Source organism: Tauraco erythrolophus, chromosome 28 (assembly GCF_009769465.1).
Source record: "Tauraco erythrolophus isolate bTauEry1 chromosome 28, bTauEry1.pri, whole genome shotgun sequence".
Classification (NCBI taxonomy): Eukaryota; Metazoa; Chordata; class Aves; order Musophagiformes; family Musophagidae; genus Tauraco; species Tauraco erythrolophus.
This window is the reverse complement of record NC_141492.1, coordinates 5,255,660-5,386,671: the sequence shown is the minus strand read 5'-3', so window position 1 is coordinate 5,386,671 and position 131,012 is coordinate 5,255,660. Positions and strand designations below refer to the sequence as shown.

General features: G+C 57.7%; 8 protein-coding genes across 11 annotated transcripts; 5 read left to right on the top strand and 3 right to left on the bottom strand.

Annotated features, from left to right (window-relative positions):
• Positions 1-682: 682 nt before the first annotated feature.
• Positions 683-5,495, bottom strand: ADAMTSL5 (ADAMTS like 5). The gene is made up of 12 exons (XM_086627857.1): positions 5,437-5,495; positions 4,534-4,603; positions 4,291-4,451; positions 3,823-3,883; positions 3,615-3,723; positions 3,392-3,519; positions 3,188-3,311; positions 2,460-2,543; positions 1,737-1,900; positions 1,410-1,653; positions 1,078-1,149; positions 683-996 (listed from the first exon to the last, which is right to left on the bottom strand). Exons 1-12 carry the CDS (start codon positions 5,493-5,495, stop codon positions 683-685), a joined length of 1,590 nt encoding a protein of 529 aa, XP_086483983.1.
• Positions 5,496-6,115: 620 nt separating this feature from the next.
• LOC147526779 (inactive serine/threonine-protein kinase PLK5-like) lies at positions 6,116-8,467 on the top strand. The gene is given in 9 exon segments (XM_086627536.1): positions 6,116-6,211; positions 6,522-6,944; positions 7,030-7,159; positions 7,234-7,321; positions 7,389-7,484; positions 7,560-7,758; positions 7,839-7,884; positions 7,887-7,942; positions 8,417-8,467. Coding segments are annotated over 9 exon segments (1,185 nt in total).
• Positions 8,468-9,786: 1,319 nt separating this feature from the next.
• THOP1 (thimet oligopeptidase 1) lies at positions 9,787-17,040 on the bottom strand. Its single transcript, XM_086627600.1, has 13 exons — positions 17,025-17,040; positions 16,455-16,658; positions 14,677-14,825; positions 14,088-14,195; positions 13,264-13,366; positions 12,947-13,107; positions 12,669-12,804; positions 12,200-12,566; positions 11,746-11,947; positions 11,453-11,639; positions 10,977-11,105; positions 10,543-10,679; positions 9,787-10,401 (listed from the first exon to the last, which is right to left on the bottom strand). The coding sequence occupies exons 1-13, from the start codon at positions 17,038-17,040 to the stop codon at positions 10,243-10,245; spliced, it is 2,058 nt and encodes a 685-aa protein (XP_086483726.1). The 3' UTR covers positions 9,787-10,242.
• A 532-nt stretch (positions 17,041-17,572) lies between these two features.
• On the top strand, positions 17,573-28,371 carry SGTA (small glutamine rich tetratricopeptide repeat co-chaperone alpha). 4 transcript variants are annotated; one of them, XM_086627587.1, is made up of 11 exons: positions 17,573-17,605; positions 18,826-18,972; positions 20,117-20,220; positions 20,438-20,522; positions 21,155-21,254; positions 22,363-22,467; positions 22,656-22,794; positions 24,617-24,679; positions 25,106-25,143; positions 26,145-26,234; positions 26,482-28,371. In XM_086627587.1, exons 2-11 carry the CDS (start codon positions 18,873-18,875, stop codon positions 26,594-26,596), a joined length of 939 nt encoding a protein of 312 aa, XP_086483713.1. In that variant the 5' UTR covers positions 17,573-17,605; positions 18,826-18,872; the 3' UTR covers positions 26,597-28,371. The 4 variants fall into 4 exon arrangements, with proteins under 4 accessions (XP_086483713.1, XP_086483712.1, XP_086483711.1 ...); XM_086627586.1 differs by lacking the exon at positions 17,573-17,605 and adding an exon at positions 18,082-18,164; XM_086627585.1 differs by lacking the exon at positions 17,573-17,605 and adding an exon at positions 18,192-18,317.
• Positions 28,372-29,581: 1,210 nt separating this feature from the next.
• Positions 29,582-34,107, top strand: SLC39A3 (solute carrier family 39 member 3). Its single transcript, XM_086627756.1, has 4 exons — positions 29,582-29,617; positions 29,984-30,163; positions 32,108-32,447; positions 33,006-34,107. Exons 3-4 carry the CDS (start codon positions 32,241-32,243, stop codon positions 33,744-33,746), a joined length of 948 nt encoding a protein of 315 aa, XP_086483882.1. The 5' UTR covers positions 29,582-29,617; positions 29,984-30,163; positions 32,108-32,240; the 3' UTR covers positions 33,747-34,107.
• Positions 34,108-40,773: 6,666 nt separating this feature from the next.
• On the top strand, positions 40,774-41,370 carry DIRAS1 (DIRAS family GTPase 1). Its single transcript, XM_086627705.1, has one exon. It carries the CDS (start codon positions 40,774-40,776, stop codon positions 41,368-41,370), a length of 597 nt encoding a protein of 198 aa, XP_086483831.1.
• A 19,613-nt stretch (positions 41,371-60,983) lies between these two features.
• Positions 60,984-118,237, top strand: GNG7 (G protein subunit gamma 7). Its single transcript, XM_086627920.1, is given in 5 exon segments — positions 60,984-61,033; positions 69,435-69,513; positions 113,711-113,764; positions 113,766-113,826; positions 117,512-118,237. Coding segments are annotated over 3 exon segments (204 nt in total). The 5' UTR covers positions 60,984-61,033; positions 69,435-69,513; positions 113,711-113,747; the 3' UTR covers positions 117,638-118,237.
• Positions 118,238-128,008: 9,771 nt separating this feature from the next.
• On the bottom strand, positions 128,009-129,378 carry GADD45B (growth arrest and DNA damage inducible beta). The gene is given in 6 exon segments (XM_086627811.1): positions 128,009-128,345; positions 128,513-128,575; positions 128,578-128,646; positions 128,649-128,728; positions 129,015-129,116; positions 129,218-129,378. Coding segments are annotated over 6 exon segments (465 nt in total). The 5' UTR covers positions 129,256-129,378; the 3' UTR covers positions 128,009-128,232.
• Between the last annotated feature and the right edge of the window lie 1,634 nt (positions 129,379-131,012).

The following is a 131,012-nucleotide window of genomic DNA, read 5'->3' as shown; positions in this document are numbered from 1 at the left end:
GACATGAGCTGGCAGAGCTCAGCCTTTCCCTGGCACCGGCCCCAAACCCACCCCTAGATGGGTGCGAGACCACCCAGGAGCCCCGAGCGGGCGATGCGCCCCAGGGTGTCCGTCCCTGTAGCACCCCCGGGCATGCCTCATCCCCGCGTGGGCCCCGCGGCTGCACCCGCCGGCCCGCGGGTTGGGTTACGGGCGAGGGGGGCTCCGGCGCAGGGAGGGACCCGCTCGCCTCCGCCGGAAAAGAGATAAGCGGCGGGTCCCCGACCTCGGAAGGCAGCGCCTGGCGGGTGTCCATCCCGGGGACAGGGACACGCTGCTGGGCGGGGGCTCGGCATGGGGCCGTGGGAGGGGACCCCCGCACCCGGGCACCCCTGGGTGGGCAGAGCAGGGGACACCCTGGGCCGGTTCCAGCCAGGAAGGCGCATGCGGCAGGCGAGGTGATATACGGGTTTATTTACTGCAAAAAAATAAATTACCACCCTCCTCCACCCCCCACCCCGCAGCCAAGTCAACCCCAAGGATGGCGAGATGCCCGGCACGGGGTGGGGGGCAGGACGGGGGTCCCTGGGGGCTCCGGCCCCTCCACGGCCATGGGAAGGGCTGGGTGCACAGCAGCGGTGTTTCCAGCCCTTCAGGGTCCCGCCGGCCACCCCCTCCCCTGGCACTGGAGCCAGTGGGGGGCTCAGGGTGGCCAGGGCTGGGGGCAGTGCCGGGCTGCCCCCCGCACCAGCCGCTCCTCGCGGGGCGTCCACGGCCGCGCGTAGCCGTCGTCCTGCAGCAGGATGCGGTTGAGCGTGTGCTCGTAGTTGACGTGGCGCCGCGCCATGAGCAGGTACTCGCCGCCCGCCCGCAGCGGGGGGCAGTCGCAGGTGTTGGGCACCCACACGTATTCCCGGGGCACCAGCGGGAAGCGGTGCCGATACGGCGTTTTCACCTCCACCTCGTAGCGCGTCTCCTTCCCCACCAAGTGCCGCGTCAGGATCCGGCCGTGGAAGACTGTGGGGCGAATGTGGGGCACCCTGAGGTGGGCACGTCCCCTGGCATCACCCCGAGCCCCTTCCAGTCCCCAGCGCTCACCGAAGTCGCTCTGGCAGAAGTGCCGGATGCGCTGGGAGCGCCCCTTGGCCGGGCGGCACCGCCCGCATCGCCCTGCGGGGACAAAGCCGCAGCAGTTCAGGGGGGAGAGGGGACATGGCACCCCGAACCCCCTCCTGCAGCGGTGGGGGGGGCATTGGGGGTCTGTACCCCATAAGGAGAGAGGGTCCTGAAGGTCCCAGGGAGGGTTAAGTCGGGCCCTTTTTCAGGGTCCCCGTCTCATGGAGAACCCCTGGGAATCTCCAGGACCCTCCCCATAGCAGAGAGCCCAGGGGTGCGGGGGCCTGTGGGGACCCCCATGGGGGAGCGGGCACCTGCGGCAGTCCCGGCCCAGCTCCGGCCAGGGGGGAGTCTCCATGGCGTCTCTGTGGCAGAGCCCCCACGCTGGGGCGGTGGCACGGGGACCGGGGTGACCGGGAGCTCCTGGGGCGGGGGGTTACCGGCCCCCCGGGGCTGGGGCTGCCGCAGGGGGCTGGCATCACCGCGGCCGGGCTGGGGGTGCCCACGGGGCAGCCAGAACTCGTACTCGATGCCAGGGTTGGGCTCCTGCAGCAGGACCTGCGCGGGCAGGGGCAGAGCTAAGGGGAGTGATGGGCGCAGGGGGCCGGCTGCCCCCATCCCCGCGCTGCCCCCACCCTCACCATCACATGCAGATCCTCATCGGTGGGTCCGGGCGCTTCCAGGCTCTCAGTGCCGTCGGGGGCCCGGGCATAGTGCAGCCGAGTGCCCGCGGCCTCGTACGGCCCCGGCCAGGCGATGGACCAGTCCCCGTTGAGCACGTAGCGCCCATCACTCGTCATCAGGGCTGCGGGATGGAGCGTGTCCGGGGGCCTGGCACCGCACCGTCCCCAGGACCCGCGCACAGGGCTGGGCTGGGGGTGGGGGGCAGCCCGGATGCCTGGGTCCCCCCCACCGGAGGCCTCTCCCGGAGCGGGGAGGGCAGCGTGGGCTGGGAGAGCTGCCGGGGGGGCTCGGGAGAATCTGCTCTCTTGTAAGAACTTGGCGTCGGTCCCGAGCCGGAGCCAAACCCTGGTGCGCAACCCCCCCGCCCCACCGCGAGCCCCCAGGCCCTGGTCCCGGTGGGGGACGGGGCCCTGACTGCATCAGGAGAGGGACTGGGGGGCTCTGGGGAGGAGGGTCCCAGCCTGGCCCCCCTCCAGCTCAGCTGTTCGTGAAACCCACGGCCGCGGCCTCCGGAAAAGCGTCCGGGGCGCCAGCGAGTTCACTGAACCCGCGATGCTCAAACCAGTGTCTGAGCGGGGGAACCGGCACGGCATGGCACGGCACGGCCACCCCCTGCCCTGCCTGCACCCATGGGTGGCACCAACCAGAACCCACTGGGACGGAGACAGGACACGTCCTACCGAGGTAGTTGCGGCTCTTGTCCGTCACCTTGATGTGGGTGGCCCCAGCCGGGATCTTGGTCACGTTCACGTACCCGAAATAGCCTGGCAGGGGGGACAGAGTCAGGGCACAGCCCGAGGGGACAGCCTGGGCACTGGGGGGGACGACGGGGCTGGGGCAGGACAGGACCGGGCACAGAGAAGCTGTGGGCCTGGGGCAGCCCCAGCCCCGTCCCAGGCACTGGTGGCATTAACCCAGCCGGGACCCACGTGCTGGGACACCCAAGGCACCCTGTGACGGCCCTGGGGGGCCCTGGGGTGCCATCAGGGCTGTCTGCCCTCATGGGCATCACCATCCCGCAGCCTGGCCAGGCACCCCATGGACACTGGATATGGACCACATGGACACTGGGTGCTCCCAGGGACCCCTGAACTCCCTTGGGGACCTCATGGACCACGGGGGTGCCCCAGAGATCCCCCACCCAGCTCCTGGAGGGGAAATACCCTCTACAATGAGGCAAAATCACCCCAGTGAGGGGCTCCTCTGAGCCCACTGTCCCTGTCCCCGGTGTTGGGGACAGGAAGGGATGAGGGACAATGCCCCAGTGGCAATGGGGCAGATGGGGACGGGTCAGGGGTCCGGGGCACCCAGGCCATGCCCTGGGGACACAGATGGGGGACAGGAGGAGAGGGGAGCCAAGAGCCAAAGCATTCACCCATGGAGGGGGCCGGGGCAATGGTTCAATCACCGGAGGAGGGGTCCGCGCCCTGGAAGAGCCGGTGCACGAAGAGACACGTGTCGTGGCCACCGCCGCACTGGCCGCAGGCGTTGGGCCGCGCGCCCGAGCCCAGGATCCCGTCGCAGCCCACGCTCTGCGGGGAGCCGAGACGTGGCCTCAGGGTGGGGGCTTGGAGCTGGGGGTCCCGGGTGTCCCGGCTCCACGCGCACCCACCAGGCAGCGCCCGCCGACGCAGAGGTCTGGGGAGCCGGGGCCGCAGCGGGTGCCATCCAACACCCGGCCAAAGGTGTAGTAGAAGTTGTGCCCCACGGCCAGGCAGTTGAGGTCACAGACGTTGGGGGCTGCCGGAGCCAGGCAGGAAGGGAAGGGGGTGATGCCGGTGGCAGCCGTGGTCACCGGTCAGCCCGGTGATGCCGCCTGCCACCCCAGGACTCACCTCCATGGAAGGGCACCCAGCGGTACCGGGCCGGTGTGCCCAGGACGGGCTTGTTGTCATAGAGGGAGCACTGCATGGCACGGAAGGGCACCGAGTCGCTGGGGCAGCCCTGTGGGAGCAGCATGATGGAGCCCCATGGGACGGGGGAGATGGAACCCTGCTGGATGGGGACTGGGATCGGCTGTGCCGTGGCCCTCGCAACGCTCACCTGGAGCTGGCAGAGCCGGTACTGCCGCGGGTCGCCCGGGCACGGCTCCTCCTCAGTGGACCTACGGCCACAGCGTCAGCGCGGCGCGGCCGGGACACGGCCTGCACCCTGTGTCCCCCGTGGGAATGTCCCCATCCTCGGGGCCGGGACGCTGAGCCACTGCCATGATGAACCCCCACAGGGGAGCAGGAGCGGGGACCGTGATGTCCCGCACGGGGCCGCATCCTGCTGGAGCTGCACCCCAGGATGGAGGCGGCAGTGTCTGGCTCCCCCCATCCTCCCAATCCCTTCTCCTCCAAAATCTGGCTAGAATTTGGCCCGGTGCCAAGGGCTGCAGGGACACGTGTCGGGGCGGTGGCAGAGCCGTGCTGTGGGATTTGGGTGTCAGGTGGGGTTTGGGTGCTGCGAGGGGTATGGGGGAGTGGGGACGCCCCAGGGACACCCCATGCTGCCCCGTCTCCCACTCACCGCAGGCACCTGCGGGTGCGGAGGCCGACGCCATCGCCGCAGGAGCTGGAGCAGGAGCTCCAGGGTCCCCAGGGCCCCCAGGCACCCCGGGCCGGCTGCCAGCGGGGCCAAGCAGGGTCTGGGGGCTCCTGGACCCACACTGGTGTCCCCAGGGTTGGACCCTGCGTGGAGGAAGGTGACGGTCAGTGCTGGGGCCGAGCTGGAGCAGCCCGGGGGTGCCGCCGCGCACCCCGAACCCCTCACCTGCGCCGTGCCGACGCCGCAGCACAGGCTGAGCCAGGCCAGGAGCAGCAGCCGCCACGGTGGCCGGTGCCTGCGGGACCAGAGCCCTGAGCCCCACCGACCCCAGGGACCGGGGTGCCGGCAGCGGGGTGTCCCACGTCGCGGCATCGGGGACCCCAGCGAGGGGCAAGGAGGGGAGACGGAGACACGACGAGACACGGCGGGAGGGTCCCCCCCGCCAACGGCACCAGCCGGGGACGTGGGGTCCGACCCCGAGTGGGACCAGGCGGGTGGGCGCAGTCGAGCGGGCGACGCCGTGTCCCGCACATGTGCCCACGCGGCTCCGGGCACGGGAGGCGGCCCCGCCGCACCCACGGCCCCGCGGCGGGGAGCCGGGCCGGGCTCGCTGCCTGCCGGGGCAGGACCAGACCTGCGCGGTGGGGCCGGCGCTCCGTGTCGCTCCCCGATCCGGATCCGGCCCCGCCACGGGGCGAGCAGGATGAGGGAGCAGCGGAGGGCCCCGCGGATCTCAAAGCGCTTGACCTTGGAGCACCCCGACCCCCTCAGCCCGGGGGAGCAGAGGGGCGCAGAGGGGCGCGGGGGGTGCCGGGGTCCCAGCCCCGCGTCGGGGAATCCCCCGGTCGAGCCGGTTTCCCCCCGCCGCGCGGCTCCCACGGGGAGCGGGGGTGGCGAGTGGCCGCCCGCAGCCCCGGACGGTCCTGGCAAGGAGCGGGGGGGGTGGTGGGGGTCGGGGGTCGCGATGTCGCCGCTCCGGGGGCACGGGGAGAAATCCGGAACCCGGCGAGGGTCGGGTGATGCCCGTGCGGGGGGCTCGGCGTGCCTCAGTTTCCCCGCAGGAGCGGAGCTGACCCCAAGCGGGGCGTGGGGGGTGCCTCGGGAGTTAAATAAAAATCGGGACCTTACCCGGCACCGTGAGGTCCATCGCGGGGGACTGGACCGCCCCGACACCCCCACTCGACCATGCCGCCCTTCTTCCGGGGCGTCCCGGCGACTCAGTCCCGGCCCCGCGTCCCGGGAGCAGCGGCGACCCGGGACGATCGGGCATCGCCTGCGCAGCGCCGGGGGGGCCGGGCGAGGCTTCCCCCCCCGCTCCGGCTCGCCTCCCGTCCCTCCCCGCCGCGTTATTAATATCCAGCCCCAAAGGTGCGCCCAGCCCTCCCCGGCCGCCCGTTAACCCTTCGGGGTCCGGAGCTCCGACGACCGAGGGGGCTGCTGAGGTCCCGGGCGGGGCGCAGATGCGGAGCAGCATCTACGTGTCCCCCCCCCTCGGAGGCCCCACCAGCCCCAGAGGGGAAGGGGCAGATGGGACCTTCCCACCCGGTCTCATCCTGATCTGGGACCCCCCCGGTACCCCCCGATGCTGGGTACCCCGAGTCGGGGGGGGGGGTCCCCACTCAGAGATGCAGCAGGATGTGCTGGGAGCGGGGCTTGGGGTGTCGTGAGCTGGCAGAGCCCAGGGTGCTGGGTGTCCCCCGCCTTGGCACCACAGAGCAGCCCCAGCGCGGAGCCGAAGGGGTTACGGTGCCGGGGTGCGGGTGTCCTTCGGGGTGTCCCCGCCGCAGGGCACAGCAGAGAGGGCAGGATGGCCCAGGGGTGCGGAGGGGATGAGCTCCCCGGCTGGTACGTGGAGGACGCGGGCAGCGGGATGCTCTACAAGCGGGGACGGCTCCTGGGACAGGTAAATCCCCCGTCAGCCCCATCCCTGCAACCCCAAACAGCCCCTCACCCCGGCCAGCATCCTCTCCCCGCTGGGCATCCTGGCAGTGCCACACACCCGCATGCCACGGGGCTGCAGGGGGTCCCTGAGGTGTCCTCTGCGGACACCTGCCACGTCTCCTCTGGGGAAGGGGAAACTGAGGCAGCCGGGAGATGCTGGGACCGAGCAGGTGCCTGGGGCCAGCACCAGCCGGGTCCCTCGGGCTCCTTGGCCCCAGGGAAGAGCACCCCAACACCCCGGGGTGCTCATTCCTGTGGGACCGTCCTCGCAGGGGGCCTTTGGGCGCTGCTACCAGCTGACGGAGGTGGCCAGCGGCACGGTCTACGCAGCGAAGGTCATCCCGCGAGCCCGGCTTGCCGCAGTGGGTGTCAGGGAGAGGGTGAGTCTGGGGGACCCACAGAAAGTCCCCAGGGATGGGGGGTGATGCCCACAGGGACCCCACAGCCCTGCCCATACCCCCTCTCCCTCCTTCCCGGGTCACTGGGTGGGTTCCCATGCCCAGCTCCCCGAGGGTGCGTGCTGGGGGTCTCCGGATCCAGAGGGCTCCTGGGGGGCTGCCGGGCTCGTGCTGCTGCAGGTGGAGCGGGAGCGGGAGCTGCACGGCCGCCTGCACCACCGGCACATCGTCCGCCTCCACGGGCACTTCGCCGACCGCAGCCACGTCTACCTGCTGCTGGAGTTCTGCAGTCGGAGGGTGAGCGAGCGCCAGCACCCCAAAACGGAGCATCCCCATGCCGGGGGGTGCCAGGCCCCGAGCTGGCACCTCGCTCCGTCCCCAGTCCCTCGCCGACATCCTGCGGGCCCGGGGCAGGCTGACGGAGCCGGAGGTGCGGTACTACCTGCGGCAGATCATCTCGGGGCTGCGCCACCTCCACGGACATGGCATCGTCCACCGGGACCTCAAGCTGAGTGCGTGGGGCAGCGCGGGGGCGGCTGGGGGGCTGAGCCACGCTGGCCCCACTCGGCCTCATTTCCCTCCGCAGGCAACTTTTTGGTGACAGAGAAGATGCAGGTGAAGATCGGGGACCTGGGGCTGGCACGGTGGGAGGCACCAGCTGGCCGGCGCTGGGGGTGAGTGGGGTCACGGTGGTGCCAGGGGGTGCTGCCAGGGTGGGGACCAACCTGCCCGTCTCCCCAGGGCACTCTGCGGGACACCCGGCCACCTGGCCCCAGAGGTGCTGGACCGCAAGGGGCACGGGGTGCCCGCGGATGTCTGGGCCCTGGGCTGTGCCATGTAAGTGGGGACCTGGAGGGAGGGACGGAGGGCTGGGGGTGCTCCCAGCCCCGCTGAGCAGTGGGTCCCCCTCAGGTACACGGCGCTGACGGGCAGCCCCCCATTCGAGGCGGCTCAGCGGCAGGAGCTGTACCGGCGCATCCGGGCAGCGCAGTACCCGCTGCCCCTCCACCTCTCGCCCCATGCCCGGGCTCTCATCGCCCGCCTGCTGGCCCCAGAGCCTGCGGCGCGACCCAGCCTGCACGACGTGCTGGACCACAGCTTCTTCACCCAGGTTTGGGGTCGGAGGGGGGCACGCAGCCTGCACGGACACGGGGAGGGGGGACAAGGGGGTCACCACCTCTCGCACCCCAGGGCTTCACGCCGGACAGGCTGCCGCCCCGCGCCTGCCACTCGGTGCCATTTTCATGGGACAGGACCCACTGTGCAGACTGGTGTGGAGGGGTGCTGTGGCACTGGTGAGGGGGTGGCCGTGCCGAGAGCGCCGGGACTCACCCCGCTGCCAGGCTGGGGGGCAGCCATCCCTCCCCGGAGAAGGAGCAGCTTCCTCGGCAGGACCTGAGCCACGCAAACATCCGCTTCGGAAAACTTTTATTAGTGCGAGGAACCGTCTAAAATCCAGTTATTGAAACAAGCAGGGGGCGACGTGACCATTACGAACGGCACACACACACACTGGTTTGCCCTTAGGAACGGGAAAAAAACAAAACCAAACCCAAAAGGGACCTCTCCTCCCCACCAGCCTGGGGCAGGATGGGGACGAGGTGCTGGGGGGGAGAGACGGTGCAGCTCCGAGGAGCCCGGGGCCCAACTGAGCCGTGGCCTGGGAAGGAGGGAGGAAAGTGCGCGGTTTCCCTGTTCTCTCCCTCGAGAGAAGAGGTCTGGAAGAAAACCCTGAAAGCTCAGTAAAACATGACACTTAAAACACCCAGAGCATCAGCCCGGCGCAGCGGGCAGACGGGCAGACGCTCGCCTACGCCTAAAAACAGAGTGGGGGGACAAAGACAAGATGCTCCGTGTGGCCCCAAAGTGCCACAGAGACACTTTGCTGCTTACGGACCCGTCCACATGCCAGCGCGAGAGGGGACCGGCGAGGGAGGGTGGCACCGGCCTTTCCGTGTCACCAGGGGGTCTGGGGGAGGGAGGTGACAGCAGCAACTTTGCACTGGGGACGAGCTGTCTCCCAACGCTCTCCCATCCGCGGCGGGGAAGGACGCCGGAGCTGCTCCGGTGATGCAGCCCAGGCGAGAGGAGAAGCCAAAGGAACAGCCCAGGTGGGAGGGAGCCGCGGGGCAAGACCCCGGGGAGGGATGGCAGCTCCGACACGCGGCCCTGGCCGGGGCCGGGACCGTGGGTGCGGGCACTCGGCCTCTTGCCGGGGACCCTCCATGTGCCCAAACCGCAGGGGAAGAGCTGCAGGGACTGATCCCCCAAACGGTGACCCAAGGCTGGAGGCGGCACACCAGGAAACAGGATCTGCCCCCAGTACCCAGTCTGGAAATCCCTCACACCACCCACAGCTCCCCTAATGCCTTCGGCTCCCCTCCGCTACCAACACTCACTCCAAAAAGCCTTTCCCAGCCTTTCCCAGCCCGTGCGCTACTCCTACACGAGCAAAACCAGAAATCGACCTCTGCCCTGGGGGTCAGCACTCCCCCCAGCAGCTCTGACCCACAGCCCTGCACATGTTGGCAGAGCTGCCCTCCCACCTCGGGCACGGCAACACCGGGAGGAACGGCACCGCGGAGGTGAGCAGAGAGCAGAGGGAAGTATGCCGTGCCATGCCACACCAGTGCAGGTTTGAGGATTTCTGGAGGACAGGGCAACAGCTGGGGGGGCAGGTGGCACAGCCTGGGCAAAGGGCTGGCTGCCAGGCCCCGGCTCGGCGCCGCACCCAGAGCCCGGTCGCTCGGGGCCTGGCACAAAGCCCACTTGGTATTTTTATCCCTGGCATCCGTGTTGTTTGAAGCTGTCCACTTTGGTTTTTTTTCCCCCCCTCCAGCCCTCCCCTGTCCCACCCTGGCTTGGAGATGGCAGCGATAGCGCTGCTGCTGCGACCGGAGCCCCGAGGGCACCAGCTGCCCTAACACGGGCCCCGGGGTGGGGTTCCAGCAGCTCGGGTGCAGCCCGGGGGAAGGTACCACCTCCCCCTGTTCTGGGAATCGCTGTACCGGTCACGTCTGCCCCCTCCCAGGGCTGCTGCCCTGGCAGGAACGCCTGCGGAGCTCAGGGCACGGCGTTCCAGTAAACTCGATCGATTTTAAGCTCTGGGATCTCCCCGTCTTTATTCCACAGCCACCAGCTGCCCAAAGACAGGGAGAGTGGCACCTCGGGCCGCTGGTTTCGTGCTCTGAACAGCACAGAACAAGCCGGGCCCGGTGGGAAGCCTCGTTTTCTTAAAAAGAAGGGATTTTAAAACAGTGGTTCGAGTTTGCCAGCTCCGCTCGCTCTCCTCCCCAGCCCGAAACTCACCCTGGTGCAGAAACCGGGATCAAAGCTCAGCCAATTTGTGCGGGCTCGGGGCGCCCCACCGCCCTCGGAGGGGTGACAAAGGCCATCGACTCCCTTCGCAGAGCTGTCACCGCAGGGCCCTGGGCTCCTGCAGCCCAGGGTGAGCTCGGAGCAGGATCCTGGAGGAACAGCTCCAGGCGGGGGCTGGCCCAGGACGCGTTCGGTGACAGAAGTACTGGGATTGCTCGGCCTGGGACTGGTGCGTAGACACGGGACTGGCTCGACTCCGAGGGGCGGGAGCAGTTTCTCAGCAGGCCGAAGGCAGCGAGTTGCTCTCCACCTTCAGTCCTTTGCTGGCCAGGAAGGCATCCTGCTTGGGCTCGCGGCCCAGGAACTTCCTCAGCATGTCAGAAGCGTCCAGGGAACCGCCAGGATGCAGGATGCAATTCCTGTAATCCATGCCCACCTGCAAGGAGAGAGACGGGGGTACGCGTAGGACGCCCGCTCTCCCACCGATGCCGTTTGTTCCCCTGCCACCTCTGGGAGGTGGCACCTCCTACCTCCCACCACACGCCGAGAGCTCAGCCGTGCACGACGTCCTCCCTACCTTACAGTTCATGATCCCCTCCTGCTTGAAGCGCGTGTGGAACATATCCATGGAGTACACTTCGCTCCAGAGGTAGCCGTAGTACTGGGCGTCGTAGCCTCCGGCCAAGTGGCCAAACGTAGCGGGCATGTTGGTACCTTTGCGGCAGAGGAAGGGACGGGGCGTTAATGGGAAAGGCTGCTGGAACCGCTCACCGCACAGAAAAACCCCTCCGTGCTGTAAACGTGTCGGAGCAGGCACTGGGTCAGCTTGTTCGCAATCCCAGAACAAACAGGGAAGAACTTTCCAGTTACTTTTGTGTGGCGTCAGCCCCGCTTTTCCTGGAGCCAGCAGAATCTGCCCCCATTGAGCCAGCCTGAAGCCCCAGCCCTGAGAAGAACCTGCTGAGCCAAGCTGCCAGGCCAGCGAGAGCAGCCCCCCGTGCCCCTGGGTACCTGGGGTGGCAGGGACGCCCAGCACCTCTTCGCACAGCCGGGCAAACACCTCCACGGGGTCGGCCTTCGTCTGGGTGTGCAGCGCCTGGTCCACCTTGGCCAGGACGATCTGACGCAAGTTGAAGAGCCCTGTTCTCAAAAAGAGGAGGCAAACTGAGCGCTCTGAATTTCTGACCCGCTGCCCCAGCCCAGCAGCACCCACTCAGGCCCGAGCCACATCCCCTGTGCACATAACCCCTGCCTTCCCTGGCACCTCCTCTCACTGTGCCACCACCCAGCCCGCTGCACCTCCTGCCACACCACCCTCACTCTTCCCAGATTAACAGCAGCAGGTGTGGCTCCTTCCCCCCAGTCCCCTCGGTCCCCACAGCACCACGGGGAGCAAGGCAAAGCCTTTCCCCTTCCCAGCCAGGTCACCAAGGGTCCCCGTCCCCTCTCCACACACGGGGGACACCATTCCCTCTGCAGTGACCCACCTGTGTTTGCCTGCCGGGATTTAATGAGCTTCTCCAGCAGTTCATCAGGGATGGGGCTTCCAGTTTTGTAGTGCCTGGACATGCGCAGCAACGGCTCCTTCTCCCACACCCAGTTCTCCAGCATCTGCGACGGTGCCTCAACGAAGTCCCGCTCCACGTGCGTCCCACTGAACATGGCAAACTCCGCCTAGGAGACACGGCAAGCCCAGAGCAGGGCGTCATTGAACCCCTCAGGGGAGCACGACAGAGGAAAGGTAACAAAGCAACCCTCTGCCAGCCCAGCCGGGCCTCACCTGAGAGCACAGCTGGTGCATGACATGCCCAAACTCATGGAAGTAGGTCTCCACTTCATCGTGCTGCAGCAGGGAAGGTGCGTCCGGCGTGGGCTTGGTGAAGTTGGCCACCATGGCAGCCACCGAGATCTGCCGGCTGGAGTCCGGCAAGAGGCAGCCCGGCTGCAGGCCGAAGCAGGCTGCGTGCCCGTACTTCCCTTCCCTGGGCCAGAAAGAGGACACTGTCACACAGATCCTCCCCCATGGCCACTGCGCAGGGCAGAAGCTCCTGGTGACCCCACGGTTCACACCAACCCCGCGCTCCCGGGACAGCCCTGCCCAAGTGCCCGTCGCTCCCTCCACAGGGCCACGAGCCTGGCAGCAGGACGGTCTCTCCTCTTCCCCAGGCGCAGAGCGGGCTCTGCCCCTGCTGCCCCAGCCCTCCTCCCTCGCTTCGCCATGCCCAAGGCCTCACCGTGGGTACAGGTCCAGGTAGAATTTGCCGATGGTCTCCCCGGAGGAGGAGTCCTTCACCGTGTAGAGCTGGACGTCCTCGTGCCAGACCTGAGCCTTCTCTTCCAGATGGAAGGTGAGCCCCAGCAGCTCCTGGTAAATGGCCAGCAGGCCTGTGGTGACCACCTGCATGGGGAAGTACTCCTTCAGCAGATTCTGGTCCACGCTGTACTTGGTCTCCTCCACCTGGTTCATGTAATAGCGCATGTCCCAGGCGTTGATGCGGTTATCAAACTCCAGGCCACGCTTCTCGCACTCTTTCTTCTTCAGGTCCAGGATCACAGCCCGTTCCTTCTCCCCAAGGGGTTTCAGCTTCAGGGCCAGCTCATCTAGGAGAACCCAGGCAGGTAGGGTGAGTGCCTGGGGCTGAGAGCAGCACACCCAGCCCAGCGCATGTCCCTGCCCTTCCCCTCCCCAGCCCAGCGCCGTACCCAGGAACGTGGCCACCGTCGTGCTGCTTTTGGCCATGTTCATCTCCAGCACGAAGTCTGCGTGCGTGCTGAAGCCCAGGAGACTGGCTTTCTGGGCACGCAAGTCCACCAGCTCCTTGAGGATCAAACAGTTCTCCTGCGAGGTAGAGTCAGACAAAGAGTGAAGTGGGGTACGCAGGCAAGGAAGGAAGCAGGAGCCTCAGTGCGGAAAGAAGCACAAATCTCACACGAGATCCTCTCGGTGTCTGGCCCTGTTGACAAGCTGCAGGCCCACCTACCTCTTTGCACCTGGAGTTGAACATTTCCTCCACCTTCCTCCTCGTCTCGGGCACGTAGCACTTCTTCAAGAGAGGGAAATAGTGCGGGTATTTCAAGGTGACTTTCAGCTTGCCATCCTCTGTCTTCTCCAGGGAGTTCAGGAAGTCCTCAGGGAGCCCCCCTGGGAAAAGAGCAGACAGGACTGATGGAGATCCCAGGCCTCTCCAGAAACACCAGCTCTGGGACCGAGCGCAGGAACAGGCTCTTGCTCCTTGGCCAGGGGAATCCAGGCACTCAGGGCCACACCGGCAGAGAAACAAATGGCCCATTTCCATACCTAGTTCCTCCTTCGAGAAGGGCAAGTAGGTGGTGTCCTCGTTGAGGTTCTTGTTGAAGTCTATGCAAAGGACGCTCAGCTTTTTCTTAATAGCTTTGATTTTCTTCAAAACATAGACAAAGAGAGAAAAGCCAGTCAAGGGAGGAAGTCGAACAGCACCGTTCACTGTCCCCAGCCAGCAGCGTGCCCGCCGAGCTGCCCGGCGCTCTGCACTTGGCTTTTACCCAAACGCCACGCTGCAGAATTAACCGCGTGCAGGCGCTGAGCGCTCAGCCTCCAGCAAGCTCCCTTTGATCACACCTGGTGGGAAGCAGCCACCTCAGCAAGGTCCCAGCAGTCTCCTGCCAGCTTGGCAGCTGCAGGTGTTGAAGCGACAACCTCATCTGCCCTGATTTCATTTCACCTTCTCTTCTGTTTTTCAACCCAGCTTTGAGCTCCGTGCATTGGCACAAAATCAGAACGGGAGACGCCGAGCAGCTCAGCCCCCCGCAGCCCGCTCGCCCCGACCCCAGCCCCAGCGGAGCACCCTCCCTGACTGTCCCTCTGCACGTGGGGACCGGGTGCTATTTCCACTCCTGACCTGCACAGCACCATCTGCAATCTCAGCTTCGTGGGAGCCCCCTGACTCCCAGCATCAACCCCACTCTGTAAAGGTCATCCCCATCCAACAGAAAAGAAAAAGAGGGCACGGAGACATCACCCAGTGTGCCCAAAGTCACAGGAATTGGGCAAAATTCAAGAGCCTGAGCCTCAGACCTCTGCTCTAACGCTACGCTGTCCCGTTAGCCCTCTGTGTGTGCTTACTGTAGGCCCTGTGATCTCACCTCCTGCGTTTCCTCAGGGAGATGGAGACCGTTTCTTTTTCCCAGTTTGATCAGCCTCTCCAGATATCTCTTTGCTTCAGGCTTCAGCAAAGCGCTCTCTGCTTTCTCCTGTAAGACAAAACCCGTGAGCACAGAGAGCTGCAGGATCGGATGTTGCAGAAGCTTGGTTCCCAGTGGGAGCTGTGGGTTACTGTGACACCAGTGACCCAGAAGCAGATGGAAACACCCCACGAGAAGGCTTTGGTTTGGTGCAGGAGTCCCTGTCGGATTCCAGCTCACCTTTGTGCCACGTTACAGCACTGGTCAGGGCACCACCCAGCCCCTGCCCGGGTGAGGCAGGCTGGGTTTACCAAAGCCGTTTTACCAAAGGGGCAATCGAGGCCCTGAGTGGGGGGAGAGCCCTCAAACCCCAGCTCCCCAGTTCCCACTAACAGCTGGACCATTCTGCCATCATCACACAGCAACTCAGTTCCAGACCTGACTCAGTGTCAGCAAGTTCTGCTACAAGGGAAAAGTTTGTTGTGATTCCAGGAGGTTTCAGTGCCCTGCTCAGGTGCATCCCTGACAGAGCACCCTCCCCAGCACGCACCTGGAGCCAGACAATCCTCTGGTACACGTCCTGCCTCATGCTCATCTCCACATCAAACTCCGAGAGCTTCTTGTCGGCCTCGGTACTCGCCGCACGGATGTCTTTGCACGGAGAGACGTGCTGGGGGAAGTCCAGCATGTTCCGACGGACTGCAAAAACAGAAAAGGGATTACGGTGAAGGCGACGGTTTCGTGTCCCAGAACTGCTCGTGAGTGGGAGTGTGCACAGAGAGTCTGTGTTAACTGGGAGCCAGTTTGACGGTGCCGGAGCCTGACCTGCCCGCCCACACAAAGGAAGAGCGCGGCAAGCTACCGCCGTCAGCCAAACCCAGAGCTGTCCTCCCGCAGCACCGGGCACCCCTGCCTTGCTGCCGAGCGCATCCCTCTGCTGATTTCCCATGACAATACATCCTTCTCACTAAACTCACAGGAATTTGGCTTTAAACTGAAAGAGGGCAGATTTAGATTGGATCTAAGGAAGAAATTTTTCACTCTGAGGGTGGTGAGGCCCTGGCACAGGTTGCCCAGAGAAGCTGTGGCTGTCCCATCCCTGGAAGTGTTCAAGGCCAGGTTGGATGAGGCTTTGGGCAACCTGGTGTAGTGGAGGGTGTCCCTGCCCATGGCAGGGGGGTTGGAACTGGGTGATCTTTGAGGTCCCTTCCAACCCAAACCGTTCTGTGATTCTATGAATTTCACCCCTGTGAGATCCCAACGCCTTTGTCCCAGCTACAGCTGACACCAACAGTTTCAAGAACCAGAGGGCTTCTGCGCTGGCAGACACACGTGCAGCACGGTTGTGTGACTCCTTTCCTTAAAGGACCAGGCTGAAAGCGACACATCTTTACTGCAGACGCTCCTCAAAAGCCACCAGGTTCCACGTGTGCTCTCTCCTGACACATTTCCATTTTAGAAGTGAAAACAGGGAGAACATTCCCTACCACCACCTCTGCAAAACCTCAAATAGTACAACTCCAGCGGGATGGCGCTGCCCTCCAGGCAGGGGAACTCTCCACCCAGCAGAAGGTGAGCGGGCAGCTACTCTCTGTAGTAGGAAAAGTGCTGACAGTTCTGCTGAAGTTAACATTACCCCTGCTTAGTAAGGGCTTCTCCTCTTATTTTAGGAAAAAGAAACCAGACAGACAGAAGAGGCTTGCAGGCTGGCTTCTGCTCCACACGGACACGCCGCCGTGCCACAGGGGCGGCCAGGACAGCCAACAGACGCTGTGAGGCAGGAGCAGGACTTTGGCACTCATTGCAGCAAATAATTAGCCCGAGATACACTGAGGCCCCTGTCGTTTGCCAGCACGATGCCATCGTGTCGTGTTACCTCACACATAACCCCTAAACCGACGGCAGCGCTTAAACAAGGCACACGGAGAGACATTTATCCCCCTGCCCTGGGGAGAGGTCAGAAAAGAGCTGGAGGTTTCTTAGATCATCCGAACCATTTCTGCCAGGGCATTCGTGGGAATGAACTGCGCCCCTCGACGCAGAAAAGCAGGAGACAACCTTGAAAACCTGGCTGCTCCTCCCGCAGACTGTCCTGCTGCCTAAGCACCGTCTTCGTTTTAGACTGGTCTTCCGTTCCACGCCTGCCCTACTCTTTGTACTTCCACCTAGCTGTGTAAACACTAACTGGGAAAAAAAACCCACCATACTGGTGAGGGAGCCAAAGGACAAAAAACAGGAGATGACAGTTCACAGCAAAAACCCACCAACGAAACCTGACCGCCACCACCTCGACCTGCAGAACGCCGTACTCCCTGCCGCCGTACGTACCAGTATATTCCACTTCCACATCCGCCAGTGCCTTGAGCGTGTTTTCGTAGGACACCTCGCCCTGCTCCTGGGAGCCCACGCGGTCGTACACGAGCTTGGTCCTCTCGGCCAGCTCCGCGGCCATGCTCTCGATCTGCTCGGCCGTCAGGTCCCAGCGCAGCTGGTTCGCCAGCAGCCGCGGGGACCGGCTGTCCACGACGTTACCTGCGGGTGCGGCGAGGAAACCACCGGTGAGACTCGGCCTTACCGGAGCGGCAGAGAAAAATCCAGCTTAACGAGAGCGCGCACACCGACAGCGTTGGCGGCGATCGGGCCGAGTCATGTTCACCCCCTCCGCCATGACGAGCCGAAACCCGACGCCGTCCCCGCCGTGCCTCTGCCCGCGGGGGGCGGGGGTGGCCGTGGCGGCCCGGAACGCGGTGTTCCCGGGGCGGGGGGGGTCAGAGGAACCCACGGTGTCCCCGCGCAGTCCCCGGGGGGCCGCCCCCGGCTCCCCTCTCCCTCCTCCGCCCCTCTCCCCGCTCCCCCTGCCCCAGCCCCCATCCCGGAGCCGCCGCCGCCGCCCGGTACCCGTGGGGGGGGCCATGCCGGGGGCGCCGGGGGTGCGGGGAGGCCCCGCGCTGCTGACGAGGCCACGAGCGAACCGCGCCGGCCCCGCGCACGGAGCATGTGCCCCCGCCGTGGGGGCGGGCAGAGAGAGCGGCCGCGCCGAGGCATTGTGGGAGCGTGGAGGACCGGGCCGCTCTCCCCTTCCCTTCACCCGGGTCGGGCCGGGGGAACCGGCCCCTCCGCCCCCGCACGGACAGCCCCATCCGGGTCCTCAGCCCCGGCGGCTGCGCGGCGGCACGGCGGGCCCGGGAGCGGAGCCCCGCCGGGCGCGGCCCGAGGCGCCCCCTCCCTCCTGTTCCCATGGCAACGCTGCCTCTCTATGGTAACAATCGGGGCGGGGCCGCAGCCGCGCCTCCCGCCGCTGGCCCCGCCCCGGCGGCGCGCGCATTGCGGGCCCCGCGCATGCGTCGCGAGCGTGTACCGGGGCGGGGCCGCGGCGCAGGCGCAGCCGGAGCGGGCGCAGTGCGCAGGCGCGGCGGGCGGGGCGCGGCGCATGCGCAGAGCTGAGCCCGCCCCGGCGGAGGCGAGCGGCGGGGCGCTCGGTGAGCGGGGCCGTGGCGGGGCCGGGCCGGGCCGGGCCGGGCTCCCCGCCCGGAGCGGCCGCCCCTGGGCCTGGAGGGGGCGGCGGCAGCGAGGGCTGGTGCCTCCCTGGCCCGCGGTCCGGTGCGGGCAGGGCGCGGGGCTGCGGCGGGTGTTCCCCCGCGCAGGGCCCGGGCTGCGGGAGAGGGAGAGCCCGGTCGGTGCTGCCGTCTCGTCACGGAGCGTGGGCGGGTGGGCGGGCTTGCCCTGCCGGGAGCCGGGCAGCGGCCCCAACCGGGGCCCGCCGCGCTCCTCGGGCCTGCCCAGGGGCACCGGCGGCGGCTGCGGGGGAGAACGGGCGCCTCTCGCTGCCCCGCCCGCCCCCGGGGGCCCGAGGGGTCCGCGGGCTCTGGGGCCGGGAGCCTGGTACCGGCTCTCAGTCGCGACACGCCGCCATTCGTGTCCGGGGCCGGCGGTACCTCCGGTGCCGTTGGGCGGGTCGCAGCCAGCTGAGCTCTGCCCGGCTCTTTGACAGAGTTTGCGTTGAAACAGCTGAATTTCTCTGTCGAACGGCCCTAAATGGTGATTTTTCTGTACTGCGAGCTCAGTTAAGCGTCCTGCAGAGACACTGCCGCGCGAGCGGCTGCATCCGTGGTGCTACAGGACCCGCTGGGGGGTGCCTGTGGGGTCGGTTTGCTTTGGGTCCTCGCCCCGTCACCATCTGCACCCTCGCAGGTGGGTGAGGGGGGCTGGCAAGCAGCGCAGAGGGCTGGCAAGCAGGTGAGGGGGGCTGGCAAGCAGCGCAGAGGGCTGGCAGCCCCGGCCCTCAGCTCTGCTAACAGTAGCAGATCGCTTCAGCCCTTGTTTCTGTTTCAGAATCAGATTATGCTCTGACAGCAGAAGCCTGTGGGGTTTTGGTGAGCTCCTCAGTGCTTAGTTGGGCTAGTCCTGGTCATTCAGAGGCATTTTGGTAGCCCAAGTGCCTGCAACACCTTCGGTGTGTTTCTCTTGGCAGAAGCCTTGTGGGGCAGGACTGTGCTGTGCTGCTCACGCCCAGGAGGGTGAACTGAGGCCTGGAGGGTTCATGTAAAAGGGGTCTTGATCAGCACAGAGAGTTTAATGAAGTTCTGGAGGCCTTGGCTGGTCCTGAACAATTCCCTTATCCTCCACATTCCTGCTAGGGGAGAGCAGCAGCAAAGCTCTTGGATTTCTTGTTCAAGTCATATAACTTCTCTCTCTACAGATTTGTTTAAAGTTACCAGAAGTCAAAACTGCTCACAGCTTCCCAGAATGGCAGACCAGAAGCGCCTTGCCTACTCCATCATCCAGTTTCTGCATGACCAGCTCCAGAATGGGGGTCTGTCTCCAGATGCTCAGGAGAGCTTGGAAGGTAGGTGGTTGTATGTGGGTCCTTGTTGACGTGCCTAGGTCAGTCAGCCCATCACTTGGGAAAATCTGAACGCTTCTCTGCCTCTTACTTGGCTGGACTGTTCTTAACGTCAAACCTTGCTCAAGATTTGAGATGTTTGTCATCTTGGGGAGGTATCCAGGGCGGTAGGGATGCTGATTTCTTGTTATCTCTTTCAAAAGCAGATTAGCTTGAGGAAGGGATATACCTGGGATCAAAAGCCTCCCTGACGCTGGTTTTGGGACTTAAAAGTTTTATCTGAAATGAAGTGGAGTCAGGAAGCTCCTAGAGTAGTGTAAAACGAGAACTTTGTCGTTGTAGGGAAGTGTTTCATACTTGCAGTGTGCTTTTCCCGTTTTAGTATCAAAATGTTCTGACCCAGCACACCCTGGAGTATTTATACAGGTTTTTTCAGAGGGCTTCACTGGTAACGAGAGCATGCTGATCCACTTAAGGAGCTTATGCTTTAGTCTTTGGCCTGTGTGTTTGTCCCACTGAAAGAGAGCACGGGTACGTCTGCAGAGTGGGGGGTACGTTCCTGGGTGAGGCAGGAACAAGAGAGAGCAGGAGGAGGGTGTTGGCTGGAAGGAGAGGTTTATTCCTGGTGCTTTTGGTCTGCAAAACATGGTTTGAGAGCTCTGTTGGGTCACTGGGTTCCCCTCTGTGCTGGGAGCAGCTTCTTGATGAGGTGCCTGATGAGGGAGGAGGTGGTGGTTTGGTGTCTGTGCACCTCTGCGTGGCCACAGTGCTTCAGAGCAGCTGCCCTCTGGCAAGTGAAACATGCAGATCTCTCCTTGCTCTTTGCCACCCGCAGCTGTGGGAATGCTGGTAAAGCCCCAGTTTGGTGAACTTCTACCCCTAGCACCTGCTCTGGGGTCACCTGAGGTGAGGGGTGTTGTGACCGTCTCAATCTGGGAGCTTGATCTCCAGAGCTGAGGTTTGCCCAGCTCTGAGGTTTCAGTGAAATTTGAGGATATGGTCCAAATAGCAAGTCTCGTGTGTGGAAATGTGTGATTTGGGGATTTTTTCCTGCTATGTTCAACAGTAAGAAATTCAGCTGCTGTGGGAGAGGGCTGAGTATTGAGACAGAGCAGGGGAAGGTAATTACCTGACTCTTCTTGCCCAGTGGCCATCCAGTGCCTGGAGACAGCGTTTGGGGTCTCCATGGAAGACCAAGGCCTCGCTGTGTCCCAGACTCTTCCTGAAATATTTGAAGCTGCTGCAGGAAAGGTGAGCGAGTTCCCTAAACCATGTGCTGAGCTTCCGTTTATGCAGCCAAACCGATGAGCTCTTGGTTTCCGCGGCGTTGCTGCCCTCTCGGCGGCGTGTGGGAGGGAAATGTTTTAGGCTTGATGAGCTCGAGCTTGGGAAGGGGGAGGTGCAGCACATCTCAGTGGGAGTCCTTATCACAGCTTCTCCTTATCCCCATCCTCCCTTTCCTTCTAAGGAGCCTGAGCACATTGGAACAAACTCAGAGCCCGTCACCCCCTCTGAAGATGACATAGCTGAAGCTGAACGACTCAAGACTGAAGGTAACCTCCTGGGGAGCTGGTGTGTAATGAGGTCTAGATGATAACGAGGAGGGAGGCTTAATTCACTCAGCACCTGGGGAATGCTTGGGAATGGGGGGAGGAGGCAAATAGGTTCACCCCTTCCATTTCTGCTTGGTTCTCTGCTTGTGCTCCAGGAGTGTGTGTGGGTTGGCATAATTTAGCTGCCATGGAGCCTGGAAAGACAGCTGGGTCAGCGTTTTCTCTTGCATCCTGAGAAGCCCGTGCTGGGTGGAGCAGGGCATCTTTCCTGTCGAGCTCTCCCCTGTGTGCTGCCTTTTCTCTGCCAGTGCACGACGGAGACGTTTCTGTGAGCCAGCACACTGCGGTGCTTTTCAGGGTGCTTTGGGGAGGCCTCAGGCGTGCCCGAGGTGGGAGGACAGCTGAGGGTGCTAAGGGGGCTTGCAGGGTCTGGCCACTGGGATTTCCAAGATGCCAGTCTCCTGCCTCGCTGCTGAACGTGCCTCACACTTGCAACCAGTGTGATTGACCAGCAAAAGTTGCAAGTGGTTGGTTTGTCTCTTGTTCTGTTAAGTAGAACGTAGATCCAGGCCTGCTGCTTTAGTTCGTTCCCATTTTTCAATTGTTAACGAGCCTCTCCGCCCTCTCCTTAGGAAATGAACAAATGAAGGCAGAAAACTTTGAAGCTGCTGTGTCTTTCTATGGGAAAGCAATTGAATTAAATCCATCCAACGCTGTGTATTTTTGCAACAGGTACTGGTTATCTCCTTCTGCCCCCTCATACACCTGTGGCTTTGTTCTTGCTCATTAAAGACTCTCAAATGGTCAAAACCCCTTTTTTACAGTTCTGCAGACTGCTCGTTCTGTTTGTGGCGTTTTTCTAAGCTCGTAGTGACACACTTTCCTGTGCCTCCTGCCAGCTCTGTGCCCTGGCATCTCTAGATAGGATGTGGGTGTGGAAACAAACTCTCTTAGGCATTGGAGAAGATAGAAGGATGCCAAGAAATGCTGTCTGCTTTCATGCAGTTAGCTCTGAGTGGGATACAGAGCCCAGGCTGGGGGGGCTGTGTTGGTAAGAAAAACAAAGGAGTGAAACGAGACAGGTGGAAGGCTTGTTGAAAATTATATAAGCTGGTATGTGCAAAATGGGTATGCAAGTGAATTTCCTATTTTTCAGTTCTAAGCAAAAGAGTTTGCAAGTTGGTGGGAAGGCAATTGTTGAATAAACCAGACTTTTGAATGAGGATTTTGCTTTAGTTCGGGGTTTAGCGTGAGCACACACGTACGGCCGGCCACAGAAACGTGGCTGCACGCGTGCGAGCGACGTGGCGAGGGATTTCCTGAGGTGAGGGACTCCAGTGGGAGCTTTTAGCTGAGTTTTGCTTCAGCTGCGTGAGGGTCAGTGCCATGAGGTTTTGGGCAGGTGGTCTGATGTCAGTAAGAGTTGAGTTTGAGGCTTGAATGAGCACGTTGTGGCTTCAAAAATGTGTTTCCCTCTTACGTGGAGCGTGTGGGGAAAGGGATGAAACGGTGGTTGTGACTAACAAATCGAGGCATAAGGGAAGCAGAGAGAGGCTGAGCTGGCAGGTGTGATGCTCACGTGCCTCCCTGGAGCCCAGGCTCCTCGTGGGAAGCCTGTAAGCAGCAGTAAGAGCCTGGGTTTCTTTGCAGTCGGAGCGGAACGTGGAGCTGGGTGTTGGGATAGCAGCCTGCCCACCTAGACACGGTCTGGGTTTGTGTCAGCTTCACACTTGGCCTTGCCTTGTGCAGCAGGAGACTGCGGAGAGGGAACAGGGCTGACCTTGATTAGTGTCTTCAAGCTGATAAGGGTTTTCTGCATGTCTGTCTTGATTCCCCCCAGAGCTGCTGCGTACAGTAAACTGGGGAATTATGCCGGAGCGGTGAGAGACTGTGAAAGAGCGATAGGCATTGACCCGAACTACAGCAAGGCTTACGGCAGGATGGGGTAAGTGAGAGCAGGTTTTTTGTCCTGAAATTTTAATCCCAAAACGCCTAGTGGCAGTGATACCATCAGTGGTGGTGTGCCCTGGAATGCCATGCAAAAATACCTGCTGCTTCACCCCTGCTGGGGGTGGAGGAAGACTGGGAGTGCTTGTGTAACTCTGACTTTTTATTTTATTTCTGTTCTAACAGCTTGGCCCTCTCCAGTTTAAATAAACACACAGAAGCTGTCGTGTACTACAAAAAAGCCCTGGAGCTGGATCCAGACAATGACACGTACAAATCAAACCTTAAAATAGCGGAACAGAAAATGAAGGAGACTCCTAGTCCAGTGAGTGCTGAACCTGGGGCTTGTTGTACGTGGGTAAGGTTAGACAGAGGCTGCTTGGCTGGAAGTGCCAACTGGTGCTGTCTGCAGAGCCTTGATGGCCTGAGCTGCGTTCAGAATACAAACCTTGGATGCAGACAAGAGGGGAGGTGGTTACTGAGTCCTGCTGTGAACATTTCCACTGAAATCCAGGGAAGGCAACTTCTCTTCCCTGCTTGAGCACAGTCACCTTGGGCTTACTTGAAAGAGCTGGAAAACAGGCTGAGGAGGAAGTGTTTTGAAAACAGCAATTTTGCCTTAAGCACCTTTTCTTAATTAAAGTCACTACTCCTAAAATCCAGCCTTTTTTTTTTCTAGTAGCCTGTTAGCAAGACCAAAAGGGCATTTTAGGTGGCTTTTTTTTTCCACAAAGATTATTTTTTTCCCTTAAGAAACCTGGAGGTTTTCTAGCTGGAAAGCTGGTGACTGCACTGCTAACATGCTCCATGCAGGAACATGTTAGTTTATCATTTCGAAGGGGATTTAATTTTCTAAAGACTTCTCTGGTGCAAAGGTGACCAAGTGGCTGTGTTTAACTCGGCAGTTGCAATGGGTTACAGCTGGATGTCACTGGTGTGGCTCAGCTGGGGAGAGGGGAGATCAGCAAGTCCTGTAATGCAGACGTTGCCCTTTGACTCCCTTGGTGAGCCTCATCCCTCTGGCTGGCTGTGACTCCGGCTTTACAGAACGGATGTGGACAGAGCCCCTTCCCTTTGTCGTGGTTTAAGGGTGTTGTGGTTAGCCTGGCCAGCACTAGATGCCACCCCCACCCTTGGGGAAGGGGGAAGAAAGGGGAGAAGGGAAGGAGGCTTGTGGGTTGAGATCAGAACAATGTAAAAATAATACAGAATTAAAACAGTGATAAAATAATATACATTCATATAATAAACAAGTGATGCACGGTGTAATTGCTCACCACCCAGTGACCAATGCCTGTCCTGTCCTGACAAGCGATCCCAAAATGGATAAGTCCCAACACTGCAATCCCAGATGAGAGGCCTGAAAAAAGAGCAGGAAAGAGAGAACTTGGAAAGCCTGAGAGAGTTCCCAGAAGAGAGAGATCCCAACTTCCCAGTTGACCCTTGTCCATACCCTGCACATGGTGTTGCACGATACGGAATATTCCGTGGGCAGTTTGTCCTTCAATTCTGAGTCTACGTTCAGATCACAAGGGGAGTTGTGAGCCCTTTGTCCCTGCTGTGCTCCCTGCCCCACCTGCCCACTGGCAAAAACACGGGAAGCTGGGAAGTCCTCGGTGTCTCGGCACTGACTGTAGACACGAGTGTGGTCCCAACATTTTTCTCAACAAATCATAGAATCACAGAACGGTTTGGGTTGGAAGGGACCTGCGAGACCATCCAGTTCCAACCCCCCTGCCATGGGCAGGGACACCCTCCCCTACACCAGGTTGCCCAAAGCCTCATCCAACCTGGCCTTGAACACTTCCAGGGATGGGGCAGCCACAGCTTCTCTGGGCAACCTGTGCCAGGGCCTCACCACCCTCAGAGTGAAAAATTTCTTCCTTAGATCCAATCTAAGTCTCCCCTCTTTCAGTTTAAAGCCATTGCCCTTTGTCCTGTCACTACATGTCCTTGGAAAAAGTCCGTCCCCCGTACTAAATCCAAACCACGAGCTACTAGAAAGAGCAACTCTGCCCCAGCTGAAACCAGGGCAAAGGGCCAGATTCTGGTAACACGGGGAGTAAAGTATTAGAGGAATGTTCATTGTAGTGTGCCTGGGGAAGTGAGGGTGTCATCACCTGCGTGTGCTTTCTGTGCTCTTGCAGACCGGCGGCCCGGGAGGATTCGATTTAGCTGGCTTGCTGAACAACCCTGGCTTCATGAGCATGGTAAATTTAGACACGGCTGGCACCGGGTGTCTGCTCTGGGTGCTGCTCTGTGCAGGATGGAACGTGTCGGTACAGGGCCGCGCAGCTCCGGCGTCTCTCCAGCAGATTTATTTTTGTTTGGTTTCTTGGCTTCAGCGTTTCTGTGAGGAACCTGTTCTTGTGTTTCATTCAGGTCAAACAAGAAGCCAGTGACTTACTCACAGGTTTCTGGTGGTGTGCTGGGAGTGGGAAGGGTGCCTGTTGTGCATCACCAGCTTTGTCTTGTGTGCTGCACTGTGCTTCCCTTGGCTATTTCTGTCCTGTTGATCCCTTTCCAAGTATTTCTGCCTTCACTTTCTTTGTAGCTGAATGGCACAACATCTGCATATCTACCCAGTCATTTCTGACTAAATAGGCTGTCTTTTTTTTCCTCCCCTCTTTAAATAGGCATCTAACCTCATGAACAATCCACAAGTACAACAGCTGTAAGTCTGATCCCGTCTTGTATTTCCTCTTTGAATTGCTCATTTGAGGCTCTCTGTGTGTGTTTGGCATTTGCAGCAAGTCTGAACTGGTGGGAAGTGGAGGGTGCTTGGGCCAGAACCATGGAGGGCAGCCTTTAAACCAGTCCAGTTGCCTGAGCTAGTGTGTATTTTGGGTACTCTGGACTGTACTGAGGAGGGATCTTAGTATAAATGTTTGCAGAAGCGGGAGGCGGGATGGGTTGTGGCGCTAGAGTTGGGTTTGGGAAGCTTGGGCTCAGTTTGGTTCTGCTGCACGGTGTGTTTATGTGATGTGGAGTCAGGATTTCACGTCTTGGTCAGAATAAGAATATTGCCATTTTTTTGTGCTACAGGCTCATGAGGGTCAACCACGATGTTTGTGAGATGCTTAGATAATAATAGTCATAAAATTAATAAGGCGTGTGTCTCCTGACCGTCCTTCAGAGCACGGGTAGGCGGGGAGGTAGAAACCTTCTGCATCCCGTGGTTGCCATGTGAGATAATTTGGCTAATGGGCTGAAGTCAGCCACTGTTTTCACTTGCTTCTGCTGTTGCCAGCGGAGGTTCTGCACCAGATGCAGCCTGAGGACTTCCAGAGGAAGGGTCTGTGTGTCCTCTGGGCTGTTCACCACGAGGGAATCAGTGTTCAGGCTGTCCTGTCGGTGGATCTCTCTTGATGCAGAGCAGCAAATAGCTTGTGTGAGGAATGGCAGTGTTTTAATTAAATAAATGCATCACAGGGCTTGCACAGAGAAGGTGGATCTCTGGGAATGCTTGAACTGACACTACTTATTGTGCAGTTTAGTGTTACAGTTACTCCTCTGCAGTTAATGACAAAAAAGTTGTTGCAAAAGATTCTCTTGCAGATAATTCATAATCTGTGCGGGAAGGTGCTCCCATGATGCTGACAGTTCCCTTGCTAGTGTAAGCCAAACAATTTCTGTGGGTTTTTTCCTGCTCTGAGCAATGACTTGTTTCCACAGCATGTCTGGGATGATTTCTGGTGGCCACAACCCCATGGGAGCAGCAGGCACCAGCCCCTCCACGAACGATCTCGCCAGCCTCATACAAGCGTGAGTAGGGAGCCGGGTCTCTCCCATTGCCTTGGTCAATAAGTGGGTTTTGTGGTTTGTTTTTTTTTTTTTTCTGACCAGAAGTGGAACCTTAATTTAACAGTTAAGGAAGGCTTAAATGTTGGGTGAAGTACTGCCTCTTTTGGTGATGTGAACTACTTGTTAGAGCAGAGTTTTGACAATCAGCTGTAAAGAATTTCCTGGCACCATGGCTGGCACCGACAGGGCTGTGCTTGTTCTCCTGCAGGGGCCAGCAGTTCGCTCAGCAGATGCAGCAGCAGAACCCTGAACTAATAGAGCAGCTACGAAGCCAGATTAGGAGTCGAACTCCGAGTGCCAGTAATGAAGACCAGCAGGAATGAGCACTCCAGGTGAGGCTGTAGCTGGGGGTGCTGCTCTCCTGTGGCCAGCTGAGTGGGAATTTGTGTATTTGGTGGCAAATATCTGCCTCGTGCCTCAATTCAGCGACTCGGTGTGTCCCCTCTGTGCAGACTGGGTTCTGAGCAGTGGTATTGTGCCTCAGACGCAAGGCTCAGCCTGAGGAGTGGTGAATCAGAACTTCCCTCAAGTATTGTGTGGCTGACAGATGAGTTCCTTTATCGAGTGTTCACGGTGGTTAAAGGGACGCTTTGTTTTCATAAAGATTGAATTTGCCAATGTCTTGTCTTCCTGTCTCTGCAGCGCAGTCCGTGGGATCTATATTCTTTGCTTTAAAAACTGGAAGCCATGTGCGTGTTGCCATTTCTTGAGTTGGAAGTGTCCAAGAGGGGGAAAAAATAAAGGAAAACCAAAATACTTTGTATGACCTGCATGTTAAAGACAGATTCACGCTTTCTTTCCCTAGTCTTCATCCCTGCTCCTCCCCCTCAGCCTTTCCATTAGTCTTTTTTTTTTTTTCTTCTGGAAGATCCAGCAAGCTGAACACAAACCAGCACCAACAGTCTTTCTAAAGAAACTCAGAAAACTAACTGCACTGTTACATTTCTATGTTATTTGCTACATGGGAATTTTTTAAACCCGTTTTTGAAGAACGATGCACTCTTCACTACAGGACGTCTTCACTTTCCTGCCCACGTGCCACTTCGAAGAAGTGTTCAAGTCCTACCTGCCCCCTGTCCTGCCCCGTTTAATCTTCCTGCCAGTTACGAGACGGTGGTGTTTGAACACTCTGGAGATCACGGGATCTTTTTGCCTCCAGCACCAGGGTTTCTGTTGATTAGATTCACTGTGTTTCTCGTTCAGGTCTGTAGCAACGTTGCCAGCGTTGTTAATACACGGGCGTTCGGTGGTCGCCTCTCCAAGGTCAGTGTAAATGTGTCGGGGGTCTGGGACTGGCCGGGCAGAAGGTGCCCGTGTGTGACTACTCCTTTAGTGAGTGTTTCCAGGTACACTTCTTGGGGTTCTTTCCCAGTCCTGACAAATTTGTCTAGTGTTTAGTAATTATGGCTATGTTGTTGGAATGATCCAATCTGTGAACTAGTCAGGTGGACAGTAAGAAAGATAATGATGTTTTTGGTGTTTAAAAGGTGGGGTTTTTTTTTTTTTCTTCTTTTTTTAATCTGTCTTTATGCATGTAAGTAATCAACCTGGTTGACTGTGCTAATGGTAGGGATAGAAGGGTGCCTGAGTAGAGAGCAGAAGGAATAAAAATGCTGCTTGGATAGTCAGAAATCAGGTGGCCTCTGGTTCAAGGTGGGGGATTGGTGAGGAGCAGCGATACCTCAGCATCTAGTGTGTGGGATGGGTTGGGGAAAGCTGCTGTAGCCAACTCGAGTGACCCTCAGCTTTGCGCCCCTCCGGAGTTACCCGTGTCCTTCCTCGGGCCATCGCAAAGCTCCGGCAAGTTCCCCTAGAAGTCCCTAGTTGAGGTCCGAGACGTTTATAGCGACCTCGGAGTCGTTTTGAACGTAGTTACTGGGTTGTGGTGGGGAAAGCGTCTTCTCGGCCTGCCTGCTGGGCAGAAAGCGTCGGGTCTGAAGGTGGGTAGGGAGGAGAAGATGGAAAACGCCTTTTCAGGAGACCTGTTGGTGTGAGTGAGCAGGTGTATCTGAAGATCGATATCAAGGAAAAAAAATGATTTGTAAATGCTCCATGAAGTACTATGTGGTTAATGTAACTTGTGAAGAATAAAATATTTGGACACTTTCTTTGTTATCCCTCTTGCCCTGCTGACTGAAGCAAGACCCGTGTGCGCGTTGGACTGCGTGGTGCCCGTTTCCAGCACTGGTGCCCGTTTCCAGCGCTGCTGACTGCAGATGTGGTGTGAGATCGGGGCTGTCACCATGCCAGGTGCAACCTACAGATGGGTTTTATCCACCTCTTCCAGTGTTTTTGTTCTTTCCTACTGAAATGCTCTGGCTGTGTGTTTCTGCAGCGGAGAACTGCAGAACTCTTTTCTTTCCTGGCTGCCTCCGCTGCTTCCTTTTAAGTTCTCTCCAGCTGTTTTCTGTGACATAGCAAAAGGGGATATTTTGGGACTGTAGGACAGTGGAAAGAAGCTTAAGAATTATTGAAAAGGAAACTTGCAAGGATTTTTTCCCTCCTTTTTCACATCACTCCAGGGCTGTTCCCCTCTCCTTACCCCGCTGGAGCTGCGGCTCCATTTCCTACTGTCTCCTGGTGGTTTCCTTACACCGCCCAGTTCAGTGCAGCTCTCCAGGGGTGGGCAGTGCTCCTGCCCTCGCCCAGCTGTGGCCGCTCCTCGACGGAGGAGGACGGATCGGGCGGGTTTTGGTGGCTGTGGCTCTGGCACCTGCCCTGCTGGGGCCGATCTCAAAGCGGAGAGCTGGCAGCCTGCGGCAGAGCGGCTTTCCTTCCAGACTCCTGGCTTTGCCAACAGGAAAAAAAAAAAAAAAAAAAACAAAAAAACCAAACCAAACCTGATTTGTTAGGTTCACTTCTGCTCTGCGGCTGGCAGTTGGTGCTATTTTAACTCAATTTACCTGTTTCTTTAGCCGAAAGCAGCCAAAAACCTGGGGGAAACAGGCATGGCGGAGGATGCTCCTTCTCGGCTGCGGGTCTCCTCCCAGGGCTTGCTCAGCTCCACGCCGACCCCGCAGCTTTCCCCGGGCGGCTCCGGCCCGGCCCGCACGGCTCTGCGGGGCCGCCGGTGCCCCGGAACCCGCCGGTGCCCCGGAACCCGCCGCCGCCGTCCACCGTTCCGCCGGGCGCCATTCGGCGCCGTCCCCGCAGGGCGCGGGCGGGCTGACGGGCGGCCCTTTTGGCCAATGGGCAGCCGAGCTTCCCTCCCGCGGCCAATGGGAGGGCGTCGTGGGCGGGCGCCGTTGCGGGGGCTGCCTGGACGGGACGCGAGCGGGAGCCGGCGCGGGAGCCGGCCCGAGGGGAGGGCGCCGTTGCCGGGGCAACCGGCGGTGGCTGTCGAGGTGAGGGAGGGGCGGGAGCCGGTTCGTGTGGCGATGGAAGCGCTGGGGGGGGGGGACGGGAGGCGTCGCGGGGGGTCGCAGCGGGGCCGGGGGGGCTGCGAGGGGCGGAGAGTGACAGCGCCCGCGGCGGAGCGGGGCTCCGGCCGACCCCGCACCCCCGATCCGGGGCGATCCCGGCGATTTCCAGCGGCGGGAGGTGCCGGGGCGGCCGCGGCTCCGGGGAACCCACCCCGCTTCCAGCGTCGCGCTGTGCGGGAGCGTTGCGGGTGTCACGAGTGTGTGTTTTCAACAGAAAAAACTGGGATTTAAAGGCTCGCGCCTAAGGAAACCCCCCCCTTTTTAATTTTTCTTTCTCCTTCCACGCAGGGCAGTCTGATTATCTGATATTTATCATTTCTCGAACGTTTCGTCGTGGGCCACTAAGCCGAGCAGCGCCTGGCCCGGGTTAATTCTGGATTCCAGCCGTTTCCAGGCTGCCGAAGCGGTCCAGACGCCGGCGGTGCTGGTTCCTGAACGCCGGGCTGTCGGAGAGAGCCGAAACACCAGGTATTTCTTGGATTTTCCGCTGCCTTTTGCACTAAGCTGCTCTCCGCCCCGGCTGTGCCACCCGCTGTCGGGAGCTTGAGGCGTTGTGCTTCGCTGGGGGCTGTGGCTGGATTAGAAAAATAAGAAAGAAAGGGAAAAAAAAACATCAGGGGGTTTCTGAATTTCTGAGTGGAAGCTGGGTGTGTTCCGGAGGAGGTGTGAATTCTGGAAAAAGAAGGTTTTTCTTTCTCCCCTCTGGCCCGGGAGCTGTCTGGCTGCCGTCGCACCCAGCAGGCGCCGGCGCAAACTCTCGTGATCCGTGTCGCCCCGAGGAGTCGTTGCTGACGTCGTTTTCTGAGAGAATTCATTCGGAAAGCTTGGCGTCACGGCGCGCTGTCGAAACCCGTGTCCTTCTGTCGACGCTGGAACGCAGCACGTGCTTTCCCAAGGCAGGGCGGCTCGGTGGCGGTGCCAGCGCAGCGCTGGCAGTCCTGGAGTCGGTGTCTCCGGAGAGGGAGGCTGCCCGGCAGCTGCCGAAGCCGTGTCAGCCTGCACCGAGATTTCAGGCTCTGGACTTGTTCAGACCTGGCTGGGCGGCGGCGTTCGCCACGGAGCGAGTCAATCCGTGTTGTCTGAGCAGGGTTTTCTCCTGCTGAACATCGCTTCCCACGGGTGCCCGGCGGAGAGCCAGACCTGCCGCAGACGGCCTGGCTGCCGTGACCTGTCTCTGCTCGCTCCTGCTTCAACTGCAGACTTGGAAAAAGGCTCCAAGCTCCCGTACCAAGCACGGAGGCGTTGAGTCTCCCGCTTCCCTTTTCATAAAAGCCCCGTTTGCGCAGCCCGCTGCGCGGAAGCGGTGATAGTGATTAATGCTGTCAGCCCTCAAGGGAGGCTTCAGCCTCAGGAATCTTTGGTATTAAAATTAATTTGCCGCTCCAACAAGCAGGTACCCAATTATTTACCTTGTCCATCACGGGGGCGGGCGTCAGCGTGGCTGGAAGCGTGCTGCGCCAGTTCGTTACCCCGACGCGTGCTGCAGTGTCTGCTCAGTGCTGGGGGCCACCTGGCAGCCCTTCTCTGGGTGACCTGCAGGAGAACCTTCTGGAGGTGCCGTTTGTTTGACTTCGCAGGTCGATTCGGTGCAAGTGGTAAGGGAAACCCTCCGAGGTGCTGGCTGTGCTGCCGCAAGAACGAGCAGCAGTAGAGGGACCTCATGGGGTTTATGTGTTTTTATAAATAGATTTAACATTGTTATTTTGTGAAGTGATTTTAGGAAAACAAGTTTCACTGCCCCTGCATGTAACCTGGAGGGAATCATAGAATGGTTTGGGTTGGAAGGGACCTCAAAGATCATCTAGTTCCAACCCCCCCTGCCATGGGCAGGGACACCCTCCACTACACCAGGTTGCCCAAAGCCTCATCCAGCCTGGCCTTGAACACTGCCAGGGATGGGGCAGCCACAGCTTCTCTGGGCAACCTGTGCCAGTGCCTCACCACCCTCTGAGTGAAAAATGAAGTTTGAATGTTGAAGGGAGATCTTTAAGTTCGTTTCTGGGTGGCAAATACCAGCAGCTCGAGTCCATGTTCTTTTCTCATGGTTAAAAACTCACGACTTGATGCTTTGGTTGGACTCAGGTGGATCTTACTGCAGGATCAAGTGTTTCGTGTCTGTCACTGTGTAGATGTCTCACATGGAACCTCTACAAACTGAGACTGTGACAGTTCAGTGTGACCAGTGCGATTCTCACCAGGCTTTTACGTTACTCTTTGCTGCATTTTTCTCCTCTCTGCTGTTTCTCTGCCCGTGGTGTGCAAGATGCTGCCTTGGTGGGTTCTACCTGTTGCCTCTGGGGAGTTCAGGTGGTTGCTCTGCAGCAGATGGCGCGTGCTTTGGGATGCAAGGTGCTGTTCTACACAGTACATGCTTGTATAGAAAAACCTTTCTTGTTTTTCTCCTGTCCACAGGTACTGAGCCCAGGAGCACATTTCCCTTGGGATCTATCCGTGCCATCACCTGCTGCTGTGCCTGCTCTAACAGCATCCGGAGGGACCCCCACCAGCTGCTGTCCTTGGCAGGGAGCGTTCACCGGGCAGGACGATGAAGATCGTGGTCACCAAAGTGCTGTGTCTGCTGGGCATCTGTGTCCTCATGCTGGCTGGGTCCCTCCTCCCCGTCAAGATAATTGAGGCTGATTATGAGAAAGCTCATCGCTCCAAGAAGGTTCTTGCCCTCTGCAATTCTTTTGGAGGAGGGGTCTTCCTGGCCACCTGCTTCAACACCTTGCTGCCTGCCGTGAGAGAAAAGGTAACTGCTCAGGAGAGTCTCAGGCAACGTTAACGAACCTGTGCCATGGGGAGGAGCCACCCTCCCCTCTCCTGCCCTGCAGGAGCCCAGGCTACCAGACCTCTGCCCCTGTGGAAATGTGGGTGGAGGGTCCACGCCGTGCCAGAGCAGCCCACAAAGCCTCCTCAGCCATGGCTGCGCTGTGCCTGGTGTTTCAGATCAGGAGGGCGAGCTGCACCCACCTCCCCTTCAGCTGCCAGTTACTGTCTGCGTGGAGTAGCTGGAGACTTTTTTGGATGCAGAAGGAGGCTGAGCGTCGCCTGGGGCGTGAGGCTCCAACTCCTGCCATCGACCCTGTGTTCAAAACGCTTCCAGGCGGCCGTGGACCTTCCACTGGAAGGCAAATAGGTTCCTTGTCTCTTACACTGAGGCCTGCCTTACACTCTACCCTGTAGAAGGGTAGTAAAGCGATGTGGGTCGATGTAGTATCCATTTAGAGTTGTATGAACACAGCAGGAATGTTTCCCTTTGGAGGGACCAAGGTGATTGATTCACTGTGGATTGTTTGCTTCGTTGCAGCTCGATGAAGTTCTCAGGCAGGGGAACGTGACCACGGACTACCCAGTGGCCGAGACCATCATGATGGTTGGCTTCTTCGTGACGGTCTTTGTGGAGCAGCTCGTCTTGACCTTCCAGAAGGAAAAGCCCTCCTTCATTGACTTGAAGACCTTCAATGCCGGCTCGGATGCTGGAAGCGACTCTGAATATGAGAGTCCCTTCATCGCATCTTCCCGAGGCCGCACGTTCTACAGTGAACACGGTCACCACTCCCACACCCACGGCCTGAACGTCCAGGAGCTCTCCCGCTCCGGCCCCTTACGGCTCATCGGGCTGGTGTTTGCTTTGTGTGCACACTCCATCTTCGAGGGACTGGCCCTGGGCTTGCAGGAGGAGAGCAGTAAAGTCATGAGCTTGTTCCTCGGAGTTGCTGTTCACGAGACACTGGTCGCGGTGGCCTTGGGCGTCAGCATGGCCAAGACCTCGTTGCCGCTGAAGGATGCCGTGAAGATGGCTGTGACGGTGAGCCTGATGATTCCTCTGGGCATTTGCATTGGGATGGGGATTGAGAGCACCCAAAACGCAGCCAGCAACATCACTTCTCTGCTCCTGCAAGGCGTCGCAGGGGGCACTTTCTTGTTCATCACCTTCTTTGAGATCCTTGCGAAGGAGTTGGAAGACAAGAACGACCGTCTCTTGAAGGTTCTCTTCCTGGTGCTGGGCTACACGGCTCTGGCTGGACTGGTCTTCTTCAAGTGGTGAGCGTGGGAGCGATGGGAAGTGAACCTCACCTCCTTCCCTGACAAGCGGCGCTGGAGATGAGCTCCCCTTCAGCCAAGGGGGACACTGAAGCTCCACGGCCAAGTGAGGAAACATCACGGTCCAGGTGGTATTTCCCTATTGACCCCAAGAAGGAGAATTTCTTCCTGTGTGCTCAGAGGGAGATAAAAAGGAGTGTCCCAGTGTAGGTGTCACAAGGTGTTGTCCCTGCGGTTGGATCTGTGGGTGCAGCAGCTTGTGCAGAGATCAGTCGACGCAAACATTGAGAATCTGGTCCAAAGGCTGCCTGCGGGGAGCTCCTCAAGCATGTGGTTTCCTGTAAATCTGCGTGGGCAGCCCCCTCCCTCCTTCCCCCCGCACCCGGCGCGGGCTCCGCGGCTGAGGGTCTGCTTCCTGCGCGCCCGGGCTCGGAGGTGAGGAACAGGAACAGGCGTAAAGTCCGGAGCAGGTGGGATGGCGGATGGCACGGCTGCGCTAAGCTGCTTGGCTGGCTTAGTTTTGAGCAAAACCTGGCTGTAATAGCTTCCGAAAATAGCATCCCTTCTGGGGCGGCTCCGTGTGCCTGGTGCCACAGCTGCGCCCGAGCGGAGCGTCCCAGTTAACCCACACGTGGCTCTGGGAGCTTTTCCTCAGGGTGATGAACAGAAGAAACGAGGCTCGGCCGGGCCCCTGTCCCGTGCTTTGTTCTCCGCAGCTCATCCATACGTTGAGCATTCCGTACCGAAAACCTCCAGCGTTTTCAAAATCCTCACGTCCCTGCCCGAAGGCCGTTCCGCAGCACTCGCGGGGCGCAGGATCTGTCCGTTTTTTTCGGACCGGGCACCGGCAGATTCCAGCATTTGTATTTTTGGGACAAGTGATTGTGTTTTGAGTGGTCAGCGGTGGAAGGGGAGCTGCAGCCGCCACCAGCCGCATCATCGGGGCCGCTCCCGGGGCTCTGCTCTCGCCGGCAGCGGCCTCCCGCGGCCCTGAGCCTTCCGGAGGCTCCGCAGGGCGTTTCCTCGGTGTTCCCAAAGCAGAGAAATCCCTTCCCCGCGGGTTTGTGGAAGGGCTGATGAGAGGCACTTGCCATCCGACTGCGCGCGAGCAGATCCCTCTGTGCCTCCGCAGCGCGGTCCCCGGGGAAGCTCAGCGCGCTGCGCGTCCCGTCGCGATCCTTCGCGCTGCGCGTCCCGTCGCGATCCTTCGCGTCTGCCCGCCGAGGCGAGGAGCTGGGATCAGAGGCTGGAGCCGGGACCTGCCCTCGCTGCTCCGGTGCCGTGGCACCGCAGCCGCGCTCCTCGCCGGCCCCTCGCCGAGGACACGGTTTAATTAACCGTCAGCCTTCGCTTCTGCAGCAGCTTCTGCAGGCAGAGCCGAGCCTCTGGAAGCGCTGATGGAATTCTAACGATGCAGAAGCGGGCTCGGCCCTGGCGCAGTCCCGGTTATCGGGATCCAAGGGGGAAGAAGGACGGGTGAGGCTGTGAGGCAGCATCTTGGAGCCAGCGGTTGGCGCAGCTGCAGCATATGGAGGCTGATGAGGATCATCTGACAGTTTCTGGTGCTCCCTATTTTAATTGCTGCAACCTACCAAAGTCAATTAATCTTGCTTTGGGAAACCTGGAGTGGGAAGGGGGGAGGGAGGGTTATTTCAGGCCTTGGATGACACAAATTAGCGGGGCCTGATGAGAACGTAATTCGCCGCGGCGTGGGGAGCCTCTGTGTGTTGTTTCACTCCTCGCAGGCAGCTCGCACAGGGCAGCGTCGCTCCTGTCGGGTGTTTTCTCCGCACTGGTGGGTGTCCTGGGCAGGTGGGATATGGTGGGGGGGGGGCACAGCACCCAGTGTCCCTTCTCGGGTGCCCCTGGTGGGTTCTCACCTCCGCCTCTTCATTTCTGCAGCTAACATCTTTCTTGTAGTTTTTTTTTTCCCTGTATCCGGGCAAACGTGAGCATCTCCCGGAGTGTTGGGGAGGGCAGCACCCCGAGGCCGTGGGGTGTCCTGGCACCCCCTTTCCCCCATCTCATCTTCCTCATCCTTCCTCCTGCCAGGCCCCGTCTGGGCATGACATGCTAAAGCCAAGAGAAGCTGTTGATGAGGGGAGGTTTCTTAACCAGCACCCAGAAGATCCATGGGGATCTGCTGATGTGAGCCGGGATTGGGGATCCCCCCCCCACGGTCCCTGGGCCTGTGACAGCGGGGAGGGAACGGGCAGCACGCTCCATCTTACACCCTTTCTTCTTCTGATGGAGTTTGGGATCAGCACTGTGAGCTGCCGACCTGTCACCCTTCTTCCTGCCACCCTGGGGGTGCTCCCCCATGCCCGGGGGGGTTTGTTCACCGGTGGGCGGTGGTGTCCGGCGCTCCTGGGTTGGTGTAGGGGTGGAGAAGGATGAGCCCCATCTGCTGCTCCCAATAAAGGCTCTGGCCTTCTCCCCTTTGTGTCACTTGTTTATTTGAAATCCCCTGTCGCTCCGCTGGCTGCTCAGTGCCCGGATCACGCGGCAGCTGCACGTGCACGTCCCCGAGGTGGGCCGAGCCCCCCGGCAGGCAAATCCCATGGGGGGCACTGGATGGGCAGCAGCGCGGAGCTGCCAGCCGCACCCCCACAGAGCTGTGCCGAGCTTGGAGGGGGAGCGTGGGGACAAGACCCTCCAGTCCCCCCTTCTCCCACCCTGCAGCCCGCTCGGCAGCGGCGTGATTCAGCCCTGCGCGTGCAGCCGGCAGCCTCCCCGTTGCGTAAGGCTTGGCAGGGAGCTGGGGACTGAATGAAATGGAGGAGGAGCCGCAGCTAAAATGATCAAGGAAACTCATTCATTTCCTCTAACGAGTAGTATCCATCCAGCTAATAACACTGCGGGGGACTGCAGGGATGGGGGGGCACCCGGCCGGGTGGCTTTTCATCAAGAGGGGGCCGTGGCCACCCGCAGCTGCGGGCCCGGGCCCCGTTCCCGAGGCGGGAGGCCGGTGTCCCCCGCGGGGTCTCGGGGGAGAGGTGACCGTGGTGCCCCCCGGGCCTGGCAGCGCTTCTCAATGGGATGCGTGTTGACAGCCGCGTGGGTGCTGCCATGGCCCCGCTCCTCTGCCGGCAGCTATTAATAGCAGCTGCGGATTTTAATTGCTGCCACTCAGGAGCGAGCGTGAGTCACGCAGCCGGGCCTGGCGGCCCCCAGCTTGGCAGACCCCAACCCTGGCAGGGACCTTCGGACTCTCGGGGCCCACGGTCGCCTCAAGCTCTGGCCCCGCTGTCCCCCGTGCCGGCGCTGGGGCAGAGATGCCCTTCCTCTGGCGGCGGAGCCCCGTGGCTCTCTGGGGGCTGCGGCTCAGCTGCAGGACCCTCAGAGCAGGAGCCGGCCCCTCACCGGGGTGGTCAGTCAGCCCTTGAGCCTGTACCGCTGAGCTGCTCAAGCCCCAGTCCTGCTGGGCTGGCACCAGGGAGGTGGGCTGGGGGTCCCACAGTCCCACTAGGTGCCACCCGAGGACCCTGGCAGGGGAGTTGTGGCCGGGTGCTGCGAGGAGCAGCTCTGCCCTCGGCCAGGGCATCGCCGGGGTTTTGGGGCTCTTGACCCCGGCTCTGCCACAGCACCCAGGGAGGGGACACTGCAGTTGGTGTGGTGCCACCATGCATGGGCTTCTGGTCCTGTGCTGGCATGGCATGGTGGCAGCACAGGCAACTGTGCCCCCAAAGCCGCACCCCACTGCCTGGGCCACCCCCAACTGCTGCAGGGGCTTATGACCCCCCCCACTGCCTGCACCCTGGCAGCTCAGGGTGTTGGCATCCATCTGTCCTGTCTGTGTGTCCGTGTGTCCCGCTGTCGCATCTGTGGGTCTCTGTCCCCATCCGTGTGTCCCAGGGCTGTGCATCCATGTGTGTCTGTGTCCATGCGTCGTCCCTGTCCGTGTGTCCTCATCCCCCTGTATCCCTGTCCGTGTGTCCCTGTCTGTGCATCCCCATGGATTGCTGTCCGTCTGACCCCATCCCTGACCATGTGTCCCCATCCCCACGTGTCCTCATTCCCATCCATCCCTGTCCGTGTGTCCCCATCCCTCTCCGTCTGTCCCTGTCCGTGCAACCCCATCCCCGTGGATCCCTGTCTGTCTATCCCCGTCCCCATCCCTGTCCGTGTGTCCCCATCTCCGTGTGTCCCCATCCCTGTCCGTGCGTCTCCGTCTGTCCCTGTCCGTCTGTCCCTGTCCCCATCCCTGTCCGTGCGTCCCCATCCCGTCTGTCCCGGTCCGTCTGGCCCCGTCCCGGAGCCGCTCGGGACTGGACCCGGGGGTCCGGCGGCCCCGGGCGGGGCGGGCGCGGCGGGCGGGGCCGGCGGCGGGGCGGGATCGGCTCTGCGGCGCCCGCACCGCACCGCACCGCACCGCACCGAGCCGTGCCGAGCCGAGCCGAGCCGAGCCGAGCCGGCCCCGCCGCACCGAACCGCACCGCACCGCACCGCTCCGCACCGCTCCGGGCCGGGCCGAGCCCCGCCGCGCCGGGCGGACCGGAGCCGCCGCGCCGGGGCCGCCCCGGGCCGGGCCATGCGCTGAGGCCGCCGCGCAGCCCGCAGCCAAGGGCGGATCCCGGGCAGGACACGGTGAGGCGGCCGCACCGCAATGCGACCGGCGCGGCGGGGAGCCGGGGGAAGCGGGGACGGGGCAGCCGCCATCGGCGGGGGGGACCGGGGGGCGCCCCCGGCAAGGGCAGGGCACGGCCGGGGAGCGGGGCCCGGACCCCGGCCCGGGGCGGCGGGACCCTGCCCGCCATCCTCCCCCTTCTGCCCTCCATCCTGCCCCTGCCCCTCCATCTGCCCCTTCCCTGCCCCTTCTCCTGCCACCATCTCCAGCCCCTCCAGCCCTCAGCCTACCCCTGCCCCTCGGTCTCCATCCTGCCCCTCCATCCCCATCCTGCCCCTCCATCCTGCCCCTCCATCCTGCCCCTCCATCTCCATCCTGCCCCTTCTCTTGCCCCTCCATCCCATCCTGCCGCTCCATCCTGCCCCTCCATCCCCATCCTGCCCCTTCTCCTGCTCCTTCACCTCCACCCTGCCCCTGCCTCATCCCGACCCCCAGACTTCCCACTGGCTGTTTGTCTCCCCCCAGCGCTGGGGGTCCGAGTAGGAGGATGCTGGAGAGTGCTGGGAGGGGGGGGTGGTACATGCAGAGTCCTCTCCTCTGGCAGGATCGGGCCCGGGCTTTGCCCCCGGCTGGTGGGTGGGAGGCCATGGTCTGGACCCACCAGCACTGAGGGCTGCTTGGGTCTGGGGTGCTGCTGGGCACAGGCCACGGGGCCTTTGGGCACCTGCTGGGTGCCATGAGGGTCCATCCAGCCCAGCCCCTCGGCCCCAACACCTCACACCGTGGCCACGAGGCCGGGGGTGCTTTCGGCTGCACCGCGGGCAGGTGGGACGGGCAGCACCGTTGCCAGCCCCAGCCAAGGTTCGGTGTTCCAGCTCCTGTGTGACGCTTCTGACATGGTGGGATCCAAGGGGCATTTTTCTGCCCTGTGTCCTGGGAGCCCGCGATGGGACGAGCTCTTTGGGTGCCCGAGGCTGCGGTGATGGGCTCTTCCCCAGCTCCCAAGCCCTTGCTCGCCTGGGTCTCCAGGCACCAGCACCTGCCCAGGTGTTTGCACACATGCCAGGGTATTGGGGCTGCTTGTGGGATCCAGACCCGCCGGTGCCACGGGGTGGGGGTGCAGCGGCTGTGGGAAGGGGCTGGTTCCCCCGGAGGTGCCCAGGGACAAGGGGCTGCAGGGGGGGTTTGCCTGTGCCCCCCCTCCAGGGCTGTTGGTCCCTGAATTGAGGTGGAGGGTGGCGGGAGCGGAGCCGGCTGGGGACAGACCTGACCCCTCAGCATCAGTGGGATGCAGTGCCCAGGGACCCCTTCCCTCCCCTCCCGCCCCCCTCGGCACCTGCGGCACCTTCGGGACCCCATCCCATGGCAGGATGGACGGCCCCGAGGCTCCGCGATGCTCCCACGTGCACCAGGGACATGCATGGGGCAGAGCTGGTGCTGCCAGTCCTGCGCCGCAGGAGGGAAACTGAGGCAGGGCCTGGCCGAGGTGATGCTCAGCCTCGGGCTCAGCGTCTGCAGCTCTTTGTGCCCCCTCGTTTCACACCCCAGGGCTGCATCGCTCAGGGGGGCACAACTGGGGACCCTACCCGCGCCCGGGCATTCCCTGTGAGTGGGCACTGAGGTTCGGCAGCACGAGGGCAGCCATGGGGGTCTCTGAGCCTGCAGGCCATGAGCCCACAGCCACGCCACGCTCTTCCCTGGTGCCCACGTCTCTGTGCTCCTCACTGCATCCCTGGCATGGGAGCGGAGCAGAGGGATAACATGGTGCAGCATGGCACAGGGTGGCACAGCACGGGGTAGGACAGGGCGGCACGGGGTGGCAGGGCACAGTGTGGGGTGGCATGAGGTGGTAGGGCACCAGGCAGCGTGGCAGGGCACCGGGCAGCGTGGCAGGTGCCGAGACCTGTGTGTGCAATGGCACCTCCGTACTCGGCAGCCGCAGCAGCCGGGTGTGGGAGAGCCGGAGGGGCCGATCGGGGGCTCCGGGTGCCACTGAGTCCTCGCTGGGCTGGCAGCTGCGCTACAGGGCTGCTCCTGCTGCCTGGGGGCTCCGGAGGTCTCATGGGTGCCCAGCGTGGCCCCCTGCCCCCCAGCATGCTGCCCCAGCAGCCTTGGCCGCAGCTGCTGTGCCAGTGGCCGCGGCTCGGCCATATGGCCACAGCGGGCGGCTGGTAAAAATAGCAAATGCTGCTGCACCCCGGGCGGGCAGTGAGCACCATCCTGCCCCGGCCACCTGGCAAGGGCGTCCCAAGGGCACGGGGGGGCTGGGACCCCCCAGTTGCCTTGGCCCGATCAGTGTGTTGGGGGGGTTGCATCTCAAAGGGGGATGTGAGCAGGGGTTGGGGGGGCTGCCCCGTCTCCCCCGCAGAGTAGTGCCCGGGGGGTCCGTGCCGAACCCCTGCTCCCGGCGTGACGCCTCCCTCTGCCCTCTCCCTTGCAGCGGGGGCAGCATCTCCGGGACAAGATGCCAGAGCAGAGCAACGACTACCGGGTGGTGGTGTTCGGCGCCGGCGGCGTGGGCAAGAGCTCGCTGGTGCTGCGTTTCGTCAAGGGGACCTTCCGGGACACCTACATCCCCACCATCGAGGACACCTACCGCCAGGTCATCAGCTGCGACAAGAGCGTCTGCACCCTGCAGATCACCGACACCACCGGCAGCCACCAGTTCCCGGCCATGCAGCGCCTGTCCATCTCCAAGGGTCATGCCTTCATCCTGGTCTTCTCCGTCACCAGCAAGCAGTCCCTGGAGGAGCTGAAGCCCATCTACCAGCAGATCGTGCAGATCAAGGGCAGCGTGGAGAGCATCCCCATCATGCTGGTGGGCAACAAGTGCGACGAGACGCAGCGGGAGGTGGAGAGCAGGGAGGGGGAGGCCATGGCCAAGGAGTGGAAATGCGCCTTCATGGAGACCTCGGCCAAGATGAACTACAACGTCAAGGAGCTCTTCCAGGAGCTGCTGAACCTGGAGAAGAGGAGGAACGTGAGCCTCACCATCGACGGGAAGCGCTCCAGCAAGCAGAAGAGGACAGACAAAATCAAGGGGAAGTGCAGCATCATGTAGAGCCCCGGACTGGCCCGCACCCCCCCTCCGGTCCCCCTCTCTCCCCCCCCACGACTGGACGTGGCACCGCAGCGGGGCCATCCCCTCGTCCTCCGTGCCATCACTGTGACTGTGCGGGGACGCCGTGGCGCACCGGCGGCGTGGGCTGCGCTCGCCCCAGGGCCGGGGGTGAAGACGGGGCGTCCCACCGCGCCGAGGGATGCTCCACTGCCCTGCGCCTGGCACAGTGGGACTGGGGACACGCGGCCGGGCACCGCCGGGGAGCACACGGACGCGCACCCCCCCCACACACACACACTCTGCAGCACAACCGACGGCACCGTCCGGTCCCCATCCCCTCCCCGGTGGGGGACCCCACGTCAGTCCTCGTGGGTGGGAAGGACAGTGCAAGGTGGGGGTGTCGGTGTCACCCTTGGGGACAGTCACACACCCCCCAGGCCCTCCCCGTGCCCCCGTCCCCACGCCATAGCGCTCTGCTCCTGCAGGCAGAGACCCGGGGCGGGAGCAGCCCCCGCGCGGTGCCTGGTGCCCCCGAGCCCCCCGTCCTGGTGCCGCAGCCCGGAGCCGCCAGCCCAAGCACAAAGCATCGGGGCCGAGGGAGGTCCTGACCCAGCACAATCCTGGTGAGCTCCGGCGGGAGACCCCCGGCCCCATGGCCAGATGGGCCCCCCCCACCCCACATCCCGCCCCCCGCTGCCCCCATTCCCGCGCAGGACGAGCCCCGCAGCCTGGCTGGCCCGCGATGCCATGGTGATGGGCGCTGCCGCAGTGCCGTCCCCCCGCTCCCACAGAGTCCTTGCTGCGGGGTGACCTGGCCCCCCACCCCGGGGACCCCCGACCCACCCCACCACCCCCCCAGCTCTGGTGCCACCCTGCTTGTTCCCCCATGGCCAGAGCGGGGTCCCCACGCCGTCACCAGCCCCTCGACCCAGCGGGGTTTGGCCCCTCGCTCCAGCCCCGCTCACCCTCTGCCGGGGTCCCAGGGGGTGTCCCCGGGGGGGTGTCCCCGGGCAGGCTGGGCCCCCCGCGCTGCGCCCAGCTCCCCGCACCCCCCGGCTTTTTACAAGACGACCCGAGCGCCCGGGGGCGAGGTGAGGATGGGATGTAGCCGTTACTCCAGACATAGTCTTCCTGCAATAAAGCGATGAGAAACGCGCCGCGTGTGCAGGTGTGTGCACGCGTGTGCACGCATGTGCAGGTGTGTGCAAGCATGTGCAGGTGTGTGCAAGCATGTGCACGTCTGTGCACGCATGTGCATGTCTGTGCACGCGTGACCGTGTGCACGCACAGGTGCGCGCACGGTGCACGTGCAAGCACGCGCATCCGGGCCGACGCACGTGCTCATAGCGTGTGCGCGCACACGCGTGCGCGTGCACATAACGGTGCGCGCACACGCGTGTGCCCGGCCGCCCCCGCCGCCGGTGGGTGCCCCCCGCCCCTCGCTGCCAGCGCGGGCTGGAGGCCCCGTGGGGAGGGGGTGGGAGCGCGATGCGTGCGTCATCATGCCTGTTGCCATGGAAACCATCTGCTCCCCGGGCGCGGGAGCCGCATGGGCACGCGGGTGCGGGCGGGGAGAGGCGGCGGGGGGAGCGGGGCTGCCGCAGGCTGCAAGGGCCTTGGCAAGGGCACGGCTCCGTGGGGACATCACGGCTCCGTGGGGACATCACGGCTCCGTGGCCATAGTAACGGCACCGCCAGGATGGTCACGGGTCCGTGGGGATGCTCAGAGCTCCATGGGGACCGTCACAGCTCCACTGGGATGGCCCAGCTCTCTGGCACCAGCCACGGGAACCATTCCGGTGCCCACATCCCTCCCGTGGGCTCAGGGGAGCCGGGACCTTTGGTGGGCATGAGGGCAGGAGAACGGGGCTGGCACGCATGGGTGCGGGGACACCTGGTGCTGGTCCCCCCCCACCAGGACCTTCCATGACCCCCCAGGGTGGTGGAGGCCCAGGTGAGGGTGGGGGGCTCACAGGTATTTGGGGGGGGCAGCACCCCCCGGGAACGGTCACACCAAAACTCAGGTCCCTGCGCTCAGACCCCCCCAGCGCTTACAGCGGTGCCGCAATGCCGCAGCTGCCCCCCATCCCTGGGTCTCCCCACCTCTGCCCCCCACTTCTGTCTCCCACTACCCTCCCACTGTCCCCCCACCCGGGCTGGTGCGGGTGGGGACCTGTGCCCGTCGGTCCTGCTGCAGCGGGGGGTTCCCTTGGGGCGCTCCCGGGATGTCCCTCCGGATGCTCTTGCTCTCAGCGAAGGCCACTCGCTGCCAGGAGGGTCTGGGTGACTCCAGCCACCACAGCCCTCCCCGTGCCCAAGCCTGGCACCCAGCAGCCGTCAGACCACCCAGGCTGGGGGCACCCTGAGCCCCCTGGAACCCGCAGCTGGGAGCCCGGGCAGGTGGCAGCGCCGGATCGAGCCGCTTCCCCCGGATTCAGGGTTTAAACGAGCGGTTCCTGAGCGGTAATTAGGGAGCGGCGGGACGAGCCGCGGTGCAGCCGATTCCCATCGCCCCCCCCCAGCCCATGGGGAGCCACCGCTGCGGCCCGCGGCCGTCAAAATGCTCAAAAGCACAAATTGGGACCCAAACCAGCTCCCAGCACCACGTGTCATGCCAGGACCTGGTGGTTGTGTGGGACATTGACCCTCGTGTCCCCCCACCCCCCCAGGCGCTGTCCCAAAGCTGGGGGCTGTCCCCCATTTCCTGGTGTGTGCCCGGTGCAGCCGTATCTGTTGCCAAAGTGGCTTATAACACCACGGGCGAGGGCATATGGGAGCAAACTGGATTACGGGAAAAATCAGCCTTCTTCCCACTAACAGGATTATGGGGCTTTCGGCCCAATCTTGGCACAGCCGCCGGCAAGGGCTGGTGTGCGCCCGGCAGCGGGGCCACAGCCCCCTCTGGGGCAGGGGGAGCCGGTGGGCACAGCCCAGATCCGGTGTTTCTCCGGCTCGGTTCATGCTGAGACTGAAGCTGGAACTGGTGCATACTGGTGTGGCCCAGCTGTGCGCCAGCGCGTTGCTGGGATGTGCTGGGAAGCACTGCTGGGGAGCGATGGCTGCAGCATCCTCTGCCCCTCCTGCCCCAGGGACGTGGCTCCATCCCCCCATGGTGACTCCCGTGGGGGACACCGGCCCCCCCTCGCCCCGCTGGCACCGCAGCTGGGAGCCAGGCACCACCGGGCCGCGGCTGGCCGCGGTCACCCCGTGCTGGCAGCAGCTGGGGGAATCAAAGCCTCGATTCACGGCCACGCCGGGCCGGCGAGCGTGATTTCCTGCTCCCCCTGCGCCGCCGGCGTGACTCCCGCCCGCTGCTGATTCATCCCCCTGGATTTTCCCCTCGCTGCACGGGGAGAGCAGCTCCGCCAGGGCCTGGAGTGGGGGGACACCAAGGCTGCAGCCCCCCGGCACACACTTGCACATCGCTGTGCCCCCCAGGGCTGCTGCACCCGGGGCTGGAGCATCTGGGGGACCTGGGGGGCACAGCGATGCTCTGCCCATGGGCACGGGCCCATCCTTGCCCCTACCCCACGGGCTGCTGGGCACTGCAGTCCCTGGCCAGCCAGGCTCTGCCCGGGGGGCGCAGCGGGTTTGCGGTGCCCTGAGCCTGCAGCAGGGTCACAGAGGGGGTGCCCAGGCTGGCCGGAGGCTCTGCCCACCCCCACACTGAAAAGGGAAGGGGACGTTTGAAGAAATGGGCGACTCAGAGCAAGATTCACCAGGAGGGACCCGGCAGCGGCGTCCTGCAGCCCTTGCTCTGCCCCGCGCCGGGGGTCCCGGCAGGGCGGGAGGTGGTGGCAGGAGGGCACCCGGGGTGAGGCCATGTGCGGGTCCCCCGGGGCCCCGGTCGGAGACGCGGCTGCGCGCCAGCCTCTGCCCCGGCAGCACCGGGATGCTCCGCGTGCCGTGCCCCCCGTCACGGGCCCGTTGCGGCCCACCCTGGGGGATCACACCATGGCCGGGGGTGCCCGCGGAGCATCGCCCCCGCAGTGCCCCCCCCGTCGGGGCTGAGGGGGCAGCGGGCAGCGCAGCACCCCGATGTTTTGGGGGCGCCCCGGGACCTCGCGGGGGCACGGCCGGGCTGCGCCGTGGGCTGCGGGGGGGGAGCAGACCGGGGGATCCGGGGGGGGCTGCGGGGGGGGCCCCGTGCCTCGCGCTCCGGGCGCCACGTGCAGCCGCAGCGCGACCCCTCCCCGCGCCGACTGGCTCATTAATATTAATGAGCATTTACATGCGGCCGCCCCTTTCCCCGCCCCCGCGCTCTGATTGGCTATCACCCCCCGCCACTCCGCAGCTCACCCCGCCCCGTCTCCGCCCTCCCTCCGCGCCGCCGTCGCAACCGAACCTGGCGGCCGCAGCCGGTCCCGCCTCCCCGGCGGGGCCTCCCCCCGCCCGCCCCGCGGCCCCGCTGCCCATTGGCGGGCGGGCCTGCCAGTCGCGCGGCGGGGCGGGGCCAGCCCTGCCCGCGCCCGGCCGGGGCGGGGCAGCAGGGTGCGTTGCGCGGCGGCGCTGGTGTCTGAGGCGGCGGCTCCGCTCCTCCGCCCCGCGCGGCTTCGGCCCCGCCGAGACCGGTGAGGAGCCGCCCGCGCCGCGGGGACTGGGCGAGGTGGGGGCCGCCGGCGAGCGGGCCGGGACGGGCGGCGCTAGGCCGCGGCCTGGCGGAGCCCCCGGCCCTGCCCGGGGCCCCTCGCGGCCCGCTGCGGCCCGAGCGGCGGGGCCCGGAAGGGGCCGGCGGGGCCGGGCGAGAGGTGCCCAGGGCGGCTCGGGGGGCTCTTGAGGAGGCCCTGGGCAGGGCGAGAGGGGCGGGGGGTCGAGAGGGGCGGTGGTGGGGGGGGGGGCTGAGGGGCCGGGGGGGCTCTGGGGCTGCAGGTAAGGGGGTTGGGGGGGAGAGGCCCCCGGGGCGGGGTGGGGGCCAGAGCGGGGGGTGGAGGAGCTTGGCGCTGGCTGTGGGGTGTGTGTGTGGGGGTGTGTGGGGTCTTGCTCTGGGGAGGGGGCTGGGGCTGAAGGTGGAGGGGGTTGGGGGGGTCCTGGGGGCGCTGGGGGGTACGAGGGGTGAGTTGGGCTGGAGGAACGGGGCAGGAGGGTGCAGGTGGGGCAGGGGGGTGGGCTGGGCAGGGGGCTACGAGGTGCTGGGGGGACAAGGAGGGTCCTGGGGATGCTGGAGATTGTGGTGTAGTGAAGGGTCGGGATGAGCACTGGGAGGGTGTCTGGTGGGGGTGACGGTGCTGGTGGGCCGGGGGGCGTAGTTTCTCCATGAGGATCAGTGCGAGGAGGTGATCGGGGGGTGCTTGGGGGTGGGTGGTGCAGGGAGGGGCTGTGCTGTGGTGTGGTGGGGGGGACTGAGGTCTTTGGGTGAGCTGTGATGGGAGGGTGTTGGGTGGACGGAGGTGGGGGGCAGCGGGGTGCGTGGCTGGAGCTGGGGTGGCGAGGGACAGCTCGGGTTTTTGGGTGGATGAGGCGAGAGGGGCAGTCGTAACCGCTGAGAGACACGGTTCAGCACCGACCTGCTCTCAAAGTTGAGTGACCTGGTGGGGAACGGGTCTAGACCCTCTTTCAGAGTGTGGAATGAGGTTGGGAAGCTCCTCAGAAGGTCTGGTATCGCCTAATCAAATTGTTTTTCTGTGCGTGAGTTAACGGTGGGCTGGTGTAGAGGTTGCGGAGAGAAGGGAGAAGTAGCTGGAGGAGTTGATGGCTGGAGAAGGACGGGAATGGTACCTGCCTGTGCTGGGCAGTACTTTGAGGTGTTAGTGAGTTGTAGCACGCGGGTTACATAAAGGAGGAGTAGCTGCAATATCTGGATTTTCTGTATTGTTGAGGTAGAGCAGAGGAGATAAGTGGGTGCTGCAGACAAAGAGAGAAATCTGCCTCCTTCTCCTCGTTTCTGAATAGAAGTGTGTGGAACGAAAAGCCAGGTACTGGCGGGTGTCCTTTAGGAGGTTGAGGAAGGGAAGCAGGGCCTGGGAGGTGTCACGGTGCCTGGTTCGGGTGCTGAGCTCCGCAGCTCGTTTTCTTCAACGGTGCTGGAGCAGGTGAGTGGGATTTACCTCCATACTGGGCCAGTGCCCTCAGGTGTGGCCTTAAATAAAACCCAGATGGGCTGTGGCAGAGCTGCATCCTGCTCCAAGGCATGTTCTCTGTTACGGCGTGTAAACAACACAAGAAAGTTATTGTGGCTTTTGAGGGGCTGAATTGTCTTTAACGGGGTTTGGGTGTTTTTTTGGGGGAGAACTTGCAACTGTCAGGTTTGTTTATAGCTGTGGGCTTCTTGTAAAACTGACCCGGACGAGTAGTACAACTGCAGTGGTTACTACCAGGAGAAAAGCTGACTCGTGGTAGACCACAAAAGTCAGTAACTTGATATTTAGCCTGAGTCTGTAAGTGAACTCGGGGCCTTTTAGGTGATTGCTTGGTTTTCTTACCGTACTGCTTTTCAGAGACTGCGTGGTGCTGCAGTCAGACCTTCATCCTCGGGGGGTTTTCGTGTCTTTGGCTTTCTGCCGTGTGGGACATCTTGCTGTGTGCAGGCAGGTGAGCTGGTGGCTGCTGGTTTGGGTTCCAGGTCAGCTGCTCGGGAGCTCTGTAAGTACGTAGCACCGTTTATCATGTTCTGGTTTTAGCCAGCGTGGGGGAAAACGCACCAAAAAAGCTGGATCAATATGTTTAAATAGAGCTTATTGTCTGAGAGGTTTTCTTCTGCCATCTGGAGCTGCGAAACAAATGGAAATAGCTCTTTTGTGTGGCTGGAGTATTGTTGTGGGTTTTAATGATTTACACAGCAGCCACGTCTCAATGTACCTTTCAGTTTTTCTTCTGTGTCCATCTTATCCCTGGATATAGTATTTAACTGGTATTACTTACGGTAATTAATGCTTTTTGACATGGAGAGTTGATCTCAGGAAGGTATTATTCCTCTTTGAAGGTAGGGGAATGGCAGCACACCAGGAGACTGACTTCTCTTGCTTCAAGCAGGGAAGAAGAATAATTTGGTGGCCAGGAGAGGAACGTGTGACTCGGGAGACGTAGGTTTGTCCTCTGCCCATCACACTTCCCCCGTGGCCGACCCAACTTCTGCCTTCCTGCCTTGCTTCCTTATCTGCGAAATGGCGATAACGGCTCTGCCCTCCCTCCTGCGCCGCGAGGCTGGCATGCCCTGAAGTTCGTTAGCGTAACGAGGCGAGCGCCTGGCTCCCGGACCTGCTGCTTGTCCCTGGATTTGGGTCCAGGGGAACTGGACACTCTGCCCTTCGGAAAACACCGATCTTTATTGCTGGTAACTGCCGTTCCCCACGTCCTCACGTGCGAGGGAGGCAGCAGAAGTTGCAGCTGATGGGGAATCGTGCCTCTCCCTGCCAGGAGTTGTCCCGTTAGCGCAGCGGTTAGTCCGTGGGGCTGGCTGAGTGCCAGCGCTGGGCTAATTACCCTTAAAATGGTCTGGTTTGTGCAGGGCTTGGCATAGCCGCTCGCCAGCGGCTGGGGGAAGTTTTCTGTGACGTCTTTGGGAGGAGGTGGTGAACGGCAGAACTCAAACTGTCACTTAAAAAAAAAAAAAAATCACCTTCTTGCCCTTCTGACTGTGAATTTCAGCTCGGATTGGAAAGATGGGATAGTTCAGTCGACTGAGTTTGTAGACCCCAGCACAGCTCTGAACTTGCAACAGTTTCCCAGCGCGGTGGGTGGCAGCAGAGCTGGCGAGAGGGGTGGCAGTCCCGCTGTGCTGCTGGGGGATGACCCAAAAATGCATAAAAAGCAGGGAAAAGGTTTGTGATTGCCTGGGGATTCCTGCATGGGGAGGGTAGAGCGAGAGGAAAAAGGGATTTATAAAATACTGCATCTCTACCGACGTAGCACTGGGGATGGTTTGACGTAAGGTCCCTGTTGCGGTTCCGGCGCTGGCTTGCTTGGGTGGCCGGGAGATCCGGTGCTGCTTTCCCCATCTTTACAAGAAGTCAAAGGAATTGAGATGGGAAGGTCTAAGTTTTGAACTTGGAGGTGGAAAGCTCTCTGCAATTGCTCAGAGATCACTCGTGGCTGAGCCACAGAGCAGCAGTCTGTCAGTGGGGTCCTGTGCGTACAGCGAGTTCCCGAATTTTCGAGTTGGAGCATCTCCGACTTCGTTGGGCAGCGCGTGCGTCGGGTAGTTCCTCTCACCTGTTGCCAGATAACGTGATGTATTCTCTCTCTTATGGATTTCCCAGCTTGATGTGCAGAGTGGCAGAAGAAATTAAATTGGGAAGGGAACACAAACTAACAAAATGTGAACCCATGTGGTCTGACCATTGTCGCAGCAAGGACGAACCAGCAAAGCTGGAGGGAGCTTTTTTTGTAAAAAAAATTAATTTGTCTCAGATTTACCTGCTTAGTTCGTATTTAAAAATGAATTGCTGGAACTTAGTGCAGAGAACTGGGAGAGCCAGTCCTTGCTTTCGGGCACCAGCTGGAGGCATCTGGTTTTGGTGGGCTGGTGGGCGTGTGAGCGACGCTGCTCCGTCCCGCGACGCGGCTCCAGCCGTGCGGATCTTCCCGCTGCCATCGCGTGGAGTCCCCGGTCATCCGCCAGCTTCTGCTCCGTCCTGCTGAAAGGCCCTTTATGGAAACACCAAACAAACGGGCTGTTGTGCAACACGACCACGTTCCCATTTTGAACACTCTTTGTGAAAGTGAAAGTCGCTCACAACAGCCTCAAGTTGCTCGTACCGGATTTTTTTCCCTCCGGCAAACCCATGGGCTCCACGAACGCTTCGGAAAAACGTTCTTTGCGTTGCGCAGTCGCGCTGGCGGCGCCCGGCCTGCCTGCTGCCGCTCCTCCACAATACCTGGAAAGCCATGAACTGGTTTAAAAACCAGCTAAAAGTGGGGTCACGGCACCAAATTTGTTTGAAAAAGCTGAATCTGGTGGCCCGCAGTTAGTTCTTTTTGCAGGCGGTGTGCGAGAGCAACGGTTCTCCAGCTGCAGTTGGTTTCATCTTTGCTTTAAGGGGCGTGGGAGCCGGGTTTTTCCTGGGAATGAGTGATGAATTCAGCTGATATTTCAGAGTCGAGCGTGCCTGAAATCTCCAGCAGTTTTGGATTAGGTTTTTGTTAAATGGGTGGGTAGGGATTGGCTGTGACCTTAAAAAAAAAAAAAAAAAAAAAAGGAGGAAATTGAGGCACACTGTTAATGCTGAGACACAAAACAGGAAATGTAGTTAAGGATTATGCTTTTTCGGAATTTGTCGTGTGTTTTTCCCCCTTCCTTCTGACAGAGAAGAAGTTTTAAAGTACTCCAGCCTGTGTCGGTTCTGTATAACTAGAAATGTTTCCAAATTTGCTGGTAAAGATACATTTTTTTTTTTTAATGGACTTTTCAGAAGCTGTAAAAGCTGAGAAACCTCCGTAACTCCTGTTTTGTTTTATTTTCATTCTACTGAAGGGGGGGAAGCAGGAAAACACACCACGTAAGACTAATTTTAAACATACCTCACTCCTAGCGCGAACATACGAGTAGCAAAACGGGATCTGGCATGAAGCCAACAGCAGGACGGTGGTCCCGGGGGTGGTGGGGGGATGTTCCTCCTCCTGGCACCTCCGGGGCCCCATGGAGGTGGCACCATCCCCGTATCTCCGGGGAGCAGCCAGCGAGCGAGACCGACGTTCTCCCAATGTTCTCCAAAAGCTGCTGCTTTTTTTTTTGTTGTTCAACTTATCCCCTTCAGAAAACATAAATCTATTTTTAAATATGTAGAATAGTTTGGTGTTTTTCTGAGCCCCGAAGGCTTTTTGTCCATTTCTGCCCTGTCTGCTCTTAGAAAAATGCACAAGGTCTAAATGTTTCTCGTGTTTTAACCCTTTGCAGCTTGTCCTCAGGCTTTTCTGCTGCAGTTCTCCGCGTATGTACTGGAGAAACTGCTTTTAGGAGATTATTCCTGCTATAGCTGTGGTTATTCTCCTTTCCTTCAGTCTGAGGGTAACTTCTTTTTTTTTTTTTTTTTTTCCTGGCAAAGGATCAGTGTTTATGCTCAGTAAATCATGACGTATCACAGCTTCTCTTTTCAGTTCCTCGCTAAGAATTATGGTACAATGCCCAAACACAAATGTTGTGAATTAAATGTTCCTATGCGACTCTTCTGTTGGGAGGAAAAAAAGGCCCGAGAGGCTCTTTTTCTCCTTTTAGCCAAAGATCCTTGGTTAAGGCTGAGAAATATGATCTTTTTGCTTCTAATTTTGGAATTACGTCTATAATTCCAGTGGAATTATATTAGCAGTGGATCCTCTTCTGGCTGGTGTGGGATTGAAGCTTGGGTGGTCACTCCAGGTAACACATTTCCAGCAGTTCAAAGGATCTGGTATCGTTTTCCAGGAGCATCACACTCATGTCTTGGGCAGAACGTTGGGAAACCATTTTTCCTGTAACCCACGAGTGTCACGACGCCTGTGGTGGCTCTGATGGACTCGTGTTGCGCTGGTGTCAGGCAGGTTTCATTGCAGCTGATCCCGACTAAGCGTTGTCATTGTTCCTGTTGTTGGGTTGCCTACGGAATTATGCTGTTGATCTTGACCCGTTGGCATCCGTCCTTGTAAGATACTGACTGGTAAATCTTGGGGAAGAAAAAAAAAGTGGTGCTGATCATCTGGAAGGCCATAAAATGAGTTTTTTGCAAAGTATGTGTTAAAGCCAGTAGATGGAAGTGGAACATGCCTGCTGTTACCAGTATGTTTTCTGCTTAAGGACTGGAACTGTAGCTTAGGAATGGGGAAATAAATATTCAGTGCGTCATGTTTGTTACGTGAGGGTTTTGAAGGTGTCTGTTTTGAAAAGAAGGGAAGGATGAGAAGAAGATTGTGCTAAAATAAAGAAATATTATCGAGCAGTTGAGAGTGGGTTGGTGTCCTGTAAGACCAGGAGTGAAATGAAGTCTGGAGACAAAGCTGTGCAAGACTGGAAATTCATGTGTCAATGGTCTTTAACCTGTGGTTTTTGTGGGTTTGTTTAATGGGTTTGTTCCCATTTTTAATGGGTTTGCTCAGATGGTTTCTGAGGTGTTTGTTGGTAAAGGAGGAATGCAGGAAGCGTGTAGAGGAGGAGGAGGAGGACCTTCACCTCGTGCTCTAGTCGCTGTCTGGAGTCGGGTGAAGATGACTGCAGGTGGGATGGGATTAGATGCTGGGCAGTACAATGATTTACTGGTCTTATTTTCTTTCGAACGGGACCTGGAGATAGTTTTCAGGTCAATGGGACTGTAAGGAAAGCTCTCAAAGAGAAATGTAAAAGTGCTTGGAAATAAACTAACCTCTCATCGTGTCTTTCTCTTCCAATTTAAACCCCTGTGCTGCTTTGCCTACAGATGTTTTCCAGAACCATTTGTTTTTCAGAACATGGACGTCCGTCCGTCGGTAGCCCCGCAAGTGCTGTCAGTTTGGATCAGGGCGTTACATTTGAGGTGGGACCGTGCAGCGTGCCAGTCTTTTGGGAGACAAACTGGTGATTTGAACATCCTCAGCCGTTCGGGCACGGTCAGCAACGTGGGCATGGGGGTCTCTGTCTCCTGCAGCCCGTTTCACTGAGTTGAGTTTGGCTCCGAGTGCTCCAGTATCCATTGGAGCCACTCCAGGCGGTACTGTGCATTCCCTGAATTTGTGTTTGCTGGTGCCGCGGTGCCGGGAAGCGAACTCTGGAAGCGTGTCCCCAGGAAGAGCCGTGGGAGCAATGGGTGGGTTTGGTGAGTCCAGACTGCTCCGTGTTCTGACGGGGCTTTGCCACTATCCGAGAAAGGCACCAAAATCCCGTGGTTTCTGCTGATCCGTGCTGCAGTGGTGCAACGCCAGATGCGTTTGTCCGCGCTCAGACGCGCGGCGTCACGGTCCCTCGCCGAGACTTGTTGAGCTTGGAGCGTTTGCCTTGAAGCCCGATGTGTCGGGGCGTGTGATAAACAGCGGATGAACCCTGTAACGGCGCCGGCGGAAATACGTGCAGCGTTTTTAACGCGGGGCGCCGGGGCGAAAAAAAGGGATTTCACATTTGTTGGTATCGATATAACAGGAGCTGCTGGAAGTGACAGCAGCAGCTCTGCGCTCACAGCATACCAATGCAGATGGAACTGGTTGGTTGCCAGATATTAGTCATGGGGCACACCTCCTTTGGAAGAGTAGCCTGTGGGTTTAGAGAAGTGATTATTTTCTAACAGCCCTGTGGGGCACGAGCAATTCAGCCTACGGAGGACGAGGAAGGGCTTGCTCCAGAATGTTAGTTAAAAAATTGTGTGCGTGTGAGCTGCAGCTGGTGACGACTTGACCAGAATTTAATTTGTCCAGGCATTGTTCCGTGCAGCCGTGGTGGGAGGCACGAGCTTCTGGAGGCCGAAACAGTCGCTGACCTGGGAACAGCTTTTGCGGCCGCTTGCGGTGGGAGTGGGACCGCCAGAGCCGTGGCGGGCGGCCGTTCCGCTGGCGCAGGGAAGGAGTTGAGCTGCTGATTCCAGAGCCCTGCTCGACCATCCAGCTCAGCCCTTCATCTTGCAGAGCCGGCAGGAGCAGTCCGGGGCTCTCCGTGCCAGGGGCCTCGGGGTGCGGGCACCACGGCAGCCCCGGCTGGGCTGCAGCGCTCGCGTGGGGCAATGCTGGGCGTGAAGGAGTCAGCGCCTCCGGCTGATGGTGGAATTCTTCTTTCTCTGATTGCTAATTAGGTGATGAACGTTCTTTGCCTCATTATCCCACCTGCAGCTCTTCTTTCTGGGGATCTTGACACTTCTAGAGGCTCCGAAGGAGCAGTTAACCCTTACGTTTCTTGGGGAGCCTAAACCCACCCTGCTCCTTTGGCGCACGCTCGTGGAAAGCATTTGTGGTGCGTACGTGTGGAAAAACAAAATGATACGTTCTAGATTTAACGATTTTGTTAGGAGTACATATGATATTAACTCTAATGTAACGTCACATTTTTCTGTTTCTTTTGGTTTATGGCTATTTCTGGGGACAGTTCCAGCATGGACTGGCTGTAGCCGTGACTTCTGAAGGACTACATGGCCAGGCTCTTGCCAGCAGGCAAGGTTCTTGTCAGGATAGAGGGAATAGTTGCTTTCCTACCTGCTAGTGAGGAATGTCTTACGATAGCCCAGGTAAGACTATTGTGCCTGTTCCAGCAGGGCAGTGACGTTAATTTTGTTTTAATGGCCTCAGCTGCTCCATGAGTTATGCATAAGAAAAGGCTGTTAATGCAAGCAGACCCTGGCTTGGCTGGAGAGGGTTCTTCACCCTCTTGCAAAACTTCTTACAAATCCGTGATTTAATTTTTAAGTGTGAAAAATGCTGTTCTCCTGGTACCTGGAAATAGTTCTCACCTTTGCAATAATACTATTCAGCAGTGCTGGAGAGGCATCGTGCTCAAAATAGCAGCAGCTGCCATAGGCCGGGCTGGAGCGGAGTCGAGCGAGTTGTGTTGTCAGTCATGGGAACATAAATCCGATTCCACCTGCAGATGAGCATTCCCGAAATAGAAGAGGGTTGTCAACTAACAGAGGAGAAGTATTGTGTGCATCTCTTTGGCACAGTCACTGCGCTCCCTTCGCACTGCGTTAAGAAAAAAAAAAATACTTCAAAGTTGCTGTGGTTTAGCTGTAGCTCGAGAGAGTAACCACTTCCTACTCTCTTGAGTAAATACCAGCTGGGAGAGGTTGTTTGGCTCCGGCTGTGGACGCTGTTGTTGTGTAAGTGCGACACGGTCTGTCTGCAGCAAACCACCCCGATCAAAACCTGCTGCTCCCTAATTGTCCGAGGGCAGTGCCGCGGGCCGGGGCAAGGCGTGAGTGTCTCCGGGCTACGGGAGAACTCCTGGGGAAGGCTGCTGGAGGGGCAGGAAATCTTGTTTCAGGCTTAAAACAAAGCTAACTGCTGGTGGTGTGGGAAATCTGTTAACACCCGGAGCCGAGGGTGGGACCGCAGGCTGGCAGGAGGGCTGCTGCTGCCGGAGGTAATAAAGCTCAGTGCCTTTCGGAATTTCTAACCCTGCCGATCCTGGTGAGTGCTCCTGAGGCATTTCAGGTTCAAAGTTCTCCCGTGAGCAGGTGTTTTTCCTGTAGTTTGAGAAGCTAAGGAGTCTCTAGTGCAGCTGTTTTTCTTTTAAGAGCTTCCTGAATCTGCTAGCTTGCTTCATTTCACCATTTTTCCTCGATTTAATCGTGTTGTCCCCTGCGTAAATAAAGCCTTCCTCCTTCATATTTTCCATCTGATGTGCTGTAATTGTGGGTTCAGATTCCTGCGGGGACTGATTGTATGGAGCTAACCCGAGTGCTCGTGCCCATGGATCAGGCTTTGGACTGCCGGGCAGAGCAGTGCGGATGGCTTCAGTTGAGAAGTTGTCCAAACGCTGCTTGAGTTTCTTTAAGTGCCTACGAGGTAAAAATTAATGAAATGCAGTGTTTCTTTTCATTACTGTGAAAGGGCTCTGTGTTGGCTCTGTGCTCCTCTCCATCTCTCTCTCGTTGGCCGCTTGCTTGCTGCGAATGATTTTGCACTCTAAATTCCCATTCCTTCAAACCCGAGAAAGGAGGGACCTGATAACTTAACCTGCAGCCTTATGCTGATGAAAAATGAAGTCTAATGGCTGGGTGGGAGGAAGGATGGTCTTGGACACTTTCCACTTAATCCCCTAACAGTGTTTGAGAGGCTTTTGTCCACGTCTTCTGTGTTTCTTCTGCTTAATGTTGGCTGATGGCGGAGCTTGCTTGCAGGTCGCGTCGAACCAGAAGTATTTCTGCTTCCAAGTGCTGGTAGCACTGGGCAATCATAAATTGTAGAATCCTTAAAGTCTTTTTTTTAAATTTTGAAATTCTAGGCACTTCATCTTGAGGCCTGCACAGCTATGTAGACCAAAGTTAAGTGAGATTATCGAAGTAAAAAAACATTTTCACTAGCAGTGTTCAATTTTGTCTAAGAAAAATAGAGGAGGATGAAGGTTGATGGTGCTCTGGCTTCTCACACCTTCCTTCCAGGATAATGGCGTTATCCTTATTAGCATCCTGGTTTAGAGGGCTGTTGTGGAGCTAGTTGGAGTAGAAAGTTTGGGAGCAGGTGAACCTACTCCATGATGTGGTACTTGTCCCCAGTGCCTGCGTGCGCATCTCTCAGCCCATAGGAAATGAGCGTGATAAAGAATTCAGGGCTGCTTCCTGGCAGACTTGCCACCAAGTGCTCTTTTCAAGGTTTTGTGAGCTGTGTAAATGTGCTGGAAAGGAATGTTTTCGTGAGAGCTCAGGCTCGTGACCCCTTCTACCCTCGCACCCAGAGCTGGCACGCGCCTCTCCGCGAACGCGAACTCGGTCGTCGCTTTGCGTGACCAGATTTACAGGAGATTCGCCTCCGATCCGGTTCCATGAATGCTGTTAGTTTGCTTTCTTGGCTTCTGTGACACCGAAGCAGATCTCATTAGGGGTGGGCTTTCTGCAGCACCTGAAGGCTTTTTCAGTGTTCTACCAAGAGCGGTTGTGAAGTCGTATTGGCACAAGTCAGCTTGGCTCCGGGGATGCTGTGGGCTCCTGCCGTTGTCTTCTGTGTGATGTGGTCCATACTTGGTGTTCCGGTGGTGGAAGGAGCTTCCCCCTGAGCTCCTGCCAGAGTTGGTCCGTCGTGGGGGGACACAGGTTCAGGTGATCATCGTTCCTCTCAGTGGCCAGGCTTTGCAGCGCGTTGGGCAGACTCAGAGGGACCCTGTGTATCCGTAGGGCTCTGGCCTTGTGCCCTGGCCGTGGGTGAAGGGTTCCTGGTGGGTACAGAGGCAGAGCAGTAGTGCTGCTCTGTCTCTGGGACAGCAGAGTTCAAGAACTTCCCGGCTCTCTGACTGCAGATTTTTAGGAGCATCGACATGATTATAACGAGGCAGTTGAGGATTTTTTTTCAACTCCAGATTAGTAGGGAAGCAAACCATTGCTTCTTAAGAAGCTTTGGAGAAAAGATACTGAAAAAGGGCAAAGTATTACTCGGATACCCCTTTCGAAATAGGTTTTTTTTTTTTTAAAAAGGCCTGTTTCTTTGATCCTCTTGAGCACAGCGAAGCTGTCTGTGAGTAGTTTTGCTGCAGATGCGAGGGCTGGAGACAAAGAACAATCAGTGAGCAGCTCTGCTGAAGCAATGAACGTGCGTTTCGTTTTGTGCTGCCATCTCAGAACCCAAAGTGATTTTTTCTTCGCGTTCCAGAGCTCAGAGCCACACGGTGAAAGCGTTGCCATCCTGCTGGGGCTCTGGGCCGTGCGTCCGTGGAGCGGCGGCGGGTCCCGCATGGCTCTGCGGAGGCAGCTCCCGGCGGAGCGCGCCGCGTCGGCGGCCGGCACGGGGCCCGGGGTTGTTCTTGACGGACAGAGCGGTGCTGTAGCTGCAGGAAGTGAAGACAAATACGGTTGCTGACATGCTGCTGCCTTTTTCATAGTCTTTTGGACTATTTTTTACGCTTTAGAACCTGTCTTTGAACACTGTATCTGTTTTAACAGGTTTTTTTTGGCGGGGGGGTGAAGTGACAAAGGTGCTCAAAAGGAGCGGTGTAGTGAGGATGTTGCAGGTGGCACTTCTGATGCAGATCTTCTCCGTGCTCATCTTTGGGCTCTACATATCTCTGGTAACGAAGAAAAAGAACAATTTACATCAACTTAAATCAACCTGGTTTAGTTCTGGTTTATTTCATGTGTTATGTCCCCAGGCGCCAGCTGCAGCAGCCTCCCCGGTGCTCACTTCCAGCTGCAGCTCAGAGATTTTCCTGGGAGGGGGCTGGAGGCAGGCACCCCTCCTGGATGGAGGGTCTGGGAACCTCGTGCCTGTTTGAGGGTTTTGCTCTCAGTGGTTTTCTCTGGCTTTTAGCCCCAAGAGGAGGGTTGATATGAAAGGGAACAAACGCCTCTCTGTTCCAGTACACGGACTGGTAGATATCGGTGCCTTGTGGGCTGGACTGGAGTGAGTCTAGCGGGTGTCTTAATGCAGCAGATTTCTTGTAAGGGTAAGAGGACTTGACGTTTTACACACACGTCGTTTCAACAGTGCCCGTGTGTGTCTGACAGCCGGGTTGGAGCCGTAGCAGCTGGTGATGCTCAGAAGCTGCAGGTACGAGACGGTGCTGATGCCATGACTGTGCCTAAAACCTGCCCGTCCCTGACCAGGCACGTAGCACGGGACATCTGGCATCTCTTCCATGGGGCAGAAGTGCCAGGCAGGCACTGGATGGTCATGCCACCTCGGTTTCTATCTCAGGCTCTTCAGGGACTCCCGAGCATGCTGCTTTACCGCCGAACAGGGTGCTACTGGTGCACACTGGGGCTGGTTTACCCTCACAGCCTGGACAGGCAAGCCATGGGGTTAATGTGTTTTAAATTTGCACCTTTCAGACCACATCACTGCAGTCTCTGTGGCAAGTGAGCTCGTGGCTCTCACAGTGCTGCTGCTGCTGCTCATGTTTAACGCAGCCGCAGCTCGGAACGCCCCGATGTGCGTGAGCGCCTCTGATCTTGCTGCCCTCAGCTCTTGCTGTTTGCAGGAGAGAGGTCTGAAGAACAGACAGATGACTACTTCTGATTCTGATTTATGTTGTTTCCTGCCAAGCCGTGCTCTCTGCAGGGGAAACACGGTAGAGCCGTAACAGGAACAAGCAAACATCCCGCGCTTCCTGGTGACTGCGGCGGCTCTGCTGACTTGAAGTGCATCATCGCTCTAGTCTATCGCTCGCTGACTTTTATCTAGGGTGTTTGTTGCTGTTAATGATTAGACATTAAACAGTTCCCTCTGGAAACAAGCTATGCAGCTACTTGCCCTCGCAGAGCTCGCAGCATCTGTTCCAGTGCCGTTGCCATGAAAACAGGCCGAGTGCCCGCAGCAGCCCTGGAATTGCCCTGTGGCCCCTTGCAGCACCAGCCCTGCTTACTTGATTGTTTTTATCACACCTTAAAGGAAACTCGAGCTTGCAAAAGCTTTACCTGCAATAATAACGTTTGTGTTCCCTACTCCCTGTGTGCTTTCTTCCATTAAAGGTTCTAGCACGAATTGGGTGCTTCCCCTCTAACAACTGGAGAAGGTTCCATCTATGGTGGAGCCTTGGAGGGGTCTGGGTGACCTTCTCTGTTTGCAGGGCTCGGCTGGCTGTTGGGAATGCTGAGCTGCCTGCCTGTCACCGTGAATTAAATGCTAAAGTCATATCTGGAGCTTCGGACACGGCGCAGTGTAAACGTAAACGCGCCGGGGATGTTTACCCCTGAGTCGATGACACATCGTGCCTGACGTCGGTGCAGCCAGGGTTTTAGCAGAGGTGTTTTCAGAGGTGTCCATTAAACATTGTGGAGGTTCCTAGAGGAGGGTTTGTTAGTAAATCACAGCTCTGTGACTGGGTCCTGGGCACATGCCTGCCCCAAATTATGGGGTTTGTTATGTTTAAAAAAAAAAAAACAAACACCAAAAACCACAAAAGCAAAGAAACTGTTGAAGTCTAAAACTTGCTGGGTGGTGTGTGGTAGCAGCGTTACGGCTGTAGCTGTGAGGAGGACGTGTTGGAGCAAGCTTGGCGTCTGCACAGCCACTTTTGTGTCCTGTCATGGTCCCTCATGCCCTACGGGGTGGTGTTAAGGGGGTCAGAGCTCCTCAGGTCCAGCTTGGTAAACCCCTACCAAAGATTTCCTCGGTTTCCTTCTGGTTCTCATGTGATGGGTCCAAATTGCACATTTTCCTTTGCAGATTTCATTATCTGCCGCTTGACAAAGGAATATAATGCAGCAATTTTCCCAACCTAAATAGTGATTCTGAATGACTGTATTTCTAGCTCCCCTGTAACTTGTACTTAATTTAAGTGTGTGGGCTTTTTAATTTGATCATTGTGAGGAGGAACAAAACCTGAAATGCTGCAGATATGCCTTCCTCTTCCCTTTCTTTAGTTGAATCTGCCTTTGTCATTCTTTCTCTCTTTGACTTCCATGAGTTGCTGGAGCTATTTTTCTCGAGTTTCTTTTGTTGTAGCTCCTATATGGCAGTCTTACATCTTTAGAAGGATACAGTGCACCTATGTGGCTGCTCCCTTGCCTTCCCAGCAGCATCGTTGTCAGCGTGTGACAAATAACGTGTGATTGATGGCTGACTAAGCACTGGGAAGGTTTCTTCGTTCTTTGTGTGCCGAACGGTGTTTTTCCCTGCGCAGGGAGGCGGGAGCCGATGGCATCGCTCGTGCCGATGGGGCCATCTTCAGACTCCGATATGAAATTGCACGGAGCGCAGCCAGGTGCTGCGCCTCTGAGGCAGGAGCCAGCCTCAGAACTGGCCCACCATCATATCTGCGGAGCCACTGGTCACTGAGCCCGAGCCACTGGTCACTGAGCCCGGGTGACGCATCCCTCGTGCCTGCTGGGCGACTCAAAATAGTTCTGCCGTAGCCCAGCCTGGTTTCGAGCAGGGAGGAAATGGTGCCTGCGTCTGTCAGTGTAAAAAGGGTCTTTGTAGCCATATGGCTGCTCTGTCTGCCTTCATTAAATGGGGAAAAAAAAAAAAAAGTGTGAGATGCTTCAGCTGGTTGGATCAAAGCCTGATTCTGAGAGTAGCAGGCATTCCCTGCAGGAACATTTTAATTGCTGAAAACTCTCTCCGCTTCCTTTTTCAGGAGAGCTGTCCTTTTTTCAAGCCTGAGAGCGCATCTGCCTTCGTGCTGAAGAAGGTGGTGTGAACACTCCCCGACCAGGTACGTGTACGCAGCAGTCCACCGCACAGGCACCCAAACCATCTCCTGCCTCACAGCTCATTTTCCACATCTTTTTACCCTTGACTCCCCAAATCAGGGATATCTTACGAGGTAAGTGGTGTGAACGTGCCAGCAGCACGTCAGAGTCCGCTTACAGTTCGACCCAGGCAGAGTATTGAGTGTCTAAAATTGCCCCAGGGTCACACAAAACGCCAACGTGTGGCTGTTGCCTGTAAGTTGGGATCGGTTTTCGGAATTACCTTCTTTTTCTGTGGCGACTGTTGCCATATCACGATATCACTGCCCTTTAGATGTTCTAGTATCCTCCAGGCTAAGCACAGTCGTGCCATGCATTATCTACCATACAATCCTGGGTGAAAGGATTAAGGTTTTGATAGGATGATATAAAGGTACCTTCAAGGTTATTAGTCAAAACTGACCTACCTGAAGAGCAGCTCTTCCGAAAGGCACTCACGCTTCCTTCCTCAAAGCGATGTGTCGGGCAGGGGAGCATTAGCAGAGTTGCTCGTTGCCTCTGACTTGCCTCTTGGGCAGAAATTAATTTTTAAGAGATGCCAACAGCATGTTGGTCTTCAGCGTCTTTCGGTGGGGCTTGTTTGGAGTCTCCAAGAGAGGGCACTGTGTCCCTGGCAGTGGGACCCACGGCATCAGCTGCTTCATCCGAGAAAACAGCGTTGGTCGCCGGATCGCAGAGAGACCACGAGTCCTTGAAACCATCTGAAATGAGTAATTGGCTGCAGACTCATTAGCAAATGCATTAGGAGCTGTGTATCACCATGTGACCGTCGGTCCTTTCCCCAGACTGTGGCAGGGATACAGCAGCACTTCCTCTTGCCTCACTTTCCTAAAAAAACGCCCCATCTGTCCCACTTGCACCGTTTTGCCCTACTTTTTGCACTTGGTGTCTCCTCCAGGAAAGGAACGATGTTCGTGGGATCGGCACAGAGCTCTGCTGTGAGTCAGAGGCAGCTGGAGACTTAATTCAAAACATAAGGAGAAAAAACAAAACAAAACACAAAAAAGGAAAACTGATGGAGGTTGTTACATGTAATATTTTGCCTTAGGGCACCAGACGGGAAGTGCTCGTGCCAGTCTCCGTCTCAAAAGCAAATCTTTGTTCACTAAAGAGGCAGATTTTTGTCGAAGTGCGTCGCTCCCAGCCCAGAATGCTTTTTTTTCCCCTTTTTAAGCTGTTTCTGCAGCAGGGGCTGTGAACAACTTGTCACTTGTGGGTTTGGCTTCTGTTTTCAGGACTTTTTTGGGAGCCCTTTCGTTCCCTTCTCTGCTGCCAGTCAGGACGCCGACAGCACCTCTGTGCTTCAGGAAGCAGTTTCTAATCCTGCCAATTCTTGCCCAGTTCCTAAATTACACAAAGACGTTGTTACTGGTGACAGGCTTCTTGCAGAAATTACTCTGCCCTGACCTAGTAATCACTGATACATCAAGAGCACCCTCTTTCCCAGGGTTCGTTAAGGTGTTTGGTTTTTTTACTAATTGACTGCATAAAATTGCTTGATAGCCTCTAGAAGATAGGGCGCTTGTGTAACGTGAGAGCACATTGGAATAACCTCAAAAGTTATTTGAGATGAAAACTATCCCAGGAGAAACATCCACATTTAAACCAGAACTTCTAAATCCTTCCTCAGGACATTCTTCTTCTTTCCCTTCTCGTGATGGCAGAACGAGGTGAACTTCACCCATCTGGTGGGAAAGGGGGGAAGATCCCCTCCCTGGCTTGGAAGCAGTGCTACTTTGTCTTTTTTTTTTTTTTATGGTTTTTAGTGATTCCAAGCCAACAGCCTGTTGATGTCCAGTATTGTTTTACTGGAGCAGTTCCTGAATGGTTGGTGCAGCCGATGAAAACAGCCCTGCTTTACACCGTTCAGCTGCTCGTCATAATATTTAAAAGCAATAATGGCACTTTGAGAATTACAAACCTCAGCGTCCCATCTGTGTTCCACTCTGGTATTTACAGTGTAATGAATTCTCCCTTGCTGCTTCAGCTGGATACTCTTTCACCTCCTCTTCCTGTTTCAAGCACTTGTTAAGTTAGTGTGCATTTTAAAATTCCTCCAATTTTTAGGAGGTTGTCAGTGACGTAAAAGAACTTCTTGTGTCGCTTGTTTGCCTGGCAGAGGCACTGAGCTCATCTAATTATGTTAAACCTGGGCATCCCTGGAGCAAAGAAGTGCATTGTCACCAGTTTGATGTTTGGAACAGCTGGAGGCATTTGCTAAAACTGGAAGATTTTTTCCTTTTTAGCAATAAACTTTCTCTCTAAGCAAATATTCTTTGCTGGAGACATACAGATATTTTTTTGTTGTTGCTATTCTTAATCTGTCCTCTAAAAGGAGGAAAAGGTGATTTTATTTTTTTTTTTTTAAGATGAAAGTAAGTTGGAAAGTCCAGAAACATCTCCTAGCAAAAGAAGGCTGTTGCTATAGCACGTTTTTGTTCCAGTAGTGTTTGTACATTTTTAAATTTAATTTTCCAAACAGCTTCAGGAAATTGGCATCCCTTAAGTGAAACTTTTAAAAATAGCTCTGTTACTGCTGAAATAAGTCCGGTTATTTCCATGGACTGGTGTCCTGAGTGTATTACTGGCTCTCTAAAATCTCGGAAGTGTTTAACAAGATACTGCTAAGCAGAGTTGTAACCCCAAATATTTACTGAGGAATTAGTTTGTCCCGTTTCTTTGAAGAATGAACTCTTGCGAATGGAATGCTGCTGTCTGCAAGGTTTATTTTAGACTTTTTCCTCTTTTGCTGGGAGGAAGACCAAGGCCTGAGTAGGAAGGCAGGATTGTGCAGTAACTGTCCTGAGTGCCCGAAGTGCTCAGCAGCGCCGTTTGCTGCGGAGGGGCTGGGGGTGAACGCGGCGCTCGTGTTCCCTCCTCCCTGGTCACCTCCGCTCCTTTTCCTTAGATCCAGGAGTGTTTGGGGCATCGCACACTTAAACTTCAGGTAGGAATTACTCTTTTTTTCGCAGGGCTGTGCGATCTAGAGCTTCACCTTCCCCCGTGCGAAGCCGCTCGTGCCTGGATCCTTTGTGCACGGAGCTGGGTGCCGGGCTGCTTTCTCCCCTCCAGCAGCACAGCTGCTGGGAATGCTTCCCTGCCCGGGGACCCCGAAGGAGCTGAGCTTCCCGGGAGCAGCTGCTGATCACACTGAGCCTTTGGGGAGACTTTGAAGTGACACGTATAGTAGCATGGGTCCTGTCAGATGGTTTCTGTGGCATTTGAGCTTGAAGTATAGATCCCTCAGGGTGTGAAGCGCTGCAGGACGGAGGGAAGGCCCTTTTTACTCCAAGCCTTCCCTTTTTAGGACTTAAAAAAACGTTCCAGAGCAAGTTGCCAGAACAGACTTCCTAGCAACTTCACAATTAGCGATGTGCTTCCAAAAGCAAATGTGCGCTGGCTGCGGCAGCTGTTACTTAGCAAAAATCCTGGGCTGTGTGCTGGAAAACGGCCGGATTTCTGTGGACAAGGGAAAAAGAATCTGCTCATCCCTTGGAGGAATTAACGGGGAAAAGTTAAACTCGACAAACTCTCTCTTTGCTGTGGATATTTTGCTTTGGTTGTCCAGATGCAGCTGTTTGATAATAATTTAATATTTATAGGTACATATTTTTAGAGGCATGACACAGCGTACCTCCGGACCAGGATCTTTTCCCTGTTAGCAGAGTACTAAGTGGGAGAATTAAACCTGGCATTGGTTGTCCCATTAAGATTATTTAATTTCGAACATGATCTGAGCAGCTTCACCTTCAGTAACGTGTTTCTCTCCCTTTAACTTCACTCACACGTCAGCACTGGTGGAACCTGAACTTCTGGAGCAGCCTGGGCTCCGCTTGCCCGGGGTGAGATGATGTGCCGTGCGGCACCGCGGGTCGTTACCGTGGCACCGCAGCGCTGAGTCACAGCCTCGTGCTGGTGCATCTCGGCACTGGTGCGTTACTGGTCGGTCAGCAGCACCCGCCAGTGATGCTTTGATTTAGCCCTTGTCAAGAACATTGTGTATCGTTCCTTTGCAAACTGGTCTTGTCCACCGTGTGGATGCAGTGTTTGAATTTTGGGCTTTGCCACGCATTCAAGCATTCTTTAAAAATCCTGAGGAACACAATCGGCTGTCACTCGCAGCAGGGGATGAGTTTTCAAATCTTGTATTCCCAAGTTCTCTCTAATATTTTCATATAACCTTTTATTAATCACAGTTGGAGCAGTTGATAGCTTCAGCTGCTTGCCCGCTCCGCGACCGCCGGATCTTAGCGTGTCCGAGGGAAGTATAGTGAGTTCCTCCTGCCGGTGAGCTGGAAGATGCTCGTGGAAAGGCTTTTCTGCAGAGACTGCCTCCCCCGGAGTTCCTGGCACCGCAGGTTTTCTGGTGGGCTGGAATGGATGATCTGGCTTCCTTCGAGCCTTGCCCTGACTCGGAGGGAACGTTGGCAGCTGCAGGCTCCGGCCCCGGGAGATGCTTTGCATTACCAACTGTTGCCGCTTCCAGTTAGTTCGGAAAGGAATTCCCCCCCTTGCTGCCCACACCCGCTTCAAGGTATCTCTTACAGTGCTGGTAGCTGCATCACTGGCATGTTGGGAGCAGGCTGGAGCACGGAGTGCCAGCCCGCACCGTGAGCAAGGCGGAGGTCAAGAAGGTCCAAAGAGGATAAGGTTCTTTTCCAAACATGTTGGTGTGACAAATTCCCATGACGAGTAGCTGTTTCTAATGAGTGGCAGAGCCACTCCGGCTCTTGCCCGACGGCGTTCAGGTTCTCCGTTCAGGCCGTGTTGCCAGCGAGTGCCGGTGTGCGATATCCGCCGGGAGGAAATCGCAGGCAGCTTATGGAGCGTGTAGGAAACGGTACAAGTGGGAGATGGGGGGAGTGTCCGCCGTGCGTGCACGGAGCGGGGTGTGCTCGGGGGTGAACGCTGCACCTAAGGTACTGGGGGCCGGCTGCCTTGCTGGAGACCTTTTTCCAGCTGGGAAGTGCTGCCTGAGGACGGCAGCGGGAGCATGGCCAGCGAGTTTACCTCCTCGCTCCAGCGGTCTTGTTTTCCGTGTCAGTAAACAGGAGCGTGTGCGGTCACGCTCGGCTCGGCGACCTCGGTCACGCTGCTGGATATCGTGTTCTTTACCTTTGCACTGGGAGAAGCGTGGAAGGAAGGAGGGGGCAGAGTTTATTCCAGCGCGCTGAGGTCAGGCTTGTTTTCCCTCTCTGAGCAAGAACAGACCAACCCCTGGAGTCAGATTCTGGGAGCCTGTAAACAAAAAGCTCGTTTCTGCGGAAAGCCAAGGATGGTATTGTGTTCATCTGGAAAGTCGTTGGGTTGTTTTTTCCCTTGCTGCAAACTGTTCCTCATGGACTAACTGCCAGTTCAAAAGTCTGGGCAGGAGACATGCTGGTGATGTTGATGGGACATGGTTTGAGGTCTCTGCAGAGCTGGCACTGGTTGCAGACCGGAGGAGGGCGAAGTGCGGGGGAGCCCTGGCAGGAGGCTGCTCCTGCAGCACTGGTGCCTGTGCAGCGTTTGTCTTCAGCCCAACAGGTCACCTTCTAGCCAAGGGCCTGCCCACGGGCATGTCTCCTGCCCAGTTTACTTCACAGAGGCCATAAACCAGTGCTGCAGAGATGGACTGTCTGGGGGGATGAGGTGGTAAATGTCCTTGTCAAAATTGTAGGTGTGTTGCAGGGAGGGTGGTGCTGGTGGTGGTGTTATTCCCACCTGCCCTACGGGAGCTGCTCAGGGACTGCCTTCAGCTGCAGAGACTTCTGCTGTGCTTCTGGAGTAGTCCTTGAACAGAAAACCTAAACAGCTCTTAAAATGGTGACCGATTTAAAAAAAAAAAAAAAAAGAAAAAAATTAAAATTTGCAGTCCAGAAGTCCCTGTGTTGGTTTTAAAACAAAAGGAGGAGCAATCAAGCTGACAGGTACCACTGTTCAAGGAAGAAAAATGGAAATAAAACCAAAGGGTGTGTGTATTGTCGTTTCAGCTTTTCACTTGAAGTTACAGCTTCAAGACTTCGTGCAGTCAAAAGGTAGATTTGATTTTGGGTGGCTCGGCGTTGAACGAGGCGTTGAGCTCTCTCCTGCAGCTCGGAGGTGGTGGCCCATTCCCGGTTCAGCTCGGCGTTCACCAGCTCTTGCAGAGCACCAGAGGCACTTCAACAACTGCACATACTTCCTGGGGCCGAGCTGCCTGCTATTTAAATCTGTTTGCAATTTAGAAGGCGTAATTATTTTTTTGTGCTGTGAAATCACGTATAGCTGGAAGAGCTGGGAGGCAGAGGAGGGGGGACTGCAGCTGAAGGCTGGCTCAGTGCAGCTGGTGATTTATGGAGCAAGGTCGTCTTTTTCAGCAGTTAGCCAGGATATTGGGAAAGTGGTATTAATTTATTTCCCTTATAAAAGGCACACTGTCCTGTAAGGAAAGGGCTGAAGAGTGTATTGACTTCCTGAGGGCTGAAATTCTTCCAGACTGCTCATCACACCCCGTTTCTGTAGAGGCTTATGAACCTGGAGCTGCATCTCCTGCTGGAAGTGCCGCCTTGGAGGCAGAGCCAGGGGGTCCCAGACAACGCTGCTCCTGAGGACGTGTTTTCCCGTGTTCCTGGTGGCCTTTCTTACCTGCAGGACCTTTCAGGTGCTGCTGCACTCATTTTTCAGCTCCGCAGCCCCATGTGTGCTCCTTCCCTATCTCCCCTACTGTATTTTTGGGAGGGGCGTGCCGTTTGGCCAACAAAATCCCCGGAATTTGAGTCCCTTTGAGTTTACGACTGAGTTCTGGAGGGGGATCAGGCAGACCCGTGCTGCTTTTGCAGGAATGATCACCATGAGCGTGGCTCCAGCTCTGGCATGTGCTATTTCGGGCCGGGAGGATGACACGGGCTCCTCCACCTGCTCTGCTCCAGCTCCAGCCCCAGCAGGGTCCGGGGGCTGCCTCGGGGCGAGCGTGGGGATGGAAAACTTCACTGGAGCCAGGGGGGACGTGAGGAAGCAGCAAGTGGCTCAGTGATCCCGCAGGGGTGGGTGGGTGGTGGGGGACCGGGAGCCGTTCAGAGCCCAACTGCCAACCTGGTGCCCTTTGCTCTGTCCCCGGAGCGTTTACACTTCTACACTACGCTCCTCTTTGGTCTCCTAACCTAAACACGAGTTCTTCTGTCTCCTAGTAAGGCTTTTCTCTCCTTCACTCACCTTCATGTTTGTGTGGATAGCTGGCATTTGCCTCTCTTGTTTGGAGTATGTTTCTTGTGAGAATTGCTATTCTCAGAAGAAAGAAAAAATATTTAAAATTATCGTTTTGGCAAGAGGGCTGTTCTTCACCCTTTGATTTACTGAAATCTGAAGATGGAGGGGAAAGGGGCAAGGCAAGTCATGGCCTAAAACCCAGTGGAGACTAAATGACGTGGGTTTTACTCCTTTAGAAAAAAAAAATATTAAAAAAAATTGTTTGTGTTCAGACAGTAAGTGGAGAAAACAAGCAGGGTCGGGTTTCAGCTCAGATGGATTCTTGGAATTAATCCATAGCTCTCGCTCACAACAGCTCTGACTTCAGCGTGGTGCGCTGGGCTGACTGGAGGAGGGTTGAGCAATGTCTTACTGGTAAGCAGGAAGGAGGACGTCCTGCGCGCCGCGTACCGGCGGCTGGGAAAGCTCGACACCACTTGCTTTTTCTCAGGGCATTTTTGATGCTTTCTTAAAGCCAGCTCATTCCTAGACTGGTTTTTTTTTTGGTGCTTGTTTCTGGAAAACTAAGCTTGCCGGCGTATCTGTGTTCAGCCAGAGGACTCTGCTGGCTTCTTGGCTAAAACACTGATATTCCCCCAAAAATACAAAGGTACAAGCACCTCTCCCTCTCCCACCATGAGGCACTTGAGCTCAGCATCTGTTGACTGCAGCCCAGTAGTTAGACTGCAGTGAAATCCAGAGCAGAATATTGAAGTGAGCTCTTATCCAGTAGTTGAGGCGTTCGTTATCTCCGGTTTCGGATGCCGCGTGTTCACGTTCGGGGTCGGAAACACACGGCGTGACCTCCAGGTCGTGCGTGTTATTTGTAAAAATAAATGGAAGTGGGTTCGCTGTCAGTGTGTGTCTGTTGGATGTGACAAAATAAAGATGTGCTTGGGGACGCTGCAAAATTCGGACAAATCACTGTTCATTGGGACATGGAGTTCTTTGGCATGGAAAACTGGTATCAGTAACAACAGGCAACTGCAGCGAACGCAGCGCCTTCCTCGTGACGCTAAACCTCGAGGTGAATATTGCTGTGGTAAAATTACAGTCCATGGAGTAAAATGTATTATTCCAAATGATAACGTCATTAATAACGCCCCATCTGGTTGGTATATCAGTGATGCATCTCCTGAATTCCCGTTTCCTTTCCAGAAGGAATCATAACCGGGATCCCCGGCAGCAAGCGCGCCCTACGAGACCGTAGCCGAAACTGCTCCGCTGCAGTAAGAAGGTGAGCAAGGAGAACAACTCTGCCCTTGTGAAACTTGCGGTGTCGTTCCGTCGTGGAGGAACGTTCCGTCGTGAAGGAACCTTCCGTCGGCGTGGTCCTCGCCCAACGCCGTTAGCCGTTCCGAGGTGCTCCTCTGGTCTGACCCTTCCCCATCCTGCCAGTCTGAGCCAAAGGCTGGTGGTTACTCGTTGCCCGCGTGAAACGACGCTCTGCTCGTTAGGTAACACTAATCCACCTCCTTAATTAGGGGAGATCATCTCTAGATTCCAGAGAAGACATGTCCCTCTTAGTCAGAAGGCGTGAGGTGTGTGTGGGAGCCGCTGTTCTCGTTGGGAGCCGAGGGAAGCAGCAGCTCTGACTGCTGTAGCTGGGTGATGAAGTTCAGTTTCCTTTTTTATCCAGCCTTTGCTGGAACGTGCGTACGCGTTCACCAGTAGCACACGAACGGGAGATCCTGCAAACGTTGGTGTTTTCGGTCTGTGGAATGGTGGTTTTGCTCTGTGCTGCAATATTAGGTGCTGCAAGTGTCCTGTCTTCTCCTGCCCTCTCGGCAGACAGGTCAGGGGTAGAGGCAGGAGATCCAGCACGTGGTTTAAGGCACGTGCCTCACTGGTTTCTCACCTTCGGCTTCACGCCGATCCCACTGGAGCTGTTGCTTTCTGGAAGTGTGCGACAGCCGTAACGATTTTTGTCCGTTCTGCTGAGGACAGCTCTTGCGAATCACCTCGTATTCCATTAAAATTATTAGGTTGTCGGTCCCAATCTTCCCTATACAAACAGTCCTCACTAGAACACTGTCTGGTTGTGCTGACTAACAAATCCTGTAATTAGTAATCTCCAGTTAATGAAGCAGCGTGGTGATTAAAGCCTCATGACTTTTCTATAGAAGAAATAAGTTAAATATCAGCTGTGCTGGTTTAAATTGCCCCAGAGCTTTGTGTGATCTCAGAGCACAGAATAAATCAGTATCATTGTTTTAGACCAGTTTATCCATTCTGTGGGTGTTTTCCCTGTGTGCCCCCAAACACAGTATTTAAATTGGATTTAAACTGGAATGATGCCTACAGCTGTAGTTCACCTTGTGAGCCTCACTGCGTGAAGGAGATGGGCCACGTTGGACGGGAGGGGACAGTGGGATTAACCGTGGCGTTTGGTCTGCTCTGACTTCCTAGAAACAGCCTTTCACCAGCGTATTTCCACTGCTTCCTTTTCCAAAATTGTTTCTGTGTTTTTTCACGCAACCGTGTCTTCGTGTATCGGCGGGTCCGTGGCACCACGTGTGACATGATGCCCTTGGATCTCACCACGTCCCATTTGTCCATTGTTGCCAGATGCTGACTTTTAAGTGCAGCTGCTTGCATGTAATACTTATAAATCTTTTCAGAGGGCTTTAAAGAAGTGGTATCTCTTGCTGCTTGGAACACTCAATAGCTGGAAGTTTCACAGCGGGATACAGGCTGCGGGACACGAGTGTTGGTGTCCCCTTTCTCTGGTCACCTCCATCTTCGTAGGGTAATACTTGGCATGAGTCCCTTCCGTGGAGCCTCGAAAGTCCCTCCGTGCACCAGCAGTCCTTTGTGAAACCCTATATTTCCTGTCCCCTGTGGGAAATACCAGCAAGGTAAAGGAACTCGAGCTCGGTGAGATGACAAACCCACAGCTGAGAATAGTGTCTTGCTCACACACTTCTGTTGCCCTAGAGATGGATTATCTTTAGATCAAGGGTGCTGTGTTTCCAAGAGGAGCGTTGCTTCTGCCCGTGTCCCCGTTGGAATCGAAGGGGCGGGAGGCTGAGCGCGTGTTTCAGACCTCCCCGTTCTCAGGAGGTGTTTGACGTCCCCACTGGGCTCTGGGGAGCGGTGGCTGGTGCTGCTTTGGGGTGGGAGGAGAAGGTGGAGGGATGGGGAGCGGTGGCTGGTGCTGCTTTGGGGCCAGAGGAGAAGGTGGAGGGATGGGGAGCGGTTGCTGTTCCGCTGCAGTCGCTCGGAAGAGTCGGGCTCTGTGTGACTCCGAAGCCGGTGGCTCTGTGTTTCCGTGTGTCGCAGCAGGGCTTGTGGAGGTGGAAGTGGTGGCTAAATGCCCACCTTTGTGCCATGTGTCTTCTCGTGTCTTCTTTTCTCTTCTAAAACCCAGTTCAGTGGGAAAAAGCTGCCTGCAGTGGCCGGTCTGAGCTGCAGAGGTCTCTGTTAAGCTGCGTATAAACCTTGGAGTGTTTTAAACTCGAAAGCTGTGGTTGTGCTGCGGCTTTTTAATGTGAAATAATGTACATACATTTTAATCAAATAGTGCCACGCTGCCATTCCTGTACTCGCCGCTACAGCCAGCAGTGCGGTCCAGCCCGCGCGGTGGAGCGAGGACACGAGTCCCTGCAGCTTTCCCCGGAGGGCTTGGAAGCACCAGCTGGGTTTTGGAAGCAGGAGGATGGCTTTTCTTGTTGCTCTTAGCACTGAGCCGAGCTCCAGAAAGCAGTCCCCATCCAGAGATGCCCACAGAAAAGCGAGGTTTGTGCCCCCTCGCCATCCCCGCGGTGGGTGTCGGCAGATGGCGGCACCCTGCCCCGCGCCGGGTGGGTGTTATTTCTGGCGGGGAGATTCCTGGGTCCCCTGGATTCAACACCACAGTCTAGACTTACTGACAGACGGGATTCTTCTCCTGTTAGGTAAGCAAGATGTAGACGCCCATTATGCAAATTCCCAGCCATAGTGTCCCTCTGTAACATTTTTCAAATAGTCTAAATAAGGTGCTGTTTCATACAAAAATTTGTAGCAAGGTTTTTGGGTAGCTTTCAGCTGCCTTGCCCTCTGGGCATGATTTTTTTTCCTTGAAGACAGGTAATTGGTGCAGACTGGGTGCTTTCTGCCCTTAGCAGCTGTCCAGAAGTGGACCAGCAGGAAGAGGCAGGCTGCAGAAAGGGCTGATGTTGCTCAAATAAGAATCTTAACGGCCGGTAGCTCCTGTCCGCGTCACTGCAGGGCTGTTCATCCAAGCATCTGCGTGGATTCGGTTAAATATAACATCATTACACAGACTTAACAGGCATTTTTTTTGGTTTCTGAGCACTGGAAGGGTTAGAGGGCACAGTGACCCAGTGCCTTTCTCCCTTGGGCTGCCAGATCCGGACAGAGGTGTTGCCCTGTTTGGTGTGACTCATGCCCTTCGTGTCCTCGGCTGAAGGAGGTGGGAATTGATCATGACCGATGGTCCAAAACGGCTGGAAATGGCTGTGGCTTTTTGTTTTTTGTTTTTTTTTTTTTACAGAGAAATTAAATGAGCCTTTCAGGCCTGAGGACTGCTGACTTACTCTTGCAGCTGTAGACCAGAGAGGCTCTTGTCGTGTAGTCATTATACAAGCACTAATTTCTGAGCACTTAGTATTTCTTCAGAAGTTTTATAATGTGGTTCTGTAACCTAATATCTGTCCTCCTGCCCCCAGTCTGAAGTCGCTTTGGACTCTTCAAGCCTCAAAGCACACAGTTTGACACAAATAGCTGCGAAGAGATGTCTGCAGGCTTAAGGTGCTGGTTGGGTCAGTGTCTGGCAGCCAACCAACAAGGCAGGTTTTCAAGTCGCCGTTAGTACTGCATGGTGATCACATCTCTTCTCAGGAAAACATTGGAAGGCTTCCTAATCTTGAGTTCGCTGCGCAGGCACGTGATTTTCTGGAAATTAGCTTGAATGCACTGCAGAATGGTTCATAAATACCTCCATGGCCTAATATTAGATAATGGAAAAACAAGTACAGCAGGGGTTTTGTCAGTTTTCTTCATGGTGGCCCTTCGGCCGGCCCTGGTGGCCTCTCTGTTTATATGAGCGGCTGCCAGCTTTGATGATGCTTCTATTCCCTGCCTATCTAAGAAGAGAAAAAAGTCTGTTTTTTTTTTTTTAAATTGCAGCTTTACTCCTGTTTTACGGAGTATTATTTGTTTTGGGGCATAGTTAATTCTTTAAAGAATTTTTTTAGCTGTTTTCAGGGGAAATGATAACACCCGCTAACCCGCGGTGCCCGCAAAGCCGCAGTGTTCCAGCTGATGCTGACGACCAGGAGTGAGACTTTGTCCTTTGCTGCCCTCGCCGTGCTGGGTGGGACTCTCCCTTCCCGGCATGTGAGCTGCGATCCCATCCCTTCCTGCATGGGAAGGCTGACCTTCACCTCCTCGGGCACTCAGCCCCGAAACGTGCCCTGCTGAGCCCCGAAACGTGCCCTGCACGTTAACGGCTCGTCGTGGTCCCCGGTGCTGTCGGTGACTCGCGATCCGATCTCTCATCGGCACCTTCCCGATACCTCCGTGCTCTCGGGAACTTGGGCGAGTGAAAACGTTCGCCTGCTTCCAGCAGCATGATATAAACCATCTCCAGCTCGCCTCCTCGTTTTGAAACTGCATTTTAACATTTCTGCTGTGAGATCGGAGATAACGAAAGGGGGTGAGCGTCGTTGAGTCAGTTCGTGCTGGCTCTGGTTTTTGTCCTTCCTGCCCTCCCACACGCTCCACCTGCGCACCGAGCCAACCTTCAGCAGCGACAGGGCTTTTCTCCGAACGGCGAGCAGCAAACATTGCCTGGTTTCCTATTTTCCTGCTCCTTGGCCTGAGATAACAATCGAGTGTTTTTTGGTTTTTTTTTTTTTTTTTTTGGAAGAGTCGTGACTCAGGAGGGTTTGAGATATGGGAAGGAAAAACAGGGTCCCCAAAGTTTGGGGCAAGCCACTGCTCTGCCCTGCCTTTGCCAAGCTGGTGAGCAGCCAGGGTAATTAACTCAGCCTTTCCTTGGAAACACCTGAGCTCCGTGTGAGCATGAACATACCCTCGCGGTTGTTTCCAGCTGCAGAGCTGGTGTTTGCTGGTTGACAGTACTGTGTGCGACGCGGCGGCGCTCGGTGTTGTCATCTGCTGGCCCGGGAGCCGACAGCGCGAGTCACGCGTGGCCGAGCAAACCTGACGTTTGTTCTGGTGTGCGAGATGCTGACGGACACGCGGGACGGTCCCCGTCATGTTCCGTGAGCCAGCATGGTGGCATCTATGGTGCAGGTCATACAAATACCAGATTTGCTTCTGGTTTTTTGGAGAACCATGGTGCTCTAGCACCGCGTGCAGGCAGCGAGCCCTGAGCTGGGCTGTGCTGAACCGGGTTTGTCTCCTTGTCAGAAATTCTTTGAAGTTCAGAGCTGCCTAAGCACTTTGCTATCGATGTGCAAAAATGCTTACTGTGATTTCTTTAACTAAACCTTTTGTTTTCTGGTGAGATAGGAGGCCCTGGTGTGGGCTAACTGGAAGAACAGCTCAGTCCTGCGTGAACTTGCAGGCAGGTGGGGAAACGATCCTCCTGCTCTGAAATTCGGTCTGTTTGAAATGCAAATCGCTGAGAGGGAGCAGGGGATTTGGGTGAACAACCCAACTGCCAATTGTTGCTATAATTGATTTCTGACTTTCTAGTGTGAAAGCCCTCAGTCTCTTATCTGCATCTTGAGTTTGTGCTTTCGACTTGCAGAACGGAGTTGCATAGGCATATTGTCATTAAACAGGTTTGCTTGTTCTTGGTCGAGTTTTTCTAAGTATAGATATATGTGAAAGTGCCCAAACAGCAGTAACTTTACATATTTCCAGCTGGTTTCCCATCCAGGGTGCACATACAGCTGCTCTCTCGCTGCTGTCTGGACGGGCTTGCATTCCTCAGCCCTGAGGCCAGCATTCCTCTGCTCCTCTGCACCAGCTCATTTGTTTAATATTTGTTTAAATTTTGAATCCCAGAACTGTCTCCAGATCACTTAAGCTACCAGACACCTTGATGAGTCGCACATACAGCCCTCACCCTCTGGCGTTTCACATCTCGTTCCTACTTATTGAGATAAAATGGATATTGGCGACTTTCAGTTGCTCCTTGCCGTAGTTCGCCGGAATTAATCTGGAATCCCCAAATGCCATTTGATTGAGTAAAGGCAGTTGCAGTTTGCTTATTAGACACTCAGCTATTTCAGTTCAAAATCTGAAAGGAAAGTTGCTTTTTTTAAGCCTTGATGGCAGCTTAGGCTGGAGAAATCTCTGTTTTGGGTTTCTCCTTCTCCGCCCTGTGCACACAGGAGCTCGTACGTGAGCTGTTCTTTCCTTAGGATGCAGCTTTCCTGCCAGTTCTACCCAGAGAGACTCCAGAGTGTTATTGTCACGCTGCTGCGCCAGGCCACGGGGAAAATGTGTGTGCAGAAGTGTCTAGTAAGAGCCAAATTAGTCAGCAATTAGTTTGGGTGCCTGAAGTGCATCTCTGTTTTCTACTTATTGCTTTCTTCAGTTTGATTTATTATTGGTAACTATTTGATGGAAGTGAACAATCCACATCCCTCAGGTCAGACCAACCTTTGTCCGGGGGAAAAAAAAACCACTAACCACCTCAAAACACAGACAATACATCTTATTCCTCGGTGTCTTGGACGTAATTCTGAACTTGGTGCCTCCAGCCTGGGCTGGAGTTGAACTAAGACAGCAGTGTTGGAATTCTTCGTTGTTTTAAAAACTAGACCTAAGTAGGTTTTTAATGATCTGGACTTTCTGTGGAACTGTGAGGACACGGCCAGGGCTGTGCCAGGGGCGGTAAATCATGGATCTGGAAGGAACAGGCACCCTCAGTACAAAGAAATGAACTTGAACTTTCCCTGGAAGCCTCCCATTTGAATGTTACATTTCGTCATCAAGCTACAGTAATCGATTCTCAGCGCTTGGAAGCGTACCAGCAGGTCTGTGACCATTAATAGCCAAAGGTTGGGCAAAGCCTGGTTTAACCGTGTTACATCATCTGTACTGGAAGCTTCGTAAACCCGAATCTCCTGGGATGTGTCTTTGCCTCTTCTGCTCTCGGCTCCAGCAGCTCTGAACCGAAGGGATGCTTTATTTCCTCAGCAGATCTCCAGGCTGGTTTGGTGTTTCTGCAGATAGTCCCCAGCCTGGGGACGGCTTTCGTTCCGTACAAAATACCTGCTAAGAATAACTTTGTAGAGCATCTGCAAGGGAATACAAAAAACCCTCAGTAGCATAAGGGTAGGCAGCATCGTCCAAGAAATTTCCTTATAAAGTATTGCTACGCTGCAGAGCTCTGCCAACAGGAGCGGCCCGCGCTGCCAGTAATTCCTCTCCTGTTCCTTTCCCCGTTGCAGCAAAGTCCGTGCGTCTGCCAAAGTCACACCCACTGCACCGGGATCGATGCAAAGCGGGGAGATTGCTGAAGAGCTGCAATATATGGATTTTTTTTTTTTGTGCCTGGCTTTGAAACCGGAGATGAGGAGAGGGTAATTCTGCAGAACACTTGTGAAGGGCGCGCGCTGCCAGTTCTGATCCCGTTGCAGCCAGCCCCTGAAACAAAAGGGAAGGATTCCTTGGGGTGCTGAGCAACACTTGCTGCCCCTTCTCATTGGTTTCAGTGTGGACAAAAAAATAAAAGCCTGAGTCACGTAAACTGCTTTTGCAAGCCTGTTCCTCTGCAAGCCAGTCCTGCTCTTAAGTTTTCTTTTGCTCTTCAAGGAAAGTGCCTAAAAACAAATTAACCGCTAGTTTTTGTGGGACAGCAGCTAAACTTTCGGGCTCTTTTTCAAGCTCTATAAGAAACCTTTTCCTTTCTTCTGAACTGTTGCACTTGAACTAATCAGCACAAAATGTTGGCTAGGATGCAAGCCTCTGTCCTCGCATCTCTTCATGCTGCTGTGACGGAGCTGGTGGGGTCAGCTCTGGGGACACAAGCTTTAGGAAGCTCAGATCTGTCAAGAATGAGCAAAGCTTCTCAAGGAATAAGGGAAAGTATTGTGGAGTTGTCCCCAAGGAGCCTGGTTCCTCTTCAGAACAAAGCAGGTTAGCTCAGAAGGCAGAAATTCTGGTTCTGGGCTCCTCCCCTCCAGGTTCGATTGTCTGGAGCTGAAGGAGCTGCCCCTGCCCTTGGTCGGAGGGGAGGTGGCTCTGATGCAGGGCTGGGGGCTTGTGTGGCATGGCTGGGGGCTTGTGTGGCATGGCTGGGGGCTTGTGTGGCATGGCTGGGGGCTTGTGTGGCATGGCTGTGGAGTGCACGTTGCATCTCTCTTGAGTAAAACCCTTGTGTTCAGCAGAAACGGGTTACTCACTCTGCAAACGCCTTGCCCGGGCCGTGGAGATAAGCTGCAATCCAGACCTTTAGGTCGTCTGGAGCAGGTTTTTTGTTAGTTAGCTCCCTGCTGGCGGTGAATGAATCTTACAAAATGTTTGGTGGGTTTTTTACTGGTTTGGAATGATCTCAGTGCTTTCTGCAGTGTCGTGTGAGCTATTGCAGCAGGTGATCCGCAGAGGAATAATAGTTAACTTCTGCGTTGTGCGAAGGATTTCTTTCGGGTGGCTGCTGGGCGTTGTGCAAGCATGTTTACAGCTTTATCAGCATGGGCAAGAATCCTGTCTCCTCCGTGACAAATGGTGTTTTCTGTCTGTGTCCAAGTGCTTTGTTAAAATTTACAGTGGCCTTGCAGGAGAAGAAGGTCAGTTGTTTTCCCAAGGTCACGCCGGGAAGCTGTGGCAGAGCTGGTGGAGGAACCTGGGCTGCAGTTTCAGGTCTGTGGTTTCGCCTGGAGGCTCTCCTTCCTCCTTACTCACCGTGCAGCTCTGAATCCGAGGGTGAGAGTGACTTACTCAGAGGAGCCACTTATTTTTTTAACTACAGTGTGTGGCTCTGCAGAACTAGACATGACTGACTGTTCTCCAAGGCAGGCTTGGAAGCAACCTTGGCTCAGAAAGCGTGCTGGGGAGCGCTGTAACCTTAGAAGGCTGGACCAAATCAGGCCACCCTGCTACCTTCCCGGGGTTGCTGCTCTCAGAGTCAAACTGACAGGTAAATTTGTGCGCTGTCTCTAGCGCTCGTGTTTCAAAAAAATCACTTCCAAACGCAACAGCCGCTGCCCAAAGTCGGATTGTGTTCGAAACAGGACAGGACTTACAGTTCTCCGCTTCTAATTTGAGCTCGGCGAGGTGCTCGGAGCGTTTTGTTCGCCGCTCATCCAGCACCACTCAATGACACCTGGTTCTTCAGAAGGTCCCTCTCGATAGTCAAGGGAACGGCTGAGGTTGTGGCAGTCTCTGTGTATGACTTCTGTAGTATAACTGAGATAAAAGCAGTTGAACGTACAAAAAAAGATCTGGGGCAGCATCCCGGTTTCCTCTCTCCAGTGGCCTTGTTCAGGTTTCACTCTCTGAAGAGGTACCTTAAGGTGCTGTGATTTTTAACCTGCTTTTTCCAGTTTCCTCCTTTCCTTGTACCTCTCGTCGCCTTCAGTGTTAAGTTCGTCTCAGACTAAAATTTGGCGATGTGAACACACTTTCTGTCAATTTTCCTTGAACTGCAGCCTGATTGTGAATTTTTCTCTGTATACAGAGGGGAAGAGACCACGAGACTCTATTAAACACCTTTGTCACAAAAATTCAGCGTAAGGCTTTGCTTAGTTGGATGCTTAGCTTCAGAACGGATTTCCTCTGCAGACCAGTACCAAACTACTACGGGGTTTCTTCTCTCTCAATCACGAGTCACCCCTAAAACATTCTTTGGCAGCAAACTTATCAGCACTGTGGGTCTGGTCCAAATGCATTCCTGGCTTCTCTGCTCCAGGCTGCCCTCCAGCCATGCCACCCTGCAGCGCTTCAGAGACCAGCCCGTTTGTGTACCCGTCTCCGTCGCGGCTCTGGGGTCATCTTGACGCGGTACCATCCCTCTGCTTGCGCGGAGAGTTCGTGCCTTGGGAGCTGGGGGCCTTTAGAGGGCCATGAGTTTGTGGGTTCCTTGAAGTGATGCATGAAGCCCTTCAAGAGGGACGTTGGCAGAGCTCTGGGAGACCGGAGGGATGGAGAGGGTGGCCCCTGGGAGCACCAAGTGCGTTGTGCCCGTTAGTAGCACCCACTCTTCTTTCCTCAAGGCTGGCGTGTCAGTCTGAGGATATCTTGCTATTTGGCTGACTCGTGGAAAAAGGAGAGGGGAGAACTGGTGCGGGGGTTCAGGTTCAGTGTCCAAGACGACGATAAGGGCTGTCTACCCTCATCTCCCATGGTTAGGTTGAACGAGTGCGATCAGCACCAGAAATCTGCTCTGCTGCAGCTCGAAGTGGCGTGAAATACCTGAGATGGGTGTGACTGAGATGCTGCAGTTGCAGCAGAGGAGTAGCTGGATGCGTCGTGTGGGGATACACACAGTTTACTCATTTTTGCTGGTGGAATCTCTTGTCTTCCCATTGTCTTCCCGTCACTCTTGGATCTGCTGCTTCCTTTGGTCTGACTGTCTTGGGATGGATGTTGCTATGCATTCTTCAAATGAGTTGACACCTCTTTTGTTTTCACTAGCTCTGGGGAAATGACCTCTGCTTTCCCACAGGCAGGTGCTGGATTTCACAGCTCTCTCCACCAGAACAGGTTTCTAGCCGGTTGCCATTTGAGCATCGCATCTGGGAAACGCATTACTGGGTAAGAATGGCTCGAAACAGGGTTCACAGGCCCAACAAGTGCAGTTGGAGCCCTGCTGGCTTTGGAGAGCTTGGACCTTGGCCAGAAAGGGGTAGTCATGGTCCCTTGGGGACCCTGAAAGGCAGCGGGACGGTAGGTGAGCTGGGAGCTGGAGATGAGCTGGAGTAAACTGCCGTAGCTGGAGGGTGGGAACGGCTGCTCCGTTTTTTTTGTGCCAAAACAACGCTGGGAGTCTCCCCAAGAGAAACAAAATGGCTCAGGTCCAGTGTTTACTGTGGGATGGGGAAGAGCAGTGCTGTGCTCGCAGGCCGTTCGCACACTGTGAGTCACCAGCAGTTACCAGCTCCGTAGGTCGTGTCTGCCGCGCTCGGCTCTCCCGGCGTTCCCTCTCGTGCCATTCCCACGGCGGGAGGGGAGAGGGGGAGAAGATGTGGTGAACTCGGTGAGTTTCCTGTGGTTGGGTGACTCAATTAGTACTCAGTGGTGTTACTAATGCTCTGTGTGTCACCAGCTGGTCTGCTCTGAGCACCCTGAAACCTGCCGGGGGGTAGTGCCTGCTGGGCACGTGGTGGTCGCCATCCCTGCCACGGCCGTGCCACCTGGAGCCTCTGCTAACTGTGCTCCGGAGACCAAATCCTGCTCATCTTTAGGATGCCTGTGAACACACCATGACAGTTCGTACAAAAACCCTTCCAGAATGCAATTCCCTTGGCTGTCAGTTGTTCTTAAAGCTGAATTCATCCTCTTTGAGCCTCAGCCCAATGCTCCCAGTTTCGATGGAGCCCAGTGGTAACGGCGGGTTCCCTTCCAGGTGTGCAGTGTCCTTCCACCCTACTCTAAACACCCTGTTTCATTCAACAGCTTTTGCCTGGAGGCTCTTCCTGCATCCCTTCCCAGAACTCACAAGTGTGAAACTTGCACTTCAGAAAACACGGCTGTGTTTCTGCAGTTTGATTCTCTTTTGTAACACCCAACCGCTTTATTTTTCCCTCCCTCTCACAAACAGCAGAATTAACGCGGTGACGTGCCGCTGATGGTCTCCGTTAATCCTCATCCTGTTCTTCCTGTTGCTATCAGGGCTTGCTCCAGTCTCAGATGTTCAGGGATTGTAATAATTTGGCTCCTTCACACCGCTGCTCCTTCTTAATATGAGACTGAAATTAATAGAGGTGTAGGTGCCGTTGTTCTGAGTGAGCTCTGCCTTAATTAATGCTTCACCTGGCAATTAAAATGGTCAGCAGGAGGAGCAAGGCATAACATTGAGTTAGAACAACAATATTCCTTAATGTTTTCAGCTATTTCTGTGCCTACTGTGGAGTTCCAGTGGTGGATATATTTATGCCTGCAGCATGCTGCATCCTCTGGCTGACATCCCAAGCGAAACTCCCATCACTGGGCATCTCTGGCTTCCAGAGGCTTCACGGAAAAGCCCGTGGAATTTCTTTATAGTTGTTAGCTGACAGCAGTGCGTCACAAAGTTCTGTTTGCAGAAGGGTTCTCCCCCTCGACGTTGGCACCTCGCCCCTGTTTTCTGCAGCGGTCCCCTCCGTTCCCCAGCGTGGCCTGGATGCCTCTGCTGTGCCCCATCTCCCACCCGTGACACCCTTTTCTGCGCTGGCAGCTCTTCAGCGTTCTGCAGGGCTGGCAGGTCGGCGTGGCGGGGAAGCCCGGGCATCCGACGGCACGCAGGTCTCTTCCCAGCAGCGGTTACTCTGGGAAGCGCGAGCATGAAAGGATTAACGGCGAACAGAAACACTATTTACGTGGTTCCAAGCAGAGCAAAAAAAAAAAATAAAATAAAAAAATACTCAGAAGTGCAGCCGTTGCTGGAGCTGGGTGCAGCGCCAGGGCTGGCTCCACTCGGCTTCGCACCGGCGGCTGAATCAACAGGCAGCTCAGTTTGGTGGGGTTCCAGGAAGGGCCTGGGAGCAGCGTTTTGCTGTGGGTGCGTGTTGCTCTGACCGCCCTGACGAGGAGCCCGAAGCTCACGCTCTCCGGATCCGGGGTGCAAATGGGCGCGCAGCACCGGCTGAGTGCTCTGATCCTGCTCAGACTCCGCAAAGGGGAACGTGAGTGCGCAGCTTAATTCAGCAAACTTAGATCTGAGTTTTGCCTTCAACCTTTTCTCGTGTTCAGGCTGTTTATGTGGATGACTTCAGGTGGAAAGCTTGGGAGTTAGTTGCATCTTAGGCAGCTTTTTCCTCTTCTGGAGCTGAAAAAATACGTTCTTATGATTGAAGAACTCTCCAAGCAGCTTTTCAGAAACCAGTACTGATCAAGCTGATGTGCTGTCCTGATTGTCACCATGTCTGCGGGTCACTTCACAAGAAACAGGAACATAATGATTTAAAGAGCCTGTGCAAACTGCTCTTTGTGTTTGGTCTACAAGCTGCTGCACCTGCAAGTTGCATTTTGGGTTTGCAGGCTGTGTCCTGTTGCACGCTTTAGGATCGGCTCAAACCAGACCGGGGGAACGAGGCGCACGGGAGCAGCTTTGCCACGTTCCCGCGCGCCGTCCCGCTCACACCAGTCTCATAACGGGGAGCGAGCGTGCGAGCTGGCTGATCCTGATCCCACAGGGTGTATCGGATCAACCCATCAGGCTGTTTGCCTTCCCAGAGGAGAGCAGCGCTTGGGAAGCAGTTTAAGGCTTATTGGGATAGGTGGGAGGTGGCAAGTGACATGTCAGTTGTTTGTTTCTTGTAATGAGTTTCCCACATTGTTAGCAGGGCTGTAAATTAGATGGGGAGCTCCGTTTTCCATAGTCCAGAAATATCTGGGAGTTTTTAAGAGACTTATTTCCTTGCAAAGGAAAACAAGGAGAACCATGGGGTTACTTATGGTGGTACGATGCTGTCCAACCTGCTGTATGACTCAAGCGTGCCACATTCCTGGTTTTGCCTCTTCTAAAATGTGACGAAGACTTAACTCCTGTGCTTTTAATTAAGAGTTATTTGCATTCATCAATACAGGGTGCAAATAGCCAGAGGGTGGACACAAACTATCCCCCGCATAGGAAGCGAGTCCAGCAGATTGCGTTTGTTCTCTGCAAGACAAAGTTGCAGCACAGTGGAGATTAACCACATGGCCATGCTGATGGTGAGTTTATTCTGCTCAAGTTCATGGACATGCTGAGCCTACTTCACCTTCCCGGGGCCGTGACAGACCTGGAGAGGTGACAGACATGTTCTCGGTGCAGACCTGCAATGCACTAACCTTCAATGTTTTGATTTTTTAAATTTTTTTATTTTTCTCTGTCCCTGTGGCTGTTGAATCTGCCTTGTGGCTGATGCTGATCCCCGGGTGGTGCTGTGTTTCCCCAAACAAGAGCTGTGCAGCCTTAGCCCAGCGATCTGACAGCGACAGCAGCGCACGTCGACGACCGCAGGAGCTTCTGTTGTTTATCCGGGTGGCCACGGGCCGTTCGTAGGCGGCAGCTGCTCAGCGTTGGGCTGTGCAGAAGGAAATAACAGACTGTGTTTCTCTTGCTGGTACGACGAGCCAAAGTCCCGGCGGTGTCCTTAGCCTCTTACAAAGGTGCCTTGGCTTGAACAGCCAGGGCTTGTCCTTGTTCCTCGTCTTCAGTTAAGGTTTCCAGGCGTCTAGGAGAGCGCGCAGGCCTGCGATGCCGCACGGGTATCCCTTGTGCAAGAGCAGCGGTGGTGAGCACTGGAAGTCAGCTCCAGGTACTTTGGAGCACAGCAGAAGAGGCCACCTCAAAGATCATCCTGCTGCCTGCCCCGGTCCTGACTGGCAGGGTGCAGGAATCAGCACCAAAACACTGAATCACATTCGCTTTCTGATCAAACATTTGATGCTTCCTGAAACAGGACAGCCTTTCCCAGAGCTACACTGGTGTAAACCTGTAAAGGAAGATGCTTCCATCCTCTTCTGTATGTTTAAGGCTTAATCATGTCTCCTTTGTCCTTCATTCCCTTTCCAGTATACCTGAATCTTAATCACCATTAATTATGTTATGTCTAAAATATAAGCTTTTAATACCTTTTACCAGGCCAGTGCTTGTGTTTCAGCAGTGGTTAGAGGTTCATGTGGAGGCTGCACACAGCCCAAGGTCGCCGTGTGTATAAAGGAACATCTGGACACAGCCCAGATGCTCCTGCGGGTTACGTGGCTCTTCCTGACATTCCCCTTCCCAACGGAATGGATTCTCTTCTCTTCGTGGCAGCACGGTCTGCCTGGCGCAGCGAGCCGTGCCTGCACCTGCCTGCTTGCTGCGTCCGCCTCCGCGCACCCGGAGCTGCAGGAGAGTCAGGAAGTGCACGTTGAGTTCAAGTCCTTTACGCTGTGAAGTTAATGGCAGTAGGAGAAATATTTTGTTTAGATCCTGTGTGTCAGCCTCCTGAGGTTTGCTGACAAGTCTTTGTTAATTGGAGAAGTATTCCTTTAGAACTGATCTTTCCTCTTCTCTCCTGCCCCTTTGCTGCTTGGGCAGGAGAACAGCAGCAGGTCTGGTCTGCAGACAACCTGCTGCCATGGTGCTTCGCTGGAGGCTGCTCGGAGGCAGCCAGTGCAGCACCCGACGTTGGCAGCTCCAGCGCCCGTCGCTTGCGGGGTCGGAGCCCGAGGAGGTGCTGCAGCCGAGGATGTGGGGAAGGAAGGCGGTAGCAGGAGTGCAGGTGGATAAACAGAGATCTGCAACTTGCTGCTTTTCCGTGGTGGTGGTGCCTGTAGGGTCTTTCAGCAGTTCCTCGGTTGTTCTGGCCTTTTCGGCACTCGCAGACCTCCAGTACAGGTTAACGTTCCAGATGTGTGTTGTCCAGCTGTTGGCACATGGGTTTCCTGTGTTGGGAGGAACAGATGAGATCCACTGGTGATAAAGGAAGAGCCTCACATCATTTTAAGTCTTGGAGCTTTAGAAACGATGAAAACAGTAGCTGTGGCCCAGCTGGCCTGCCCATATCTTGCACATTTTCCTTCCTCTCCTGCTGGCTGCCATCCAGGAGGAGCAGCTCTGCGCAACGGATCTTTGGGGTGACGCAGCCTGAGCACCAGTATGTAGAGAGGGGAACCATTTCTGTTGGAACCTCCTCCTTCGTTCCAGTTCATGGCTTCAAAACGCACTGTGTGCAAATTAATCCGAATCTTGAAGATTTAAAAAAAAAAACCCACAGACTCTTGTGAGCAGAGGAGCTCTTGATCCTTCACCTGTGGCGCTGTGTACGGGGTGCTGTTCTCACCGTCGGGTTCTGCAGAACCAGTTTGGGAGTGTGAGGAAGAACAGTTCAGCACGAGCAGAACAGGCTGGTGCAGGAGCAGCTCGTGGCACGGAGCGCGGCGCCGTGTGCCGACGCAGGAGGAATTTCTGTTCTGCCTCTGGTCAGGACAGGCTGCGCTGCAGCTGCTCTGCGCTCGTTGCTTTGTTGAAAACAGACAATTTGTACACTTGGAACTGGGTCACTGTGTTTCTTTCTGTTGTGTCGTGGGGTTTTTTTGTTTTGTTTGGCTTTTTTTTTTCTTTAGATAATAGGATAGTTCTCCAGATGTGCCTGAAGGGAGCGTTAAGGTCTGCCCAGAGCTGCGGTGAGACGGCCACGGTGCAGCCAGGGCCTGCTGAGGTCCATCACCACCGAAGCTGACAGCTTTTAATCATGCATACTTTTATTTAGTGGGATTATTTACATGCACTGAAGTGTTTCCTTTTATCTGGTTTAATTCTGTTATGGTAAACTGATTCCAAACCAGTGGTGAGAGCACCTACAGTCATTCTGGTTTACTTAAGCTTGTTGGATCCCTTTTCCAGAGCAAAGCTGCTGGTCTCTGGGATTGAGCTTCCAGCTGGCCAGGGCCTGAGCCCTCTGCTGTGACTGCTCCACCGGAATATTAATCGCTTCACTTTTGCTGCTCTGGAATATTGTACATAGCAAAAATCCAGCCTGTGGAAGATTGTTGGGTGAAAATAAGTTCCGTGTCAGCTTTTTCCTCTTTGTTGGGACGGGACCACAGTGAGCAGCCCTGGGACAGGCGCTGGTTGTTCCGCGCTGACGGTGCAGCCTGGGTGCTGCCCTTTCATGAGGTGCGTGCTTCCGATCTCGCAGCAGTCGAAGAGTTAATCTGGACCATCCAGAGATTGGTGTTTATACAGAGCGCAAAGCCAGTGACATTTACCAGGCGCTTACTGGCAGGGCTGCTTGGGAGTCAGTGGCCGGGGATTTATTTTTTTAGCTGTCTTTGTTCTGCAGGGTTGCTAATATTCCCAAATGGAGTGTGCTTTTATCAGCAGCATCTGTGGTGCACAGGCTGACTCATGTGCTCTTTGAGTGAGGATGACAAATGGAGAGCGGAGACAAACAACTCCCTGGGATCAGCGTGCACCGAGGAGGGGGGCACGGAGAGAGCGGTCATCTCAGAAGGCATTTCTAATAACGTCCTAATTGCTGCCCTCACGTGGGGCTGTTTGGCCTTTTGCTTCTGAAGAAATCTAAATTAGGCTTCTTCGGAAGCAGAGGGGCGAAAATGAACATCCCTGGACAAAACGGGTGGGAAAACTGCAGATTCTGCGTTCCCCGGAACTCGAGGAACGACGTGCCCCCGGTGCACCTTGGGTTTGATGCTCAAAACATTTCTGCATGCTTGCAGCACCCGGGGGCGGGTTGTTTTGAAGACATCCTGCACATGCTTGTCTGACTCACCACGCCGAGTTTCAATACCCCGTTACAGCAGTGACCCGTCACCCCGGCGCAGCTGCCCGGCGAGGCACCGCGTGTGCCCTGGCAGCAAACTGCACCCCTGGCAGCGGGACAGGTGGAAACAGCCCGTGCTGAGGGTGAGAGGAGCTCAGTCACGCTCCTTCCTTTGGCTAATCAGAATTAGGAAATGTTTACCACTCCGGGCACCAGATCTTACCCTCGTTTGTTTGTCGGGTGAGGTTTCGGGGATGCTCTCGCCCTGCATGGGACTCGCCTGGTTGCAGTGAAACGCAGCTTGGCCCGTGAGCTGCAGTGACCAAGTGAGAGCTGGAGAGGTGTGTTTGCAGCTGTGGCAGCCCAGGGGGGGCCAGGGGAAAGCAAAACAAAGCCCTTTCCCAGGGCCACCTTCTGAGCAAGTCCCTCGGTTGTCACAGCCTCCGTTTTCCCTGTGCCGTGGGCGGGTGGGAACGCGGGTGGGATTCACTCCTTCATCTTGAGGTCGTTTTTGAAGGGGGGGGGGGGTGTGGAGGAGTTTCCACGCAAACCCGTACTCCGATGTGAAGTGGGGGAGTATCTGTGTGAGCGGGGAGGTGCCCCGAAATGCCTTTCTGGGAAAGCGAAGTCCTAATTCTGGCGTTTGTTGAAAGGGGATCGCCTACAGACATCCTTTTTAGGAGTAGATGGCGTGAAATTAAGCTGCCTGGTTTCACTTTGATGTTCCTTTTAATTTTCACTAGAGCGTACCCATTTTCTCTTAATTTCCCCTATGAAAAATGCTTTTTAAATTATTCTTCAGAAGAGACCACTAACTGAAATTGAAACACAGTCTTCAAGAAATTGTGCAACTTTGATCACTAAACTTAAAAGCTAGGACAGAGATGGGATTAGCGCTATGACTTCTGTAGATAAATGTTTGTGAGCGTTGGTGACTTGAGCAGAAATTAGAGAGGGAATAAACATCTGCCCTTTGATCAACTCTTCAGCTCATTAACCTGTTGAATGCAGCGTCTGGCCGAAAGATTCAAGGCCAGGAGGGGTTCAAGGCATACGAAACAATCACAAATCTCTTCCCCTGTCTGTGGACAGTGTTTTTTTCCTGTGGTATTTTAATTGTAAACACAGCAGGACACTCTTGGAGCATGTTAAATTACTCAAGATTTCCTCCACTCTTAACCCATCCATAACTTCAGTCTGCCTCATGGTCTGAGACACCTTGAACTGCAGCTCGTTTGGGGTCGTGCCCGAGGTGTTTGCTCGCGTGCAGCAATGCTTTTGAGTCCAGATCGTCTGGTGCACCTGGAAAGTCCGGCGGAAGATGGAGATGGCTGCTGAGCTGCAGCCCAGCTGCTCTGCAGAGTGGACAGGAGCTGAACATCAGCCACTGGTGTCTTCCAGACAGCCCATGGGTTCGCTGGACCGACGGCTTCTCTGCAGAAGATGAGTCACTGTCCCAGCCTGGTGCCACGTGTAAATTAATACAGCCACGTGGCTGCCTTTTCCCATGTGGAGCTACATCAGGGGTTTAATTTCTGCTTTCATGGTAGCCCTTCTCCTCCTGCTGCTCCCAAGCTTTTACAGCCCACCCTCACTGGAGAGGACTACCAGCAGCGTGTCCACGGGCTAACACAGGCATGGGCATGTGCGTGAGGGCATTGCAGGACAAACATGGAAGCCAACTTGTGCTCTGAGCACCGGGTCCCGAATTCCTCCCTGAGGGAGGAGGGACCCCCCTGAGCGCCGGGGAAGGCTGTCGTGCTGCAGCCTGCTCCCTTCTCTGCCCGTGCCCAGGGCTGCTCTTCCAGGAGTTTGGATAGTTCTGCAGAACTTGAGAAGGAAATTATTTTATCTTGTTTTGACAGAGAAGTTGTAGCTTAATTGCCGCGCTGTTTATCTTGCTTGAAGGAGAGGCCTGAGAAGTAGGACTTGTTTACAAAAATCTTGGAAATGGCTTTGGACAGCTACTGTACCTCGGAGTTAAACCCTTAGGAAGTGTCTGCTGCAGAGATATCGGAGCGGTGAGTTAGAGCAATTAAAGCAGCCTCTCCGCACTCCTCCAGCACCTCCCAGATATCTTCAAGGAGCTGTGGTTTCTGCGTTCCGTACACGCAGGACTGGCTCTGCCACAACCTGGTGATGCTTCTTTGCTGGTACTTGAAGACATTTGGTAATTCAGAGGGGAACCTGTTAGAAGGAGCACGTGTTGCACGGCCTCTCGTTGCCTTCAGTGCTGCAAACGTGCGGCTGCAGCAGCTGCAAGAGGCAGTGGTGTCTTTGTGGGCCTTCCCGTGGGCGGTGGGGATGGCAAGCCAAAGCCCAGCGGGAAGCCACGCGGCACGCTGAGCTCTGCCGTGCTCCGGCGGCGAAGGGGAGCTGCTTGCTGTTATCTCAGAGGCGCTATCTGGAGCTCCAGGCGGTGTTGGAGCCAAGAGGCTCCCATGGAGCTGTTTGTTGCTTTGAACTTTGGGGTCATGTTGCCTTCAAATACGCTTCTCCAGTTTCTCCAAGTCTACCAACTTGGTTTGTTTAGTCCAGGAGAACGTGAGCTGGGAGCTGGCTGGCTTTGCCACGTGATGTATTGCGGTTTCTCGACTCGTAATTCTGAGCCAAACGTCACCGTCCTCGTCCATCACTCGTGGGTTCGAGCAGGCACTTTGTCTTCTCGTGGCAGCCGTAAAATTGCCAACGGCTTCAGGTTGGCAGCCAGATCTTCATGTGATGCTGGTGGGAGTGAGGTGATGCTACGCTGTCTTTCGGTGATGCTACGCTGTCTTTCGGTGATGCTCTTTGTGGACCGAGACGTTTGACATTAGAAATGTGCAGCATTGGTTCCGAGTGGCTTTTAAGGTGATGTTTACCTGGGTGGAGCAGTTGGGGCTGGTGTTGGTGAAGTGGGTGACTGGGGGCAATAGGAGACTTAGAGAATTCCTGCAAAGCCAGGAACCCGTTGTCCTGTCCTCAGCTTCAACAGCTGGTTGGCAAGTCAGCTGATATTAACAGCAATAATTCAATAGACTGTAGGACTCGTCGTGGATTTCTCGTTACTGGGCCCGTTCTTGGTGCTGATCTTCTCAATTCCTCTCGCCTCCAGCAGCCCCTGGAAAACTGGCTGCACAGACTCGTGCAAAGAGGCTCCCAACGTGGCAGCGAACGCCGCGCAGGGGAGGCAGCTCTGTCTTACTCTCCCCATCTGTTCCGCCACGCGCTCCAGCCGATGCGCCGTGCCGTACGCCCTATCAAAATAAACCCTTTATTTTTAACAAACTGCGTTGAAGACGCATGAGCAGCACATTCAGCCGATTCCCTAAATTTGGGACTGACCTTACTGAGCTCCTCAAGGCACGCTGCCGCACCGCAGCCTTCGGCGCCGGAGCTGGCGCTGCCGAGCCGCAGCCGCCTCCTCTGACATTTCCGCCGCGCGCGGGGCCGGCTGGCTTCGGCTGATTCACGGGGAGCAAGCGGTGTTTGGCTTCATGGGACGCGTGTGCCCGTGTGCGTGCCCGCACGGCGCGTGTGCCCGCACGGCGCGGCTGCAGGGCGGTCTGGAGGACAAATTGAGCTGAATCTGCCAGGTCTACGCACCAGAGGCCAAAAGCTTTGGAGATTAAACCGGTGGAGGAGCTGGAGGTTCAGCTTCTCTGTCCCCTGCAAGATGTGGTCGGGTCGCTATAGTATCAGCTGTTCTTTTTGCTTAATAGTTTGTTTTGTTTTGTTTGCCTGCTGTGTGGGTGGCAGCATGAGATGTGTCATGATTCTCCGAGTGGTTTAACGCGTGTTCTCTGCTTTCTTCTCCCTCTGCCCGTGCTCCCTCTTGTCCTGCAGTTGTTGCTTTGTTCTGCTGTGCCCAGGCTGTCGTACTACAGCAGCTTCCAGGACCTAAAGGGGCTACCGGAAAGCTGGAGAGGGGCTTTTTGCAAGGGCGGGTGTGACAGGACAAGGGGTAATGAATTTAAACTGAAAGAGGGCAGATTTAGGTTAGAGAGAAGGAAGAAATTTTTTGCATTGAGGGTGGTGAGGCGCTGGACCAGGTTACTCAAAGAAGTTGTGGCTGCCCCATCCCTGGAAGTGTTCAAGGCCAGGTTGGATGAGGCTTTGAGCAACCTGGTGTAGTGGAGGGTGTCCCTGCCCATGGCAGGGGGGTTGCAACTGGATGATCCTGAAGGTCCCTTCCCACCCAAAGCGTTCTGTGATTCCATGACCCCTAACTGCAGAGGCATATGTAACTAGTCCCTCCTTTTAAATCCATAACAGAGCGCTGAGCGACCCCAGCGCAAGCTGTAAGCAGCAGATCCGCTGCTGTCAGACACGTGAAGCTGTCAGGTGGGAGCCACGGCCGGCAAACACACCGGCTTCGGGCGTGCAAGCCAGCAATTACTGTGGGTTTTACTGCGGGACCACTTGGTGCTATTTTAAAGTTTTGCTGAATAGAGAGAGCTTGAGCCAGAGATGTGCTGCCTTAACCCCTGATGGTCTTCAGGATAAGTAACTTCTCCTGTCTCCAGCCTGCTCCAAACTGTCACTTTTTTTTTTTTCCCCCTTTTTTGGCTCGCTCAGAAGCAAGCCAGGAGCTAGTATGTGGGATGCTGTAGCAAAAAAACAGCTTGCTGGAGAGTAGGAGAAGGTTTGCAACAGGCTGCTCTGCCTGTGTCCCCGACCTGCAGCCCTGCCAAGGCAGTTCCGGTGTCGGGGACCTCGAGGGCGTTTGGAGGTGAATGGGTGACTGGAGAGCAGGCTGGGCTCAAACCAGCGTTTAAAACCAGCTTTTTCTAGGTGAATGTTCATTTTTTTCAGGAATCTGGTCGTTTTTCCTCTTTCTATTCTGGTTACAAAAAAAAAAACCACCCTAAATACCACCACTTTCCTTCCTTTACAACTCAAGAAGGATTTTCAGGGCTTGTTTTATCCATCAGTCAAGAGTGAAATGCGGTGTTCGCATCTCCTGAGGATGAATGAGGTCAGAGCAAACGTCATCAGCACTGATTTCTGTAGTTCCTATTTACAGAAGCATTTCCTTCCACTTTCCTAAGTGAAAACAAGCCCATCTTTCCTTTACACGAGTCCAGCCATTGCCCGTGATCGACAGCCTGGAGGAGTCGCCGAAAGTCCGTTACCGTCTTCTGCGGCGGCGTTGAATTCCCTTTCCAGCCACCCAGTCGCTTCCCACGGCACTTCCAGCTGTGGTCCATGGGATTTACGCGCTGTCGGAGCGACGGCGTTCTCCCTGCGAGAGCCGGATTTACCTCGTTTCACACTTAACGTGGAGCCACCCTGCAGCATCCCGAGCCCTCGGAGAGGGGATGAGTCCAGCACGCGCTGGATTTATTGGTGGTGTTAGTCTTCGGTGACTCATCCACCTGGCTTCTCATTGTCATCTTCTCCAGGTGCTTTTACCTTTTTCTTCTCCAGTGTTTCCTGCTTGATGGGAAGTGGTGATGCTCTGGAGCAGGCACGTCGCCTTTGTCAGCTTGCAGGTTGTAGTCGGTCGCTAAATTGGGTGGTAGCTCCTCCTTTTCCCCGTTGCTGAGACTTCCTCCTGCCTTGGCTGTCGCTGGGAGCTTATCCAGTAAACTCCAGCTCTGTCAAGACGATGTGCAAGATGCTTTTCTGAGTAATACAGAAATTTCACCGAAAAGTGAACGCCCTTGTGAGCAGTTGGGCTCTTGTCTGGTAAAAGCTCTGTCTGTGTAAGCAGAGTTCTTACGAAATGAAGAAGTGCAGAGTAAAGCGAACTTTCTCCTCCTGTTTTTAGCTTTATTCATGACTGTTTGAAAACCACTGGGTGACCAGAAGGGTTTCGCGCGGCAGCGTGGCTTTTCTCTTTCCGTGGTGGCTGCAGCAGGAGCTGAGGCTGCTCTGAGCATCACCCTGGGCCCCATCAGCGTGTCTCCACTGTATCTGTGGCACTTTCCAGAGTACTAAATTCCCAGGAAAGAGCGAAGGAATATCTTCCAGCAACTGCAGTGATCCTATTTGATCCTATTATGATTCTGTTTAAAACCATTTCATCACTTAAGAGTCTTTTGAAGTACCTTGCGGATGTAGAAGCAAAAATCCCATGAAAGATACTTCCCGGTCAGCTTGGTCAATGCTGGAGTTTGAGGGGAGGATGGATTTTTCCTGCCCCTTGCACACCAAGGCCTTACACGGACCCTGCGGGCAGCGGGGAGGGGAGCTCGCCCGCGCGGCACTGCTCGCCAGCCAGCGCCGGGGAGGGCTGCGTGCCGGGGCTGGATCCCGGCCGCCCGCGGGAGGAGGAGGAGGAGACGCACGATGCCAAGGGCTGTACTTGCAGGCTTTTTTTAGCACTAGTAGCAACGGATATCGAAACAGCTCTTGGCCACCCCGGCAAACCCAAATAGGCGTTTTACACAAGACACTAAATCCTGCCTTTCTTCCCTTTATTTTTAGTATAGGAGGCTCCAGGTAGGTGCAGCGCTGTCTAATTAATTTTTGTGTGGATGAGGAACTTTTGGCAAACAGCAGCAGTCATTTGAGGGTCTTGTATAGCAGGAGGACTTTCCCTTTTTTAAATTAACCATATTACTTCAGCTCACTGCCAGGATTAACCTCCACCTGCCACCGACGAGGCAGCAGGGGCCTGTGTCATGTTTCTTAATTCCCACTTTTTGCTGTAAGTCCTTTGGGAACGTTGTGTGCGGTGGAACAAGAAATCTGCAGGGCTTTTTCTTGGCTTTTCTGAGCTGAGCCTGGTATAAATCAAACCTCTGGGCGATAACATCAGGCTTTTAGTGGCATCCGCAGGCAGGTCGAGTTGGGTTCCCGTTGCACAAGGTGCTGACGGAGGTAGTCAGCAGTTTTTGCCGCGGAAAACTTGTTGTCGCGCTCTGCCCCGTGGCAACCTGCTGCAGGGGCTTGGAAACCTGCTGAGAAAAGAGCAGGAATCGGATCGAAGAGCCAGAATGCAGGAAAGCTTCAAGTCTGGGTCTTTTTGGCTCTAGCTAAGTTAGTGCCAGACTCGAGCAGGTTAACGAGCGGGAAGGGAGACTGGCATCCAGTTTTAACTACTTGGAATGTGAGGAATTGACAATTAGCTTTCCGAGCAAAACGGAGCCGCTCGAAATTGCTCTTGGTGCCTGCTTAAGACCCGTCTTTTTCAGGCGCCTGAATTCAGTTCTGCAGACAGTCAGGAGCCAGTTGCAAAAACGAGCCCATAACGTGTCGTTAATGGTCCCAGTAAAACGGAATTGCACGAGAGCCCGGTGTGTGCAGCACAAACCCGGCTGCCATCCATGTGCTTTGCCTGGGTTATTCCCATTTTTACGATGCTTGGGGAATTGCTGCACCGGGACCGCCTCTTCCCAAGGCTCTTTGAGAGAGATGAAACGAGATCGTTTGCATCCCCGTTTCGAGGTCTTCCAGGGACATCCTCCATCCCTGCGTGTGCCTCCTCCGGCCGGCACCGTGGGACGGCCCCGGCCCCCGCGGCGTTCCCCCCGCCGCCTGCGAGCTGGCGTCTGACTCAGCTCTGTCCTTTCGCTGGAGCGAAAAACGATGTCTTGGGGCTTTATTTTTTTTTGCCTTCCTCCCCCTCCTCTGGCCGAGCCCGCGGTGCCGGGGAGGGGAGCGGAACGTGGCGCTCGCCGCGTGGGCACGGAGAGGCTGGAGGAGGGTTCCCCGACCCCGGAGCGCGGCAGTGATGCAGCCGATTGACGTACTTTCTCCTGCATCAAAGTGACGGTTGCCTGGCTGCCTCGCTGAGCCCCGTGCTTTTTTTTTTTTTTTTTTTTGGTGTGTTTAATATTGAACTACAAAGCTGTGCAAAAACCACGTGCTTTTTCGCTCTTTGAAGTGGTGCTGGCCAACTGCCGGAAAAACGTTCTCCAGCGGCGGTGGAAAAAAATCCCATTACGTTTTACAAATATTTTTGTTTTATTTCACCCCGTTCTTTCGGAAGGGTGACAACAGTCCTCTGGAGAGTGGGTCTCGTGTTGCTGGCAGAGGCTGGCCCGTCCCCGTGGCTGTCTGCCCTCAGTGCTGCAAACAGGGCTTGCAATTAAATTTTGAAGAAATAAAACTCTCATTTAGGTGGCCGTTGTGGTTTGCATGTTGTACAATATCTCATCCTCATCCCGATCCACGTTTAGCGCTCGGTGAGCTGAACGGAGAGCCTGGAGCTTTAACACGTGTGCTTTTTGGGACTTAAGCCCCGAGGTTTTTTTAAGCACTTTGAGGGTATTATGGCGAACTTATAGTGGAGTTTAAGATGAAAAATACAAGAAAATGAGTTAAATTAATTTTGAAAATACAACCTGTAGTTCCTGGGCAAGAAATCCTGGACTAAACAGTTATTGGAATGAGCAAGGAGGAGGGGAGCAGGATCAGCTGTGGAAGCTGACAGCGCTAATGGGGGGTGTGTAATCTGTAACTTTTACACGCGCTGGTGACGTGTTCCTCATCACCTCGCCTGCGGAACGGCGGCGTTAATTAGCCGGGATTAACAACTGTATTACAGCGCCGGGCGCGTGCTCCTCGGCTGAGTCCCTGATCCGTGTCCAGGCTCGGTCCCGGCGAGGCAGCGTCTCGGCGGTGACAGTGGCTTTCTGCAGCTGGTCAGCCGTAGCACCACCGGGCAGGTGGCACCTCGATTCACCCGAAACAGACCCACCAGTGGTCCCTTTTCTGCCAAACACAATTAGTGCGAAATTGCAGGAGTGCAAATTGGGGTTTAGGGGCACACAGCCAGGCTGGCCTTGGCTCCCGAGTCGTTTTAAAGGTAAAAGGGTTTTTGCCAACGCGAAAGCCGACAGAAATCTTTCCATGAGGCTTTTAATCTCAGTTAAGTTTTCTTAAAGACATCAAAATTCACAGCCTCTTCCGGCGCGGGATGCCGGCCGTGTGTGCAGCAGCGTGCTCGGCGTTGCTTGTTGTAAGTCGGGTCCCAGCACGAGCTTCAGTTCCTCCGTGCAGGGGGCAGCGTGTGCCAGGGGGCAGCGTGTGCCAGGGGGGCTCCTGCCCCTGCGAGTTACAACCAAAGCCACGAAAAACACCCGTGGTTAAAGCCCAGAGTTTTCCTCGTGCTGTCGTGTGCCGCAGCCGACGAGCGGCACGGTGTTCGGCACGCCGTGCCGGCACGGCGCTTCGTGTGTTTGTGTAAATGACTTAGAAAACGGGTAAAATTCCACTAATCCCTCTGTAAATGAGCTTATCATGGGATATGAGTTTCCTGTTGCCTGTGCCCTACTGCTGAATGCACTGAGACGGGCAGCCAGAAAATCACGTTGGTTCCTGTATCGGTGCCTGTCATTTGTTCCAGTTTGGGTTAACTTGCCGCGACAGAGGTTATGGTTTTCCAGTTTTCCTGTGGCTTTCAACTCTGTTTTGGGTATTTAGAGCCGAAGCTTATAAACAGGTCCTTTAAAAATACACCAGTGTGATATAAACTGCGTGGACACGAGCGAATGTGCCGAGGTCTGTGGCGGGCAGGGTGCTGATGAGCGGGTTTGTGTGACGCCTTTTTTACCTTAAAAAATTCCGTGCAATCCCACCCAGAGTCTCGGAGCAGCACCCGGAGCTGCAGAGTGAGTTCAGTGTTGTACCTGCTGTTGTGGCTAAGCAAGCTTGATTCGTTCTTCCTCCCTTTTATGTGTTTTTATTAACTGGGACGAGGGATTTCTGCAGCGACGGCCTCCCCCGGGAATGCCGACTATGTGAAAAATGCCCCGTCCTGCTCCGCCGGGGCTCTCCCTTATCTGCCCGTCCCTCGCTGCCCGCGCCGTGGGCACCGGCTCCGCTCACCACCAAATACCTTCCTGTCCTGGGAAGTGTCACCGCTGCCGTCAGCGTTCACCGTCGCGTCTGTCGTCTCCAGTCTGTGCCGGGCGCCTCCGTCAGCGCCAGCGTGACCGGGGCTGGATGAACCCGGTGCTCGCGGGCGATCCCCAGGAGAGGGGGAGATCTCCGTGTCCGGTGTCACAGACTGTGGGATTTCATCATTGTGAAGAGCCTGCACGTGTTAAACACGACTTTTTCCATCACTTTGCGTTGAACGTTTATGTTTATTCTTTCTTCTGTTTTCCCAGGAATTTTCCAGGAGTAGTGGATAGCGGTATGTACGTGTTGTGGCCATTTGAGGCCGTTTTTTCTTGGGAAAATCAGTAAGTGGTATTGGATTAAGTCTTTGTTTTTTGACACAGTTGTCCATAAAGAGCAGCTTCGGTCACTTGCGCTCTCCCAGCCTCAGGCCGTCCCTGTGCTCTGGAGTCGAACTGAGCTTCGGGTTCACCACGTACCAGTTTGAATTAATCTGGTTTGAAACTAGGGAAGCTGGTCCTGACGCCAAACCTCGGCATCACCAGCTCGATGGAGGTGCTGATGCCATAAGCCAGCTGCCAGGCCACTGCGTCGGGTTTTATTCCCACTTGGAATGATTACACCAAAAGTAAAGAAGGCTTAATTCTTTCTCCTTTACTGGGGTAATGATGTTTGTTCAGGCTCTTCACTGGCTGGGCAAAGCAGGATCTAAATTTGGTGCGGATTTTAATACCTTTTCAGCATACGTGGGTTTTTGGACCACGTTTAAAAGCGTTTCTGTCGCTGTTGTGTAAACTTTCTTTAAAGGGAGCGAGATGTAATTGTCTGGCACGTCCCGGGGTGGGCAGGCAGAGCCCGAGGTCTCGCCTGCTCGGGAAGCTGCTGCCCTTGCGGAGCGTGCGGACCCACGGGCTGTGCCCACAGCATTACAGCTCCGCGTCCGGAGGTACTCCTGCTCTGGAAGAGAAGTGCCTTATTCCCATTTTAACTAAACCCAGTTGCAGTCTGGTATTTTGTTGCAGATTTCAATGGGAAGACTGGGCTGACTGCTCCTTTTTCGCATTTGCCGTCGCTGTCAGTCACCACTCCCACCAAAGAAAGGTCTGGATTGATGGTGTGAGATGTGCTCGTTGCTTTCCGCGTAAGGGCGGTGTAAATCTCACTGATTATTTCGGCTTCTGTCATCCAACTTTACATGGAAATGTTTTAGGAGCCCTTACTGTCTCAACTTTCCAGTCATTTAAGAGAATTCAAAGCAAGAAGGTCCAAACAGCTAGAAAGGGTAACTTTTAAACAGTTTTTGCTCTGTCTGCAAGGTGTTTTGACCACCTCTTTCCCCCACAAACACACTTCCTGAATGCGGATTAAGCAAACGGGAACAAAAGGTTCTTACTGGGGTTTGAAAGTGGGTACACGTGAGGGCTGGTCACAGCAGGTCCATGTGTAGGTAAGAGCGGGCACTCCTGGAGCTGCCAGGCACTGTCTGTGCAAGGGGTCGATTCCCCAGTGTCAGGCTCTTCCCTCCCCAGTGGGTCCCCTCACCGGTGCGGATCCGCTCTGTCCAGTGCCTCCATACTGGGACACCATGAGGTGCCCGCTCCGGCATCCCCGGTGCCCGGCACAGTCACCTGGAGAGGTTCCTGCTTCCCAGGAGCGGCAGGAGGTTCGTTGTGCTTCAGCCAAGCGTACACAGAAATGTGTTTCTTCAATCAGACTTTATCAGACCGGGGATTTTCTTACTCAATGGTGTATTTTGCCTTGGAATCTGTTTACAGTGTAATTCGAAGCAGACCTCCTGGGTTAGAGACTCGTTTTTCCAAGTTATTAAAAATATTCTTGGTGTCCTGTGTTTTCCTCTTCAGACACCCCCGGAAGGAAATACCTGCATTTCTGGGATAAGTGCAGTTTCAAGCCCCACAGCCCATGACACTGTTCTGCCTCCAGCTTTGCCACCCAGCAGGTGCCACCAGTGCCACCCCTTCTCCGGACGCTGGTGTTCGCATGGTGATGGTGCAAAAGGAAAGCTTTCGCCCTCCGCTGGTTTTCGGTTCCGCGTTAGCAGCCAGGCACATAAGTCGTTTTTCTTGTCGTTTGGCCAGTGAGTTCGTACAGAAACGGGGCTGAAGCAACCGCAGAACTGTGCTCCTTGTCCAGGGTGTGAATAAAAACTGGGGGGAAAAAGTGCCAATGAATGATTCTCAGAATTTCGGTGAAGGGTTGACTTAGCAGCACCCTGGGACGAGAAGGTGCGGGTGAGCGGGCGCCCGCGGTGCTGGGGTATGCCCAGGGTAAGCAGAGAAGGATGGCACCTGCACAGCAGCGGTTGCTTAATGCCATAAATTCAGGGAAGTGGGAATGCTCGGTGTATCTCTGCTTTTTCTGACCTGTAGTAGGTGATTTTCTAAATGTGAGCCCCAGCCCAATGAAAACAGTCCCGGAGCCAAAGGTTGCCCGTTACCTGAAGGCAGATCCCTCACGTGCCTTCTGCCCCAACCCTTTTGCACAGCGTGTAAGTGCCTTTTTTTAGCCTCTCTGCCTTATTTCCAGCCTTTCCCCGGCCGTTCCCAGCCCCGACCCTGAGCTCAGAGCTGAACCGCTGCCAGCCCAACGTGACTTCTCTTCCTGTAAGAGAGACAAAAGAAAACGACCTTCTGCTTCCTCTCGCTGTCTGCCCAGCGGATTCCAGCGCCCGATGTAGGAGTTGCTCCTTGTTGCAAACCCTCACATGATGGTGCAGTCATCAGTATTACCAAAAGACCCGGGTTTGCATGAAAACAGCCGCACAGACGCTGCAGTCACATGGAGATACTGGCCTTTTCTTTTAGGGTAATTATTTTGGGGGTTGAAACAAGTGCAGAAGTAGTCATCGGGCTGATGGTGCTGTGTCCTCACCGCGTTTGGAAGCGAGCCTGGTTGGTTTTTGCTCGCCTGCAGCTGACTTGAGGAGGGAGGGGAGCCCCCAGCTCCACTGCCCCGTTGTGCCTTTCTGCTGAGCATCGTCTTTGCCCTCTGCACCACTAACAAAAACAAGATGAGTAGGGAAGGTCACAGGACTGCGCTCGGATCAGGGTGGTTTGTGGGTGTATGAAGAAAGCAGGAGGATTTACGCTCATGTGATGTCTCTGCTGCAAAAGGTCACTCACGTTGCTGATGAAATTAGGAGGAGTTGGCCCCCAAATGCCAATGAGCCCCTTCTGCAGTCAGTGGCTGGCGGTGAACGAGCATCCCTGAGCAGTTCAGCTCACAGCAAGTGTTGCACCAGCCCGGCCAGCTTCAGGATGCCTCTGGCTTTTAATTATTTCTGAAGCATGTAGTTAAGAATTTGAGTTTTTGTTAAACACTGAGGGTGTGATTTTTTTCAGAAGTGCCAGTGTGGAATTAGGGGTCTGAATTTTCCCAGTGTAGATGAGATTCCTGCCTTATGGAAAAGATTCTCACTTTGGGTTTCTGAGGCTTAGTTAGCAACAGGGTGCTAATTACTGGGTGAGGCCAGCAGATTTTTGGGTGTGTATTAGCAAAAACTACGTGTATTTAGCGCAGCGCATACCCAGACATGACCAGCGCAAACCTTGGAGCCGCGCAGCTGTGCCGTGGTGCTGGGCAGATGTTGTGCTGCGACGCAGTCCTCCAGATGAGTCCTCCACGCGTGCTACGAGGATGTGCCTGTTCACTTCAGCTCAGCCCAGCAGTGCGTGCGGGGTCCCAGCGATTACACGGTCACAGAGGTTGCTTCATTCCATCCTGGATGGCTTTTGTCCTTGCTCCTAGCTGTAAGGAGCTCTCTGTCAGCGTGCGAGATAGTAACACAAACAGGGACGGTGTTTTTTTTTGATTCAGGGTCACCGAAGGACTCTCAGGGGTTAGGTTAGTGGAAACTGCTCTTTTCTCACCGCTCGAGGTCTGTAGTTGGTGTCTGGACATATTGCCCATGGCTGTCAAGTCAATGCGTTACTTAATCTGTGTTGCGACACCGAACTTTCTTTAGCAACAGTCCGTCTGGGCGCTGGGATTTTCAGGGCACGGTTGTCTTGATTCATTGATGGCACCATTATGTCTGGAGAGATTTTTGCTTTCGGTCGCTTCCCCTTGAAACCCCTCTTGCTCCACTCCAGCGCTGTTCACGAGTTCGTTTGTGTCTTTCAGCCAGCTCCGTAGGGAAAGCAGCGAGTGAGCGTTTCCTGCTGGAGCTCGCTGCAGGTCGGAGGCACTCGAGCTCTCCGTGCAGGTATGGGTGCATCTCATCTCTTCGCTGACTCAAGGTGCAGCTGCCAAAGAACGGATTCGGGGTTGGAAAGCCCTCCTGTGCTTCCTTTGCTGCTCACGTCCTCGCTCCTACGAGGAGCCTCACCCGCAGCTTTGGAGACTCTGCGCTGCAGAAGCAGAGAGCGTTTGCAAAACCAAAAGCAGAAGAACTTTGGTGGTCAAGCAAGCAGGTGTGACCCAGATGTGTCCGGAGCAGATGCACTGAGTAAAGAGGTTTTCGTGTGGCTATTCCTTGGCAATAATTGCGGTTTAAAGCAAAGTGAATAAATCCTCACGAGCGGCTCACGCTAAAGAGTTCATCTGTGAACCTGGAAAACCAGCTCTGTGTGTTTTCGCCAGAGTAAAGCAAATGCCAGTCGATGTTTCAAGCTGTGCTAGTTGAAAGGCACTAGAAGTTCTGCTAAGAAATGTTCTTCAAGGGCCTCTGGGGGATTGTCTGGCTGATAGAGCAGCGAGGAATCTGGCACAGAAGTACACGGTTCTATTTTAAGGGATGTTGACTCTTCCCCCTGCTTTGCAGAACAGAGTTAGCAGCTCCTCATATCATCCTTTAGACCGTTCTTATTTTCACGTGAGGTGAAGATACCACCGTGTTTCGAAACGGGACAGACCAGAACCAAAAAAGCAAAACTTCCTACGTGCAGTGGTGTGACGCAAACACCGCCTGGCCTTAGGGCCAACCTCTCAGTCGCTGCCGGTCGTGGCGGACGCGGTCGGCGGGAGCCGAGTACTGCGACCGCCCCGGTTCTGGTAACGTGGCTTCGACAAGGCTGCCTGAATAGGCAAAGCGTAAGGCAACGCTCTGACAGCCGAAAACACACTGTGGTTTCACAGAATCCCAGAACGTCAGGGATTGGAAGGGACCTCAAAGGATCATCTAGTCCAATCCCCCTGCCGGAGCAGGACCACCCAGATCAGATCACACAAGAACGTGTCCAGGTGGGTTTGGAACATCTCCAGAGAAGGAGGCTCCACAACCTCTCTGGGCAGCCTGTCCCAGTGTTCTGTTCCCCTTACTGGGAAGAAGTTCTTCCTCGTGTTTAAGCAGAACCTCCTCTGTTCCAGCTTATCTCCATTTCCCCTTGTCCTGTCATTGGATGCCACCGAGAAGAGCCTGGCTCCATCCTCGTGCCAGTCACCCTTTCCATATTTATAAACACTGATGATTTCTGTGCTTTCTTTGGAGGCTGGTGCAGGTGTGCTGCAGCCAGCCCTGCACGGCCTCTCGAGTGGTACGGAAGAGGCTGAAACACTTTTGGCTCCGTTCCTGGAGAGGTTTCTTCATGGCTCTGTGCTGCGCCGAGCTCATCCACGAGCTACTCAGCGTTTTTCTTGTTTGCTCAGCGTCAGCTGGACGCTGCTTCCCAGGACTGTGACGCTTGTCCAGAGAACAGTCATACAAAGAGGATCGCTTATCTTCCTGCAGTTGAACAGAAGGCATTTAATTTTTAAGTAAATATTTTTGCCAGAAGCTCAGGGAGGTGTTTTTCCCAAGCTTGGTGGTTGCAAACGCTCCCTCTGTGCAAAGACGCTGGAATGAAACTGAATCCAACACACAAAAACCTCTCCCACCATAGGCTGGGGGGTTTAATTCCAGTAGCCTCCCAGGACACCCGTGCTGCTCATCATTCTGATTTTTGACGTTGCAGAAAGTGAGCTGAAGGGGGAGACTTCACCCCGAACTCCTCGACTTCAGCGCAGGCGAGCGCCTGGAAGGAAATAAATCAGCCTTGAATTCTGGTCTGAAGGTCAACAAGTAAGAGTGACGCGGGAGCAGATGGCCCCAGTTCCTCCGTGTGGGATATCGTGTCCTCGAGCATCGGGTGACCTCACCGCAGCCTCCCGGATGACCATCTCTGCCGTGGCACCGGGGGAATCGGAAGGGCTTCAGACCGCGCCGTCTGCAGTTCGGCCCTCGGAGTAGTAACGAAAGGTCTCGTGTGTGTGTGTGTATAAAAGTCATAAAAGGTTAAATTCCAGTGAATTCTGCTTCCAGGCTTATTCACACGTGTGTGGGATCAGATGTCTGGTCTCTCCGTGCTGCCTCCCCGCTGACTGTAACTGCGGCGGCGGGTCAGCGCCGGTTCCGCGGGAAAACACCCTGGGTGGAAGCTGGAGGGATTGCTCATCTGGCTGGTTGAGCTTGATCCTGCTGGGGCAGGATACTGGGCTGACAGTGTCGCTGCAGACTGGCTGGAAACAATGGAACGAGGGTGAACTGCTGTTTGCTTTCACGGGGCTGCAAGGGTATTTTTAGCTGCTCCGAAACGCGATTTGGATGCACGTAGGGATAATAGCTACAGTCAGTGTAGTGAACAAACCCTGTTTCTTTTTCCATAACACAAAAAAAAAGGTGGCTGAAGGGCATATTGTGCTGGGAAGGTTCTTACCAGCTACGTTACCCCGATTATTTACCAGTTCCCTATCTTCCCAAGGAGCGTTGACCAAGCTACGCCGAGCCGTACAATGAGTACATTGTAGCTTGTGGTTCTGATGTAATTCCCACAAACACTCTTTCCACAATGAAAACTTGGAGTTGCTTGAAACCAAACTCCTTGCCCTTTCCATCCCCTGCACGCAGGAGCTGCGCGAAGCCCAATGAACGCGCTCCGCCGGGCTCGCTCAGCACAGCCGCCCCCTGCAGCCCTGCAAAGGTCCCAGGATCTTCTGCTGAATAGAGCCTATAATGGGCACAATGCTCCTCATAAAGGCCATCCCTCACTCAAATTCTTATTTTAGGGTTTTCTTGTAATCTGCCTTAAATTCCGTGCGGCCGGACACGTGATCCTGTTTTGGGGAGAAGCAAATGAAGTTTGAGATGGTAAAAAGCCAAAGCGTTCTGCTCCCGGGTTGCAGGCAGGGAGGCGGCTCGGAATTTGTCTGGATGCTCGTGTGGCACAGGAGGATATTGCTGTGCAGGAAAGAGACTTATTCCTGTGATAAGATGGCTTTTAAGGGATGGAATTTTATCTGGGCATTAGGGTGACTCGAGAGTGTGGATATGTCAGGGACTCGTTTCTTTTAATAGCCGTGCGTTACTGGCGGGGAAATTCTCTGCTGCTTTCTCCACCGAAGCACAGCAGCTGTGCCAGGTGGCTCAGACCTGTGCCCTCATCTCTGTTGTCTTTCCTTTTCCCTTATAAAAGAGTTCGGCGTCTCCTTTTACCGTTTCCAGCCTGGTTTTGGGCCTCCCAGCTGGAAAAGTGGAGGCTTGGTGTTAAAGTGTGCCGAAAACCTCGAGAGCGGGCGGCGATGGAGGTAGAGCCTGAAGGAGGAGATGGGGTGGGTGCAAATACCGGTGGCCAAAGGGTCTCCGCTTTAGAACAGGGTGGATTTTTGTGCAGCTGTGTTTTTTGTGCAGCTGGCAGTCGTTCCCCCGTGCACTGTCTGTCCACGTTTTGCTCTGCAGGCCGGGGTACACCTGGTTGCAGCGGAAGATGCGAGCATCGCGTCCGCGTGGTGTTGCAGTCGGTGTTGCACTGGGGTTTGGGGTAGGCGAGCGTGGTTCTCCCTCTTGGGGCGTTTGCTCATCTGCAGAAAACCCAAAAGTCGTTTCAAAACCTTTCCACCCACTCAGCACCCGAGGACTTGCTCCGCGGAGGGAAGTGCCGGGCTGGCTGCAGGCTCGGCTGCATCACGGCCGGTGCCGTGACATCTGCTGATCTCACCATGATGCAACTTTCGCACACGAGGCCGATTGATCCGTGTGACCTCATGGTGCCACTGGAAGAGCCTTTGTACACTCAGAACAGAAGGGAATGAGATGCTTCCAGTGTCCGGAACGCTGGCGCTTGCAGCGGTTCCCAGCTCAGATCTCGGGAGCAATGGGAAACTCTCAGGAAGCTTCGTGACACTCAGCCTAAACTTCCCTTTCTTTTATCTCCTTCTCTAACTTCATACTCCCGTGTCACGACACAGCCCCGCTTCCTGCCCGGTCTTTATGCCCTCCCGTTGAACGTGGAGCTGCTCTCGAGCCCTCCCAGCCAGGGACAAGCTCCGCACTGGTCTGCCCAGGATGGACGTGTTTAGTTCCCAGTCTGCCCGCTGGAATCGGTAGGAATTCCTGAGTTGGAATTGTGTTTATCGCCGGGGCAATCTCTGGACTGGAGGACCTGAAAACTTATCCCTAATCACTTCTGAAACGATTGCACGGGAAAATACCAACTTGAGAGCAGAACCATGGAGAAGAACTCACCCTTTTAGCGGGATGAGCGGGGTCTGGTGTGCTGGGATCCTGGGTTGGCTGCGGGAAGGCCAGAGCCGAGCTGTGTCTGCACGGACAGATCAATTTTTGGTTTTGCTGGTACTAAGACATACACTGACCCAGAGCAGTTTCCAAAACATGGGGTTAACTCCTCGTAGCCCCTTTTTGGGAGGAGAGGACAGGTGCCTTGCTGGGCGTTTTGTCTGTGACACCAGCTGCACTTGGGCATCGCGTAAGCAAAGCGCGAAGGTTCCGGGACTTGGCAGCGGGCGATTTTCAAGGAGCCAGTCTGCATCCCAGCCATCATCCCTGTGCTCCATGTGGAGTGCTCCTTCTGCCGTCCCTTTCCTTTGGGTAGGATCACGAGATGGGTTAGCTCGCGTTTCACGAAGGTGTTTGAAGAGCATCTGTTTACTTAAAGGATCATAAGTGTCCTCCAGTTCAAAAATCTCCGCAGAAGTGATGAACGCTTCGCTGAGACACTTGTGGAGCAGCAGATTGTAGATGGTCCTTGAAGTCCGGGAATTTACAACCTGATGTTGAAGAGCAGGGAGGAAGTTCTCCTCTCCACCAGTCTGAAGAGAAGGCATTTGGGCTGGGGAGGAGATCCAGGGTCTGGGGGCTCTTATGATGGTTTCTGCCAGCAGAGGGATGGCATTTATACGGCTTCGTCATCTCAGGCTCCGAGGAGCAGGAGAGGGACGTGCAGGTGGCTGGAACGGAGCAGGTGGAAAGCGAAAGGCCGTACTGCTGGGCTGGGGTGAGAGGTTTTGGGGTGCCGGAGAGAGGGTGGGTGGTGATTTCTGCAGCAGCACCGAGGCTGCTCGTGCACAGACCCCACCTGCACGGGCCATCGGAACCGGCGTTGGAGCTTGTTCTGCTTTTCTGCTCGTCCTTCCTCCCCGGCCGGCTGCTGCCGACGCTGCCACAGCCGCTCTGAAGCACGCGGGGAACGAGTCGCTCCCGCGGAATTTCGGGGCCCGATTCCGGCAGCCCCGCGCCGGGGGAAGCGGAGAGCGCTGGCTGCGGGCGTGCAGGGATCTGCGTTTCCCCTCGGTCTTTTCCCTGTGGCTGCTCTGAGCGGAGCTGCAGACGTGGCAGTGCAAGTTCTGATTTATTTACCAACCCGCAGCCCACACCAGCCCTCGAGCACCTCGACTAAAGCCCAGCTTTGGTCCTGGGTTATGGACCAGTGCACGAGGCCGGTGGTGGCTCCAGACCTTCCGGAGGGTAACCGGATCCCTCCGGGCAGGCTGGCTGGCACGGTCGCTGCCGCTGCCGGTTCTCCCGTGCACCACGAATGCATCTGCAGCTTTGTGCAGGTGGTGCACAAAGTCCACCTGGCTTTGCGTTTCAAACCCAGTCCCTTGCTGGTTGTGTGGCAGCCAGGTAACGATCGATGTAAATACCTTTGCACTCTGCTTTTTTTTTTTAAAAAAAAAAAAAAAAAATACAACCCTGGTCTAAAAATAAGGTTGGAATGTGCTGCAGTGACTCAGGGTACACGATCTGCAGCACCGGGGTGGTGGTTGTGTGTAATTGCCGTGGCAGGTCCTGCCTGAGCTCTCCACCCAGCTGGCACCAAGGCTGCTGCGGATAAACTGGGGAGAAGAGGGAGTTTCAAGCCAGACCAACCTACGACAGCCTGAATTAACTGGGGGGCGGGGGGTGTTTCAGGCTACCCTGGAAACAAGGTCTCTTGAACGTTCTGCAGCTTTGCTGGCAGATGTGTCCTGCAGGATTTCACGCTCTCTCAGCCAGGTAATCGTTTCCTTTAATGGGAAGGAAACGGAGCTACACGGCTCTAGGGATGCTCTCTCCTTCCAAAATCCTTGGCCAGTTTGAAACTAGAGCAGTTCAAGGGACAAAATACTTAAGCAATTAATGGATCTTCTGGTAACGACAGAGCTGCACATCTGAGACCCGTGCCCTCCCGGTACGTGTCACACGGGTATCCACGAAGAACACAAGCAAATTTATTTGTGTGTCAAAAAACCTCAAAGCTGGGACTTGTTGGCTTGGGTTGTTTCTATGTGGAACCAGACTTACCTGGGGGAAAAATAAACTTCCAAAAACCAGTTGCTCTCAGTATGGACCTGAAATTGAGGATAAAAGCTTTCCTTGGTCTATTAATGATGTGATTTGAAGCTTCTGATGTTTTAGAAAGGGGCTGGAGCACAAGGCTCGGCCCCGGTGACGGCAGCTCCAAAGGGTCTGTCCTTGCTGGGCTGGAGCTTCTGGTGGCTGCAGGAGGGACATGAAGTATCTTAAAATACGTGGCCTAGTTACAACCTGTTGTAAGGAGGCTGTAATTTACCTGGGGAGGGACAGCGCAGAGGGGATGTTTTGCAAATCTAAAGGAGCTTATGGGCACTTCAGTAACTGGTCTGGCTGCCAGAGTGGCATGTTTTGGCGTCCCTGCCCCTCTGCCGTGCTCCTCGTGCCCGTCACGCTGCAGGCGATGCAGGACAAGGTGTGGGAAATAAGCTGGAGCGTTTCGGCGCCGACGTGCGGATAAACCCTCGTCCTGAGCAAGAGGCAGAGCGAAGCCCCCCGCTTCCCACCGCCGCCTCTTTCAGGAGCGTTTCCTCCAGCCCGGGATGGCTCCGAGGCCGAGCTCCTCGCTGAGCTCCCCCGAGTATTGTCCCACGCCATAGAAATCTGGAGGTCTTAAAGGAGGGGAAGGGAAAAAAAAAGGGAAAATTGCTGCACTCAGGAAAAAATTCAATAGCTCATTCAGCTGTTAAGCTACTGATGCAGGAAGTGTAAAAGAAAAATGGAGCCGGCTTTGTTCTGCCCAGACAAGGAGTAAATGCCATCGCCCTAACAGCCGTTCGCTGTTCCAAAAAAGCATGAGGTCATCTCTAAAAGCAGGAACCACCGAGCGGGTGCACACTGGGTTACCAGTCTCAGGCTCCCCCCTCCCCTTTCCTGGCACCAGCCTGGCGCGGGGCTCGGCGCGGGATCGCTCCGGCAAGGTGCGCGTTGCTCCGCTGCCGTGCCGGGGCTGCCGGCGGGCACCCGGCCCCGAGCCGGGGCCTCGACGGAGGGGCTGCCGGCTTCCGTCGGGGAGGGAGCTCCCAGTAACACTGGTCTCCGGGCATGGTGGGCTGCGTGCTGGTGGTTCGCCTCTCTGGCTAGGGTGGGACGCCCTTTGGCTGCCAGATGGGGCTGCTGATCCAGCATATCCTGTGGGAGATGGTTTTATGCACCTCGGTGGCTCTGGAGTTGGTGCCATCTCAGCAGTGCCGGGATGTCTCGCCCTCCAGTGACCGCCCGCGTGCTGTGCCGCGGTGAAACGCTGCCGGCGGTCCGGCTGCTCTTTAAATGCACAGTTTGGTTAAGGCTGGAGTCCAGGAGTGCATTCTCCTGCTCCGACCATCTCCCCGCATCCCTCCATCGGCTCAGCGTACGCTGGTACCTTCGTCCCCCGTGATGGGAGGAAGGCCGGATGATGAGGATGCTCCTCCAGCCGGCCTGGCTGCGGGCTCTGAGCCGCGCTGGGTGCCAGGGGCGTGCTCTCCCGGTGCTTTCCATGGGGCAGCTCCATAAGCATGGATCTCATGGGGTTGGCTTGGTTTTAATCTGAAGGGGGAAAGACAAAGCAGTGTAACTCCGGCAGTTATTCCGGTGTTGGCGTGTTCGTTTAGCCTGCTGGGAGCGGCTGCTTCCAGCTATGAGAAGTATGGGAAGAATTCAGAAACTCGAGGGATCAGTGCATATTTCTTTCCTGGCGTAACGCTTCCGGCCGGAGCGGCCGCGGGTGGGAGCGCGCAGGTGGCACCGATGGTGGGAAGGAGAAAGGGGTTTGTGCCAAGTCAGTGAGGAGCAGTTTTGGGTGCCAGCCTTGCGGCACCGCGCCGTACTCGCGAGGCGCAGACCGGCGGCATGCTAAGGCACGCCTGGTTCCTCGGCACGCCGCGGTGCCGAGGGCGGCAGTTTCGTCCTCGGGACCTGGATCCTGTTGCAAGGTTTCGGTGCGGCGCCGAGGGCAGGGTGGGACGAAGGGTCCCTCGGTGGGACGGAGCTGGGTGCAGGGTGCTGAGCCCCATCCCGCAGCGACCTCGCACCGTGCCACAGGACCGCGGGATCCCTCGCCTCCGAGCGGAGCCGGGAAAGCGCCGCCGGGACGGGGTTGGGAAACGGATGAAAGGGCTGAAGAGGCAGAGCCCTGCTCGGAGCCGGGCCGAGATGCTCCGCGGAGGAGGCGTCTGCTCCGACACGGAGCTCGTGCTGAGTCACGGCTCGTCAGAGCCAGCGCTGCTGTCACCGCCGTTCCGCACGCGTCTGACTCAAGCGCTGCGCTGGCTCCGGGTGGGATTTTTCCCCCGCTAACGTCGCCCCAATCGTTACCTTTGTAAAACCTGGGACGTGAAGGATTAGCTTATGGAAAAGCAAAGCTGTGTGCGAGTCACAAGTCAGTCTGGCTTTGACGTCAGAGGGCTGTGCAGAACAGCTACTCCGTACTGGGAGTGCAAACCAGTCCGGTGTGGACATCCTGGTCACACGCAGCGGGAACGCTTGCTGTGACCCTTTAAATTCTTGTGTTGAATGGTGAAACCTGACCTCGACGAGGGTGTTTGTGCAGTTACCTGCTTCAGGTGGTAACACACAAACCAGTTCAAAACAGCAAATCCCGATCGTTCCGGGATTTATCCAAACCTAACTGCTGGGACTCCGTCCTCCAGTGCTTTTCCAAAAATAGGCAGAAGGGCTCACGGGGTGTTCGTGCTGCAGCCAAAGTGTAACTCAGGACTTGTTTGCTTCGTGCTTGAGTCTGCTCTGCCCCTCGCCTGCGCTCCGGGCTCCCTGTTTACTCGCTGTGAGGTTTCACAACCCTCCCTCGCTCCTGCTTTTGTTGGCATTGACCTTGAAACGCCACTGGATAATGTATCATTGCCCGTGCTCTCACGTTCTCTTGGTTTTTATTAATTCTCTAACTTACTGCAGCGGTATTTTTCATACCCCGTCCTACAACCACGTAGGTGGGAAATCCTGCTGCAGCCCGAGCCCTGTCCGTAGCTCTGCAGCCGCCTGCCGGATCGCTCCGCTGCCGGAGGAGCGGGGACGGCAGCCCGCGGAGCTGCAGGACGGTCTGATGACTTCAGCCCTCCTGGAACCGCTTACACGACAGTGTGAGAAACGCACGTCGCGGTAACAGCGGGAGTCGCTGCCCAAAATTGAGTTGTCCTTCCCAGGAACGGCGCCGGGGAGAAGTTGAAGATGGATTAGCCAGGAGGGCAGAAGGTGCTCTGGCAAAGATGCGGGAAGATTTGTTCCCTGCTGAACGGAGTCTGTCGGTGACTCAGCGAAACGCGAGGAGCGTTGTCGTTCTGCAGAGTCATGAGTAGATACTGGGAAAGGCAAAGTCCGTTCTGGCCGGGCACCGGGTGCTCTGCGGGCAGGGGCGGGAGGAGCTCGGTGGTGGCCGAACGCCGAAGGCTTCGCCCACCTGGCAGGAAGGAAGCCTGGCTGCACGGATTATTTCTCCGCGGTCGGATGACAACGCGGGAGACAGGAGGATGCGCACGAGTCCTGCGTGTCCTCCTGTCCTGTGCCTCCTCCCCAGCCCCATCTGTGGACCTCACCTCCTCGTCCTTTTCCAAATGCTGATTTCTTTGAACCATAAAGATTGGAAAAGGGACGAGGTAGCCGCATCCTGCATGTCATCCTGGTTTCCATCACACATACGTTACATATTATTCACCGAGGTAACGAGCCGGTTTTAAACTCCCGTGGGGCAGAGCGGGCCCGGAGCGTGGCCGGGTTACCTGGCCCGTGCCAGCCTCGGACGCGATGCAGGTCCCTCTGCGGACCCACGCAGCTGCGGTGCCAGTGCTGACCCAACCTGTGCCAACAGCCACCTCCACCCGGCTCGGCAGGTCTGGACCGGGAGCTGCCAAGGAGCCTTAGGGACACACGGGATGCGCAGCCGCTGCAGCTGGAGGCGGATTCTGCATCCAGCAAAACTCCCCTTGACCTTTCCGGGAGCTCAGCCGCTGAAATTTGTACTTGGAAATTTCAGGCGCTGCCAAGAGGAGCCGTGCCGGCAGCGCAGCGTGCGGGACGCTGCCCGCTCGGTTCCCGGTTCCGCCGAGGGAGCCCTGCGCTGGCGCTGCTGGTGGCAGTGCCCAGGAGGAGCCAGAAGCTGCTGCTGCAGATGTTGTTGCCATAACCCCGCTCACCCCGTGCTCGCTGGCGATCGGCGCTGCCCGTTACACCGGCAGAGGCAAAGCGCGGCGCTGCCGTGGGCGAGCGGGGTCTGGCGGGGTGGCCGGCGATGGTGGGGGGCTGCAGAGCGGCACCCAAATGGGTGCTGTAGTGACCCAGGGAAGCAAAATTCCCGATTTACCAGTGTTGCTCTGGCTTTGCAAAGACTCCATGAAACTGGAAGTAAAACTTCTCCCCCTTGCCAAGGGCTTCTGAGACAGCAGTTTGCTAATTCCTGCCCCGCAGCAGGACTCTCCACGCTGGTGCGGAGTGCCAGGCTGGTGTCCCCCCGTGCAGCGCGATGGGGCTGCTGTCCCCCCCGTGCGGGACAGGGACACGGGCCGCGCGTCTGCGGCAGAAGTTCCCTTAAGTAACGCGCCCTCGGCTGATTCATCAGCCTTGTTCCATAAACAGGAAGCCGGGAAAGTACAAGCAGGTGATCTTGTGCTGCTGCAAACGTAAATTATATCTGATTGCTCGGGTTTTTTTTTTTTCCTCCAGCTGCCTGCTAACTCTTTATCCAGGTGAAGAATTGTTTTGTCAATGAGGAGCGATCTGTTTGCAGCAGGGAGGTCTTTCAAGTTCACAGCACGGATTCAGAGAGAGCTTGACTTTGACATGGAGCTTTTCCCCATCCTGACGCTGCCTGCGCTGTTTTGGAATGCTTCAGATCGGAGCAGGAGAGGAGGGTCCTTCCCAGGGACCAGCCTGCTTCCTTCTCCCAGTTTCCACAGTACCAGACTTTATTTCGACACCGTGGCTTCCCGTGTCGCCCTGACTAACGTCTTCCAGGACTTGGGAGGCGGAGATTTCCAAATAACCCTGCTAATTCGGGGAATGGGCTCGTGGTGGGCTTGGGAGCACTGGCCGAAGCCCCGTTTGTTCCCTCCCGCGGCGCTGGGCGTTGCGAACGACGCCGAGCGCTGTTGAGGGATTGCAAAGTTGAGCGCACGTTGCGCGCTGCTGCCAAGAGAAATAATCCCCGAGAGCGCCGCCGTGGTCTGGAATGAACTCCCTTAACGTCTAAACAGAGGCGAGACAGCTCGAGTCTGCTCGGATTTGAGATGGGGGCAGACACTCCTCCCTCTCTTCCCTCCCAGTAAAGGCAGCGGCTCAGCATCTGCTTTGAAGCTGCTGGTGCTGGGAGGAGGCTGGAGGAGTCTCTAATTAAACCCAGCGCAGAAGGGCCGTGGTGGGCGGCTGGCCGGGCGCGGGGAGCGCCGCTGGTGGCTGACCCCCTGTTTGCTTTGGCTCTTTCCCCCTCCTGGCATCATCTAATGGTTTGGTGGGAGGTGGCACCGCTGCAGCCCTCTCCCGGTATTCCGCGCCGTTAGGGAATGGTCAGGGGCTGAGTCACTGCCGGGCAGGGCAGGGAAGTCTTTTCCTGCCACCTCTGCAGCAGCCCCACCGAGATGACCGTAAAGACATGACCTGAGAACGGTGTCTGGCCAAGGGAATCCGGCGCGGGGCGGCGTGGCCGGAGCTGCCCTCCGGCGTGCCGCAGCCCTGGCTGCTGCCCCGCGGCACCGGCCCGAGTGACAGTGATGGATCATTTTGGTCTCGGAGACAACTTCTTCGGTTGCTGCTTTTGGATTTCGAGGAAGGTTGTTTCACCGCCTGCGTTCCCCCTGCCGGGGTGCCCGGCTGCGGCGCGGCCATCGCAGGGACATGGCCCCACGGGCACGTTGCACCCGGCTGGGCGATGGGTACATGGAATCCCCATGGCACAGCGCAGCTGGGCGCGGGTGCAGAGTCGGCAGCTGGACGGGGTCCGCGAGACCCTCGGTGCACAGAAAGGGGTTGCGCCGCGGCAAAGCTCCGGTCCTGCTCTGCTCCGCTCGCCCTGCGGTGCTCTCCCTCGTATCCCGACGTTCAGCCAGGCCCTTATTTTGCACCATTTTTGTGGAAATTTCATTTGAGACCTGAGCTGTTGGTGCCTCTCGTGCTTTTGTATCCCCCGTGTCTGTGCCCGTGCCTCCCTGCTTGTCCCCGCTTCCATCAGTGCTTCGACCATCTGAGAAACCTCTGCCCCTTGCCCAAGCCCTGACTCGCCACCCAGCCTGGCACCATCTGTCGCTCCTACTTAATTTCTTACTCTATTCTTTTGAGGAACATCAGTTTGCAAAATTCTGGATAAATAGCATAGATCTGGGTTTGTACAGCATCGAGCGTTTCTAGTTGCCGCTCGGAGCAGAGGAAATCCTGGCGCAGGAGTCGGCGCAGGCCGATGGCAGCGGTGCCACGAGCAGATGAAAAGCTGGAGGATGAACACCCAGGAGCCGCGTCCCTCGCCGCGGGCGCTGCGTGGCAGGTTGCGTGGGCTGGAAAATTTCTGTTCTCTTTTCCTGTCGGCCGGTTGGATGCATCTGGCAGGATTTTCTGCAGAAAGTTTCGTTTTTTCCCCTCTCATCGGCAAGTTTCTGTTTGTTTTTGGTTTTTTTAATAAAAAAAGCCTGAAAGAACTCACCGAGAGTGCTTGTTTCAAGGAAAGGAGAACTTGCAGCAAAAATCAGGAAACGTTAAGTTGGTGTCATCAGTTTAGAGCTCGTGGGAGCCCTTTGCACGTGGCTGGCGGTGAGGACGCGGCGCACGACCCTTTTTGAGGTGGTGCACGGCGGCACCGTGCCCGATGCCAACCCCCTGTCCCCCTCCTTGTTTTGCAGCGTTCTCACGTGCCGGGGCTGGAGCCGATGGCAGACAATGTCAACAACTAACAACTAGCGCAGGCCCGGAAGCTGTGGAGCAGCTCCGCATCGAAGCTGGCATCGAGAGGATCAAGGTGAGCACAGGAGCTGGAGCAGGGCGGCACGTGCCAGCGTCTGGGGCGGGCAGGGTCCCTGGGCAAGTGCTTTGGGTTTTCCTCGAGCTGCTGCCATGTCTCCGGCTCAGATATCGCAGCGTTTCTAGACGAGACCCTTCCCTGCGGGCACTGCCCATCCTGGGAGATCACAGCCTGGGCAGCTTCTCCTGGCTGTTAGAGGTGACGGGGCAATCCGAGGGCACACTGGCCACTGCAGCGAGTTCCTGGTGCTCAGCCGGGCACGTGCCACCTGCGAAGGCGCTGAAGCCGCAGAGGCCGGACCCAGCGAAGCTCCGCAGGACGCGCTCACGTGTGTTCCGGTCTTGTTATCCCATTTTTTCCGCAGGACGGCCTCACTGTCCCCGTGCAGTTTCTCTCTGCACGGTTATTTCGCAGCTGCTGCGTTTTGCAAATGGAAAGGGAGAGCGGAACGCCTCCCTTCCCAGCGGAACGCCTGGGGGAAGGTTGGTTTGTGCTGCAGTTATCCGGGCTAGCAAACTGGAGTCTGTTCCCAGCCCCGTGCCGGCTCACCAGCAATGTGCTGGGTCAGCAAAGGAGCCCCAGGAATAAAACTCCCTTTGGCACCGGGGGGTTGGAGCAGGTAATGAGCTCACAGCCACAGCGTCCCCCGAGAGTCGGAGACTGGGTCCTCCGGGATCTTCCACTCTATTCTTCCAGTACCTCAAGGGGGCCTACAAGAAAGATGGGGAGAGGCTGCTCAGGAGGGCCAGTTGTGATAGGACAAGGGGTAATGGTTTTAAAATAGAGGGAGGTAGATTCAGGTTGGATATTAGGAAAAAATTTTTTACCCTGAGATTTGTAGAACACTGGAACAGGTTGCCCAGAGAGGTGGTGGATGCTCCATCCCTGGAGACGTTCAAGGCCAGGTTGGACAAGGCCCTGAGCAACCTGATCTAGTTGGAGATATCCCTGTTCCTTGCAGGGGGGTTGGACTAGATGACCTTTGAAGGTCCCTTCCAGCCCTAACCATTCTATGATTCTATGATTCTATTCTGGGAACTGGCTCGGTGATCGTGGTACCCGGCGCTTGTTTGGCCACGTGAGCTCTGGGGAGCAGCCCTGGCTGGCGACAAACGTTAGCCTGTGGGCCACGAGTCCCGGCTCCATGAGCAGGAGAGCCCGGGGCGCTCCCTGGATTTACTCTTCTTAAGCCACAGAGTTGCCACGCTCGTCACCCGGCTCTGCTGCCCGCGTCTGGGCTCTGCCTGCCTGGGTCGGGCAGGATGTGGTGGGGCCACTCCGCTGCCCGTCCCTCCGAGGAGCTCCCCGGGAGGAGAGGAAGAGGAGGGAAGAGATGAGATCCATTCCTGGAAAGTCACTTGTCGGAAAGCTGCGCAGAGGAAGGCCCCGCGCGTGGCAGGGAACGGCGCAGCGAAACTGAAACGCCGCGAGGGTGCCAAACCCCCCGGAGAGTTTTCAACTCCGTGTCCTGCCGGAGAATGTCGTTGACTTCCGTCCCTGCTGCTTCTGCAGCAGCGGGGTCCTCCGTCATCTCCGCTGTCCATGTGCAGGAGATGATTTTTTTTTTTTTTTTTCCCTTTTTTTGAAGCCGTGAGGTTTTGTAGCTGTTTTAGGGCCACCACTTTCCAGACTCACCAGTGACCCACCCCTCAGCGAGGCCGTTTTTAGGGAAGACAAAACAATTACAGGTCTTCCCCCGGCACAGGCGTCGACGACTCTCCTAAGAATTACGGTGTCTCAGCTCCAGGATCCCACCCGGTGCGTGCCGAGGAGGAAGGCGGTGTGCGTATCCGTGCCGACCTTGGCAGCTGTGCCTATCAGGAATGCTTTGCTGGGGAAGAGCGACAGTGGTGGGACCACAAACGTGCTGCCGTTCAGGCTGCGTGGGGAAGACATGCTGTCTGGGCGAGCGTTCGGTAAAGCCGTGATCGCAAAGCCGGCTCGCTGGTGAGCGTGCCGAGCCGGCCGGCTCCGGAGCACGGTGTCAAACGAGCCCTGTCTCCTCCAGCTCCTCTCCCCGCCTCGCAGCTGGGGTCGGTGGGACACAAATTTGCCTGCGGATAAAACGCTGCAACACGCTCTGAGCTGAGGGGCAGGGGCTGCGCCGCGAGCTCTCGGCGCGGCGGTGCCGGCAGCGAGCGCGGCACGGTGAGGAACACGCTCCGATCCCCGCTGCGAGGTCTGACGGAGCACCCGCGCCGCCGTCCGAGCGCAGCCCCGCCGCCGCGCTGCCCTCTTCCTCCTCCCTGCCACCACACAGCCCTGGCACAGGGCCAGACCCTTCCCAGCCGCTGCCTCCGCTCATCTTTCCCTTCGTTCCCGCAGCCGAAGCCTGAAGAGGAGCGCGGAGGTTTCCAGGCCGCGTGCTCTCGGAGCAGGTTCAAGCGGATCTCTTTCCCCGCGCTTCGCTCTGGGATGAGGAGCAATCGCTGTTTTACGAGCGACATTCCGAAGGCAGAGGCTGGACCCTGTCTCCGCAGAGCAGTTCTGCTCTCGGATCCCAAGGGATGGATGGGATGAGTGTTTTTAAGTGCTGTCCAGGAGCATCTTCACTCCAGGGTTAGGAATTTGGTGCTTAGTGTTGCAATAACACCCCAAAAGCGCCTGGTCCAGCGCAGCCTCTGGACCTGCCCTTCCAGGAGACACCAGGAAGCGGAGGAGGACGCCCGCCCCGCGGTGCGGAGGCACCGGTTCATGTGGTTTGCCCGAAGCCGCAGAGATCCAGGGTTTTGCCGCGAGCGCCGTTTCTCCTCCTCACTTTGCACTCTTGGGTGCTGCTGGGGGGTTTCGGTAATGATGGCACGGAACCGCACGTTCCCGGTGGGCAGGTTGGCATCGCTCCGCAGGCGGCAGCGGCCTCTGCCACGCCGCGGAGCACGGTGAGCCCCGGGAATGCCGCGATGAGAGCGGCAGAGCCGGGAGGTGACGTGTAGGTGCCGTTCATCCCCCTGAATCACGGCGCAGCGCGGCTGAGAGGGTCGAACCGCCCCGGTGCCGAGCAGCCGCGGAGATCCCGGGAAGGGAAGCGCTGCCGTGAGGCTCTGCGGCTACAGCAGGTCACATCTGGGCCTTCCAGATGTGGTGTGGCTGCATCTCTGGTTTGTGTTTCCCTTCGGTTCAGCCGGCTGTTAAGTCAATTAAAACACAAATAGGGTTGCTGTGGGTCTCCAGAGCTGCTGGCACGTCCCTGCCCAGCCTCTCCCCGGGCCTCCCGCCCTCCTCGCTGCCAGGCAGTGCGGCCGCGGTGCCCGCCGCCACGCTCCCCTCTGCCCGGCGGCTCTGGGCTCGCAGTTCCCTGAAGACCCTTTGAACTAAAACAAGCAGAGCCTTAAGTAACAGTTTCCAACAGTTCCAAACCTCCGTTTTTGACATCAGAGGGCGGCCGCTCACGCAGGCTCTTTCCCTTCCTTTTTTATCTGAAAACCCTTAAAAATAAGGACAATAACATCTTCTTTTAAATCTCTTGCTCTCAGTTGGGAGTGTTTTTCCCATACTCATCACTTTAGTTATGTCAGACCTTACAAACTCCTTTTCCGTGTCCGTTTCCCCTTTTCATTTGTCGCCGTCTCCGTAAGTTTCCGTTAGGAAAGCGGCGGGTCTCGGGATGCGGCGGGTGGTGGGCTGAGCTCTGCGCCTTCACCTGAACGTTCCCACTGACCTTCTGCTTTCTTGCAACGTTTAGGTCTCGAAAGCATCTTCTGAGCTCATGAATTACTGCGAGCAACATGCCCGGAACGACCCGCTGCTGGTTGGAGTGCCCGCGTCGGAGAATCCTTTTAAGGACAAAAAGCCCTGTATCATCCTATAGCTTTCCTCGCCCCGGCGCGTGCCATCTCTCAGGCAGGGCACCGTCCTCCATCAACTGAAACCAACCTCCAAACTTAACGACTGCGCCGAGGGGTAAACACTAACGTTGGATTCGAATAGAACTTAAATCTCAAAAAGAAAAAAAAAAAAAGGAAAAAAAAAAAAAAAAGAAAAAATTGCAAGTGGTTTAGGGAAAGGGGGTCGGCTCCTGGGAAGGAGCCGCACCGAGAGGGGTCGGAATTTAAAAACAGGGAGAAAAAAACACAACAGGGTTGAGGGTGGGGGGAGGATTTTTAATAGCGACGTTCGGAATCGGTGCCGGGGTGGAGGCAGCGGGGTTTGCCGATGGGATGCCAGAGCCGAGTGCCGGGACCTCGGCAGGAGCTTGGACCAAAGCTCCGAGTGGGTCTGAGCCAATTAGTTTCCAATTAGCGCATCGGGGCGAGAATCTGCTCTGTTCCTTGAGAGGGGGAGAGAGAAGAGCCCGGGTGGGGGCTGTTCTCTAGGAAACCAGTACAAAAAAAAAGGAAAAACCACACCAACCACAACACAGCTGGAAAAATTGGCTGTTGCAAATGGCTGAACCGAGGCTGGGGGGCGGTGGGGGGCTCCTTCCCCGTGCCACACGGCCCCGCTCGTGGGGCCGGCACCGCGGGGAAACGCGCTCCGGCGTCGGATCCGGCGGCCCGGAGGGTTCCCGTGAGCGGCGTTAGGAAGCCCGAGGCGGGGGGGCGGCAGGGGGCTCACCCCTCTGACCCGCCTGGGTTTCTCCGTGTTGTTGCCACTGTTTTTCCCAAACGGGACTGTGCTGGGGGCGGGGGGGAAGGGGCTTTCTGTTGTGCCGCATCACGGGAGAAATCTTTTAAAATCGGCCTTTTCGGACAGTTTCGGTCCGAAAGATTCCGGTCGGCAGGTTTACCTCGCGTTTCCCATCTCCCGTTTTCTCCCGAGAGCGGCAGGTGGGAGCCGTTCCGCTGCGTCCGGGAATTCGGGGGATGAGCGTGGGGCTGTAGAGGAAGGAATGGCTCAGTTCAGTCCCTGGCCCTTGGAAATCTCGAAACGCGATTCCAACCGGGAGCGCTGTGTTCACCGGCGTCAACGCACCGCCGCAGAGCCAGGGTAGCCCGGCACGGAGCAGCCCGCGAGGAAGAGAGGATGAGCAGGCGAGCCTTCCTCCCGCTGCCCACTGCAGAGCCCCGCGCGCCAAGGCAGCGATGGAGCCCGATGGCTCCGTGCCGGGGCAGCGGCGGATGCTCGGAGAAGGATCGGAGCTCCGGGGTCCCAGCGCGTCTCCCTGTGCCACCGGAGCTGCCGCCCTGGGTGCGCTGGGCACCCTGCAGCTGTCTGAGCCACGGCACCACTCACCGGCCCCCGCTTCGCCGGGCACAGGACGGGTCCCGGGTTGGGTTTAAGCGACCGAGCCTGGTGTGCATCCGCAGGGCAGAGCCCGAGCTCGGCGCTCCGCAGGGAACGGCAGCTCCCGGTGGGAGCAGAGGGACGGTTGGTTCCCTAACGGCACACCGTACCCGTTCCCGGTTATCCTGAACGCAGGTACCCCGTGTGGTGGCTGAATCCAGACGGTGCCAAGTTTCAGTCTCGGGAAGACTGAAAAAAAAAAACCCACACCCCACTTGATGTGAAATCTTGGGAATTTTCCCATTCCCCCAGTGCTTTGGATTCGGTTTGAAACGCCACGGCCTCCCGCTGGGATGGGAGCCGCACGCGGGCGATCCCTCCACGGGACAGGGAGCGCTTCCCATCGCCGCGTCCGCCGGCAGCCCCGGAAAGGGAAACTGGTTGGAGACTCTCGGGGTCGCTGAACCGCGCTCCCGCTTTCTGTCGTGGCTCAGTTGGAGGGAGGGAACGCGGCCGCCCGCACTGGAGCTGCGTGTGCTGAGGCTGGTCGGAGTCACTGGTCCGGGCAGGGCGCTGGGAGGTTCCGCTGCCCGCTCCTCGGAGCCTGGTGGCATTCCCGGGTCTGCCGCCGGCGTCCAAAGGCACAGGCAGCGGAGCCTGCGGCCACGTGGCTGGCACCCGGGAAGGCGGTTGGCGTCTTCCAGGAGGACGAGGAGCGCGAGGGTCTTCCTCCCGTGACACAGGGGTGGGCTGAGGGTCAGTCAGGCCGAGCACAGCCGCCCCTCTGCGGCACCGGCCGGCCCGCCGCGGAGGCTGTGGTTGGCAGAGCTGCTCCATTGGCACTCCTTGGCTGCAGATCTCTCGCCATGGCATTTCCCGAGTGCGCCATCACTTGCCTTTTTAAAGGAAGTTGGAAAAACCAACCCCATGTTTTTAACACTAAGGCAAACGGCAGCACCTCCCGCGCCGCTCCCCTGCTTTCCCGGGATCCTTCGCCGGTCCGAGCGTTTTAAACCTCCCGTCTCCCCCCATCCCCGCCGCGGCCCGCGCTCTCGTCCTGGCGCCAGCCTCGTGCCGCACTCGGGTGATCCCTGGGATTTCCCCCCGGCCCGATGGGAGCGCGGGGGCGGCGGAGCGGAGGGAAGGGATTTATTTCCCTCTGGGGCCGAGCGCGTCCCCGGCCCGGCACCGCGCTCAGCCTCGTCCGTCAGCAGCAGCGATGCCTTTTCGTTGTTTTTTTTTGTTTTATTCTAAAAAAATTCTTTCATCCGACATAACTCCAAGCTCTCGAACGCCGCATCGCCGCGGCAGCGCCGGGTTTCGCCGCAGCAGGGAATCTCTTCTCCGCGAGGGAATCTCCTCTGTCCTTAATCTCGTACAGTTCCAGCCTTATTTTTCTACTCCATTGCTGATTCTTCCTCTACGTGGAGACCAGCGCATGGTGCTATAGCCGGTGACCCAGGCGCGTGCCCGAGCCGCATGCCAGCCGGACCAGCCTGCGCTCCGCGCGCGGCGAGCGAGCGCGCCGAGGTCGCCGCGGGAGCCGCGCACCGCTCGGCACCCGGGCAGGGGCTGCGTCCCCCCCACCCCCCATCGCCTTGTGCCACCCCGAGGGGCTCCCCGACACCCAGGCCCTGGTGGGTGCCAGCCCTGCCATGCCCCACCTTCCCATCTTGCCCTCCCCAGCCCCTGGGATGGCGCCGGGGCTCACCGCGGGATGCTCGGCTGGCGATGCCCACCAGGCACTGCGGTCCGGTAAATCGGGGTCAGCCCGCGTCCCCCCTCATCCTTCCACCTACGTGGCCGCGCTCATCCCGGTGTCTTGCCGGCGTCGTGCCGCCACGCCGGCGGTGGGATGGTTGGCGAGGGGCAGGTTTAGGTTCGGAGTGCGGCTGGAGCTGGGAGAAGGGGACAGGGAGCGTCTGCCCAGGATCCCTTGGGACCCTGGGGACGGGCTGGGGGTCCCGGCACGGCGACGCCGGTGGGCTGGTGGCAGCGGGGTCCTGCCGGGAGCCGAGCGGGGGGTGGGGCCTGCCGGCGGGTGCTGGTGTCTCTCAGTGGGTGACTCATTAGGTGGAAAAATCCTCGACCTTTTATTTTTTTTTTATAATTTTTTTTTTTTTAATTTTTTTCTTCGTCTGAGTAAATCAGTGATCATACTGTAGATGTTTTTGTAGAGCATAAATATAAGTGCGAATTACCGTAGTTGCTTGTACTTTGTTAGTGCATTTGCCAAAAAAAAAAAACACACAAAAAAAAAAGAAAAAAGGTTAAAAAAAAAAAGTTTAAAAAAAAAAGACTTTTCAGGACTTTTTAAGTGCTGCAGATGGCGAAGGGGGAGCGGGGAGCCGGGGCCTCCCATGTGCCGCTGCCGGGGCGTGGGGCGGGCGCTGCCGGAGCCCCGGCTCCACAAAGGCCTTTTTTTGGCCGTAAACACATGCCCGAATCCGTCTGGCGTTTCTTTTTAGCGTGTGGCGAAGCCGTTGCCAAAAATAGAAAAGAGACTGAAAAAGAAAAGGGCCAGAAGGAAACGTTCTTCTATTTAATTTTTCGGTCCGTTTTCCTTGTCCTCCCCTCCCTGTCTCGGGACCGAGCTGGGAGACGCCCGGAACCCGCACGGCACCCACCGACCGGCACGCTCCGGTGGCTCCGGTGGCTCCGGTGACTCCAAGCCCGGAGCGGAGCAGATCCCCCTTCCTCCGAGTACTTAAAAAGTCGAATTTATTTAACAAAGTCAAAAACGCGTCACTGAACGGAAGCCATCGCGTCTGATCCTTCGCGCTCCTCATTTTTTCTCTCTGGTCGATTATTACCATTTTTTTGCCAAACTCTGATCTTGTTGCCAAAATCCAGGTTTGCCAAGGCCGCACGTAGGGAGTGATCGGTGTCTGTAACGTAGGCTCCTCATAACGCATTTTCGGATCTCGGTTTTTATTCCTGGTGTGCCATAGACCGATTTCTTGCACAGTGTTGAATATTTTGTGGAATTGTTGTTAAGAAGTGGATTGATAACACAATAAAAAGGCTCACTTTTCATTTTGCCACATCTGCCCAGCCTGTCCTGCGTCTGCTGCGGCGGTGCCCGGTGGGGGGGCACCCGCTTCCCCGGCGCGGTGGGTGCGCGGGTGGTCTCGGTGCCAGGGGGGGGATTCCGGGCAGAGCCGGGCTGCCGGAGGGGAAGTCGTCGGAGCTGGTGGTGACCGACCCTTCCTGCTGCTTCCTCCGGAGCTGGCTTCGGCGAAGGCATCAGCCGTGCCCCGACTCCGGATCTGCCTGTTGGGCATCGCCGGCTTCCCAAGAAGCACCAGCATCCTCCCGTCCCACGGAGCCGCAGCAAAGCGAAACCGAGAGCAGCGTTTGTTCCCTTTTCGGAGAAAAGGACGGGATCTGTGCCGGCCCTGGCACCGGCCGGCTCCCCGCTCAGCTTCCCGGCATCTCCCACCCAAAGCAGCGCCAGGGTCCGGTGCCGGAGCTGGCCGGGGCGGCGGGTGCCACAGGGGCTGCTTTCCTGGAAGGCTTCGGGAAGAGGCTTGGAGCAGCTCCTGCCCGCTCGGCCCAGCAGGAATGTGTGCCGGAGTCTGGAGCTACGCGGCCTCCGCGTGCCTGGAATAGCTGGGATGTTTCGGTGTCTGACCCAAAACGCCGAGCTGGGAGGGCAGCAGCGGGACGAGCAGCAGGATGGGCAGTGGGATGGGCAGCGGGATGGGTAGTGGGACAGACAGTGGGACGGGCAGCGGGACAGGGAGCAGGATGAGCAGCGGGATGGGCAGCAGGACAGGGAGCAGGACAGGCGGGCAGCCCTGGCTGCAACCTGCCTGCCTGGTTCTGCCAGCTGCTGCCGCCGCCGAAGGTCCGAGCTGTGGTCCTTGGGCCGAGCCGTGGTCCTGGAGCCGAGCCCCGTCACCCTGCACCAGGGTTACCCGCCTGCCAGGCTGGGTCTCGGGGACTGGCACTGCTCACGGGGGCGGGCAGGGTGGCACGGGTGGAGGTCCCCACGCTCCCCATTTCACAGATGCTCAAACTCCCTCAATTCACTTAAAACGCAGAGACGCGTCGGGGCGGCCGGGAGCTGCTCCGCTCCCGCCTTCCTGCAAACCCGCTGCCAGGCGAACCCGCCCGGCGCCGGAGCCTGGCAGCGCATGAAAGGCCACCGGACCCTCCTGCCGGCGTCGAGCCGTGGGCTCCGGCGCAGGCTGGGGATGGCTGGTGGCACGGAGCTGGGAGCGCGCTAAAAATAACCCATCCTCCTTGGCGGGGCTATTTTTAGCTTCTCCGCAGCTATAATTATCTGCCCTTGGCGTCGGGGCCAGGGAAGCTGCTGGCACCGCGGGCCGGGCTGCGGGACGTCACCAGGGTGGCTCCACGGACGGACACGGGTCCCACCGGGGCTTGGCACCAGCGTGTGCCTGCAGCGGCTCCGCGTGGCACCGGGTGCACTGGGCTGGGGGCATCACCGCAGCCGGTGCCCCCTCCCTGGCACCGCGTGGCCTCGGCACACGTCCCACCATCGCCAGGGACCCACACGAGGGAGAGCCCCGCTCCGACCGCAGGGATGTGGGGCTCGGTGCCACCCGCGCCCCACCGCGGGGAATCCCTCCGTGTGGGGATCCCAGGATGTTCCTCACCCCGCTGTGACGCGGGGCACCGGGGCACCCGCGATGCACTGGGACGGTGACCATGACGTCACAGGACGGTTTCCTGCTCCGGCATCCGGCCCCCGTGTGCCATGACACGAGCCCTCACGGCGGGAGAGGAACGGGGTACAGTGATGGGGACCCCCGCAGCCCATCACCCACCAGAGACCACCCCGGCTCTGTGCCTCAGTTTCCCCGTAGGGGGGGCACGTGGATGCAACCCCCGGGGCCCATGGGCCCCCGGGGTTGCATCCACGTGCCCCCCCCCCCTTGGCATGAACCCCAGCCCCTCCGAGGGACATTTCCCGGGCACATGCCAGGATGGCAAAGTACCAGCGGTGCTCCCGCGTGTCAGATCACACGCGTGTTGTGCGTGCACACGCGTGTGGTTTTTCACTTGCACACGTATGTGCCAAGTTCTGGGGAGCCGTGTTGCTCGGGCGTGTGTGCCCAGCACCCATCCTGGATACGGCCCCGCTGGAAGGCTCCAGGCTCTAATTATCGCCCAGGGTCTAATTATCGCCCGGCATTAATGCTCCCGGCGTCGCGCTGGCCACGGCCGGCTCACCGCGCAGCCGGCACACTGGCACCTTGTGCCGGGGGAAGGTGTGTGGCCGCCAGCCCCACTCCAGGGCCCCACCGTGGCGGTGATGCCGGGGGTGGCCGCGGTGGCGATGCCGGTGGCCACGGTGGCGGGGTGCCAGGGGTCACGGTGGCGGGGGGCCATGGCGCTTACCAAGCCGAATCAGCCCAGGATCCCCGTTCCCACCCCTGGGCCCCCTCTCCCCAGTGTCCCTCGCCCCAGTGCTGCGGTGCTGGCACGGTGCCGGGTCGGGGGTCCGGCCACACGTGGCCCCACCGGTGCTGAATCAGGGCCCCCCCAGACCCCATGGCCGCCCCCGTGTCTGGGCCGGCTCTGACCCGGTGGAACGTGGGCTCAGCGCCACCGGGACCCCCACTGCCCCGCGGGTCCCCCCTGGCTGGGGGCTGCAAGGGGGAGCTGTGGCTACGTGGGGAGGGTCCCCATTGCCCTCCACTGACTGCAGGGTCTCACGGACTCCCTCTGGCTGGGGGGTCCATGGGGGCTCTGGGGTCCCTGGGCAGGGTGGGGGGTCCTCTCCTGGCTGTGACCCACTGCAGGATCGGGCCCCTGGGGTGCAACACGCTGCCGTCTCGGGGGCGGGGGGGGTCTCTGTGTCCATGGGGGGCAGGGACAACGCGGGGGTGGGTGGCATGTGTGTGCACATGTGTGTGTGCGTGATCCGGCACACGTGTGGGCGGCTCCGTGTGTGCTCCGGGTGGGCTGCGGTCGGGGCTGCTCCGTGGGTGTCCTGCCAGGCTGGGTGGGGGGTGCTGGGGGGGCGCAGGGGGCAGCGGGGGCCATCACCCATCCCACCCCCCCGGGCCGTGACTCAGTGGGGCCTGACACACTCATCACACGGGTGGCGGCGCGCGTGGCCTCCCCGGTGACACCGGCGGCAGGAATGGTGGCCCCGATCCCGAGCCGGGGTCACCGGGGCCCCGTGACCCCTGCCTCACCAGTGAAATGAGTTTCGGGAGGCTCAGCCCACGCTCCGGCCCTTTCCTTTCCCTCCCGGTTTTCCCTGGGTGCTCCCAGGGACCAACACCCATGGGTGCCCCCAAGCCGGTGCTGCCCAGGCTGTGCCGTGCCATGCCGTGCTCCTTGCCAACAGCCCGGTGGCACAGGGCGAGCCCCAGCCATGCCCCCCCGATGCAGCCCCAGCCTCACCCAGAGCACCAGAGCTGCAGATGCACCAGGAGGGGGGTCCCTGTTTCCCCCACCCCACTCTGCCTCCTCCAGAGCCGGATTCGGGGCTCAGGCTCTCACTTTCCCGAATTGCACCGTGGGAGAGAGGGGCAACTCGGCCCTCCCGCAGGTGGGGAAACTGAGGCACGGAGCGCTGCGCTGCCAGGAATGCGGTCAGGTGAGGACGGCTCAGGGCTGTGACTCACCCTGCGGCTTCCCAGGGCACCGCTGGCCCTCTGTGCGCCCCCCCCTGTGTGCCCCCCTCTGTGCGCCCCCTCTGTGCTCCCCCCCTGTGTGTCCCCCCTGTGCGCCCCCCTGTGTCCCCCGCTTTGGCAGGTGCAGCCTTAGGGGCCGATGGCTGCAGACAGAAATCACCCTCCCCTCACTGGGCTGCCTTGTCCCCCCCCTCCTCGCCCCACGGGCCGGGTCCCATCCTGCCCCCACCGAACCAGCCCCATCGCCACCCCCCCCGCCCAGCTCCGAGCTGAGACCTGCCGGCTCGTTGCATGGGTGGTCCGGCAGACCCGGTGGGCCAGGCTGGTGGTCCTTTGCCATGTCGTCCCCCGCTATCTCCTGGGTGGGGGCCGTGGTTTGGGGCACGGTTTGTAGCCCCCACCGAGGCCCTGCCTGGTCCCCAGGGACCCCCAGGCTGTCTCTGGGGGACCCCACTCCTGCAGCCCCAGGGATGGCTCCAGCCTGCGCTGCTGTGGGTGGGAGCCGGGCTGGGATGGGGGCTGCGACGGGTCCCCGCTGCCTCGGTGGCCTCAGCCGGGCTGTCACACTCACGCCAGTGTCGCTCCGTGCCTCAGTTTCCCTCTGCAGCCCAAACCCAAAGGGAGGGCGCAGGGCACGTCCCCAAGACATGAGGCACCCTGGAATGGCCACCGTGTCCCCACCAGATGGGACGGTCACCATGTTCCCAGACGGGCCGGACGCCGCGTCCCAGCTGGGCAGGATCGCCCGCCCGGCCGTGGGGCTGGCACAGATCCCGGCCCCGCTGGGACAGGGTGTCCCCGGCCACGTGGCTGGGCCGGGACAGAGCCAGGACCGTCACCCTGGCCTGACGCCGGTGCACACCGCGAGGGGCGTCACGTGTGTGTGCGTGTCTGTGCACGCGTGTGCGTGCGTGTGAACCGGGCGGGTGCAGCGGGGGCGAGCGCGGGTGAGCTCAGGTCGGGGCCTGCTCCGACGCGCCGGTGCCGGGATGCTCGGAGCGGGGCTGGCAGCATCCATGCTGCACCGGGCCCCGTTGGCACACGCGTGTGCACATGCATGCACACACACCCTCTCCCCCCCCGTGCCCAGGCAAGGTGCTCCTGCCCTGAGGACCTGAGGCCCCAGAGGGTCCCCGCTGCCCACGCTGGGGGACCCCACACCCCACCATGCCAGGACAGTGGCATGGGGAGAGCCTGCCACCCCTGCAGGTCCCTGCCTCAGTTTCCCCTGAGCCTTCAGGTTTCATCATCCCACTCTCCGTGTCCGCACATCCAGGCACCCACTTGGGGGGGGTGTCTGTGGGAGAAGGACCCTGGAGTCCAGGCACCCCATCTCTGGGGGGGTAGAGGGTCCTTTAAAAGCACAGGCGCCCGCAGTTTGCAGCAGGGTGGTTAATCTTCGTGGGGTCTCTCTCCCTGTCCCCAGCTGCAGGAAGGGGCTGGTCGGAGCAGCCCCCCCAAGCCATGGGTACCTGCAGTGCCAAGCACCGAGTGAGTCCCGACTCTTGGGGGGATTCCCGCACGTGGAGGCAGGATGGGCTGGGGGCGTGGGGGGGTTTCCTGGCTGCAGTGGGGCTCAACCCACGGGCAGCCCATTCCCACGGCCGGGGAAGCCCGAGGGAGCTGTGATTTCTGCAAAGGAGGGGGGAGGGTGGGGATCCCCAAACCCTGGGTCAGCCCCCACCCACCATGGGGGGCCGTGCCTCAGTTTCCCACAGAGCCTGGGGCTGTGCACGGGCCCCCAGCCCCCCACAGACAGACCCTTTTCCAGAGGTGGCAATGGGGGGGGGGGGGGGTGTTCCCCTTCCCCAGCAGCGTGGGGGGATCGAGCACGGGTGGGAAACCCCCAGCCCTGCACCCAGCACACACCCCACCCCCCTCTACGTGTTTTTTGGCTGCAGAGCCCCGGGAGGAGGTGGGGAGCGGGGCCGGTGCCAAGGGCAGCCGGGGAGGGTGGGGGGAACCCATCCCCACCCCGAAACCCGCCCGGAGCGGCTGATCCCGCTCGCCGTGGGAACGGCGCGGCAGAGCAGAGGAAGGCAGACACCCGTCACTTCAACCATTTTATTGCAAACAGCGACGATTTTTTCTCCTGAAATCGGTGTAGAACAGGAGTCCGGACCGAATCCGGCCCGCGGCTCCCAGGGGCTCCAGTGCCAAACACCAGCGTTGAGCTCCAGCGCCGTAACGTCCATTATTATCCCTTGGAAAAAGCAGTTCGGCTGCAAAAACCAACACATCCCACGGCGGTGCTCGCGTCCCTGATGCCAAAAAAAAGCCACCAACCAGTCTCCATCTCCTCCCCGCACTCCGCGGTGCCCGTCCCGGGACTCCTCGGCACGGTCCCACGGTCCCCGTGGCCGAGCGCAACTCCTTGGCACGGCTCCGGCGTGCTCCGGCCAGCGTCCCACCGGGCTGCCGGTACGGCACGGCCACGGCTCGCCTCCTTCCCATGCCCACCGGTACGGCCGGGCTGCTCCTTTCTCTTCTCCGGTTACAAAGAAAAATAAATCGTGGGTGTTTGGGTCTCTGGGTTGCAACTGGCCGTCTTCTCCTTCCTTTTCCTGCCGTTTTATTTTTTTTCCTCCTTTTCCAGTACAGAGCCGGGCACGGCCGGGCTGGCTCAACGTTCCTGCAGGCAGACGTATGGCACCCACTGGTTCCTGTCGCGGCTCTCGGCGCAGTAACTGGCCACCTCCGCCAACCCATGGCTCTTCCAGGCGTCCGTTGCGGGTTCTAGGGAGGAGAAGCACGAGGTTAGTGCCACCGTCGCCGCGACACGTGGCCGTGAGTCCGTCCGTGCGTCCCCCTCCATGCCACCCCCCGTCCCTGGCGCGGTGCCCGGCGTGAATCACGGGGCTGCCGGTGCGTGGCCACGGCCGTGCCGCGCGTCACCGTCCCACTCACCGTGACTAAGAGGCAGTGGAGGTCGCGGGGCTCGGTGCCCGGCGCGGGCTCGCCCAGATGGCTGCCAGGCGCTGCATGCCCGACACGCGCAGGATGTGGATGTCGTTGTCGCAGCAAAAGGCCTGGATGAGGTGAAGTGGATCTGGAGCGCGATGTCACCCTCATCCTCCTCGTCGGTGGCCAGGACGCACAGCACCACGCTGTCGGGGTCCCTGCGGGCGCACGGGTGTTAGGTGGGGGGGTGACACCGGACCACGTCTGGATGGTGCAACCCCCCAGCCCGGTGTTGTCATGCGTCACCGGAGCGGGATGGGGGACGGACCCCCCCCCAGCACTGGGGCTGCTCCAGGCACCCCCCGCACAAACCTTTTGCAAAGAGCCTTTGCCCCGCGCTCCTGATGGACCCCTCCAGTGCAAACCGTGCTGGTGCTGCCCGACCCCCCCGCACGGACACCCCCACCCCCCTGCCCGACCCTTCCTCCCCCCCGGGATACTCACACATTCATCAGCTTGGCGGACTCGTAGACCCCCACCGTGAGCCGGTCCTGCCGCTGCGCCGCCACCAGCACCCGCTCCACCGCCTCGCTCACCGCCTGCATCCTACGGGGGGACACGACACAGACGGTGAACGGCGACATCGGCGACAGCGACAACACCCTTACCCCCCCCTCCTCCCCAAGCCCCGGGGCCGCCGCACTTACTTGCTGCTGTCGCACGGGACCAGCTCCTCCAGGGTCATGGCGCGATCGCGATCCGGGGCGGGAGCCCGGAGACCGCGGGGAAAAGGCAAATCCCGAGAGCGATAATCCCGAGAGCGGCGCTGTCGCGGCGCTATCGCAGTCCTATCGCGGCGCTATCGCCGTTTCTCCTCTCTCCTCCTCCTGCGCGGCGACAGCACGATCGCTCTGAGCTGCCGCCGCGCCCGGCGCCGCTTTTTTTACCCTCCCGCCGCGGGGCGGGCGGCGCGCGGCGCCCCCGCTTCGCCCATTGGCTGAGCCGGCACAAAGCCGCGGGTGTGCGGCGCGGCGATTGGGCGCCGCCGGCGGGTCCCACGTGGGGGTGAGCCGGTACAGGGCGGGGCGGGAACGCGCGCGCGGGGAAACCCCCGCCCAGAAACTGCCCCCCCCCCCCCCCCCCCCCCGCCCCCGCGGGGACCGGGAGCGGCAACGGGGGGGTCGGTCCGTGCACAGGGGGGTCGGGGTCGGGTCGGTGCAGGCACGGGGGTCTGCAAGGGGTCCGTCCGTGCACCGCGCTCTGCACCGGGCGCAGCACCGGGGGTCGGTCCATGCACCGGGGCAGCACCGAGGGGTCGCTCCGTGCACCGGGGGCAGCACCGAGGGGTCGCTCCGTGCACCGGGGTCGCTCCGTGCACCGGGGGCAGCACCGAGGGGTCGCTCCGTGCACCGGGGGCAGCACCGAGGGTCGCTCCGTGCACCGGGGGCAGCACCGGGGGTCGGTCCGCGCACCGGGGACAGCACGAGGGTCGCTCCGTGCACCGGGGCAGCGCCGAGGGTTGCTCCGTGCACCGGGGGGGGAACTCTGGCCGCTGACCGGGAGAGGCAATTCGTGCATCGAGGCGCGGGGAGGCGCGATCGGTGCACCGGGACTTGTAACGGGCGGGGGGTGGTCGGTGCGCTCAAAGCCGGGGAACGGGGGCGCGCTGGAACATCCGTGCACCGGGGGGGGTGGGCAGGAGCCGGGCCGTGCTCCGGGCTGGGCGGGCGGCGGCTGCCACCTGCCGGGCACAGGCGGCCCGGCTCGCCCCGCGCTGCGCCCCGTCTCGCCTCGGTCCCCGTGTCCCGCCGCGGCGGGGCCGGGCCGGTGCGTGTTCCCGGGGGGGGCCGTGGGGTCTGGCGGCGCGCCGTGCCCCGCGCGTCCCCGCGTCCCCACGTGCCCGCGGCGGTGCCGGTACCTCGTGCGCGTCCCCGCTGGCCCCCGGACCCCCTTCTCGGCCCCCCGCGCGCCCCCGTCCCCGCCGAGACCCCCACCCCTCCCGCCCGCCGCACCGGAGCGCTCCCCTCTCGCCCCCGCCACCCAGCAGGGGGCGGCAGAGGCAGCGGGCGGCGCTCTGCCCGTCCTCTCGCGCCCCTCCTGCGCGCTGCCCTCGGGAAATGTAGTCGCGGCCCGCGCTCGCCGCGAGGGCTGGGGACTACATTACCCAGGGGGCGCTGCGCGGGGGGCGGGGCGGGCTATGGCCGAGAGCGCGCCGGGGCCGCGGGTGGGCACCGGGAGCGGCACCGGGGCTGAACCGGCTGGGGGCGACCGGGCCCGGGCTGGAGGGTCCGGACCAGCGCGGGCTGGGGAGGACCGAGGGGGGGCGGGGGGGTGGATCTCCGGTCCCCGTGCAGCCGGTGTCTGGACGGCACCGGGATGCGCCGGTGCCCCGGCCCGTCCGCTCCGTGACGCCGCCTTTGCCGCCCGCAGGGTCCCGACCGCGCCGGCTCCGCCGCGGGGCTGCCCGCCCCGGCGAAGGCGGCGATCCCGAGGGCTGCGCCG

Coding starts and splice junctions, on each gene's coding strand:
- SLC39A3 (XM_086627756.1), top strand. CDS start 32,241: ATGAAGATCGTGGTCACCAAAGTGCTGTGTCTGCTGGGCATCTGTGTC. Junction 32,448..33,005: donor TGCCTGCCGTGAGAGAAAAG/GTAACTGCTCAG, acceptor GCTTCGTTGCAG/CTCGATGAAGTTCTCAGGCA.
- THOP1 (XM_086627600.1), bottom strand. Junction 10,680..10,976: donor GGGCGTCCCTGCCACCCCAG/GTACCCAGGGGC, acceptor TCTGCCGCAAAG/GTACCAACATGCCCGCTACG. Junction 10,402..10,542: donor AGGGGATCATGAACTGTAAG/GTAGGGAGGACG, acceptor CTCTCCTTGCAG/GTGGGCATGGATTACAGGAA.
- SGTA (XM_086627587.1), top strand. CDS start 18,873: ATGGCAGACCAGAAGCGCCTTGCCTACTCCATCATCCAGTTTCTGCAT. Junction 20,523..21,154: donor TGAACGACTCAAGACTGAAG/GTAACCTCCTGG, acceptor CCCTCTCCTTAG/GAAATGAACAAATGAAGGCA. Junction 25,144..26,144: donor AATCCACAAGTACAACAGCT/GTAAGTCTGATC, acceptor TTGTTTCCACAG/CATGTCTGGGATGATTTCTG.
- DIRAS1 (XM_086627705.1), top strand. CDS start 40,774: ATGCCAGAGCAGAGCAACGACTACCGGGTGGTGGTGTTCGGCGCCGGC.
- ADAMTSL5 (XM_086627857.1), bottom strand. CDS start 5,495: ATGGTCGAGTGGGGGTGTCGGGGCGGTCCAGTCCCCCGCGATGGACCT. Junction 3,724..3,822: donor ACCGGCTCTGCCAGCTCCAG/GTGAGCGTTGCG, acceptor CTGCTCCCACAG/GGCTGCCCCAGCGACTCGGT. Junction 1,654..1,736: donor ATGAGGATCTGCATGTGATG/GTGAGGGTGGGG, acceptor CTGCCCGCGCAG/GTCCTGCTGCAGGAGCCCAA.